General features: G+C 38.6%; 1 protein-coding gene across 1 annotated transcript; it reads right to left on the reverse strand.

Moving 5' to 3' along the window:
• Positions 1–619: 619 nt before the first annotated feature.
• On the reverse strand, positions 620–99,913 carry LOC132160152 (NACHT, LRR and PYD domains-containing protein 3-like). Its single transcript, XM_059569889.1, has 9 exons — positions 99,800–99,913; positions 97,768–99,526; positions 92,494–92,667; positions 81,609–81,782; positions 52,506–52,679; positions 30,237–30,410; positions 11,195–11,368; positions 8,606–8,779; positions 620–794 (listed from the first exon to the last, which is right to left on the reverse strand). The coding sequence occupies exons 1-9, from the start codon at positions 99,834–99,836 to the stop codon at positions 620–622; spliced, it is 3,015 nt and encodes a 1,004-aa protein (XP_059425872.1). The 5' UTR covers positions 99,837–99,913.
• Between the last annotated feature and the right edge of the window lie 44,266 nt (positions 99,914–144,179).

Below are 144,179 nucleotides of genomic sequence, written 5' to 3' on the forward strand. Positions count from 1 at the left end.
GATGAGGGAGAATAAATTGGAACAAAAATATTCTCCAGCAGGTCTTATTCCTGCATTCTTGCAAGTTTGTACTTGAGTTTCTGATTGTTGTTTTATGTATATTGTGTCTAGTTTAGAAACTACATTATGTGGGTATCTCACTCTCTTTTCCAGCTTTGAAAATTACTCATTTACGTACTGGTGTGTCTCTCAGTGAGGATTACTCTCATTGAGGATTATTATAGTTATTGTATTGACTTATTGTTTTGTTTCGTTTTAATGAATGAATTAAATCCTGTAATGGATAAACAACCGGCATTACATTTGGAGGGACTATATTAATGGCTCAGTCTACAGTATTAAAATAAAAAAACGTTATTATACTCAAGCTGTATACTCCAAGTACCTAGTGTTTGGAGAAAAATTAGAATATGTTAACTGTTCTGTTCTTTTAAACTGCTGGATCAGTATCTGCATTTGTCCAGATGACAATCCTGTTCAGGACATGTTGTTTTAATTCACTTGTTTGGAACTTGTGGAGTTTCCACTGTCAAATACTGTACAATATAGAGAAAGATAAAATACATTAAGATCTGCTTTAAGACAAGATAATAAGTAAAAGCATTGACTCAAAAACTTACTATAGTTTCTCCGGTTTACAGTGTGGATCCTCCAGTAGAGCAGATAGCAGCTTCACTCCTGAATCCCCTGGCTTATTATTGCTCAGATTCAGTTCTGTCAGGTGTGAGGGGTTCGATCTCAGGGCTGAAATCAGAGTGGCACAGCCTTCATCTCCAATACTGCAGCTCCACAGCCTGCATAGAGTGAAGAACATGAATGATTTCTGTGTTTAACCCTTTGGAGTCGATTAGCGCTTATACGCGTTATGAGGCATTTTCTCCTGACTCCGAAAATAACTTAAATTACACTTTCAGTTTTAATTGTACAGATAAGAGCAATAGATCAATCGAATCTGTAAATGGTCTACTTTTTTGTATACAGACATAATAAAAAACAAGATAACATACAAGGTGTGCTGTCTGCAGCCTTTGTCTGAGCTGATCTTCATTTAGGCATGCGTCATTAAAATGAATAAATGTAACTCAGTGAATACTTAACGAAGAGACATGAGAGATATAACTATAGAAAGCTTGACATGTCTACTTTTATACTAAACAATGCAAATGCAAAGTGCTGCTGAAAACGAATATTCTTTGATAAAGTAATCCATATGAAAACAATGCAATGTCCGTTTTTCACGTCTCCCTTCATTATCTTCTAATGCGACCACGCCCACATGCTGAACACGCTTTTGAGATTGTTTCACTGAAGCACGCGGCTTGAATACGCCCACACAACAGAAGATAACGCAGCGAGACTGTTCAAGTTTTTTATTTTACTGTTTGCTTCGCGATGAGAGGAATAAGACATAATTCACCCCAAAAAGATGTCATGTGGATTTCCTCAGAAAAAAAGAACGAAGCGCTGCATTCAGCAGAGATCATAAACGTAAGTAAGTCTCTTTTTATTTATTTATATGCTTGTACTAGTTTTCACATAAAATGTAAACATTTTACTAGTTACACTTTTTCCAAACAATAATTCCTGACTAAATGTATAATTAAGTGAAACATTATGAAGTTTCAATAACAATATACACTACTACTGTAGGTAAGGAATGTATATTGTCATTCCTTACCTACTTTGTATTTTTTTATTCTTTTGTGTTGTGTTTTTTTCTGACTAGATACATAATCAACATTTTTTCACAAAGCTGACACATCAAAGTTTACTGTTCAGGAATCAGAATCACAGACTGTTATGATAATAGAGATATATAAGCTCAAATATAAAAATAAAAATATTAAAAACAAATTTTTTAAATGTATTTAAAAAACATGTTGATGTAAGATATGAGTTTAGAAATACAGTGTAGCTAAAGCCACATGTCTTTCAAAACTTCATTAGAAATGTCATAATCTAATCTGTAAAACTGAATTTTATGAAATATTTTCTAAGGTCTTGTAATGTGTGTTTTTAGAGAAGGCTAATCAGATTGATTTATGGCACTTTTCATCTCTGTAAGATCTCACATGTAAACACTCCTGTGTTTTCTATATGTGTTTTGGCTTTGAAAACTCCCCATTTTCATGTTTCTATTGTTCTCACCAAACGAGTCTTTCACACCTCCGCCAGGTATGACACATTATCCGCATTATTCTTTTATCATTATTCTTTTGTTTTTATTCCACCTTTATCAGCCTTTTTTGTGGGATTTCAATGTTTACAAAGCAACAAAGCAGCGATCTCACTTCAGTCTCTGTATGCATTCAGCCCTGATTTATCATAAGTCTTACTATAAAAATACAACAAAACATTTTCTTACGACCTTACGTGAATTATTGTGACAGAAATGCATTATAAAGAAGAAATGCACCTGCTATTAGTAGCATTAGAGCTAACGTTAGCATCAAGCTACATCAGACAATTTATTAAATTATTAGTACACTTTTACTCAAAACTCACTTTGAACCCCGATCGAGTGTTTGTAATAACATCCTTTTGCGATCACGGGTTGAATTTGGTCGTTTACTATTGTAAAAATATGCTATTTGTAGCCTTTTTCATCGCTGCACAAGTTAGCATTTCCGATGTACATTTTTTTTTATATTTTATAAAATGCCCCAGATCTCAAGAAAATCTCATACCAAGCTTTTCTATCGTAATCGCGGGTTTGTTATTCAGATATTTCGTGTGTACAGAGTTGTTTCAGTTTTGTTGTGAGCAGATATGAACCAGGAAGTGTTCTCGAACCATGTGACACGATCAGACGCTGTCCGGTTTTGGGACTGTCAGATTGACAAGCCGAATGTCCAATCAGAGTCTGTCTGGGTCACAGCTCGAGTACACGGAAGCAAATACACAGAGACGGCACTGGGAGAGGCTATTTATCATCTGATCGTGTAAATCAGTGGAAAATGAATAGGAATGATGATTCTGTCTGAAGAAATATGAAATAAACATCATTAAATATATCCATATATCCCCGCGGATATGCATCTTTGGTCTATAAATCCTTATTGACGCTGTTCAGTGAGTCTATGTGAACACAAATAAACCACTGCAGACGTGACTGAATATGAGTGAGTGGTGAATTTCTATTCAAAGTGTGGCATAATACAGATTTATTATTTTGCACTCCTGACATAAATTACTAAATAACTGTCACTGCAACAATGTTTTATCAAAATATTGGTCAAATATCGAAGCTAGAGTCTTTAAACTTTCAATTGATGCACAGTTTGTCCAGATCAAGTAAGAGAGTGATGTTTAACGTGCTGTGAAAGTGAAACAATAATAAACCGGGGCAGTCGGCGATGTTTGCAAGTAAAGGGGTTAAATCACTTGAATAAGGCAATAAAACACATACAGAACATTGGTTCCAAGGACTTTTGAGAACTGGAGCTTGTAGCCTAGAATTTTTCTTTCTAAATTATGTGAAAATCATCTTGTTTACTCACTCACAGAAAACAATATATTGATTAAAATGTTCTAAGACACTTTTTGTTTGTAAAAGTCATATGCGAGAAGGCGTCAACTATCATGAATATCATTGTGATTTACAACTGAGAAGACAAAGGCCCGCATAATGAGCTGCATAATGAGCCATTCAGTCAGGTTTGTGACTGAGACGGAAGAGTTACAAGAAAGAATGTGAGTAGAGCTGTAGTCAAGTCCAGCTTTGTCAAGTCCAAGACCAGGACTAGTCGAGACCGAGTCCAAAGAGGTTTGAATCCAACTCAAGTCCAAGTCCAAATGTTTTGAGTCCAAGTCAAGACCGAGTCAAAATGAGAGAAAAAAAAAGGTTCCTCTTCAAAACCACATACTTAACTACTGATAATGTATGTGATGCAAGAGACAGCATATCTCCTATTCTAAGAAAATAGTTTTACATTGTTATTTATAATGATCAAAAAGCATGTGCAAAGTAACAACTCTGTCGGACAGGGGTCACCAAACTAGATCTTGGTGGGCCAGTGCCATGCTGAGTTTAGCTCCAACAGGCCTTAACACACCTATCTGGAAGTTTCTAGTGTGTCTGGTAAGAGCTTGATTAGCTGGTTCAAGTGTGTTTAATTAGGGTTGGAGCTAAACTCTAAAGGACACTGGCCCTCTATGACTGAGTTTGGAGCTGTAGGGTCAAGTTATTTTTATGTACTTTATTTACATTTTTATTTACTTTATAATGCTGCTGTTGCTGACATTATGTCTGTGGTCAAAAATTAAAATGACTGATGCCTTGGCGCAGCACACACACACACACACACACATGCAAAGCTCGGGATATTGCGCATTTGTGCGTGGTTAAAGCTAGAAGGGATACGCTTGGCTCTACTGGGCATGCGCACATAAATAGAGTTAATTTTTTTTCATAATGTAATAGGGCTTGCCTAGATGAGTCGAGCACTGTCGGAAACAATCGACTGCTCGAACATGCATTAACAATAATGCATTCAAAGAGTTTGCAAGTACGACGTGAATTTTTGGATTTCAATATTGCGTGGAGCTATTACTTTCTATGACCTTATCTATGTTCCATGTAAAATTAAAATGTGTAATTTAATAATTTGGGTTGTCCCTGAAGCTGAATACCTTATTCGGAATGGCACGGATAATGGCGTCAAAAATGAATAACGGACAAGGAATAATTCTGCCTAAATACTCTGCTTAAGCTGGCAAAGTCGGGTGTTTGCTGGATAATACCTGAGCCAGGGGATCAGCGCAATATTACACAAAGACCTCTAAAGTCACGAGTGTGAAGTGAATAAATGTAAACTTTATGAGTGAAAAGAGCACAAATCAAGCACCGCATTGCCGTTTCCTCTCCGTGCATCTCTCAGAAATCAGAGCTTTGCAAGAGTAATTTCACCTATAATAATACATCATACACACGTTCTATTATTTGTATATATTTAAAAGGCAATGATTTAAACCTTAGGCTACAATGTGATACATATGAATGGAATAAGCACAGCGCGCTCACCAATCAAACAGCCATGTTGAGCGTCTCAGCATCTCAAACACCAAACCAGTTCTCTCTCAAGAGTAGGCTAATAATCAGCTTAGTTACAGATACATTTTCTACTTGGCCTACATGTTTGCATCTTTATCTTTTGCTGGTTTGTGCGGCACACAAACATTTATTTAGTGTAGTCCCAAAAAAAAAGACTTGCTTAACATTTTTAGCTTTTCACTAACCACGCATAACATTTTTTTTTCTCAAAAACACAATCATGTACATACATGCTGCTCACATATTATTATAGCCCAGTTTGAGCTGATTACAGTGAGATTAGACTTTAGCCATTTAGATGTTTATAAGAAACTGAAAAAAGCACAAATGTCAGGGTATGACAAAACTTCTCCAGGCCCCAAAAATACCCTTAGACCTCAGAGGGTTAAACTTTAGGAGAGTCTGTTTGTGTGTTTGTATGAGCACTAAATTTTTCTGTACAGCAGGATTGGTGCTATAGACATTTTATCTTGCCAGTACAACATGATTTCTGATTGTGAGACTGAACTTGTTTACCATCTAGAATTTTTAAATTTTCTGGGAATGTTTTCAGTGGCATGTTTTATTTTTGTTCCCAGAATTTTCTGCTTACATGTTGGATAACATTCTCTAAAAACACAAAAATGTTTATTGCTAAACATAATTAGAATATTAAAGGGTTAGTTCAGTCAAAAATGAAAATTAAGCCATAAATTACTCACCCTGAAGATATCCTAGGTGTATATGACTTTCTTCTTTCAGACTAATTCAGTTGGAGTTATTTAAAGAAAATTGTTTTTGATCTATCAAGATGTTGGATGAAACTCAGTGGGTGTTGCACTCCATTGGTCCATGAGAAGTTTAATAAAAAGCTCATCCATTAAAAAAAAGTGTCTCACATGGCTCCGAGGGGGTTGAACAAAGGCCTCCTGTAGCTAATCGATGCGTTTTTGTAAGAAAAATATCCATATTCTAAATGCATAAATCACTTTAATCTAGCTTGCGCTCACAGTTGTAAACAAAGCAGTTTCGGGGGAATGGCATATGAGGTCTGATTTGCGTATGTACTGCTCAGAAGTGATGCATGCGAAAATGCAGCAGAGAGATCATAACAAAAAAATGGTCACTAATTAGAAGTACAAGACAAGGATTTGTAAAGAAGAAGGTCCGTTGATTTCGATATAAGTCAAGAGGAGACTGGTTTTCCTGTGCTAAAGTAAGTAAACTTTGCTTTCTTTCCTCCTGTTAACAATTCAACAATTCTTTCTTTCCTCCTCATTAACTCTATGGCTCAGCATTACCGTCTGGAACTAGACGAAATGACTGGCAACATGGGCACTATTTTCTGTAATACATTATAAGCTGTTCCCCCCATAAAATTGAAAAAGGTTAGAGAAAAACGTACTGTGCCATGTTATAACAGTAATACCCACTCTCTCAAGAAAGAAACTTGTAGTCTTGAACGAAAATGTAGAAAAACTAACTTGGAAGTTTTTAGAATTGCATGGAAAAACAGTATTTCCAGCTATAGACAGGCTCTAAAAACTGCCAGGGCAGAGCATATCCACAAACTCATTGATTTAAATTAACAAATAACCAGACGCGACCTGATTCAAATATTCCATCAACGTTTAATAGTAATGACTTTATGAATTTCTTCGCTGATAAAATAGATAACATTAGAAATACAATAGCGAATGTAGATTCTACAGCATCTAAAACTTCAGTTTCATCCATCGCACCCAAAGATAAACTGCAGTGCTTTAGAACTATAGGACAGGAAGAGCTAAATAAACTTATTACTGTATCTAAACCAACAACAAGTTTATTAGATCCTGTACCCACTAAATTACTGAAAGAGTTGTTACCTGTAGCCAAAGAACCGCTTCTCAAAATTATTAACTCATCATCATCTTTAGGTCACGTCCCAAAACCATTTAAGCTGGCGGTTATTAAGCCTCTTATTAAGAAACCAAAACTAGATCCTAGTGAACTGGCAAATTATAGGCCTATTTCAAATCTTCCATTTATGTCTAAAATTTTAGAAAAAGTTGTGTCTGCTCAATTGAGCTCCTTTCTGCAAAAAATAATCTGTATGAAGAATTTCAGTCAGGTTTCAGGCTCCACCCTAGCACGAAAACTGCACTTGTTGAAATGACAAATTACCTGCTTCTTGCTTCAGATCAAGGCTGCATCTCATTGCTGGTTTTAGTTGATCTTAGTGCTGCGTTCGACAACATAGATCATGGCATACTCATAGATCGATTACAAAACTATACAGGTATTCAAGGGCAGGCTCTAAGATGGTTTAGATCCTAACTGTCTGATCGCTACAATTTTGTTTAATTAAATCGGGAGTTATCTCATTTATCACCAGTAAAATATGCAGGGCCACAAGGATCTGTCCTAGGTCCCCTTCTGTTTTCAATACATGTTGCCCCTTGGTAATATTTTTCGAAAATACAGGATTAGTTTCCACTGTTATGCTGATGATACTAAATCTCAACGAGACCAGGTGAAACTTCTAAATTATCTAAGATAACAGAGTGTGTTAAAAATGTAAAAGATTGGATGACCAATAATTTTCTCCTATTAAATTCAGATAAGACAGCGATATTAATTATTGGACCGTTTTTTTTTTTTTCGCCAGCACTTAACCAACTAATACTAGCACTTTTCCTTCTTTTCTTGTTCTTCATTTAAAAAAAATGAATGTGATGCCTGGCTATGCGATCTGTACTAGACTAACTTAGACTTGTCATGGCACTTGTATACTGTTGTTGTTCTCTTGTTGACCTGACTGCTTCTATTGTTCTCATTTGTAAGTCGCTTTGGATAAAAGCGTCTGCTAAATGATTAAATGTAAAAGGACCAAAAAACAGTACACAGAATCTAGTAGACTACAGTTTGCAACTAGACAGATGTGCTATATTAGACAGCAACTTGTCTTTTGAAAACCATATTTCCAATATTACAAAAACTGCATTCTTCAATCTTAGAATCATTGCTAAGCTACGAAACATGTTACCTGTTTCTGATGCAGAAAAGCTAGTTCATGCATTCACCTCTAGACTGGACTATTGTAATGCACTTCTAGGTAGTTGTCCTGCAAATCATGTAACCAATTAACATTACTTATCTATTAGGCTCTGAATGGGTTAGCTCCTGCGTACCTAACTAGCCTTATACCAAGTTGCAATCCATCACACCTCCTAAGGTCACAAAACTGGACTTTTGGTAGTTCCTAGGATTGCAAAGTCCACTAAAAGAGGTAGAGATTTTTCACATTTGGCTCCCAAATCTGGAATAGCCTTCCTGATAATGTTCGGGGTTCAGACACACTCACTCTATTTAAATCTAGATTAAAAATGAATCTCTTTCTCAAAGCATTTGAATAATGCATCTCTTAAATTGTGACTGCAGTTGCATCTGATCAAATGCAAATTTTTATTCTTTAGCTTGGGTTAATGGTTAAAACTGAGAGTGAGAGGACAACAAACAAAACCACTGCTACAGAAAGTAATTTACCTTTTACTTAAAACCTTATATTGACTAAGATGTGAAGAGACTCACTGTAGTTTCTCCAGTTTACAGTGTGGATCCTCCAGTAGAGCAGAGAGCAGCTTCACTCCTGAGTTTCCTGGTTTATTAAAGTTCAGATTCAGTTCTGTCAGGTGAAAGGGGTTTGACCTCAGAGCTGAAAACAGAGCAGCACAGCCTTCCTCTCCAATACTGCAGCCCCACAGCCTGCAGAGAGTGGAGAACATGAATGATCTTTAAAGGGGTCATATGATGCGATTTAAAATTTTCCTTTCTCTTTGGAGTGTTACAAGCTCTTGGTGCCTAAAGAAGATCTGTAAAGTTGCAAAGACTAAAGTCTCAAACCCAAAGAGATATTCTTTATAAAAGTTAGGAGTCAACCACAACCAACTAAAATGGCTCATTCTAACATTCCCCCACATGTCTACCCAATGTGGGAAGCTTTGAGCAACGAAATCACAACGCACTTGATAGCTGGCCAATCAGAGCATACCTCACTTTTCAGAACGATGAGCTTTGTAAAAATTGACACATTTTAGAAAGGCGGGGCATAGAGGAGCAACAGTAATGTACATTATATGAAAAATAATGTGTTTTTTAACCTTAAACCGCATAAACACATTTGCACTACACCAAATACACAAAATAATGTTCTCTGCAACGTCATATGTCCCCTTTGAGATTTTTTTAAGCTTCATTTCCAAAAATTCTTACCCGAATTCAAAGAGACCTGTATATGTGCTACACTGAACTGACCCAGACCCAGGCACATATTGCGCATTGAATTGCTATTTATAAGTCGCAAAATGTATATTTTTTTCTTACCTAATGTAAGAAGCCTCCTCCCTTATACCTGACTGTAATGCGCACACAATGCTCCTTGCCAAGAAAGTTCCATCTATGTTATTCCTCTCTTGCAGATTGAAATGCTTAATCCACTCATTATTCCAACATTAAAAGTCCACTTGCTGTCATGAATTTGCAGCTTTGCATTTTTTGTATCTCGAGTCAACTTGGATAATAATTTAGACTGTTTGCCCGGTTGGATTATAATAATGTTTGCTTGTCCAGTGCCATGGCTGCTGACGTTAACATTACTTATTTGCTATCATCTCTGAGTGGAGTCTGAGCAAAATTTTTAGATATCATACAGACCCGGGACCAGAAGTAATAGATTGGGACCCTGAACCGGACCTGACTGACTATTTAAAATATAGCCCTGAACCTGTACGGATCCTGGGTCGGGTCCCGGGTCTTGGGTCCTCCGTGTAGACCTCTACTCAGGATACCTGGAATTATTGTTACAAGTACCATAGGCACATTGTTTTTCCATTTTCATAGCATGAACCCCATAAAAATGATGGAAGCTTCGGATCTTACAGTGTTTTGTCTATGGAGCTGAAACCTTAAGATGTCCAATTCCACTCCCCATGCAACTGATACTCGACTGCCATGGGCTTATCTGAGTTTGGGGGAGGGGCTTACTTAAAGTTAAATTATTTTTATCCCATATTCATTCAAAAACAAAGCACAATTAGACACAGGATTTTCAGAAAGACTGAAATTTAAAGATAATGTTGTTCCGACTATATTGGATCCAACACTAACATCATTTATTGTACAAGTATTTTTATTACATGGCCAATCATTTGTTTTTCGAAACGGTGGTCCAGAGCATGTATCAAACTGTCAAAGTCACGTGATTTCAGTAAATTAAGTTTCATTATGTCATAACTGTTTCGAAACATTTTTACATTTCAATGGTTTGCCACTGGGGGGCGATCTCTGTGGACCCATAAATCATGCCAGATCCAGCGTATATTGTTTTTACTTGATCTTGTATCAATTTAATAATTTTGAAGACATTTCTAATTTTAATTAGTGTAATTAAAAGGATGACTGGTAGTTAATAGTCTCTTACTGGCCTATTTAGACAAGCTCTCTATAAAACAAACTAAACAAGCCCTGCAAATGAATTATATATATCACATATATAAAGACACCTTCACATTTGATGGTATTTGATTATTTAAACTGCATTTGCATTGGGTTTGTAAAAGTTGTTTTATTGGTTCAATTGATTCAAAACTTCAAAAAGGTTAATTTCTACCATCAGTACTCCAATCGACAGTTTCAAAAACAAATGATTCACAAAAGCTTCGAAGCTTCATGAACATTAGGAGTGTTAGGTTAACACTGGAAGTTTTACTGTGTGAAATATAATGTTATTATTTTTTCATGAAACAAGTTGCACTGCATCCTATAAACACAATCAAGTCTAGAAATAAAAATAGTTTACCACCCCTTTAAAGAATACATAAAATATGGTCATAATTTACTTCCATGCATGTCAAAACCTGTATGACGTGTTGTAAAACACAAATGAAGACATTTTGAATATTGAGTAGTTTGGTGCCATTTCCTTCCATTTGTGGACAAAAAAATTAAATCTCAAAATATCATCTTTTATGTTCCACACAAGAACGTCTTACTGTTTTCTAATTATTTGAAGATAAGTAAAGTGACGACAGAAAATTTTTGGGTGAACTATCCCCATTAATTGTTTTGGTTTGACCGTAATATTCACACAGTTTTTCTGGTTTATAATATAACAACACTCACTGTAATTTCTCCAGTTTAGAGTGTGGATCCTCCAGTAGAGCAGAGAGCAGCTTCACTCCTAATTCTCCTGGTTCATTACGACTCAGATTCAGTTCTGTCAGGTGTGAAGGGTTTGATCTCAGAGCTGAAATCAGAGCTGCACAGCCTTCCTCTCCAATACTGCAGCCCCACAGCCTGCAGAGAGAAATATAAACACAAGTAAATAATTAAAGGTTTGTTATTGAAACAATGTAACACTATTAATCTCAATCTCTTCAGTAAAAATGTCAGATTTTAAATAGTGTTTTCCTTGACATTTTCATTACATTTACATTTATTCATTTAACAGATGCCTACAAAGCTACTTACAATTGAGAAATACAACAAGCTATACATCATAAGAGACACATAAACACAGGTAGTGCTCATAATACAAAGTTTCACACATTATTTAGATTAGAACAGGCTAGTGAGGGAAAGTGATAGAGATACTATTTAATGATTAATTTGTCAGTCAAATATTGGGTGCATCTCTAATAAATACTCACACAAATCTCATGATTCCGAATTGTGATACTAAAATAGTTTATCATTTTTATTCTTTAAACGTTTTGTAGTACTATATAGGCCAGGGGTCAGCAATATATGATACGCAAAGGGATAATCACTAGAATGCAAGCAATAAGGATATAGAGCATACCAATGTACATGTTGAGGTAACCATTCCCTATAGTTGCACAGCCTGTTAGGATCTATAAATACTATTAAAGTGTTAAAATTAAACCTGCGCTAGTCTACAGATGCACTTAGCTCCAGGTGCTGTAACAAATAATTCTACCTATCAAATTATGCTACCAACTGTATTTTTAATATTGCAAGATTACGTTTAGGTTTGGGGTAGGTCTTGGCGATCTCCTGTGACACGCTAAACTCAGCAAATATTGTTTTTGCTCACCACCTAAGTTTTTTAGCCCTCCTGGCTATCTGCACTGGCAAATCTTCAATTGTCAATGTAAGCGGCGATGACAAACAAGGCATGGAAAACAGGCAGGTGTTGCCATGAGACTAAAGCTAGCACTGTCTTCGGGCTGTCCTTTTCATTCTAGGAGGGTTCATTACATACTTGACACCGGCTGCTGTCTGCAGATATCACAGCGATCATTGGATTCTATCGAGTGTATTCAACCTGTTTTTTCAGATGTTCCAACTTGGTAGTGGCGACGCACTTCTCCTTGGATTCAGCAAAGGTAAGCCAATCATCACAATTTATGAGTGATCCATAGTTCCTCTTCAGTTCAACAGGAACTCCCACACCTCAGGATGGCCCTTGGTAACGTCTGCTCCCTGGCCAACAAAACCTTCATCTGTAATGATTTCACGGTTTCAAATGACTTGGACTTTTTCTGCGTGTCCGAGTCCTGGATAAAACAGGTGACTTAAGACCTTTCTCTGAATTAGTCCCTCCTGACTTTAAATTTTTTTAACACTCTCTGTCTTGCTGGATGAGGAGGAGGACTGGTGACGATTTTTATGAACAAATTACAATGCAGACTGTTGTCTACTGCTAATTTTACTAGTTTTGAGTCTCAAATAATTCACTTAAATTCTCCTAGACCTGTGCTAATCAATTTATAGACCACTAGCAACTAATACTTTGATTGGAGAAACTGGGGTTTCTGGGGGAAATTGACCAAATATGACCATGTTGTACTGCTGGGTAATTTTAATATTCATGTCTGTTGTGTTGCTAATGCTTTAGCCAAGTACTTTTTAAATTTTATGTCCTCATTTAACTTTGTACAATGGGTAAAATGCCCCACTCATTGTCTTGGTCACACTAGATTTGATATTGACCTAGAGCTTATCTGTTGCTGATGTTGAGTGCTGTGATGCTTCCTTTTCTGATCATATACCAGTGTTGTTTATCACTCTTCTTCCTTCATTACCTAGCATGACACCAACATGTATTTCATATTTTGAATGCTCAATCCTGTACAGATTTTTCAAATATGTTTCAAATATGTTTCATTAATTTTATTTTAGATCCTATCACTTCACATTCAAGTGTTGATGAACAGATGAAGATTTTCAATAATAGGTGCTCCAATATCTTTGACTTAATAGCACCCCGCAAGATGGGTTTCAAGTGTCATACGAAATGATGAAAGATTTCATTACACAAAAATCAAAAAGGTGCCAAGGCTGCAAAGGCGAAATATTTATCAGAAAGTATTGCTCTAGAACACTTTTCTCAAAAATAGATTCTGTTTGAACCCTTTGGAGTTGATTAAAGCGTGTACGTGTTATGAGGCATTTTCTCCTGATAACCCTGAAAAGAACATAAATTACACTTTCAGTTTTGATCGTACAGATAAGAGCAATACATCAATCGAATCTGTAAAGGGTCTACTTTTTTTTGTATGTAGACATAATAACAACCAAATTTTGTGCATTTATAAAATCAAGATAACAAACAAGGTGCGCTGTCTGCAGCCCTTGTCTGCGCTGATCTTTATTTACAAACGCGTCATTAAAATGAACTTTAACTCAGTGAATACTCAATGAAGAGACATGAGAGATATATCTATAGAAAGCCTGACATGTCTACTTTTAAACTAAACAAGTGCTGCCGAGAACAAATATTCTGTGATAAAGTAATCCATATGAAAACAACGCGATGTCCGTTTTTCACCTCTCCCTTAATTATCTTCTTATGCGACTACGCCCCCGCGCTGAAGGCGTTATTCAGATTCTAAAGTTTCACTGAAGCGCGAGGCTTGAATACGCCCACACAACAGAAGACAACGCAGCAAGAATATTTTTCAAGTTATTTTTATTTTACTGTTTGCTTCGGAATGAGAGGAATAAGACATGATTCAGCCCAAAAAGATGTGATGTGGATGAGGATCTGAGATTTGGATTTCCTCCGAAAGAAATAATGAAGCACTTTATTCAGCAGAGATCATAAACATGAGTAAGTCTCTTTTTATTTATTTATATACTTGTAATAGTTTTCACATCACGTGTAAACATTTTACTAGTTAGACTTTTTCCAAAGACTTTTTCCAAACTATAATTCCTGACTAAATGTATAATCAAGTGAAACATTATGAAGTTCCAATAACATTATACAATACTATACAATTCAAAAGCTTGATGTAAATAATATAAATGTAACAAATAAATGTAACTGTAACAAATGTAACAAACAATGTTGTTCTTTCAACCCCCCCCCAAAAAGAAAATACCTGAAAGAATATTCTCAGCTCTTTTCAACATTAATAATAATAATAATAATAATGATAACAATAAATGTGTTTTTTTTTCTCGTAAAAAATCAGATTGTTAAAAGGATTTCTGAAAGATTGCGTGACTGGAGTAAAGATGCAAAAAATTCAGTTTGAAAGTCAGCTTTGATTGTTCCTAATAAACTGTTTAACTGCAATCGCAAGTGGATATTAAATTATGTTGTGGGATAATTAAATATATTCTAAATAAACTACAAACACAAAATTATATACATTTATTTTGTCCTCACATTCTTTCTTGTAACTCCTCCTTCTCAGTGACACAGCTGACTGAAAGGCTCATTATGCAGCTCATTATGCGGGCCTTTGTCTTCTCAGGTGTAAATCACAATGATATTCATGATAGTTGACGCCTACTCGGATATGACTTTTACAAACGAAAAGTGTCTTTAGAAAATTTAAATCAATATATTGTTTTCTGTGAGTGAGTAAACAAGATGATTTTCACATAATTTAGAAAGAAAAATTCTAGGCTACAAGCTCCAGTTCTCAAAAGTCCATGGAACCAATGTTCTGTATGTTTTATGGCCTTATTTAAGTGATTTAACATTTTAGTTTTTCACTAACCACACATAAAAATGTTTTTCTCAAAAACACAATCATGTACATTAGGGATGTAACGGTACGTGTATTCGTACTGGACCGTTTCGGTACAGGGCTTTCGGTACGGTGCACGTGTGTACCGAGTGAAGAAATGCAATATTGTGTGCGCGGAACATAAGTAAATTTTCGTGTTTCCAAGCGAACATATTAAGTGGCGGAAGTCTCTGCGTTCAACGCAAATCCCGCCCTGCAGCTGATTCTAAGGCCGGTGACACACTGGATGCGTGGTGCAAGCGTCTCAGCTGCGTGTCGTGTCCGTTTTTATTTCGGCTCCCATGTTAACAGGTTAGAGCTTGCAGACTGCCTGCATGAGACGTGAGCCGCGCGGAAAACGCGTGCATGCTAGAAATAGAACCGACGCCTATTTTTCACGTGACAGGCAAGCATGTTGGAAGCGTTTCCAGGCAAAATAGAATAGGAAAATGTTTATGTCATTTTGTACACAAATACATATTAATTCATGACACTTTGATGTTTGAAAGTCTATAGGTTGACATAAATTCAGATATAAATGTAATTTAAAAAAATGTAAATAATTAAAATAATAATTATCAATTTTCAAATATTGCACCTGTCAAACATAGTCTATTTTGTCGTCAATACTGTTGATGGTGTCCTTTATCAGTAGACTTTATATTTATGCTCAACATGAAGTATAGATATTGTTGTCATGAAGACAAGAGCCTGGTCTGTCGGCGGTCTCCCTGTCACCTACAGCAGCAGGCACGGCACGGTTCTGGTGAAGCAGGCCTACAAGCTGGGATTGGTAATGCTGCACTGTAATCATAGTTATTTATTTATATTTTTTATTATATTTTAATATATGATATTGGTTTGAGACTGAGAGTATTTTATTTAGTGGAGAACTTTGCAGCAGTATTTTATTTCTTATTCTTTTTTTATTTTATATATATTTTATTAAAAAGTATAAAAAAAGTGTATAGTAATAAACAACCTGCAGTTTAATGTTTGCATTTCTTTCCCTTATTGTACAGAAAATTAACCGAACTGTGACTTTAAAACCCGAGGTACGTACCGAACCGTGATTTTTGCGTACCGTTACACCCCTAATGTACATACATCTTGCTAACATATTATTATAGCCCAGTTTGTGCTGATTACAGTGAGATTAGACTTTAGCCATTTAGATATTTATAAGAAACTGAAAAAAACACAAATGTCAGGGCATGACAAAACTTCTCCAGGCCCCAAAAATACCCATAGACTCCAGAGGTTTAAACAGGTTCTCCTCACTCAGTGATGCACCCACTGAGAAACCTGATGAAAGTGCTCTAGTTATTGGCGATTCTATTGTACGGAATGTGAACCGGGAGCCAGAGAACCTGACATCTTGGCAAATTTTAAATTGTACAGTTTTGGCTAATGCTAAACATAAGCGTTAGCACTCGTAAAAGCGTTAGCACTCATAGAAAGCGTTAGCACTCGTTAGCTTGTCATTAGCGTCTTCATTCGAACCTATCGCTGTTTTCTTTTCTCCTCTCCCTCGTTCCAGTTTTTCACAAGTTCATCAAACAACCGCAGTAAGAATTTTCATCAAGCACGGTGAGTAATGGCTTCTCCTATCATTGTTTCTTGCACCTCTTGCCACATGTACAGTTTATCTATCTCTGTCGCTGATGAGGGATTCACATGTGATAAATGCAGGGAAATAGGCTGACAGAGAAGATTTCAGAATTAGAGACACGCATCCAAACTTTATTTGAGGACAGTAAAAATGTTAGGGCTCTAGATACGGCTTTGGATGTGTCTAGCTCAGGGATTCCTGTACATTGTTCAGTTCTGGAAACAGAGCCCCAGCAGCAGGGCAACTGGGTGACGGTGAGGCAGCGTAGTCGTGGGTCAAAACACCGCTCTTCTGTTCCGATCAAAACATTAAACAGGTTCTCCCCACTCAGTGATGCACCCACTGAGAAACCTGATGAAAGTGCTCTAATTATTGGTGATTCTATTGTACGGAACGTGAATATAGAGACACCAGCCACCATAGTCAAATGTTTACCGGGAGCCAGAGCGCCTGACATCTTGGCAAATTTAAAAGTGCTGGCTAATGCTAAACGTAAATACAGTAAGATTGTTATTCATGCCGGCGCTAATGATGTTCGACTTCGCCAGTCGGAGATCACTAAAAATAACATTAAAGAGGTGTGTGAACTTGCAAGCACGATGTCAGACACTGTAATATGCTCTGGTCCCCTCCCTGCTTAACGTGGTGATGAGATGCATAGCAGATTGTCATCACTCAATGGCTGGATGTCTAAGTGGTGCCCACAGAATAACATAGGTTTCATAGACAATTGGACGAGCTTTTGGGGCAGACCTGACCTGTTTAAAAGAGATGGTCTTCATCCCTCCTGGGGTGGCGCCACTCTTCTCTCTAGAAATATGGCAAATAGTCTTAGTGTTTATACTTGACTAACTGGGGCCCAGGTCAGGAAGCAGACAGACTGGCTAAACCGACCGTCTGCTAGCTGCCTCCCGTCACAGATGTCAGTTAATTCTCAGCACATAGAGACTCTTTCTCCTAGATATCACACTATAGAGACTGTGTCTGTTCCCCGAACTAGAAAAAACAAAAAACGTCCAAACCAAGTTAAGATTAACAATTTAATTGAGGTTCAACAAATAAAAAACAGAAGCAATATGGATAAACAAATGATAAAGCTTGGCTTATTGAATATCAGATCCCTTTCTACGAAAACACTTTTTGTAAATAATATGATCACTGATCATAATATAGATGTACTCTGTTTGACAGAAACCTGGCTAAAACCTGATGATTACATTATTTTAAATGAGTCCACCCCCCAAGATTACTGTTATAAACATGAGCCACGTCTAAAAGGCAAAGGTGGAGGTGTTGCTTCAATTTATAACAACGTTTTCAGGATTTCTCAGAGGGCAGGCTACAAGTATAACTCGTTTGAAGTAATGGTACTTCATATAACATTATCCAAAGAAACAAATGTTAATGATAAATCCCCTGTTATGTTTGTACTGGCTACTGTATACAGGCCACCAGGGCACCATACAGACTTTATTAAAGAGTTTGGTGATTTTACATCTGAGTTAGTTCTGGCTGCAGATAAAGTTTTATTAGTTGGTGATTTTAATATCCATGTTGATAATGAAAACGATGCATTGGGATCAGCATTTATAGACATTCTGAACTCTATTGGTGTTAGACAACACGTTTCAGGACCTACTCATTGTCGAAATCATACTCTAGATTTAATACTGTCACATGGAATTGATGTTGATGGTGTTGAAATTATTCAGCCAAGTGATGATATCTCAGATCATTATTTAGTTCTTTGCAAAATTCATATAGCCAAAATTGTAAATTCTACTTCTTGTTACAAGTATGGAAGAACCATCACTTCTAACACAAAAGACTGCTTTTTTAAGTTATCTTCCTGATGTATCCAAATTCCTTAGCATATCCAAAACCTCAGAACAACTTGATGATGTAACAGAAACTATGGACTCTCTCTTTTCTAGCACTTTAAATAAAGTTGCTCCTTTACGCTTAAGGAAGGTTAAGGAAAACAGTTTGACACCATGGTATAATGAGCATACTCGCACCCTAAAGAGAGCAGCCCGAAAAATGGAGCGCAGCTGGAGGAAAACAAAACTAGAGGTATTTCGTATTGCTTGGCGGGAAAGTAACATATCCTACAGAAAAGCATTAAAAACTGCTAGATCCGATTACTTTTCTTCTCTTTTAAAAGAAAACAAACATAACCCCAGGTATTTATTCAATACAGTGGCTAAATTAACGAAAAATAAAGCCTCAACAAGTGTTGACATTTCCCAACACCACAGCAGTAATGAGTTTATGAACTACTTTACTTTTAAAATCGATACTATTAGAGATAAAATTGCAACCATTCAGCCGTCAGCTACAGTATCACATCAGACAGTGCACTATAGACCCCCTGAGGAACAGTTCCACTCATTCTCTACCATAGGAGAGGAAGAATTGTATAAACTTGTTAAATCATCTAAACCAACAACATGTATGTTAGACCCTATACCATCTAAGCTCCTGAAAGAGGTGCTTCCAGAAGTCATAGATCCTCTTCTGACTATTATTAATTCCTCATTGTCATTAGGATATGTCCCCAAAACCTTCAAACTGGCTGTTATTAAGCCTCTCATCAAAAAAAACACAACTTGACCCCAAATAACTAGTTAATTATAGACCAATCTTGAATCTCCCTTTTCTGTCCAAGATACCAGAAAAGGTGGTATCCACACAATTATATTCCTTCTTAGAGAAAAATGGTATATGTGAGGATTTCCAGTCAGGATTTAGACCGTATCATAGTACTGAGACTGCTCTTCTTAGAGTTACAAATGATCTGCTCTTATCATCTGATCGTGGGTGTATCTCTCTATTAGTTTTATTGGATCTTAGTGCTGCGTTTGACACAATTGACCACAACATTCTTTTGCATAGACTTGAATACTTTGTTGGCATCAGTGGAAGTGCATTAGCATGGTTTAAATCGTACTTATATGACCGCCATCAGTTCGTAGCAGTGAATGAAGATGTATCCTATCGATCACAAGTGCAGTATGGAGTACCTCAAGGCTCACTGCTAGGGCTGCTACTCTTCACGCTTTATATGTTACCCTTGGGAGATATCATCAGGAAACATGGTGTTAGCTTTCACTGTTATGCTGATGATACTCAGCTCTATATTTCTTCGCAGCCCGGTGAAACACACCAATTTGAAAAAATTATGGATTGCATAGTCGATATAAAAAACTGGATGACGAGTAATTTCTTACTGCTAAATTCTGAAAAAACAGAGGTGTTAATTATAGGACCTAAAAACTCTGCTTGTAATAACCTAGAACACTGTCTAAGACTTGATGGTTGCTCTGTCAATTCTTCGTCATCAGTTAGGAACCTAGGTGTGCTACTTGATCGCAATCTTTCCTTAGAAAGCCACGTTTCTAGCATTTGTAAAACTGCATTTTTCCATCTCAAAAATATATCTAAATTACGGCCTATGCTCTCAATGTCAAATGCAGAAATGTTAATCCATGCATTTATGACCTCAAGGTTAGATTATTGTAATGCTTTATTGGGTGGTTGTTCTGCACGCTTAGTAAACAAGCTACAGCTAGTCCAAAATGCAGCAGCAAGAGTTCTTACTAGAACCAGGAAGTATGACCATATTAACCCGGTCCTGTCAACACTGCACTGGCTCCCTATCAAGCATCGCATAGATTTTAAAATATTGCTTATTACTTATAAAGCCCTGAATGGTTTAGCACCTCAGTATTTGAATGAGCTCCTTTTACATTATAATCCTCTACGTCCGCTACGTTCTCAAAACTCAGGCAATTTGATAATACCTAGAATATCAAAATCAACTGCAGGCGGCAGATCCTTTTCCTATTTGGCGCCCAAACTCTGGAATAACCTACCTAACATTGTTCGAGAGGCAGACACACTCTTGCAGTTTAAATCTAGATTAAAGACCCATCTCTTTAACCCTGGCATACACATAACATACTAATATGCTTTTAATATCCAAATCCGTTAAAGGAATTTTAGGCTGCATTAATTAGGTAAACCGGAACCGGAAACACTTCCCATAACAACCTATGTACTTGCTACATCATTAGAAGAATGGCATCTACGCTAATATTTGTCTGTTTCTCTCTTGTTCCGAGGTAACCGTGGCCACCAGATCCAGTCTGTGTCCAGATCAGAGGGTCACTGCAGTCACCCGGATCCAGTATGTATCCAGACCAGATGCTGGATCAGCACCTAGAAAGGACCTCTACATCCCTGAAAGACAGCGGAGACCAGGACAACTAGAGCCCCAGATACAGATCCCCTGTAAAGACCTTGTCTCAGAGGAGCACCAGGACAAGACCACAGGAAACAGATGATTCTTCTGCACAATCTGACTTTGCTGCAGCCTGGAATTAAACTACTGGTTTCGTCTGGTCAGAGGAGAACTGGCCCCCCAACTGAGCCTGGTTTCTCCCAAGGTTTTTTTCTCCATTCTGTCACCGATGGAGTTTCGGTTCCTTGCCGCTGTCGCCTCTGGCTTGCTTAGTTGGGGACACTTCATCTACAGCGATATCGTTGACTTGATTGCAAATAAATGCACAGACACTATTTAACTGAACAGAGATGACATAACTGAATCCAATGATGAACTGCCTTTAACTATCATTTTTGCATTATTGACACTGTTTTCCTAATGAATGTTGTTCAGTTGCTTTGACGCAATGTATTTTGTTTAAAGCGCTATATAAATAAAGGTGACATAAATACAGTAAGATTGTTATTCATGCCGGCGCTAATGATGTTCGACTTCGCCAGTCGGAGATCACTAAAAAATAACATTAAAGAGGTGTGTGAACTTGCAAGCACGATGTCAGACACTGTAATATGCTCTGGTCCCCTCCCTGCTTACCGTGGTGACGAGATGCATAGCAGATTGTCATCACTCAATGGCTGGATGTCTAAGTGGTGCCCGCAAAATGACATAGGTTTCCTATACAATTAGACAAGCTTTTGGGGCAGACCTGACCTGTTGAAAAGAGATGCTCTTCATCCCTCCTGGGGTGGTGCCGCTCTTCTCTCTAGAAATATGGCAAATAGTCTTAGTGTTTATACTTGACTAACTGGGGCCCAGATCAGGAAGCAGACAGACTGGCTAAACCGACCATCTGCTAGCTGCCTCATGTCACAGAGGTCAGTTAATTCTCAGCACATAGAGACTCTTTCACCTAGATATCACACTATAGAGACTGTGTCTGTTCCCCCAACTAGAAAATACAAAAAACATCCAGTCCAATTTAAGAGTAACAATTTAATTGAGGTTCAACAAATACAAAATAGATGTTATATGGATAAACAAATGATAAAGCTTGGCTTATTGAATATCAGATCCCTTTCTACGAAAGCAATTTTTGTAAATAATATGATCACTGATCATAATCTAGATGTTCTCTGTTTAACAGAAACCTGGCTAAAACCTGATGATTACATTATTTTAAGTGAGTCCACCCCCCAATATTACTGTTATAATCATGAGCCACGTCCAAAAGACAAAGGGGGAGGTGTTGCTTCAATTTCTAACAATGTTTTCAGGATTTCTCAGAGGGCAGGGTTCAAGTATAACTAGTTTGAAGTAATGGTGCTTCATATAACATTATTCAGAGAAAAAATTGTTAATGATAAATCCCCTGTGATGTTTGTTCTGGCTGCTGTATACAGGCCACCAGGGCACCATACAGACTTTATTAAAGAGATCGCTGATTTTACATCCGAGTTCGTGCTGGCTGCAGATAAAGTTTTAATAGTTGGTGATTTTAATATCCATGTTGACAATGAAAAAGATGCATTGGGATTAGCATTTATAGACATTCTGAACTCTATTGGGGTTAGACAACATGTCTCTGGACCTACTCATTGTCAAAATCATACTCTAGATTTAATACTGTCACATGGAATTTATGTTGATAGTGTTGAAATTATGCAGCCAAGTGATGATATCTCAGATCATTATTTAGTTTTGTGCAAACTACATATAGCCAAAACTATAAAATTCTACTTCTTGTTACAAGTATGGTAAAACCATCACTTCTACCACAAAATACTGCTTTGTAAGTAATCTTCCTTATGTATTCGAATACCTTAGCATATCCAAAACTTCAGAACAACTTGATGATGTAACAAAAACTATGGACTCTCTCTTTTCTAGCATTGTAAATACAGTTGCTCCTTTACGCTTAAGGAAGGTTAAGGAAAACAGTCTGACACCATGGTATAATGAGCACACTTGCACCTTAAAGAGAGCAGCCCGGAAAATGGAGCGCAGCTGGAGGAAAACAAAACTCGAGGTATTTCGGATTACTTGGTGGGAAAGTAACCTGTCCTACAAGAAAGCAATAAAAACTGCTAAATTCGATTACTTTTCTTCTCTTTTAGAAGAAAACAAACATAACTCCAGGTATTTATTAAATACAGTGGCTAAATTAACGAAAAATAAAGCATCTACAAGTGTTGACATTTCCCAACATCACAGCAGCAATGACTTTATGAACAACTTTACTTCTAAAATCGATACTATAAGGGATAAAATTGTAACCATTCAGCCATCAGCTACAGTATTGCATCAGACAGTGCACTATAGATCCTCTGAGAAACAGTTCCACTCTTTCTCTACTATAGGAGAGGAAGAATTGTATAAACTTGTTAAATCATCTAAACCAACAACATGTATGTATTCCATCTAATCTCCTAAAAGAGGTGCTTCCAGAAGTCATAGATCCTCTTCTGACTATTATTAATTCCTCATTGTCATTAGGATATGTCCCCAAAACATTCAAACTGGCTGTTATTAAGCCTTTCATAAAAAAAAAATACAACTCGACCCCAAAGAACTAGTTAATTATAGACCGATCTCGAATCTCCCTTTTCTGTCCAAGATACTAGAAAAAGTAGTTTCCTCACAATCATATTCCTTCTTAGAGAAAAATGGTATCTGTGAGGATTTCCAGTCAGGATTTAGACCGTATCATAGTACTGAGACTCCATCTCAAAAATAAATCTAAATTACGGCGTATGCTCTCAATGTCCAATGCAGAAATGTTAATCCATGCATTTATGACCTCAAGTTTAGATTATTTTAATGTTTTAGTGGGTAGTTGTTCTGCACGCTTAGTAAACATACAGTTAGTCCAAAATGCAGAAGCTAGAGTTCTTACTAGAACCAGGAAGTATGACCATATTAGCCCTGTCCTGTCAACACTGCACTGGCTCCCTATCAAACATCGTATAGATTTAAAAATATTGCTTATTACTTATAAAGCCCTGAATGATTTAGCACCTCAGTATTTAAATGAACTCTTGTTACATTATAATCCTCCACGTCCGCTGTGTTCTCAAAACTCAGGCAATTTGATAATATCTAGAATATCAAAATCAACTGCGGGCGGCAGATTCTTTTCCTATTTGGCACCTAAACTCTGGAATAACCTACCTAACATTGTTCGGGAGGCAGACACACTCTTGCAGTTTAAATCTAGATTAAAGACCCATCTCTTTAACCTAACACATAACACACAAATGTGCTTCTAATATCCAAATCCGTTAAAGTATTTTTAGGCTGCATTAATTAGGTAAACTGGAACCGTGAACACTTCCCATAACACCTGATGTACTTGCTACATCATTAGAAGAATGGCATCTACGCTAATATAAGTTTGTTAGTCTGACCAGAGGGTCACTGCAGTCACCCGGATCCAGTATGTATCCAGACCAGATGGTGGATCAGCACCCAGAAAGGATCACTACAGCCCTGAAAGATAGTGGAGACCAGGACAACTAGAGCCCCATATACAGATCCCCTGTAAAGACCTTGTCTCAGACGACCACCGGGACATGACCACAGGAAACAGATGATTCTTCTGTACAGTCTGACTTTGCTGCAGCCTTGAATTGAACTGCTGGTGTCGTCTGGTCAGAGGAGAACTGGACCCCCAACTGAGCCTGGTTTCTCCCAAGGTTTTTTTCTCCATTCTGTCACCGATGGAGTTTTGGTTCCTTGCCGCTGTCGCCTCTGGCTTGCTTAGTTGGGGTCACTTCATTTACAGCAATATTGTTGACTTTGATTGCAAATGATTGCAAAGACACTATTTAAACTGAACTGAGATGACATCACTGAATTCAATGATGAACTGCCTTTAACTGTCATTTTGCATTATTGACAGACTGTTTTACTAATTAATGTTGTTCAGTTGCTTTGACGCAATGTATTTTTTTAAAGCGCTAAATAAATAAAGGTGACTTGACTTCATGAAATATCAGGAACTAACGTGAGTTCGAAGTCTTTCATTCATGACTTCATGGATGAACAACACCTTTATTAAGACATTAAGTAAGGTAAGTGCATCCTCATGATTTATAATTTATTATTATGCATGATCATGATGTTTTCTTTGTTCACAAAAAACAAGGTCTTTACTATCCATTCTGGGTAAAGCTATGCTTATGGTACATGATTGATAAAAGCTACATTTTGTGCAAGTAAGAATACTTGAATTATTAAATGAATATAGAAAAATCCACATTGCCTCATGCATACAGGCTAGAACAGGACATCAATTAATGTGAGAACTAATGTTTATCATTAAATATGATACAAGTTATCAATCATGTTCATATCTTCTTCATAGTAGCCTGCAGGTAAATGGACAGACCCCGACACTGGCCAATCACATCACATCTTTTTGGGGTGAAATATGTCTTATTCCTCACATTGCGAAGCAAATAGTAAAATAAAAGAACTTTAAGAACAGTCTCTCTGCGTTGACTTCTGTTGAAATATTAGAATCTGAATAGTGCGTTCAGCGCGGGGGCGTGGTCACATTAGAAGATAATGAAGGGAGACGTGAAAAAGAGACATCGCATTGTTTTCATATGAATTACTTTATCACAGAATATTTGTTTTCGGCAGCAATAGTTTAGTTTAAAAGTAGACATGTCAGGCTTTCTATAGATATCTCTCTCATGCCTCTTCGTTGAGTATTCACGGAGTTACAGTTCATTTTAATGATGTGTTTGTAAATGAAGATCAGCACAGACAAAGGCTGCAGACAGCACACCTTGTTTGTTATCCTCATTTTATAAGTGCACAAAGCTCTGTTGTTATTATGTCTTTTTACAAAAAAGTAGACCCTTTACAGACTCGATTGATGTATTGCTCTTATCTGTACGATCTAGATTAAAGACCCATCTCTTTAACCTGGCTTACACATAACACACAAATGTGCTTCTAATATCCAAATCCGTTAAAGTATTTTTAGGCTGCATTAATTTGGTAAACCGGAACCGGGAACACTTCCCATAACACCTGATGTACTTGCTACATCATTAGAAGAATGGCATCTACGCTAATATTAGTTTGTTATTCTGACCAGAGGGTCACTGCAGTCACCCAGATCCAGTATGTATCCAGACCAGATGGTGGATCAGCACCCAGAAAGGACCACTACAGCCCTGAAAGACAGTGGAGACCAGGACAACTAGAGCCCCAGATACAGATCCCCTGTAAAGACCTTGTCTCAGACGACCACCGGGACGTGACCACAGGAAACAGATGATTCTTCTGTACAGTCTGACTTTACTGCAGCCTTGAATTGAACTGCTGGTTTCATTTGGTCAGAGGAGAACTGGCCCCCCAACTGAGCCTGGTTTCTCCCCTTAATTTTTTCTCCATTCTGTCACCGATGGAGTTTTAGTTCCTTGCCGCTGTCGCCTCTGGCTTGCTTAGTTGGGGTCACTTCATTTACAACGGTATTGTTGACTTTGCAAATGATTGCACAGACACTATTTAAACTGAAGTGAGATGACATCACTGAATCCAATGATGAACTGCCTTTAACTGTCATTTTGCATTATTGACACACTGTTTTACTAATTAATGTCGTTCAGTTGCTTTGACGAAATGTATTTTTTTAAAGCGCTAATTAAATAAAGGTGACTTGACTTGACTTCATGAAATATCAGGAACTAATGTGAGTTCAAAGTCTTTCATTCATGACTTCATGGATGAACTACACTTTTATTAAGACATTAAATAAGGTAAGTACATCATCGTGATCAGAGCCAGACAGTAACGGAGTACATTTACTTGAGTACAGTACTTAAGAACAATTTTGAGGGATCTGTACTTTACTCGAGTATCATTTTTGGGGAGTACTCATGACTTAACTCAAGTATATTTGAGAGGCAAATATTGTACTCTTTACTACGCTACATTTCTATCCCTAAATGTAAGTACCCGTTACTTCTTCAGCCCCGTCCACACGGAGACGGAGTTTACCCCAATCCGATCTTTTTTTTCCCTCGTCTCAAGAAATATCCGCGTCCACATGAAACCACAAAATGATGTAGTATACACGCCAGACCAGCATGTGGCGCTGTAATTATGCCACAGAGATACACTTAAAACTGAGAAGAAGACATGGACTATGCTCATAAACCTTGCGTGTGGTACACAAACGAACATGGAACAATACATTTATTAATCTGTGTTAATGTTAGTTAATAAGAAGCCAATCGCTCAGTGTTTGTTCATGTTTATGTTGCTGTTACATGACGTAGTGGTTTCTGATTAGAGGCGAGACGTGGGCTGATGACGTCATCGTTTCAGAAACTATATGGATTCGCCGTCCACAAGAAAACACAAAGGCTGCATTTTCAAATGTATCCTCTCTGGGACCCAGTTTCGAAAAACATAGGTTTCACTCTTCCAAAGGATCCGTGTGGACGAAACGCCTATCCGATTAAAAAAAAAAATTGTATTCAGAGAAACGCGTCTCCGTGTGGATGGAAAAAAAAGGGAAAAAAGAAAAATCACACATAGATTGTGTGTGCGAGAATGGTGTTATTCAGCTGAAAATATTTTCTCCTGCCTTTGCCTGTATGCCAATGTGAGAGGAAGGGGCTTAATACTGTCACTCAAATGAGCTGAATTTTATTTTTCCTTCTTTGTAAGCTCATCTAAACACAGCTGATTAGCTGATTTTCTTTAATCATTATTATTTTCTCTTCTATGCTGCGTTTATAACACGGTCAAGTTCAGAGGTGTGTCAGAACATTGCTATATTGCCTTCTTTGTTGGTTTAGGTTTATTGATTTGGTTGATGAACAAAGAGAAACTCACATGTACACTCAATTATTAGCTGAATATTCTTTTCTGATATTTCACATAATGTAAGCTGAGCATTTGCTTTGACGTTTTTGAGTATGCGGTGTGTTTAACACAGTCAGGTTCAAATGTGAGTGCAAAAAATCCATTAAAATCCATTAAAACTCTAGCAGAGGTTTGTCAGAGAGTTGCCATTGTGCTATTGCCTTGTGGGCAAGTGAAAAATGTTAAATAAAGCAACATGGTAAAAAGATGAAAATGATTTTACTTTCAATTCCTTTTACATTCTCCAAGGTATTAAAATTAAAATATTCATAACTCCATGTAGGACGTTTCTGTACATAAATGTAAGCACTGTGGCAGTAGTAATGCAATATTTAGAAAATGTACTCTTGTCCTCAAGTACTTTTAAAAACAAGTCCTTCAGTACTTTTACTTAAGTAGACATCTGGCTTGAAAAGCGTTAGCACTCGTTAACTTGTCATTAGCGTTTTCATTCGAACCTATGGCTGTTTTCTTTTCTCCTCTCCTCACTCTCGGTCCAGTTTTTCACAAGTTCATCAAACAACTGTAGTAAGAATATTTAATCAAACACTGTGAGTTATGGCTTCTCCTGCTATTGTTATTTGCACCTCTTGCCACATGTACAGTTTATCTATCTCTGTCGCTGATGAGGGATTCACATGTGATAAATGCAGGGAAATAGTTAGGCTGACTAGAAAAGGTGGTATCCTCACAATTATATTCCTTCTTAGAGAAAAATGGTATATGTGAGGATTTCCAGTCAGGATTTAGACCGTATCATAGTACTGAGATAGCTCTTCTTAGAGTTACAAATGATCTGCTCTTATCATCTGATCGTGGAAGTATCTCTCTATTAGTTTTATTGGATCTTAGTGCTGCGTTTGACACAATTGACCACAACATTCTTTTGCATAGACTTGAACACTTTGTTGGCATCAGTGGAAGTGCATTAGCATGGTTTAAATCGTACTTATATGACCGCCATCAGTTCGTAGCAGTGAATGAAGATGTATCATATCGATCACAAGTGCAGTATGGAGTACCTCAAGGCTCAGTACTAGGGCAGCTACTCTTCACGCTTTATATGTTACCCTTGGGATATATCATCAGGAAACATTGTGTTAGCTTTCACTGTTATGCTGATGATACTCAGCTTTATATTTCTTCGCGGCCCGGTGAAACACACCAATTTGAAAAACTAATGGAATGCATAGTCGATATAAAAAACTGGATGACGAGTAATTTCTTACTGCTAAATTCTGAAAAAAAAAAAAAAGTGTTAATTATAGGACCTAAAAACTCCGCTTGTAATAACATAGAACACACTCTTGCAGTTTACATCTATATTAAAGACCCATTCTTTAACCTGGCTTACACATAACATACTAATATGCGTTTAATATCCAAATCTGTTAAAGGATTTTTAGGCTGCATTAATTAGGTAAACCGGAACCGGAAACACTTCCCATAACACCCTATTTACTTGCTACATCATTAGAAGAATGGCATCTACGCTAATATTTGTCTGTTTCTCTCTTATTCCGAGGTCACCGTAGCCACCAGATCCAGTCTGTATCCAGATCAGAGGGTCACTGCAGTCACCCGGATCCAGTACATATCCAGACCAGATGGTGGATCAGCATCAAGAAAGGACCTCTATTGCCCTGAAAGACAGCGGAGACCAGGACAACTAGAGCCCCAGATACAGATCCCCTGTAAAGACCTTGTCTCAGAGGACCACCAGGACAAGACCACAGGAAACAGATGATTCTTCTGCACAATCTGACTTTGCTGCAGCCTGGAATTGAACTACTGGTTTCGTCTGGTCAGAGGAGATCTGGCCCCCCAACTGAGCCTGGTTTCTCCCAAGGTTTGTTTCTCCATTCTGTCACCGATGGAGTTTCGGTTCCTTGCCGCTGTCACCTCTGGCTTGCTTAGTTGGGGTCACTTCATCTACAGCGATATCATTGACTTGATTGCAAATAAATGCACAGACACTATATAACTGAACAGAGATGACATCACTGAATTCAATGATGAACTGCCTTTAACTAAATACCTTTAAATAAAGGTGACTTGACTTGACTTGACAGTAGTACTTTTACTTGTACTTGAGTAAAATTTAGCAAGGGGAATCTGTACTTTTACTCAAGTAATGAAGCTGTGTACTCTGTCCGCCTCTGATCATGATCATGAAGAGTATTATAAGTGTATTATTTGTATTTTATTTACAACTCAGTAAAATAAAATAAACACAGTGAAGGTCAAGTAGACTCTTTGCAGTTTCAAACAATATCTTATTATTATTATCTGTACAATCAAAAATGTAGTATTTTTTTGTAATTTCTTTAGTTATTAAATTAAAGACAGACCACACTGATGCGGGCTTCTACTCTAAAGGGTTAATATAACACTCACTGTAGTTTCTCCAGTTTACAGTGTGGATCCTCCAGTAGAGCAGAGAGTAGCTGTACTCCTGAGTCTCCTGGTTTATTACTGTTCAGATTCAGTTCTGTCAGGTATGAGGGGTTTGATCTCAGAGCTAAAATCAGAGCAGCACATCCTTCCTCTCCAATACTGCAGTCCCACAGCCTGCAGAGAGAAAGTGGAAAAACAAGTAAAGTCATGTTTTATTAATCTCCATCTCTTTAATAAAATATTTCAGATTTGAAAATTGTTTGTAAATCTTTATAAAGTTCTGAACATTCTACACTGTAAAAAAAAATACATATTACGTATTATGACATTAATGACAAGTTACAGTAATTAAGTTTATTATGCAGAAAAATACTATTTTTATACAGTAGTCAGAATCATTCATCAATCACGGTGAGTAATGGCTTCTTTTTCTGCTATTATTGTTTGAACCACTTGCCACACACTATGGTTTAGCTCTCTCTGTAGGCGACAAGGGATTCACATGTTATAAATGAAGGAAAATAGTTAGGCTGACAGAAGATTTCAGAATTAGAGACATGCATCCAAACTTTAATTGAGAATAGTAAGAATGTGAGGGCTGTAGATATGGCCTTGGATGCAACTAGCTCAGGGAGTCCTGTACAATGTTTGGTTCAGGTTAAAGAGCCTCCGCAGCAGGGCAAATGGGTGACTGTGAGGCGGCATAGTCGTGGGTTAAAAACCCTGCTCTTCCTTTCTCCCCACTCAGTGATGCACCCACTGAGAAACCTGATCAAAGTTCTCTAGTTATTGGCGATTCATTTCATATTGGCTTGTTCATAAAGTCGTGACATTTGCCAAGAACTCAGAATTGGTGCTCTGCATTTAACCCATCCAAGTGCACACACAGCAGTGAGAGGTGAAGACACCATGAACACACACCACGAGCAGTGGGTTGCTATATATCCAATGCCCAGGGAGCAACTGGAGGTTCAGTGCCTTGCTCAAGGGCACATCAGACATGGGTATTGAGGATGGAAGAGAGCCCTGTTCATTCACACCCCCCCACCTACAACTCCTGCCAGCACTGAGACTCGAACCCACAACCCTAGGGTTAGGAGTCAAACTCTCTAACCACTAGGCCACAACTTCCCAGAGTCGTGGAGTTATAAATGATCGGCTCTTTTCATCTGATTGTGGTTGTATCTTTCTATTAGAGCTCGAAACTATTTACCACAACATTCTTTTGAATAGACTAGAAAACTTTGTTGGTATTAATGGAAGTGCATTAGCATGGTTCAAATCATACTTATCTGACCGCCATCAGTTCATTGCAGTGAACTGAGATGTATCATATCGATCACAAGTGCAGTACAGACGGAGTACCTCAAGGTTCAGTACTAGGGCCATTACTCTTCATGCTTTACATGTTACCCTTGGGATTTATTATCAGCAAACACAGTATTAGCTTTCACTGATGATACTCAGCTTTATATTTGTTTGTGGCCCGGCAAAACATACCAATTTTTTTATATGATCTTTGGTGCTGAAACAGGATGGCTGCCTCCGTTACGTGCTCTGCATTTGTTTTTGTGTTTTTGTTAGTTTGTCCTGTTTTTAGTTATATTCCTGCAATCAGTTTCACCAGGAAAATATAAATATAAAATATAAATATAACTTAATTCACACCATATTTCTGATATTATTGATCAATCTTATCAGATTAATTTTGATTGTTCACTTTTATTTTATATCCGTGAGTGCAGTACACCTGCAAAGCGTTAGCACTCGTTAGCTTGTCAGTAGCGTTTTCATTCGAACCTATCGCTGTTTTTCTTTTCTCCTCTCCTCTCTCTCGCTCAAGTTTTTCACAAGTTCATCAAACAACCGCAGTAAGAATATTTAATCAAGCACGGTGAGTAATGGCTTCTCCTGTTATTGTTACTTGCACCTCTTGCCACATGTACAGTTTATCTATCTCTGTCGCTGATGAGGGATTCACATGTGATAAATGCAGGGAAATAGGCTGACAGAGAAGATTTCAGAATTAGAGACACGCATCCAAACTTTAACTGAGGACAGTAAGAATGTTAGGGCTCTAGATACGGCTTTGGATGCGTCTAGCTCAGGGATTCCTGTACATTGTTCGGTTCCAGCAACAGAGCCCCTGCAGCAGGGCAACTGGGTGACAGTGAGGCAGCGTAGTCGTGGGTCAAAACACCGCTCTTCTGTTCCGATCAAAACATTAAACAGGTTCTCCCCACTCAGTGATGCACCCACCGAGAAACCTGATGAAAGTGCTCTAATTATTGGTGATACTATTGTACGGAACGTGAATATAGAGACACCAGCCACCATAGTCAAATGTTTACCGGGAGCCAGAGCGCCTGACATCTTGGCAAATTTAAAAGTGCTGGCTAATGCTAAACGTAAATACAGTAAGATTGTTATTCATGCCGGCGCTAATGATGTTCGACTTCGCCAGTCGAAGATCACTAAAAATAACATTAAAGTGGTGTGTGAACTTGCAAGCACGATGTCAGACACTGTAATATGCTCTGGTCCCCTCCCTGCTTACCGTGGTGATGAGATGCATAGCAGATTGTCATCACTCAATGGCTGGATGTCTAAGTGGTGCCCACAGAATAACATAGGTTACAAAGACAATTGGACGAGCTTTTGGGGCAGACCTGACCTGTTGAAAAGAGATGGTCTTCATCCCTCCTGGGGTGGCACCACTCTTCTCTCTAGAAATATGGCAAATAGTCTTAGTGTTTATACTTGACTAACTGGGGCCCAGGTCAGGAAGCAGACAGACTGGCTAAACCGACAGTCTGCTAGCTGCCTCACGTCACAGAGGTCAGTTAATTCTCAGCACATAGAGACTTTTTCACCTAGATATCACACTATAGAGACTGTGTCTGTTCCCAGAACTAGAAAATACAAAAAACGTCCAAACCAAGTTAAGATTAACAATTTAATTGAGGTTCAACAAATAAAAAACAGAAGCAATATGGATAAACAAATGATAAAGCTTAGCTTATTTAATATCAGATCACTTTCTACGATAACACTTTTTGTAAATAATATAATCACTGATCATAATATAGATATACTCTGTTTGACAGAAACCTGGCTAAAACCTGATGATTACATTATTTTAAATGAGTCCACCCCCCAAGATCACGGTTATAAACATGAGCCCCGTCTAAAAGGCAAAGGTGGAGGTGTTGCTTCAATTTATAACAACGTGTTCAGGATTTTTCAGAGGGCAGGCTTCAAGTATAACTCGTTTGAAGTAATGGTGCTTCATATAACATTATCCAGAGAAACAAATGTTAATGATAAATCCCCTGTTATGTTTGTACTGGCTACTGTATACAGGCCACCAGGGCACCATACAGACTTTATTAAAGAGTTTGGTGATTTTACATCCGAGTTAGTTCTGGCTGCAGATAAAGTTTTAATAGTTGGTGATTTTAATATCCATGTTGATAATGAAAAAGATGCATTGGGATCAGCATTTATAGACATTCTGAACTCCTATTGGTGTTAGACAATACGTTTCAGGACCTACTCATTGTCAAAATCATACTCTAGATTTAATACTGTCACATGGAATTGATGTTGATGGTGTTGAAATTATTCAGCCAAGTGATGATATCTCAGATCATTATTTAGTTCTGTGCAAACTTCATATAGCCAAAATTGTAAATTCTACTTCTTGTTACAAGTATGGAAGAACCATCACTTCTACCACAAAAGACTGCTTTTTAAGTTATCTTCCTGATGTAACCAAATTCCTTAGCATATCCAAAACCTCAGAACAACTTGATGATGTAACAGAAACTATGGACTCTCTCTTTTCTAGCACTTTAAATAAAGTTGCTCCTTTACGCTTAAGGAAGGTTATGGAAAACAGTTTGAAACCATGGTATAATGAGCATACTCGCACCCTAAAGAGAGCAGCCCGAAAAATGGAGCGCAGCTGGAGGAAAACAAAACTAGAGGTATTTCGTATTGCTTGGCGGGAAAGTAACATATCCTACAGAAATGCATTAAAAACTGCTAGATCCGATTACTTTTCTTCTCTTTTAGAAGAAAACAAACATAACCCCAGGTATTTATTCAATACAGTAGTTAAATTAACGAAAAATAAAGCCTCAACAAGTGTTGACATTTCCCAACATCACAGCAGTAATGACTTTATGAACTACTTTACTTCTAAAATCGATACTATTAGAGATAAAATTGCAACCATTCAGCCGTCAGCTACAGTATCACATCAGACAGTGCACTATAGACCCCCTGAGGAACAGTTCCACTCATTCTCTACTATAGGAGAGGAAGAATTGTATAAACTTGTTAAATCATCTAAACCAACAACATGTATGTTAGACCCTATACCATCTAAGCTCCTAAAAGAGGTGCTTCCAGAAGTCATAGATCCTCTTCTGACTATTATTAATTCCTCATTGTCATTAAGATATGTCCCCAAAACCTTCAAACTGGCTGTTATTAAGCCTCTCATCAAAAAACCACAACTTGACCCCAAAGAACTAGTTAATTATAGACCAATTTCGAATCTCCCTTTTCTGTCCAAGATACTAGAAAAGGTGGTATCCTCACAATTATATTCCTTCTTAGAGAAAAATGGTATATGTGAGGATTTCCAGTCAGAATTTAGATCGTATCATAGTACTGAGACTGCTCTCCTTAGAGTTACAAATGGTCTGCTCTTATCATCTGATCGTGGGTGTATCTCTCTATTAGTTTTATTGGATCTTAGTGCTGCGTTTGACACAATTGACCACAACATTCTTTTGCATAGACTTGAACACTTTGTTGGCATCAGTGGAAGTACATTAGCATGGTTTAAATCATACGTATATGACCGCCATCAGTTCGTAGCAGTGAATGAAGATGTATCCTATCGATCACAACTGCAGTATGGAGTACCTCAAGGCTCAGTACTAGGGCCGCTACTCTTCACGCTTTATATGTTACCCTTGGGAGATATCATCAGGAAACATGGTGTTAGCTTTCACTGTTATGCTGATGATACTCAGCTCTATATTTCTTCGCGGCCCGGTGAAACACACCAATTTGAAAAACTAATGGATTGCATAGTCGATATAAAAAACTGGATGACGAGTAATTTCTTACTGCTAAATTCTGAAAAAAACAGGTGTTAATTATAGGACCTAAAAACTCAGCTTGTAATAACCTAGAACACTGTCTAAGACTTGATGGTTGCTCTGTCAATTCTTCGTCATCAGTTAGGAACCTAGGTGTGCTATTTGATCACAATCTTTCCTTAGAAAGCCACGTTTCTAGCATTTGTAAAACTGCATTTATTCATCTCAAAAATATATCTAAATTACGGCCTATGCTCTCAATGTCAAATGCAGAAATGTTAATCCATGCATTTATGACCTCAAGGTTAGATTATTATAATGCTTTATAGGGTGGTTGTTCTGCACGCTTAGTAAACAAATTACAGCTAGTCCAAAATGCAGCAGCAAGAGAACACTGCACTGGCTCCCTATCAAATATCGTATAGATTTTAAAATATTGCTTATTACTTATAAAGCCCTGAATGGTTTAGCACCTCAGTATTTGAATGAGCTCCTTTTACATTATAATCCTCTACGTCCGCTACGTTCTCAAAACTCAGGCAATTTGATAATCAATAGCTAGAATATCAAAATCAACTGCGGGTGGCAGATCCTTTTCCTATTTGGCGCCTAAACTCTGGAATAACCTACCTAACATTGTTCGGGAGGCAGACACACTCTTGCAGTTTAAATCTAGATTAAAGACCCATCTCTTTAACCAGGCATACACATAACATACTAATATGCTTTTAATATTCAAATACGTTAAAGGATTTTTAGGCTGCATTAATTAGGTAAACCGGAACTGGAAACACTTCCCATAACACCCTATGTACTTGCTATCATTAGAAGAATGGCATCTACGCTAATATTTGTCTGTTTCTCTCTTGTTCCGAGGTCACCGTGGCCACCAGATCCAGTCTGTGTCCAGATCAGAGGGTCACTGCAGTCACCCGGATCCAGTACGTATCCAGACCAGATGGTGGATCAGCACCTAGAAAGGACCTCTACATCCCTGAAAGACAGCGGAGACCAGGACAACTAGAGCCCCAGATACAGATCCCCTGTAAAGACCTTGTCTCAGAGGAGCACCAGGACAAGACCACAGGAAACAGATGACTCTTCTGCACAATCTGACTTTGCTGCAGCCTGGAATTGAACTACTGGTTTCGTCTGGTCAGAGGAGAACTGGCCCCCCAACTGAGCCTGGTTTCTCCCAAGGTTTTTTTCTCCATTCTGTCACCGATGGAGTTTCGGTTCCTTGCCGCTGTCGCCTCTGGCTTGCTTAGTTGGGGACACTTCAACTACAGCGATATCGTTGACTTGATTGCAAATAAATGCACAGACACTATTTAACTGAACAGAGATGACATCACTGAATTCAATGATGAACTGCCTTTAACTGTCATTTTACATTATTGACACTGTTTTCCTAATGAATGTTGTTCAGTTGCTTTGACGCAATGTATTTTGTTTAAAGCGCTATATAAATAAAAGTGACTTTGACTTTGACCAGGAATGAACTGCTGAACATTCGGCAGAACACACCTCAAGATATTTTACTGGATTTCAATTATTCAGATGTTTTACTGAACGTTGTTATTGGAGGAGCAGCGGCGCTGATCAAAAGCTACAGGATGCGCAGACCGGGAAAGCGAGTGGGAGCACTCGTCAGACTCAGGAAGCGCGGATTTCGAACGCCGTTGCCTAGCATCCATCTGGCAAATCTCAGCTCTCTACCCAACAAAACGGACAAACTCCTTCTGCTCCCCCGGACAAATAAGGATTTCACACACTCTGCTGCTCTGTGTTTCATGGAAACCTGGCTGAATGACACCATATGGGACAGCGCGCTCCATCTGCCGGATTTTCATCTGTTTAGAGCGGATCGCGATGCAGAATCAACAGGGAAATCACGTGGCGGCAGGACATGCTTTTACACCAACGAACGTTGGTGTACAAATTTAACTGTGTTAAAGAAGTAGTGCTGTTCACATCTAGAAGTGCTGTTTGTGAACTGCAAGCCGTTCTATTCGGGGCGGGAGTTTCACTTGTTCATTCTGATCAGTCTAGGGCAAGTTGGAGAGGCAAGATGGCACCAGTGTGTCAGGCATGCCGTCAGTCGTTCCATCTGTTGTATGTGTTTCTGCTGTTTCTAACACTTGTACATACTGTCAACACTCTGTCGCTGTATAAAACGCTGCTAGATCTGAGAATAACAGCTGGAAATCTGCGCAAATTGGATTATTACGGGGGGGGACTGAGCCTCCCTTCCTTTCGGATATTCCATCATACCTCCGCCGCACTCCTGCTCTACCGTCTCGATGAAAAAGATACAGACGCCGGGGAAAGCGTAGCGGTTGTCTCGTGAGGCTGAGGGCGGTGTTTGTACGTCCCGATCGAGGTGGATATGGAGCTGGTCCTCGCCTGTGTGTCGCTCAACGTTCTCTGGACCCTGTTGCCTCCTGTCTGGTTACGGTGGCGGGATCCGATGTGGCCTTCCAACCCCGTGGCCCCTGCTCTCCCTGTCTCCACTGGCGTGGAGTGAATCTGAAGTATCTGCGGCCTCTGTGTCGTGCATCCTCGTCAGCTGTTCTTCCTGACCCGCCGGCTTCGGCTAGGTTTGCCCTGGTTAACGCCAGGCCACTTGGGAATAAAACATTTATCCTTAAGGATTTCTTTATATCATGGGAACTGGATTTCCTCTTTATCTCCGAGACTTGGCTGAGTGCTGCTGAGTTCAGTGTCTTTACGGAACTTTTACCTGACGAGTGTTGCTATTTTAATTCTCCCCAGACATCTGGCCGAGGAGGAGGAATTGCGACTGTTTTTAAGAGTGATTTTAAATGCAAGCAGATATCGCTGTCATCCCCGACCAGCTTTGAACTGAGTCTGTTTGAGCTGGGTCAGTCGCACACGGTGTTGTGTGCGGTGGTTTATCGGCCTCCCAAATTTAACAAAGACTTTTTAACGGACTTCTCTGTGTTTTTGGCGGATATTATGCCTAAATATGACCGGGTCCTTATTGTTGGTGATTGTAATATTCATGTATGCTGCCCTGAGAATCCATTAGCGAGAGACTTTCTAAATATCATTGACTCTTTTAATCTTGTCCAGTCTGTAACTGGGCCGACACACGAACATGGTCACACACTTGATCTTGTTTTATCCTATGGTTTGCCTGTTTTTAATCTGGAGATCTGTGATGCTTTTTTCTCTGATCACATTCCGGTACTGTTTGAAGCTACTGTTTTCTGTCAAACAGTTAAACCTTGTGCTGCCGCTTACACTTGCCGAGTTATTAACCCCTCCACTGCTGCTTACTTATCGACTGCTTTCAGTCAAAACTGAAACTGAAAGTGTGCATAATGATACTGAGGCTTTGAAATCTTGGGTTCTAGACACCTGTCAAACTGCCATTGACATAGCAGCTCCATTAAAAATCAGACAGACAAAAACTAAGTCAGAGCCCTGGCTGAATGAATCCATCCATGCTTCCAGACAGCAGTGTCCAAGAGCTGAGAGAAAGTGGAAAAAGGACAAATTACAAGTGTCTTTTCAAATATTGAGGGATCACTGGCGCCATTATCAATTCACTGTGAGAGAGGCTAAAAGAAAATATTTTTCTGATGTTGTCCTGTTGAACTCCTGCAAGCCTCGTGTTTTGTTTAAGGTTATTAATTCTGCTCTGAATGCACCTCTGACTGTTGCAATTGATGCTTCCCTGGCTGTGTGTGAAAACTTCCTCCATTTCTTCATTGATAAAGTATTTTCTGCCAGAGCACTTATCGCACCCCCTGGTTTCGATCCTTCAGTGTTTGTCCCCTGCTCTGCTGTTCTAGACACTTTTGAGCCTGTGACTCTGCCCTTTGTGCAGGAGATTGTTAGTCATTTGAAGCCCTCAGGTTCTCCGGGTGATACTGTCCCTCCTCGACTTCTTAAAGAGGTTTTCCCAACTATTGGACCATCATTTACTACAGTTAATTAATACTGTATCAGTCTGTCCTCGGGAGTGGTTCCTGTTAATTTTAAACATGTCGTTGTGCAGCCCTTGTTGAAAAAACCTGTACTGGATCCTACTGTTTTGGCTAATTTTAGGCCTATTTCCAAATTGCCTTTCCTTTCTAAAATGTTGGAAAAGATTGTCTATTCCCAGCTCATAGACTTTATAAATGAACATAATATTATTGAGATTTTCCAATCCGGTTTTAAAACATTACATAGCACCGAATCAGAACTTTTAAGAGTCTTTAATGACATCTTTTTAGCTACTGACTCGGGTCACTGTGTTGTCCTCGTACTTTTAGATTTGACTGCTGCTTTTGATACAGTAGATCATGAAATACTGATTACTCATTTGGAGCAGTGGGTGGGCATCAGTGGTACAGCGTTAGAATGGTTTAGGTCCTACTTGTCCCAGCGAACTTTCTCTGTTGGCCTTGCTGACTCTGTTTCCTCGACTGCTCCCCTGTCACATGGGGTGCCACAGGGCTCTGTGCTTGGCCCTCTCTTATTTTCCCTCTATCTACTCACACTTGGTTCAATTCTCAGGAAGCATGGTATTTACTTTCATTGCTATGCAGATGACAGTCAGATCTATGTCCCTCTTAGAAAGTCAGACTCCTACTGTGTTAAGCCATTGCTAGCGTGTTTACATGACATTAAGGCCTGGATGTCTCTTAATTTTTAAAATTTTAATGAAAAAAAGACAGAAGTCATGGTCTTTAGTGGTAGTGGCACTTCTGTGACCCCGTTGGTTGATCTGGGTTCCTTAGCACAGTATCACAAGCAAATTATTACTAATCTAGGGGTAAAGGTGGACACTGACCTTAAATTTGACAACCAGATTAAAGCCGTAGTGAAGTCCAGCTTTTTCCAGTTAAGGCAGCTGGCAAAAATTAAACCAGTCCTTCAGAGACAGCACTTTGAGACAGTAATTGACGCCTTTGTGACCACTCGGCTGGACTACTGCAATGCACTTTATTTGGGGGTTAATGGGTCCTCCATTGCCCGTCTGCAACTGGTTCAAAATGCTGCTGCTCGTCTTTTAGCTGGCACAAGAAAGTATGAGCACATTTCACCTATTTTAGCTTCACTCCACTGGCTGCCTGTTCATTTTAGGATTCAATTTAAACTACTCTTATTTGCTTTTAAAGCCTTGAATGGCCTTGCGCCACTGTATCTCACCGACTTGCTGCACCCCTACATTCCCAGCCGCTCTCTCAGGTCAGCTGACCAGCTGCTCCTGACAGTGCCTAGAACTAGGCTAAAACTCAGAGGAGAAAGAGCTTTTGCTGTTGCAGCTCCAAAACTATGGAATGAATTGCCACTACAGATCAGACAAGTCTCCTCACTGTTTCATTTTAAATCTCTGCTTAAAACCCATCTTTTTACTCTGGCTTTTAACACCAGGTAATCATGATTAATGTGATTTAAATGTGTTGTGTGGGCAGTGCATTTTATTTATTTATTTGATTTAATTTTACTTACATAATTTCATGTTGTTTTATCTTATTCTATTACCTTTATCTTATTGTGTTTATCTTTTTATCCTATTGTGTCTTTTATTGTTGTGGTGTACAGCACTTTGGAAACCTTGTGTTTATTTAAATTGTGCTATATAAATAAAGCAGATTGGATTGACTAATGAGTGTTTACATCCCTCCACATGTGCATGTGAGCTCAGCTTTACAGATCTCTACAGATCTTTAGAGAACTCGCTGATCAGATCACAGAGAAAGAACAGCAAGACCCAGACTCTGTTTTAATCATTCTTAGGGACTTTAATAAAGCCAATCTCTCCCGTGAAATGCAAAAATACAGACAGCATGTTACATGTCCCACAAGAGACAGTGATATATTGGATCACTGTTACACCACAATAAAGGATGCATATCACTCTATTCCACGGGCATCTTTGGGACGTTCTGATCACTGTCTGATTCATCTTATACCAACCTACAGGCAGAAACAAAAATCAGCTAAACATGTATTAAGGACTGTAAAAAGATGGACTAATGAAGCAGAGCAGGATTTACAATCTTGTTTTGACCTCACTGATTGGAGTGTTTTTGAAGCTGCTGCCACCGATCTGGACGAGCTCACAGAGACTGTAACATCTTACGTTTATGTGAGGATATGTGTATTCCTACCAGGAACCTACCATGGGTCATTAGCATTTTCATTCGAACCTATCGCTGTTTTTCTTTTCTCCTCTCCTCTGTCTCGCTCCAGTTTTTCACAAGTTCATCAAACAACCGCAGTAAGAATATTTCATAAAGCACGGTGAGTAATGGCTTCTCCTGCTATTGTTATTTGCACCTCTTGCCACATGTACAGTTTATCTATCTCTGTCGCAAATGAGGGATTCACATAGGCTGACAGAGAAGATTTCAGAATTAGAGACACGCATCCAAACTTTAATTGAGGACAGTAAGAATGTTAGGGCTCTAGATACGGCTTTGGGTGCGTCTAGCTCAGGGATTCCTGTACATTGTTTGGTTCCGGCAACAGAGCCCCTGCAGCAGGGCATTTGGGTGACAGTGAGGCAGCGTAGTCGTGGGTCAAAACACCGCTCTTCTGTTCCGATCAAAACATTAAACAGGTTCTCCCAACTCAGTGATGCACCCACCGAGAAACCTGATGAAAGTGCTCTAGTTATTGGTGATTCTATTGTACGGAACGTGAATATAGAGACACCAGCCACCATAGTCAAATTTTACCGGGAGCCAGAGCGCCTGACATCTCGGCAAATTTAAAAGTGCTGGCTAATGCTAAACATAAACAGTAAGATTGTTATTCATGCCAGCGCTAATGATGTTCGACTTCGCCAGTCGGAGATCACTAAAAATAACATTAAAGAGGTGTGTGAACTTGCAAGCACGATGTCAGACACTGTAATATGCTCTGGTTCCCTCCCTGCTTACCGTGGTGACGAGATACATAGCAGATTGCCATCACTCACTGGCTGGATGTCTAAGTGGTGCCCACAGAATAACATAGGTTTCATAAACAATTGGACGAGCTTTTGGGGCAGACCTGACCTGTTGAAAAGAGATGGTCTTCATCCCTCCTGGGGTGGCGCCACTCTTCTCTCTAGAAATATGGCAAATAGTCTTAGTGTTTATACTTGACTAACTGGGGCCCAGTTCAGGAAGCAGACAGACTGGCTAAACCGACCGTCTGCTAGCTGCCTCACGTCACAGAGGTCAGTTAATTCTCAGCACATAGAGACTCTTTCACCTAGATATCACACTATAGAGACTGTGTCTGTTCCCCGAACGAGAAAATACAAAAAACGTCCAAACCAAGTTAAGATTAATAATTTAGTTGAGGTTCAACAAATAAAAAACATATGCAATATGGATAAACAAATGATAAAGCTTGGCTTATTGAATATCAGATCCATTTCTACGAAAACACTTTTTGTAAATAATATGATCACTGATCATAATCTAGATCTGCTCTGTTTGACAGAAACCTGGCTAAAACCTGATGATAACATTATTTTAAATGAGTTTCCCCCTTCCAAGATTACTGTTATAAACATGAGCGTCTAAAAGGCAAAGTGGGAGGTGTTGCTTCAATTTATGACAACGTTTTCAGGATTTCTCAGAGGGCAGGCTTCAAGTATAACTCATTTGAAGTAATGGTGCTTCATATAACATTATCCAGAGAAACAAATGTTAATGATAAATCCCCTGTTATGTTTGTACTGGCTACTGTATACCGGCCACCAGGGCACCATACAGACTTTATTAAAGAGTTTGGTGATTTTACATCCGAGTTAGTTCTGGCTGCAGATAAAGTTTTAATAGTTGGTGATTTTAATATCCATGTTGATAATGAAAAAGATGCATTGGGATCAGCATTTATAGACATTCTGAACTCTATTGGTGTTAGACAACACATTTCAGGACCTACTCATTGTCGAAATCATACTCTAGATTTAATACTGTCACATGGAATTGATGTTGATAGTGTTGAAATTATTCAGCCAAGTGATGATATCTCAGATCATTATTTAGTTCTGTGCAAACTTCATATAGCCAAAATTGTAAATTCTACTTCTTGTTACAAGTATGGAAGAACCATCACTTCTACCACAAAAGACTGCTTTTTAAGTTATCTTCCTGATGTATCCAAATTCCTTAGCATATCCAAAATTTCAGAACAACTTGATGATGTAACAGAAACTATGGACTCTCTCTTTTTTAGCACTTTAAATAAAGTTGCTCCTTTACGCTTAAGGAAGGTTAAGGAAAACAGTTTGACACCATGGTATAATGAGCATACTCGCACCCTAAAGAGAGCAGCCCGAAAAATGGAGCGCAGTTGGAGGAAAATAGTTGGAGGTATTTCGTATTGCTTGGCGGGAAAGTAACCTATCCTACAGAAAAGCATTAAAAACTGCTAGATCCGATTACTTTTCTTCTCTTTTAGAAGAAAACAAACATAACCCCAGGTATTTATTCAATACAGTGGCTAAATTAACGAAAAATAAAGCCTCAACAAGTGTTGACATTTCCCAACACCACAGCAGTAATGACTTTATGAACTACTTTTCTTCTGAAATCGATACTATTAGAGATAAAATTGCAACCATTCAGCCGTCAGCTACAGTATCACATCAGACAGTGCACTATAGACCCCCTGAGGAACGGTTCCACTCATTCTCTACTATAGGAGAGGAAGAATTGTATAAACTTGTTAAATCATCTAAACCAACAACATGTATGTTAGACCCTATACCATCTAAGCTCCTAAAAAGAGGTGCTTCCAGAAGTCATAGATCCTCTTCTGACTATTATTACTTCCTCATTGTCATTAGGGTGTGTCCCCAAAACCTTCAAACTGGCTGTTATTAAGCCTCTCATCAAAATACCACAACTTGACTCTAAAGAACTAGTTAATTATAGACCACTCTCGAATCTCCCTTTTCTGTCCAAGATACTAGAAAAGGTGGTATCCACACAATTATATTCCTTCTTAGAGAAAACTGGTATATGTGAGGATTTCCAGTCAGGATTTAGACCGTATCATAGTACTGAGACTGCTCTCCTTAGAGTTACAAATGATCTGCTCTTATCATCTGATCGTGGGTGTATCTCTCTGTTAGTTTTATTGGATCTTAGTTCTGCGTTTGACACAATTGACCACAACATTCTTTTGCATAGACTTGAACCCTTTGTTGGCATCAGTGGAAGTGCATTAGCATGGTTTAAATCATACTTATATGACCGCCATCAGTTCGTAGTAGTGAATGAAGATGTATCATATCAATCACAAGTGCAGTATGGAGTACCTCAAGGCTCAGTACTAGGGCCGCTACTCTTCACGCTTTATATGTTACCCTTGGGAGATATCATCAGGAAACATGGTGTTAGCTTTCACTGTTATGCTGATGATACTCAGCTCTATATTTCTTCGCGGCCCGGTGAAACACACCAATTTGAAAAACTAATGGAATGCGTAGTCGATATAAAAAACTGGATGACGAGTAATTTCTTACTGCTAAATTCTGAAAAAACAGAGGTGTTAATTATAGGACCTAAAAACTCCGCTTGTAATAACCTAGAACACTGTCTAAGACTTGATGGTTGCTCCGCCAATTCTTCGTCATCAGTTAGGAACCTAAGTGTGCTATTTGATCGCAATCTTTCCTTAGAAAACCAAGTTTCTAGCATTTGTAAAACTGCATTTTTCCATCTCAAAAATATATCTAAATTACGGCCTATGCTCTCAATGTCAAATGCAGAAATGTTAATCCATGCATTTATGACCTCAAGGTTAAATTATTGTAATGCTTTATTGGGTGGTTGTTCTGCATGCTTAGTAAACAAACTACAGCTAGTCCAAAATGCAGCAGCAAGAGTTCTTACTAGAACCAGGAAGTATGACCATATTAGCCCGGTCCTGTCAACACTGCAATGGCTCCCTATCAAACATCGTATAGATTTTATAATATTGCTTATTACTTATAAAGCCCTGAATGGTTTAGCACCTCAGTATTTGAATGAGCTCCTTTTACATTATAACATTGTTTGGGAGGCAGACACACTCTTGCAGTTTAAATCTAGATTAAAGACCCATCTCTTTAACCTGGCTTACACATAACATACTAATATGCTTTTAATATCCAAATCCGTTAAAGGATTCTTAGGCCGTATTAATTAGGTAAACCGGAACCGGAAACACTTCCCATAACACCCTATGTACTTGCTACATCATTAGAAAAATGGCATCTACGCTAATATTTGTCTGTTTCTCTCTTATTCCGAGGTCACCGTAGCCACCAGATCCAGTCTGTGTCCAGATCAGAGGGTCACTGCAGTCACCCGGATCCAGTACGTATCCAGACCAGATGGTGGATCAGCACCTAGAAAGGACCTCTATTGCCCTGAAAAACAGCGGAGACCAGGACAACTAGAGCCCCAGATACAGATCCCCTGTAAAGACCTTGTCTCAGAGGACCACCAGGACAAGACCACAGGAAACAGATGATTCTTCTGCACAATCAGACTTTGCTGCAGCCTGGAATTGAACTACTGGTTTTGTCTGGTCAGAGGAGAACTGGCCCCCCAACTGAGCCTGGTTTCTCCCAAGGTTTTTTTCTCCATTCTGTCACCGATGGAGTTTCGGTTCCTTGCCGCTGTTGCCTCTCGCTTGCTTAGTTGGGGTCACTTCATCTACAGCGATATCGTTGACTTGATTGCAAATAAATGCACAGACACTATTTAACTGAACAGAGGTGACATCACTGAATTCAATGATGAACTGCCTTTAACTATCATTTTGCATTATTGACACACTGGTTTCCTAATGAATGTTGTTCAGTTGCTTTGACGCAATGTATTTTGTTTAAAGCGCTATATAAATAAAGGTGACTTGACTTGACTTGACAGGACCGGGCTAATATGGTCATACTTCCTGGTTCTAGTAAGAACTCTTGCTGCTGCATTTTGGACTAGCTGTAGTTTGTTTACTAAGCGTGCAGAACAACCACCCAATAAAGCATTACAATAGTCTAACCTTGAGGTCATAAATGCATGGATTAACATTTCTGCTTTTGACATTGAGAGCATAGGCCATAATTTAGATATATATTTTTAGATGGAAAAATGCAGTTTTACAAATGCTAGAAACGTGGCTTTCTAAGGAAAGATTGCTCTATTAGATAACTCTAAGGAGAGCAGTCTCAGTACTATGATACGGTCTAAATCCTGACTGGAAATCTTCACATATACCATTTTTCTCTAAAAAGGAATATAATTGTAAGGATACCACCTTTTCTAGTATCTTGGACAGAAAAGGGAGATTCGAGATTGGTCTATAATTAACTAGTTCTTTGGGGTCAAGTTGTGTTTTTTTGATGAGAGGCTTAATAACAGCCAGTTTGAAGGTTTTGGGGACATATCCTAATGACAATGAGGAATTAATAATAGTCAGAAGAGGATCTATGACTTCTGGAAGCACCTCTTTAAAGAGCTTAGATGGTATAGGGTCTAACATACATGTGGTTGGTTTAGATGATTTAACAAGTTTATACAATTCTTCCTCTCCTATAATAGAGAATGAGTGGAACTGTTCCTCAGGGGGTCTATAGTGTACTGTCTGATGCGATACTGTAGCTGACGGCTGAATGGTTGCAATTTTATCTCTAATAGTATCGATTTTAGAAGTAAAGTAGTTCATGAAGTCATTACTGCTGTGGTGTTGGGAAATGTCAACACTTGTTGAGTCTTTATTTTTCGTTAATTTAGCCACTGTATTGAATAAATACCTGGGGTTAAGTTTGTTTTCTTCTAAAAGAGAAGAAAAGTAATCGGATCTAGCAGTTTTTAATGATTTTCTGTAGGATATGTTACTTTCCCGCCAAGCAATACGAAATACCTCTAGTTTTGTTTTCCTCCAGCTGTGCTCCATTTTTCGGGCTGCTCTCTTTAGGGTGCGAGTACTTGGTTCACTTCCAACGACTCAGCATCAGTATGGAAAAGTCTTAAACAGGTCACCATCTACAAGACACCACCCCCCAGCACTGTGGAGAATCAACGACTGGCAGATGATCTGAACAAGTTTTACTGCAGGTTTGAAAGAACATCCATCACCTGCCCTGAACGCCTCTCCAAACAACCATTCACACCATTCACAACTCCTGCAACCCATCCTGAACGCCTCTCCACACAACCGTTCACACAACCGTTCACACCATTAACAACTCCTGCAACCTGCCCTGATCACCTCTCCAAACAACTGTTCACAACATTCACACCTCCTGCATCCCCCCTCTCCCCCACACCTGCAATTCAGATAAGTGAGGATGCGGTGCGTCAGATCTTCCCGAAAGCAGAAAAGGAAAAAAGCACCAGGCCCAGATTGTGTTACCCCAGCCTGTCTGAAATGATGTGCTGACCAGCTGACCCCCATCTTCACACAGTTCTTCAACAGATCACTGGAGCTGTGTGAAGTCCCTTCATGCTTCAAACGCTCCACCATCATCCCCATTCCAAGGAAACCCAAAATTACAGGACTAAATGACTACAGGCCTGTGGCTTTAACATCCGTAGTCATGAAGTCATTTGAAAAACTGATGCTGGCCCAACTGAAGGACATTATTGGACCCTTACTGGATCCTCTTCAGTTTGCCTACAAAGCAAACAGGTCTGTGGATGATGCAGTACACATTGGACTGTATTATGTTCTGCAACACCTAGACAGACCAGGGACTTATGTGAGGGTCCTGTTTGTGGGCTTCATCTCTGCCTTTAACACTATCATCACAAACCTCCTTCTGCCCAAACTAACTCAGCTCTCTGTGCCCACCTCCGTCTGCTAGTGGATCAACAGCTTCCTGACAGACAGGCAGCAGCTCGTGAGGCTGGGAAAATACACGTCCAGCACCCGTACAATCAGCACCGGAGCTCCCCAGGGCTGCGTTCTCTCCCCACTGCTCTTCTCCCTGTACACTAATGACTGCACATCTAAGGACCCCCCTGTCAATCTCCTGAAGTTTGCAAACGACACCATACTTATCGGCCTCGTTCAGGATGGTGACGAGTCAGCTTACAGACAGGAGGTTAAATAGCTGGCTGTCTGGTGCACTCTCAACAACCTGGAGTTTAACACGCTCAAAACAGTGGAGATGATAGTGGACTTCAGGAGAAACCCCCATGCTCTCCCCCACTCACCATCATGAACAGCACTGTGACTGCAGTGGAGTCATTCAGGTTCCTGGGCACCACTATCTCTCAGGACCTGAAGTGGGACATTCACATTGACTCCATTGTGAAAGAGGTTGTACTTCCTTCGCCAGCTGAGGAAGTTCAACCTGCCACAGGATCTGCTGAAACAGTTCTACTCCACCATCATTGAATCCATCCTCTGCACTTCATTAACTGTCTGGTTCAGCTTAGCTTCTAAATCTGACCTCAGAAGACTACAGAGGGTAGTCCGAACTGCTGAGCGAATCATCGGAACAACCCTCCCTTCTATTCAAGAACTTTACTTATCCAGAGTGAGCAGCACACTCCCTCTTTGAACTGTTGCCATCTGGTTGATGCTACAGAGCTCTGAGGAACAGAATGACCAGACACAAGAACAGTTTCTTCCCTCAGGCAATCCATCTAATGAACAATTGATAATAACTGTGGAACACACTACACTTTATATTTATATACACATACACTTATTTATCTAACACACATACTTAGTGTACACTTAAAATTTTTGCACATAATATACCTTACATACATAACTGCTTTTTGTAATATACCTGCCTACAATTGTCAATTTGCATATTGTCATTCCTTACCTACTTATTTGTATTTTTTATTATTTTATTATGTTATTTTTTTGTTTTTCTGTCGCTGTCATTCTGTTGAGCTTCTATCACGAAAACAAATTCCTCGTATGTGTAAACATACCTTGCAATAAAACTCATTCTGATTCTGATTCAATTTAAAAAGCTAATGGATAAGTAATTTCTTAATGCTAAATTCTGAAAAAAAAACATAAGTGTTAATTGTAGGACCTAAAAACTCTGAATGTAATAACCTAGAACACCATCTAAGACTCGATGGCTGCTCCGTCAATTTTTCGTCATCAGTTAGGTACCTAGGTGTGCTATTTAATAACAATCTTTTCTTTGAAAGCCATGTTTCTAGCATTTATAAAACTGAAATTTTCCATCTAAAAATATATTTAAATTACGACCTATGCTCTCAATGTCAAATGCAGAAGTGTTAAACCATGCGTTCATGACCTCAAGGTCAGATTATTGTAATGCTTCATTTGCTGGTTGTTCTGCATGCTTAATAAACACACTCCAGCTAGTCCGAAATACAGCAGCTAGAGTTCTTACTAAAACAAGGAAGTATGACCATATTAGCCCTGTTCTGTCAACACTGCACTGGCTCTCTATTAAACATTGTATAGATTATAAAACTTGCTTATTACTTATAAATCCATGAATGGTTTAGCACCTTTATATTTGAATGAGCTCTTACTGAATTATAGTCCTCCACATCTGCTGCTTTCTTTAAAACTCCAGCAATTTAATAATACCTAGAATATCAAAATCACCTGCAGGTGGCAGATCTTTTTCCTATTTAGTGCAATAACGCTGGCATAACCTACCTAACATTGTTCAGGAGGCAGACACACTCTGTCAATTTAAATCTAGATTAGAGACACATCTTTTTAATCTGGCCTACACATAACACACTAACAAATTTATAATATTCAAATCCATTAAAAGATTTTTAGGCTGCATTAATTAGGACCACCAGAACTGGAAAAAAACTCCCATAACACACCAAACACTTGCTACATCGTTAGAAAAATGGCATCTACGCTAATTTTAATCAGATGGTCACAGCAGTCACCCAAATCCAATACGTATCCAGGCCAGATGGTGGATCAGCACCTAGAAAGGACCTCTACAGCCCTGAATGTCAGCGGAGATCAGGACAGCTTGATGAGCTCCAGAGACAGATCCCCAGTGAAGACCTTGTCTCAGAGGGCCACCGAGACAAGACCACAGGAACCAGATGAGTCTTCTGCACCATGTGACTTTGCTGCAGCCTGGAATTGAATTGCTGGTTTCATCTGGAGAGAGGAGAACTGGCCTCCTGACTGAGCCTGATTTCCCCCAAGGTTTTTTCTTAATTCTGTCACCAATGGAGTTTTGTTCCTTTCCGCTGTCGCCTCTTGCTTGCTTAGTTGGTGACACTTCATTTCCAGCGATTATAGTCGACTTGATTGCACAGATACTATTTAAACTGGTCTGAGCTGGATGATGACATCACTGAATTCAATGATGAACTGCCTTTTTGCATTATTGACACATTATTTTACTATTTAATGCTGTACAGTTGCTTTGACACAATCTGTATTGTTAAAAGCGCAATATAAATGGTGAGTGACGACTTGACTACTTTTTTGTTTTTTAAAATTACAAAATATACACAAATATTTCAAAAATAATGTATAATTGATACAATGACAAAACTGTTACATAATAAAATGGTCAAATGACTGGCAGCAACAGTTGACAAAAAAACAAATATATATATATATGCGTGCGTGCGTGTTTGTGTGTTTAATGGTCTCCTGGGATCTAAAGGGTTTTTGTTGTCTGAGATTTGTGGTTTATCATTATACTGAAGAGTAGAGTCTTGTGTTTCAGAAGACTAAGAAACATTGATGTTATGCTAAATGTTGCTTTATTTAAAGGCAGTAACTGTGTAGTTGTTGATGCAATGATAGTTAAATTAGCTCAAGCATGTGTGCTGTTGCTAGTTAATGGTTAACTGCAAGAGATTTACATTTTATTGAAAATGTTTCACATTCAGATGAAACAAATGCATTTAAACCCCTGTTCATTCTCAGTTAGAGCTTCTGTAAACATCTAACAGAAATAAAGTCAGTCTGTGTTAGTAATAAGTGGAGCTGGTAAAGCAATTTGTTGAGATCTCCTCTGCTGAGATTTTAAGAGATTTAATGTCTTTTATCTTCAGTTGATTTCAAGTCAGTTGTAGTTTATGAGTTTCCATTAGTCTCTTTTGTGGCTCAGATAAGGTAAAGTGTAGTTTATTTCTTTGCTCTTGGCTGACATGTGGCATTGCTATGGGCTGCTTGTGGCCCAGATCTTGCAAACAGGAGCAGTCTGCCCAAGTGCCATTATTCCATGCTACATGTGGTCCAGATCACCATTCCACATGTGCCAGATGTGGGTGGCATCTGGGCCAACAATATGTTGCGATCTGGTTTTGTGCAGCCAATAACATCTCCATTGGCAACACATTCTATCTTACACAAACATTCATAAAAAGATCTGTCCGTTGACTAAATTTGCATGTCAAAGAATGACACTGCATGATGTTAAAGCATGACGAGGGGCCTCCGTCTCCACCATCTCCCCACACCAGCGAAATGACAATGTCCGTTCAATTTGGCTAGACTTCAAGATCCCGCTGTCACCAATGCCTTCCAGATAGCACATCAGAACCAGTTTCAGGTGTTACTAACCAGAATAACTAACCAGCCTTGAAGATCAGAGGACAATGTCTCAGGAAATGGAAGTAGCAAGTGCCGAGATGGCATATTGTAGATGATGAGGATTGTATAAAGAGTGGTGAATTAGTAGAAAGTCCTAGAACCTGATCAATGAATGCTGACATGCAAAGCAATGGTTTGAGCAAATACCAACCTGAGAGGCCCAGGAGAATGCTGTTGACCAGTATCATGCCCTAGATCGCCAAGTCATATGAAGCTTTTGGTAAGTCTAGCGTGCATGAATTGAGAAACAAGGCAAAGAAGCGCAAGAACCTTAATTTGTGTTTTCAGAAGATGAAAATAGGTCTTACGGGTTTGGAACAACATGAGGGTGAACAATTAATGACAGAGTTTTCATGTGAACTATCCTTTTATGAAAACTGATAAATACTGTAAAAAAAAGTTATTTTTTTCTGTATAAAAATGTGAAATACTGTAATTTGTCATAATACTAAAAAAAAAAAAAAACAGCCAAGTATTTAATTTAAAGATAATTTGTTGACAATTTAAAGAAAATATTTTAAAAAATCAATGTTTTGTAAAAATTTTTTACAGAGTATTTGTGTAATTTTACTTCTTACTCAAAACCTTATAATTATTAAGTGATGATGACACTCACAGTAGTTTCTGCAGCTTACAATGTAGATCCTCCAGTAGAGCAGAGAGCAGCTTCACTCCTGAGTCTCCTGGTTTATTATTGCTCAGATTCAGTTCTTTCAGGTGTGAGGGGTTTGATCTCAGGGCTGAAATAATAGCAGCACAGCCGTCCTCTCCAAAACCACAGTCCCACAACCTGCAGAGAGTGAAGAACATGAATGATCTCTGAGATTGTGTTTAAGCTTTGGGGTTAGACTATATTTGTGTGACAATGGAGGGAGAAAAACGTAATAAAAAAAAACCTCCTTGTGTGTGTTTGTGTCAGCTCACAATGATGTTTATGGGTGCGCAACATTATACTGGATAGGAAACTGTATGGTGCTTATAACAATTTAGTCCAGGAACTCCGGTTGTATGATGTACAGTTTGCAGCATATTTTAGAATAGATAGAGTTTTGTGCTCATATCATACAACTCCTTGTGTTCCGAAACCAGTACAATCTATCTACCAGCTATCTTATCCAAAGCTTCTTGTTGTTTTTGTTGTTATGGAAACAACTTGCTACTCACTTGTCATTGGTCAGCTGTCAAAAAGGCACTTGAAAAAAGGCGTTTTTAAAAGAAAAGTTTAAGTTTTTTCGACTTGAAAAGACGAAAAGTGTGAACAAAGCCTTAATCCATGGGTGCACATAAGTGGTCTGCAGGTCTGTATGTGTGACCAAAATAAAAAATGCATTGTATAAATAAGTTTGGATGACAGCTGTATGCACACACTGGTTGCCAGATTGATGACACCAACAGGAACGAGTGCACATGATGATAATGAAATTAAATGAATTGTATTTTCCGGCAACTGGCAACCCAGGGTGCCCAGATACCATTAGGTAAACTGGCAGTGGGCGGGTTACACAGACCAAAACAAAGACAGACATTCTGTCCCAGAACGCATATTTTCAAAAGAGAATAACATACTGTAGCATTGTTTTTCAGATAAAAATTATGGTAACTTACAGGGCTTCAGACAAAAAAAAATTGAGTAAGGAGCCGAGCCATTGGCTCCTATAAGAAAAAAACTTAGGTTCCAAATAATTTTTTTTAGGAAGAAACATTAACAACAACAATTTTTATTTTTTATTATTGTTATTATTATTATTATTATTATTTACATTTTAACATTTTAAATAATACCGTCATGTTTATGTCTCATCTTTTCTTGACTATCAACATTTAAATTCATCTTGTAGATGACCTCGGAACTAAGGTTCACTTAAAGTGGGAACTAAATGTCACTTATTGTTTATTACACAGAATCTGTACCAATATCATGGACCACAAGCATCTCTTGGCCAATGATTGTAGTTTCGGCATCTCCTCAATGCATCCTCTAAATGTTGTCATAAACTCCTAAAAATAAAGGTGCTTCACGATGTCGTAGAATAACCTTTTTTTTGTCTAAATAGTTTCATGAAGAACCTTTTAATATATGAAGATTATAAAAAGTTGAGAAAGAGATGATTCTTAAAGAAACTTTAACTGAATGGTTCTATGTGGAACCAAAAATGGTTCGTTGAAAAATCTTTTAAGCACCTTTTATTTCAGTCTGTTTTTCTTAATTAGAATAAATTAAATGTTGTAGGAGTTGAATCTTGTAGACAACAGGTTAAGTAAACATATTAAAATACAACAGTGCATAAATTAGCAAAAGGCTCCTCTTTATAGTTATTTTCTAGCTAACTGATGAGCTTATGGACACCGAATAGTTATCCTGTGGTAAAAGTCATTGGAATGTTTACAAGCTTCGTTTTCCATTTTCCATAAGTTGTACTGTAGGCAACTTATAAAATATAAAATAGCCTACCTTATGATGCTAACTCATGTTCGCTATGTAGGCTACTATAGTAGTACTGCATAGTATAGTACTATAGAACGGTTACCAGGATTCACTTACTGCTTGAACTGAAGACTAAAGAGTGCCAAAACAAAATTGTATTATTTGTTTGTATTTTGTTATGAATTTTAAATAATTTTAAAACTGATATATTTTTTAATTAACAAATTAATAAATATAAATAAATATTTTTGCGATTGTTAGATGGCAAGTGCACTTCAAATAATAAAGTTCACACATTAACAGAACCCAGCATAGATTAAGATCTTGTTCAGAAGAAGCCATATTAGTAATGAATGTAAATGAGAATTGTTAATGATATTGCCAATATCCACACAGCTGACAGATTTAGCATTTGTAGTTAGTTCAAGTTGTGCACAAAATAGCTTTTCTGCACTTTCACTTCACATGTCTCTGTCATTTCGATCTCTCTCACACTGCACAACTGAGCTGCGTTTAGCAGGTGTGCAGCAGAGCTGCTGTGCAGCAGAGATGAGGACTGTTTGAAACTCTTTTTCCACTAATAGTTTGATGCACATCATCTCAGCTTAATATGCAAACATATCAAAAAAATTGCATGTAATGCCTTTTTCCTGTTTTGCGATCCCATCTTTTAAGTGATAACATTTAAATACATAGGCCTAGTCGCTAGTGACAAACTCAGCAAAAACTTACTGTAACTCACAATTGAATATTTTTGGTTCTGAATGCGACCATTTTATTCGCCGTTTGGAGCCCTGACTTAGCATGTTTCATAAATGTAACATATTATGGTATTGCTAAGCTTTAGTAGAGGCAAAAACTTACATACAGAACCTTTAAGGTTAAAAATGATAAATTTATATATATACAGTACAGCCCAAAAGTTTGGACACACCTTCTCATTCAAAGAGTTTTCTTTATTTTGATGACTATGAAAATTGTAGATTCACACTGAAGGCATCAAAACTATGAATTAACACATGTGGAATTATATATGGATAGTGTTGTCACGGTACCAAAATTTCAGTATTCGGTACCGATACCAGTGAAAATCCACGGTTCTCGGTACCAATTTCGGTACCAAAGCAAAACACAAAAATATGCTAATTAAAAAAAAATTACTTTTTAGCGCTAAAAATAAAACCAATGCCATTCTTTATACTTATTTACAATTGTGTTTAAAGTTTTCTACAAGTTATATAATTATGAAAAACAGTAAACAAGTTTCACCCAAATTTTATTTGTCTTTTAATTTATGAAATTTAAACATTTTATTTTTGGCAAATAAAGGGGATTTGCTATTAAAATTAAAACATGGAAGAAATATTGTGATTTATTTCTTTAAAAAAATAAAGTTTTATAAATTTTTTCAACAGTAGTAGCAGTATCACATACATTTTACTAAATAATAGTTATATTTCTAGCACAATGCCTTTATGTAAAAATGAACTTTTAGGCCTAATGAATGCATATTTGTCATTTTAACTGAACTTAAGACTGGTGGTGATGCTTAAGATATTTTTGGTCATTGAGGGTTTTTGTAAAAAAAAAAAAAAGTAATAGATCATAATTATTATTTAAAATATAATACTACTAGTAATTCTACTATCATACTAATGTATTCAATGCACTATGAATTGATGAGCTGCTGGGTTCATGAATATTAATCTCGTTGTCTGTGTTCGGTCAAACTGATTTGCTGAAATCAAAACAGGGACGGTACTAGATCAGCGCCAGCCAATGAAATTGTCATTTGCGCATTAGCTCCGCCCACTACCGGAGAAACCGGTATGTCTTCTGCTTGTTCGAAAATGAATATGAATAATTCTAAATGAACTCCATTATTTTGACAGGAGAAGACAACAAAGAATAGTTTACATATAGCGTGTCGATTCAGCGTGGTAAGACTCTCGCTCTCTCTCTCTTTGCATGTGTGAGAAACAGTGCTATCAGTAAAGCGACGGTGAGTCGTGCGCCTTCACATAGAGTTTACAGGGCATCAAATACAGGTGCGCTGTGCGTCCATTGAGATGAACTGAAAAGTTCAGATTGCATGATGGAGAGAGAACTCTGAAGCTCAGATGCTGAAATAAATGCAAGCGTCATGCGCTTCAGTCTATGTAGTAAACAAAACCGCACGTCTCTGCCATTCATTAATTCACACAGAGACGCGCAGAACACGGATTCATATTTCAAACAACTTTTGCGGCTTAACATTACCAGAAACTGGTCCATATGGAGATTTTATTTGATTAATTTATGCTAACTTTGACAAATTCCATGACTGTCCATATTAAAATGTAAGTTTCATTTTCATGACTGGATTTTGAGATTCCATCCTCGTTTTCTCATAATCATAGCGCTGAACCGGGTTTGAATGGGACCTCGGTACTACCGGTACTTAAAGAAGCCTGGTACCGTCACATTTAAATTTTTTTAGTACCGACTTGGTACCGAAGTACTGGGTCTTTTGACAACACTATATATGGAATTATATACATAACAAAAAAGTGTGAAACAACTGAAAATATGTCATATTCTAGGTTCTTCAAAGTAGCCACCTTTTGCTTTGATTACTGCTTTGCACACTCTTGGCATTCTCTTGATGAGCTTCAAGAGGTAGTCACCTGAAATGGTCTTCCAACCGTCTTGAAGGAGTTCCCCAAGTGATGCTTAACACTTGTTGGCCCTTTTGCCTTCTGTCTGTGGTCCAGCTCACCCCTAAACCATCTCGATTGGGTTCAGGTCCGGTGACTGTGGAGGCCAGGTCATCTGGCGCAGCACCCCATCACTCTCCTTCTTGGTCAAATAGCCCTTGATGCATTCAGTCTGACTCTACATTTTTCATAGTCATGAAAATAAAGAAAACTCTTTGAATGAGAAGGTGTGTCCAAACTTTTGGTCTGTACTATATATATATATATATATATATATATATATATATATATATATATATATATATATAGATATATATATATAGATATATATATATCTATATATATATTGATATATCAGTGATGCGCGGGTCAATGTATAAACAACCCGCACCCGACCGACGTTTTCAACTAACCCAACCGCTACTCAGACCGCAAAAAAAGAAAAAGAAAATATTGTACCTGACCCGCTTCCTGACCTGCATTTTTTTTTAAGTACTGAAAAAAACACTTGTTTGTTTACTGTGAGACGTGCCGCGCTTGGTCTCGTACTCTATCGCATGTTGTCATTGTTGTGCGCTTGCTTAGACCTTTGTTGTGATAAACAGTAAAGTGTGTTCAAGCGCCAGCCAAGAGAGTGTAAAGAAATACCCTTTGTGAGAAGCAGTTAAATCAGCGGGAGTTAAAAGCAGATCGTAAGTGTATTTATTTCTTGTCTCATTAGTGTTTAGTGCAGTTGTCGTTGCTAGGAAACACTTGTTTGTTTACTGTGTTGAGACGTGCTGCGTTTGGTCTCGTACTCTATTGCATACATGTCATTGTTGTTCGCTTGCTTAGACCTGTAATCTGTTTCCTTTATATTATATTATTTAAAATCCCATGCTAGGTGTACTGTGTTAACCTAACTGAGACTTGTTATAGCACTTATATATCATTGCTCTTTTGTTGTTTTTGATTGCTTCCACTGTCCTCATCAGTAAGTCGCTTTGGATAAAAGTGTCTGCTAAATGAATAAATGTAAATGTACTAAATGCGTCGCCCCTTTATATTAATGTAATTACTTAAATAGGCTATAGCCTACAGGATAATAAGCGTTATGACTGCACAGATAAAGCTTGCCACAAAGAACCGGTTAAAGTAATGATTATGAATGTATCTAAATTAGCAAGGAGACATTTAATTGTTTAGTAATAAACTGGTGTTTTCTGTGTCACTGCAAAGATGAAGTTGACGATGCGGACTTGCCATGAACGCCAGAGAGAAATGCACTTTTCATATGGATTACATAATTTATTTTTCGTTTAAAAGTAGACATTTCAAGCTTTCTGTAATATATGCCTAGATTTCTTTTTAAACTCACCGACTAAAAGATTAAGACACTACCTGACCCGAAATATCACCCAAAGTTTCTACAGCTTTTTTCTTAGCTCTTTCAGAATCTGGAAAAATTACTGAGGCTAACTTGTTACTGCAGTCGGTAGAGCGATATGAATGTGTGTGATGTACGGCATTATAAATGCTCGTCACTTCTGCTGCCGAAACTTTCTCAGCCTGTGGTTCATTTGGTTTATTGAAGAACGATTGCACTGATTTGCATGTTTCTTGATGATGTGCTTTTTTTCTGTGGTACTCACATGAACCATGTCACTTCACGTCGTATCCTCCACCATGTCCCACAGAAAAACTGCTTTTGCATAAAATGCAAAAAGTTCTCTCTTCTTCGCCATCTACAGGTCTTAACCAAGAGTATGTTGCGGTCCATTCTCTGTTAAAAGTCCAGCTTCTCTTTTTCGTGACCAGATGCTCAATTTGCATGAGGCGGGACAAAGGGTAAAATTGCTGTACAGTACAATGTAAAGCGGGACAGGTGGTCACTCTATTCACGCCAGTTATTCAGCCAATAAAGTGTAGGGCTATGTATTTCAAAATTGAGTCTAGTACTATATAAATTACAAAGGTTTAATTCTCATCTTTATTTAAAACGACCCGACCGACCGTGACACGAATATCATAAAAAATATTTTTGGATCACTTGTAACCGCGGGTAACCGTGGGTGATCGCAGGCACCCGCTTATTTCGGATCAACTAGCGCATCACTGATGATCAGCTCCACCATGGATCAACATTATGGCTGCGGCCTGGGTCTAACATGGCACTGCCTGCTCCTACTCCCTCCTGTCACATCCCTTGCTCCTCCTTCCTCTTCACCCCATGGACTCTGTCTGCTGGCCCCCTCCCAGTTGTCTTTTCTCCTCCTGAGCCACCTCCCAAGTTCCCACCCACCCCTGCCCATGTAGATCCACGGCAAGTAGAGGGAAATTAATGTAGGAATTCTGGATTGTCTGTGTCGTGTTTTGCCCCCTTTTCTAGTCTTGTTTGTCCTTATTTTGACATGTTTGTCCTTCTTTGGTCAAGTCATGTTAATAAACAGTCTACAAATGTTAGTTAAATGTTAGTTAATCTTGGACTAGTGCACACTTTACAATAAGGTTCACAAATTCCCTTAGTACTGTATTTTCCGCACTATAAGGCACACTTAAAAGCCTTTAATTTTCTCTAATGACAGTATGGATCAACGCGCTCTGTCAAAATGTTGACATTACCTTTAGCACAGCTCCATATAATGGATGCATAACGCAAACCCAGTCAAACGTTTGACTGCAGTATCTTCTATTCTATACACCTTATAATCCGCTGCGCCCTATATATGAAAACAGTTCTAAAATAGGCCATTCATTGAAGGTGCGCCTTATAATCGAGTGCGCCTTATAGTGCGGAAAATACGGTAAATGCTTTGTTGATGGTAAGTCAAGTTAATAAACAGTCTAAAACATGAGAAGCATTATCAGTTGATGTTTAGATGGTTTCCAAGTTTACCAATAGCCCAAATCAATTCCTAAATGAGAAGATAGTATTGTTTATCCATTGTGTGTGTTAGCTGCTAAATAAACCTGTGTATATACTGTATGCAGTTTATATATAAATAAGGCTTATTAAATAAAGCTGTCTACAGGCATAGTTCATTGTTAGTTCATGGTTACTAATGCATTAACCAACGTTAACTAATTATTTTGTTAATGTGAAGAGAAGCATTAATATATTAATAAGTTAACATGAGAAAATATTAAGTAATGCTGAACAGCTGTGTTAATTTTTTGTTCATTTTAACTAATGCATTAACCACTTTATTAACTAGTTAATCTGTTAATGTAAAGAGATGCATTAGTAATTATGTTAGTGTTAGTTAACATTAACAAAATATTTAGTAATCCTGAACAGTGGAGTTGTTCATTGTTAGTTCAAGTTAACTAATGGATTAACTAATGTTAACTAAAACAACCTTATTGTAAAGTGTTACCAAACTAGAGATATATCTTGTTTACTTCTGTCAAAACAACTGCATTGAACATACCTGAGTGCCATAAATATTCCTTTTCCAAAGTTTGTGTGTCTTTAACTTAAGAAATATTACATAAATTGCAATATGATTTTAGATTGTAGTTCATGCTCAAGGCCCTTCATCTTTCAGTCACAGAGAAATGGGGGATCTCAAAGAGGTTCAATTTTCAGATTTTCAAATATTACTTATTCTCAGTGGTGGAAAACCAAATGTTGGTCAATTTGTATACAGTGAATACTTACTGTTTCTTTAGAATGTTTGAAGATTAAATAATGTTGAAACTAGAAATCCATCTTGTTTCCCTCTGTCAGAAAAAATTTATAGGACATATCAGCTGTATACTAGGCTCTCATTCCATTATAGTCCTTAATGTCTGCTACAATCTCAAAGCTCTGGCCATTTGATAATACCTAGAATATCAGAATCAACTGTGGATGGCAGATCCTTTTCCTATTTAGCTCCCGAAACTCTGGAATAACCTAACATTGTTCGGGAGGCAGACACACTCTTGCAGTTTAAATCTAGATTAAAGATCCGTCTCTTTAACCTGCCTTACATATAACACACTAACTCATTTCTATAATTCTAATCCGTTAAAGGATTGTTAGGCAGCATTAATTAGGTCAACCCGAACTGGGAACTAGGGAATGCACCGATCCGATATTCAAATCGGGCATCGGCTCTGATCCTGCCATTTTTCTCGGATCAGTTATCCTTGCGCTCCCCTGCTCTGCACGTTTTGTACTTTTCTCTTATTGCTTCAGACTTTTGTTCTATTCAAACATAAGTGCCTTGCGAAGTGAAAATCACAGGATATTCTGCCATGATTCCAGTTCTAAGTGAACGGGTATGTTACATTCAAAGTGCACTCTCAAGTGTGTGAGATGTGAATTTAAATTGTATTTATTTAGAGAAGTATATGTTACACTTGTCCATGTGTGAAGACATTGCACAGTGCAAATCCGTGAATGAATGTTCCGAAGTGAGGTAAACTTAAACAGATTTCCCCTCTCAGGGAGTAGGGAGCATGCCGATGGGAACACAGTTCATGCACGGAGCTCACTTCTAACGAGCTGGTTATCTGAATCAGGTGTGTTAACAGAGAGAGACATGTAAAATATGCAGAGCTGGTGGGTGCGAGGACTGGAATAGAGAACCGCGGGCTTAATGTGAGCTACATATGAATATGTACATGAACACAAACTTTTCTCTGCTGTGTCTGTCAGTCAGCTTTTAAACCCTGGTCGTGTACGGTTATGACAGTCAGCTCAGTAAAGCTCTCTCCAAGATCATTCTGTGTTCCTATGAATTTGCAAAAAGGACTTTAACTTCTTGCCAGAGTTATTTGTTGTTTAGTTACTTGCTACCGTGTATCTGTATGAACAAAAAAACAAGCATAGAAAAGAGTAGCTTCAAGCGCATCATTCTGCACACCGGATGCACACATTGTAAACACGTCTTGCTGCACTGTATTAATTTAGTCCTATCGTATCTATCATATGTTGTTGCCTTATTAAAAATATGCTTAAAATTGTATAGTAAATACTTGCATATAAATACATTGATTCATGTTTTTAATTAATGGATTTTATAATAATACAAATAGCAATGTGTAACATTTTACCATATACATTTTTACTTTTACTTGTATTTGTTCCCCTCAAAAGTTTTTTTCACTAAATTGTTGAATTTTTAAAATTATTGTGCACTAATATTATCCACTAACCTAGGTTATGATAATTTTTTTGCCATAGATTATGAATAGGCCTATATTTTTCCATATGTATTGTTTATTTTTTTCTTTATAATGAAATAGTCTGTATCTAATAGATTGTAAAAAAGTGATTATCAGTGAGATATAAATCTACATTTATTTAAATGGGGGGGGGGGGGGGGCTTAATTGGTATATTATCTGTAATGGCCGATACTGAACCCTAGATATTGGTATCGGAGGCAAAAAAAAAAGCGCATCGGAGCATCCCTAATGGGAACAAAGCTCCATAACACACAAAATATTTGCTGCATCATTAGAAGAATGGCATCTACGCTAATATAAGTCAGTTCCTTTCTTACTAAATGCTTTTAATATCCAAATTTTTAGGCTGCATTAATTAGGTAAACCGGAACCGGGAACACTTCCCATAACACCCGATGTACTTGCTACATCATTAGAAGAATGGCATCTATGCCAATATTAGTCTGTTTCTCTCTTATTCCGAGGTCACTGTAGCCACCAGATCCAGTCTGTATCCATAAGATACATTATAAGACCTGTATTATAAGACCACAGGAAACAGATGATTCTTCTGCACAATCTGACTTTGCTGCAGCCTGGAATTGAACTACTGGTTTTTTCTGGTCAGAGGAGAACTGGCCCCCCAACTTTCTCCCAAGGTTTTTCTCTGCATTCTGTCACCGATGGAGTTTCGGTTCCTTACCGCTGTCGCCTCTGGCCTGCTTAGTTGGGGTCACTTCATGTACAGCGATATCGTTGACTTGATTGCAAATAAATGCACAGACACTATTTAAACTGAACAGAGATGACATCACTGAATTCAATGATGAACTGCCTTTAACTATCATTTTGCATTATTGACACTGTTTTCCTAATGAATGTTGTTCAGTTGCTTTGAAGCAATGTATTTTGTTTAAAGCGCTATATAAATAAAGGTGACTTGACTTGACTAAATGCAGAAATGTTAATCCATGTTATGTCTTGTCTTGTCTTGTCAAGTTCCTGTTTCCTTTTACTCTGTCTCCCTCTTCTGGTCTTTTGGGTTACTTTCACTTTCCCTTTCTCGTTTCCCAGCTGTTTCTCATCTTCTCTGACTACTTCGTTTGCACTCTGCCCACCTGTTCCCTCTTTCCCTCTGATTATTCCTCTATTTCTCCCTCTGCTTTTGTTGCCTCCTTTGTCAGATTCTCTTTGAGCTTTTCTCGTAAGAAGCAGACTACTTCCCTGTCAGAGTCAGTTCGAGTCCAGTCCTGTCTTGTCCTGGTTGTGACCTGCCTGTTAACCCTTCCTGTTCTGTTTATCGCTTTCTCCATTGTATCTGTCCAGTTTGCCTGACGCAGAGAGAGTACCAACCCTCGCGGTTAGCCCGTTATCTGCGTCCCCTCTGAGAGCCCTGCGGCCAGTCGCCGCTATATACACAGCCCCAGACTGCTGCCAAAGAGACCTTTTTCAAGTTCTGCCGATTTTTGTTTTCTTTTTTATCGCCCGCTCTGCGGGTTGCTCGTTTGCCTTATTGTCTCAGAAGATCATTTGAGTTTTCATTAAAGTCTCTAATTTCTGTTGAACCGCATTTAGGTCCTCACTTTTACCACTCTAACAGAAGAATCTGACCAGATATGGACCCATCGACTCCGAAACCGATCCAGTCAGCTGTCGAGTTCCAGGGAGCGATGTTAGGCAGACACAAGGAGGAATTGTCTGCCGCTCGACATGCCGTTGAGACCCTGGCTGCCCAAGTGTCCGACCTCTCAAGACAGCTACAACATCTTCGCCTCGATCCACCGGCCGCCTCCAGGGCTCCTGAATCTCCTGAACCCCGAGTCAATAATCCACCATGCTACGCTGGTGAGCCCACTGAATGCCGCTCATTTCTCACTCAGTGTGACGTAGTTTTTTCTCTCCAGCCCACCACTTATACTAAGAGCAAGGCTCGCATCGCCTACGTTATCTCTCTCCTTACCGGACAGGCCCGGGAGTGGGGAGCGGCAGTCTGGGAGGCGGAGGCTGAATGTACTAACCATTATCAGAACTTCAAGGAGGAGATGATACGGGTTTTTGACCATTCTGTTTTTGGGGAGGAGGCTTCCCGGGTCTTGTCGTCTTTGTTTCAGGGAAAGCGATCCGTTACTGATTACTCCATTGAGTTTCGGACCCTTGCTGCCTCCTGCGACTGGAACCAGCCAGCTCTACTCGCGCGCTTTCTGGAGGGTCTCTGCGCGGAGGTAAAGGATAAGATTCTTTCCTGAGAGGTTCCATCCTGTGTAGACTCTTTGATTGAACTCGCTATTCGCATAGAGAGACGGTTTGATCGTCACAGAGGTTGTGGAAGGGAACCCACAGTCTCTGTGACTCCCCTCGCCACTTCACTACCATCTTCTTCCGCCGGCCCGGTCTCAGAGCCTATGCAACTGGGGGGCATCCACATTTCGGCTAAAGAGAGGGAGCGGAGAATAACCAACCGCCTCTGTCTGTATTGTGGTTCGGCGGCCCATTTTGTTTCCTCCTGCCCAGTAAAAGCCAGAGCTCGCCAGTAAGAGGAGGGCTACTGGCGAGCGCGACTACTCTGGTCTCTCCTTCAAGATCCTGCACTACTTTTTCGGTCCATCTTCGCTGGTCCAGCTCATCAACTACCTGCAGTGCATTGATAGACTCTGGGGCGGAGGGCTGTTTTATGGATGAGACCTGGGCTCTGGAACATGATATTCCTCTCAAGGATTTAGAGGATCTCACGGTCCTGTTTGCTTTGGACGGTAGTTCTCTCCCCAGGATTCAGCGTCAGACGCTGCCTTTAACCCTCACCGTCTCTGGTAATCATAACGAGACCATTTCTTTCTTAATATTTCAGTCTCCTTTCACTCCTGTAGTCTTAGGCCACCCCTGGCTAGTTCAACATAATCCCTCTATTAATTGGTCAGAGAATTCTATCCTCTCTTGTAATGTCTCTTGTCATGTGGAATGTTTAATGTCTGCTGTCCCTCCTGTTTCCTCTGTCTCTGTCTCACAGGAGGAGCCTGGTGATTTGATGGGGGTGCCGGAGGAGTATCACGATCTGCGGGCGGTGTTCAGTCAGTCCCAGGCCACTTCTCTCCCTCCGCACCGTTCGTACGACTGTAGTATAGATCTTTTTCCGGGAACCACTCCGCCCCGGGGAAGACTATACTCGTTGTCAGCTCCCGAATGTAAGGCTCTCGAAGATTAATTGTCTGAGGCTCTTAACGCAGGTACCATAGTTCCCTCCTCCTTCCCCGCCGGAGTGGGTTTCTTCTTTGTTCAAAGGAAAGACGGGTCCTTGCGTCCCTGTATAGATTACCGGGGGCTGAATGACATAACTATTAAGAATCAGCCTTCGAGATCTTGCAGGGAGCCAAGTTTTTCACTAAATTGGACCTTCGTAACGCTTACCATCTCGTGCGTATCAAGGAGGGGGTTGAGTGGAAGACGGCGTTTAACACTCCGTTAGGGCACTTTGAATATCGGATCCTCCCATTCGCTCTCGTTAACGCTCCAGCTGTCTTTCAGACACTAATAAATGACGTCCTGAGAGACATGCTGAACATCTTTGTTTTCGCTTATCTTGACGATATCTTGATTTTTTCGCCGTCACTCCCATTTCATGTTCAGCACGTCCAGCGCGTACTCCAGCAACTTTTAGAGAACCGTCTCTACCTAAAGGCTGAAAAGTGCACTTTACATGCCTCCTCCGTCACTTTTCTTGGTTCAGTTATCTCCGCAGAGGGCGTTGGGATGGATCCCGCTAAGGTCAAGGCCGTAATTGATTGGCCCATTCCTAAGTCACGCGTCGAGCTTCAGCGCTTTCTCGGCTTCACTAATTTCTATCGGCGCTTTATCCGTAATTTCAGTCAGGTTAAACAAAATACATTGCGTCAAAGCAAATGAACCATATTCATTAGGAAACAGTGTCAATAATGCAAAATGATAGTTAAAGGCAGTTCATCATTGAATTCAGTTATGTCATCTCTGTTCAGTTAAATAGTGTCTGTGCATTTATTTGCAATCAAGTCAACGATATCGCTGTAGATGAAGTGACCCCAACTAAGCAAGCCAGAGGCGACAGCGGCAAGGAACCGAAACTCCATCGGTGACAGAATGGAGAAAAAAACCTTGGGAGAAACCAGGCTCAGTTGGGGGGCCAGTTCTCCTCTGACCAGACGAAACCAGTAGTTCAATTCCAGCCTGCAGCAAAGTCAGATTGTGCAGAAGAATCATCTGTTTCCTGTGGTCTTGTCCTGGTGCTCCTCTGAGACAAGGTCTTTACATGGGATCTGTATCTGGGGCTCTAGTTGTACTGGTCTCCGCTGTCTTTCAGGGATGTAGAGGTCCTTTCTAGGTGCTGATCCACCATCTGGCCTGGATACGTATTGGATGTTATGTGTATGCCAGGTTAAAGAGATGGGTCTTTAATCTAGATTTAAACTGCAAGAGTGTGTCTGCCTCCCAAACAATGTTAGGTAGGTTATTCCAGAGTTTAGGCGCCAAATAGGAAAAGGATCTGCCGCCCGCAGTTGATTTTGATATTCTAGGTATTATCAAATTGCCTGAGTTTTGAGAACGTAGCGGACGTAGAGGATTATAATGTAAAAGGAGCTCATTCAAATACCAAGGTGCTAAACCATTCAGGGCTTTATAAGTAATAAGCAATATTTTAAAATCTATACAATGTTTGATAGGGAGCCAGTGCAGTGTTGACAGGACCGGGCTAATATGGTCATACTTCCTGGTTCTAGTAAGAACTCTTGCTGCTGCATTTTGGACTAGCTGTAGTTTGTTTACTAAGCGTGCAGAACAACCACCCAATAAAGCATTACAATAATCTAACCTTGAGGTCATAAATGCATGGATTAACATTTCTGCATTTGACATTGAGAGCATAGGCCATAATTTAGATATATTTCTGAGATGGAAAAATGCAGTTATACGATTGCGATCAAATAGCACACCTAGGTTCCTAACTGATGACGAAGAATTGACAGAGCAACCATCAAGTCTTAGACAGTGTTCTAGGTTATTACAAGCGGAGTTTTTAGGTCCTATAATTAACACCTCTTTTTTTAAGAATTTAGCAGTAAGAAATTACTCGTCTTCCAGTTTTTTATATCGACTATGTATTCCATTAGTTTTTAAATTGGTGTGTTTCACTGGGCCGCGAAGAAATATAGAGTTGAGTATCATCAGCATAACAGTGAAAGCTAACACCATGTTTCCTGATGATATCTCCCAAGGGTAACATATAAAGCATGAAGAGTAGCGGCCCTAGTACTGAGCCTTGAGGTACTCCATACTGCACTTGTGATCGATAGGATACATCTTCATTCACTGCTACGAACTGATGGCGGTCATATAAGTACGATTTAAACCATGCTAATGCACTTCCACTGATGCCAACAAAGTGTTCAAGTCTATGCAAAAGAATGTTGTGGTCAATTGTGTCAAACGCAGCACTAAGATCCAATAAAACTAATAGAGAGGTACACCCACGATCAGATGATAAGAGCAGATCATTTGTAACTCTAAGGAGAGCAGTCTCAGTACTATGATACGGTCTAAATCCTGACTGGAAATCCTCACATATACCATTTTTCTCTAAGAAGGAATATAATTGTGAGGATACCACCTTTTCTAGTATCTTGGACAGAAAAGGGAGATTCGAGATTGGTCTATAATTAACTAGTTCTTTGGGGTCAAGTTGTGGTTTTTTGATGAGAGGCTTAATAACAGCCAGTTTGAAGGTTTTGGGGACATATCCTAATGACAATGAGGAATTAATAATAGTCAGAAGAGGATCTATGACTTCTGGAAGCACCTCTTTTAGGAGCTTAGATGGTATAGGGTCTAACATATATGTTGTTGGTTTAGATGATTTAACAAGTTTATACAATTCTTCCTCTCCTATGGTAGAGAATGAGTGGAACTGTTCCTCAGGGGGTCTATAGTGCAATGTCTGATGTGATACTGTAGCTGACGGCTGAATGGTTGCAATTTTATCTCTGATAGTATCGATCAACACCATCTATTTTGTATAAAAAATATTAGATTAGATTATGACATGAATCTATACTTTTTAAGAAGAGGTCTGAAGTAGCTAGCAACAGAGGGGAAACAAGATGGCTAATGTGAACAACTCATCCTTATTATGTGAAAGTGTAGGTTTTTGTCACCACCGTCAGACGTCACCACCGTCAGGTTTTCTGTCTGACGGTGGTGACAAAAATCTCCAAATGGTCCTCAAGAGTCCTAAGAGAAAATGGTGCCATCAAGTCTAGCAAACTGGAGGATATTTTTGAACTTTTCTGCTGTTAACAGACAAGCGAGGCATGTCTCCTGCGCTCCTGCACCCGGTGTCTCCACAAACAAACACTTCCCACACCACAGCAAGACCAGACCAATGTTGAATGGCAGCAATGGACCCAGCAAGAAATACAAGAACAAGAAAAACTTTTCTCTCCTCTGCAGTGTCCCTCCAACTCTAGGTTTCAAGAGCACAACCTGGAACTTCTTCCCCACCTCACATGGGAAGGGAGCCCCAGACGGCATTGGAGGAACTGTGAAAAGGACTGCAGACAGCCTTATACTGCGGGGAAATGACATTGTGAACGGGAACATCTTCCATGAGATGGTTGGCAGAAGCCTCTGCAGCACTAAGCTCTATATCATTACTGAAGCTGACATGCAGCCATATGATGCACTTCTTTCTCAACCACTAAAACCTGTACCTGCAACAAGGAAACTCCACCAGGTCACACCGACACACAGAAACGACTCTGAAGTCCACTGTAGATCACTGTCCTGTTTCTGCAGTGAGCCACAGATGTGCGAGTGTTTCAGCTCAACAATATTCCAGTTGACTGCCAACGCACCCAGGGTACAGGTCGAAGATGATAGTCCTTATACCAGTGCAAAAGAGGAAAGGTCCTTTGGCAATGTTGATGTAGAAAATGGAACGGGAGGAAAGTGAGCAAGAGCCAATGGAGCAAGAACCACTGACCAACAGTGGGCCTGATGGGACAGTGACAGATCTATCTGCTGATATAGTTCATTGCGAAGATTGGTTTGCAGTCATTGATGACCAGAACTGGTGGTTAGCAAAAGCTGTCACTGTGGACGCTCATCATCAAGATGTTGAAGTGGAGTTTTTCCACCCTCATGAGCCTAACACACCATTCTATCCAAAAGGAGGTGGAAAGGATATGTGCTTCATATCATTTGACCATATTCTGGTCAAACTTGTGGAACCGTCATCATCAGGTCGTGCAAGCAGGACAAGGGAGATTTACAACCTGTCTGCTGAAGTCATGGACTTCATAGAGGAGAAACATATACACCATATACTTCCTGATAAAGCTAAATGAGTGGTGGAGTGATGTAAATCAGTCAGGGAATAGTCACATTGGTTGGCCTTCTGTAGCAAATCGTAGCTCCGTGTAGCTGTTTTTATTTTATTTTTTCTCTAGAATCTTTATCTTACTATCACTCTCTGTTTTTTAAAGTGGTAAAATATAACTTAATTCACACCATATTTCTGATATTATCGATCAATCTTATCAGATTAACTTTGATCGTTCACTTTTATTTTATATCCGTGAGTGCAGTACACCTGCAAAGCGTTAGCACTCGTTAGCTTGTCATTAGCGTTTTCATTCGAACCTATCACTGGTTTTCTTTTCTCCTCTCCTCTATCTCGCTCCAGTTTTTCACAAGTTCATCAAACAACCGCAGTAAGAATATTTCATCAAGCACGGTGAGTAATGGCTTCTCCTGCTATTGTTATTTGCAACTCTTGCCACATGTACCGTTTATCTATCTCTGTCGCTGATGAGGGGATTCACATGTGATAAATGCAGGGAAATAGTTAGGCTGACAGAGAAGATTTCAGAATTAGAGACATGCATCCAAATTTTAATTGAGGACAGTAAGCATGTTAGGGCTCTAGATACGGCTTTGGATGCGTCTAGCTCAGGGATTCCTGTACATTGTTCGGTTCCGGAAACAGAGCCCCTGCAGCAGGGCAACTGGGTGACGGTGAGGCAGCGTAGTCGTGGGTCAAAACACCGCTCTTCTGTTCCGATCAAAACATTAAACAGGTTCTCCCCACTCAGTGATGCACCCACTGAGAAACCTGATGAAAGTGCTCTAGTTATTGGTGATTTTATTGTACGGAACGTGAATATAGAGACACCAGCCACCATAGTCAAATGTTTACCGGGAGCCATAAATCTTACTGTATTTAAACATAAATACAGTAAGATTGTTATTCATGCCGGCGCTAATGATGTTCGACTAGAGATCGGAGATCACTAAAAATAACATTTAAGAGGTGTGTGAACTTGCAAGCACAATGTCAGACACTGTAATATGCCCTGGTCCCCTCCCTGCTTACCGTGGTGACGAGATGCATAGCAGATTTGTGGTGCTCACAGAATAACATAGGTTTCATAGAAAATTGGACGAGCTTCTGGGGCAGACCTGACCTGATTAAAAGAGATGGTCTTCATCCCTCCTGGGGTGGCACCACTCTTCTCTCTAGAAATATGGCAAATAGTCTTAGTGTTTATACTTGACTAACTGGGGCCCAGGTCAGGAAGCAGACAGACTGGCTAAACCAACCGTCTGCTAGCTGCCTTCCGTCACAGAGGTCAGTTAATTCTCAGCACATAGAGACTTTTTCACCTAGATTTCACATTATAGAGACTGTGTCTGTTCCCCCGAACGAGAAAATACAAAAAACGTCCAAACCAAGTTAAGATTAACAATTTAATTGAGGTTCAACAAATAAAAAACAGAAGCAATATGGATAAACAAATGATAAAGCTTGGCTTATTGAATATCAGATCCCTTTCTACGAAAACACTTTTTGTAAATAATATGATCACTGATCATAATATAGATGTACTCTCTTTGACAGAAACCTGGCTAAAACCTGATGATTACATGATTTTAAATGAGTCCACCCCCAAAGATCACTGTTATAAACATGAGCCGTGTCTAAAAGGAAAAGGTGGAGGTGTTGCTTCAATTTATAACAACGTTTTCAGGATTTCTCAGAGGGCAGGCTTCAAGTATAACTCATTTGAAGTAATGGTGCTTCATATAACATTATCCAGAGAAACAAATGTTAATGATAAATCCCCTGTTATGTTTGTACTGGCTACTGTATACAGGCCACCAGGGCACCATACAGACTTTATTAAAGAGTTTGGTGATTTTACATCCGAGTTAGTTCTGGCTGCAGATAAAGTTTTAATAGTTGGTGATTTTAATATCCATGTTGATAATGAAAAAGATGCATTGGGATCAGCATTTATAGACATTCTGAACTCTATTGGTGTTAGACAACATGTTTCAGGACCTACTCATTGTCGAAATCATACTCTAGATTTAATACTGTCACATGGAATTGATGTTGATGGTGTTGAAATTATTCAGCCAATTGATGATATCTCAGATCATTATTTAGTTCTGTGCAAACTTCATATAGACAAAATTGTAAATTCTACTTCTTGTTACAAGTATGGAAGAACCATCACTTCTACCACAAAAGACTGCTTTTTAAATTATCTTCCTGATGTAACCAAATTCCTGAGCATATCAAAAACCTCAGAACAACTTGATGATGTAACAGAAACTATGGACTCTCTTTTCTAGCACTTTAAATAAAGTTGCTCCTTTACGCTTAAGGAAGGTTAAGGAAAACAGTTTGACACCATGGTATAATGAGCATACTCGCACCCTAAAGAGAGCAGCCCGAAAAATGGAGCGCAGCTGGAGGAAAACAAAACTAGAGGTATTTCGTATTGCTTGGCGGGAAAGTAACATATCCTACAAAAAAAGCATTAAAAACTGCTAGATCCGATTACTTTTCTTTTTTTTTAGAAGAAAAGAAACATAACCCCAGGTATTTATTCAATACAGTGGCTAAATTAACGAAAAATAAAGCCTCAACAAGTGTTGACATTTCCCAACACCACAGCAGTAATGACTTTATGAACTACTTTACTTCTAAAATCGATACTATTAGAGATAAAATTGCAACCATTCCGCCGTCAGCTACAGTATCACATCAGACAGTGCACTATAGACCCCCTGAGGAACAGTTCCACTCATTCTCTACCATAGGAGAGGAAGAATTGTATAATCTTGTTAAATCATCTAAACCAACAACATGTATGTTAGACCCTATACCATCTAAGCTCCTAAAAGAGGTGCTTCCAGAAGTCATAGATCCTCTTCTGACTGTTATTAATTCCTCATTGTCATTAGGATATGTCCCCAAAACCTTCAAACTGGCTGTTATTAAGCCTCTCATCAAAAAACCACAACTTGACCCCAAAGAACTAGTTAATTATAGACCAATCTCGAATCTCCCTTTTCTGTCCAAGATACTAGAAAAGGTGGTATCCTCACAATTATATTCTTTCTTAGAGGAAAATGGTATATGTGAGGATTTCCAGTCAGGATTTAGACCGTATCATAGTACTGAGACTGCTCTCCTTAGAGTTACAAATGATCTGCTCTTATCATCTGATCGTGGGTGTATCTCTCTATTAGTTTTATTGGATCTTAGTGCTGCGTTTGACCACAACATTCTTTTGCATAGACATGAACACTTTGTTGGCATCAGTGGAAGTGCATTAGCATGGTTTAAATCGTATTTATATGACCACCATCAGTTCGTAGCAGTAATTGAAGATGTATCCTATCGATCACAAGTACAGTATGGAGTACCTCAAGGCTCATTACTAGGGCCGCTACTCTTCACGCTTTATATGTTACCCTTGGGAGATATCATCAGGAAACATGGTGTTGGCTTTCACTGTTATGCTGATGATACTCAGCTTTATATTTCTTCGCGGCCCGGTGAAACACACCAATTTGAAAAACTAATGGATTGCATAGCCGATATAAAAAACTGGATGACGAGTAATTTCTTACTGCTAAATTCTGAAAAAAAAACAGAGGTGTTAATTATAGGACCTAAAAACTCTGCTTGTAATAACCTAGAACACTGTCTAAGACTTGATGGTTGCTCTGTCAATTCTTCGTCATCAGTTAGGAACCTAGGTGTGCTATTTGATCGCAATCTTTCCTTAGAAAGCCACGTTTCTAGCATTTGTAAAACTGCATTTTTCCATCTCAAAAATATATCTAAATTACGGCCTATGCTCTCAATGTCAAATGCAGAAATGTTAATCCATGCATTTATGACCTCAAGGTTAGATTATTGTAATGCTTTATTGGGTGGTTGTTCTGCATGCTTAGTAAACAAACTACAGCTAGTCCAAAATGCAGCAGCAAGAGTTCTTACTAGAACCAGGAACGATGACCATATTAGCCCGGTCCTGTCAACACTGCACTGGCTCCCTATCAAACATCGTATAGATTTTAAAATATTGCTTATTACTTATAAAGCCCTGAATGGTTTAGCACCTCAGTATTTGAATGAGCTCCTTTTACATTATAATCCTCTACGTCCGCTACATTCTCAAAACTCAGGCAATTTGATAATACCTAGAATATCAAAATCAACTGCTGGCGGCAGTTGATTTTTAATATCCAAATCCGTTAAAGGATTTTTAGGCTGCATTAATTAGGTAAACCGGAACCGGAAACACTTCCCATAACACCCTATGTACTTGCTACATCATTAGAAGAATGGCATCTACACTAATATTTGTCTGTTTCTCTCTTGTTCCGAGGTCACCGTGGCCACCAGGTCCAGTCTGTGTCCAGATCAGAGGGTCACTGCAGTCACCCGGATCCAGTACGTATCCAGACCAGATGGTGGATCAGCACCTAGAAAGGACCTCTACATCCCTGAAAGACAGTGGAGACCAGGACAACTAGAGCCCCAGATTCAGATCCCCTGTAAAGCACCAGGACAAGACCACAGGAAACACAATCTGCACAATCTGACTTTGCTGCAGCCTGCAATTGAACTACTGGTTCCGTCTGGTCAGAGGAGAACTGGCCCCCCAACTGAGCCCAAGGTTTTTTTCTCCATTCTGTCACCGATGGAGTTTCGGTTCCTTGCTGCTGTCGCCTCTGGCTTGCTTAGTTGGGGACACTTCATCTACAGCAATATCATTGACTTGATTGCAAATAAATGCACAGACACTATTTAAACTGAACAGAGATGACATCACTGAATTCAATGATGAACTGCCTTTAACTATCATTTTGCATTATTGACACTGTTTTCCTAATGAATGTTGTTCAGTTGCTTTGACGCAATGTATTTTGTTTAAAGCGCTATATAAATAAAGGTGACTTTGACTTTTGACTTTGACATGAGTTCACATTTGAATTATTAATATTATTGTGCCAAATGTGTTTTGTGGTATTTACACAGAATGCTTTCTGTATTTTTCAACATTTCAGTTTATGGAAAAGAGACTGTAAGACGTACAGTACAGACCAAGAGTTTGGACACACCTTCTCATTCAAAGAGTTTTCTTTATTTTCATGACTATGACAATTGTAGATTCACACTGAAGGCATCAAAACTATGAATTAACACATGTGGAATTATATATGGAATTACATACATAACAAAAAGTGTGAAACAACTGAAAATATGTCATATTGTAGGTTCTTCAAAGTAGCCACCTTTTGCTTTGATTACTGTTTTGCACACTCTTGGCATTCTCTTGATGAGCTTCAAGAGGTAGTCACCTGAAATGGTCTTCCAACAGTCTTGAAGACTGTCACTACATGACAGTTAAATTTGAGGTCAGTGATGAATTCTATCATTGCTACTGGTAATGATTTCTTTTTGTACTTATGATGATTATTAAGGGGTACTTTTATTAATGATAGCCTATTGCTATTTGAACTTATATGTTAATTATTTAGTGTTTGCCACAGTGCTGTTACAATTGTTGTTATCTGTTCTTCACGTCCAATATACAGTTAACATTCCAGTTTTCAGAAGAATATAATGTATTATTTTATGAGTAGGGGGCACTAGATGACAGTTTAAGATGATGTCAGTAATGCATAATTATTCCTTCTGGTAATGACAATTTTTTACTATGATTTACATTTTTTAACTTATTTTTTTATAATTGATGATATGGGGATGTGGTACTTTTTAGATATTGCTTAATTGTATTGTATTCCTTGAAACAGGTTTATCACAGTGTTTAGGATTGTTCTTTTTTAGCTCCGTGTAGCTGTTTTTATTTTATTTTTCTCTCTAGAATCTTTATCTTACTATCATTCTCTGTTTTTTAAAGTGGTAAAATATAACTTAATTCACACCATATTTCTGATATTATCGATCAATCTTATCAGATTAACTTTGATCGTTCACTTTTATTTTATTTCCGTGAGTGCAGTACACCTGCAAAGCGTTAGCACTCGTTAGCTTGTCATTAGCGTCTTCATTCGAACCTATCGCTGTTTTCTTTTCTCCTCTCCCTCGCTCCAGTTTTTCACAAGTTCATCAAACAACCGCAGTAAGAATTTTCATCAAGCACGGTGAGTAATGGCTTCTCCTATCATTGTTTCTTGCACCTCTTGCCACATGTACAGTTTATCTATCTCTGTCGCTGATGAGGGATTCACATGTGATAAATGCAGGGAAATAGTTAGGCTGACAGAGAAAATTTCAGAATTAGAGACACGCATCCAAACTTTAATTGAGGATAGTAAAAATGTTAGGGCTCTAGATACGGCTTTGGATGCGTCTAGCTCAGGGATTCCTGTACATTGTTCGGTTCCGGAAACAGAGCCCCAGCAGCAGGGCAACTGGGTGACGGTGAGGCAGCGTAGTCGTGGGTCAAAACACCGCTCTTCTGTTCCGATCAAAACATTAAACAGGTTCTCCCCACTCAGTGATGCACCCACTGAGAAACCTGATGAAAGTGCTCTAGTTATTGGTGATTCTATTGTACGGAACGTGAATATAGAGACACCAGCCACCATAGTCAAATGTTTACCAGGTGCCAGAGCGCCTGACATCTTGGCAAATTTAAAAGTGCTGGCTAATGCTAAACGTAAATACAGTAAGATTGTTATTCATGCCGGCGCTAATGATGTTCGACTTCGCCAGTCGGAGATCACTAAAAATAACATTAAAGAGGTGTGTGAACTTGCAAGCACGATGTCAGACACTGTAATATGCTCTGGTCCCCTCCCTGCTTACCGTGGTGATGAGATGCATAGCAGATTGTCATCACTCAATGGCTGGATGTCTAAGTGGTGCCCACAGAATAACATAGGTTTCATAGACAATTGGACGAGCTTTTGGGGCAGACCTGACCTGTTTAAAAGAGATGGTCTTCATCCCTCCTGGGGTGGCGCCACTCTTCTCTCTAGAAATATGGCAAATAGTCTTAGTGTTTATACTTGACTAACTGGGGCCCAGGTCAGGAAGCAGACAGACTGGCTAAACCGACCGTCTGCTAGCTGCCTCCCGTCACAGAGGTCAGTTAATTCTCAGCACATAGAGACTTTTTCACCTAGATATCACACTATAGAGACTGTGTCTGTTCCCCGAACTAGAAAAAACAAAAAACGTCCAAACCAGGTTAAGATTAACAATTTAATTGAGGTTCAACAAATAAAAAACAGAAGCAATATGGATAAACAAATGATAAAGCTTGGCTTATTGAATATCAGATCCCTTTCTACGAAAACACTTTTTGTAAATAATATGATCACTGATCATAATATAGATGTACTCTGTTTGACAGAAACCTGGCTAAAACCTGATGATTACATTATTTTAAATGAGTCCACCCCCCAAGATTACTGTTATAAACATGAGCCACGTCTAAAAGGCAAAGGTGGAGGTGTTGCTTCAATTTATAACAATGTTTTCAGGATTTCTCAGAGGGCAGGCTACAAGTATAACTCGTTTGAAGTAATGGTACTTCATATAACATTATCCAAAGAAACAAATGTTAATGATAAATCCCCTGTTATGTTTGTACTGGCTACTGTATACAGGCCACCAGGGCACCATACAGACTTTATTAAAGAGTTTGGTGATTTTACATCTGAGTTAGTTCTGGCTGCAGATAAAGTTTTAATAGTTGGTGATTTTAATATCCATGTTGATAATGAAAACGATGCATTGGGATCAGCATTTATAGACATTCTGAACTCTATTGGTGTTAGACAACACGTTTCAGGACCTACTCTTTGTCGAAATCATACTCTAGATTTAATACTGTCACATGGAATTGATGTTGATGGTGTTGAAATTATTCAGCCAAGTGATGATATCTCAGATCATTATTTAGTTCTTTGCAAAATTCATATAGCCAAAATTGTAAATTCTACTTCTTGTTACAAGTATGGAAGAACCATCGTTTCTAACACAAAAGACTGCTTTTTAAGTTATCTTCCTGATGTATCCAAATTCCTTAGCATATCCAAAACCTCAGAACAACTTGATGATGTAACAGAAACTATGGACTCTCTCTTTTCTAGCACTTTAAATAAAGTTGCTCCTTTACGCTTAAGGAAGGTTAAGGAAAACAGTTTGACACCATGGTATAATGAGCATACTCGCACCCTAAAGAGAGCAGCCCGAAAAATGGAGCGCAGCTGGAGGAAAACAAAACTAGAGGTATTTCGTATTGCTTGGCGGGAAAGTAACATATCCTACAGAAAAGCATTAAAAACTGCTAGATCCGATTACTTTTCTTCTCTTTTAGAAGAAAACAAACATAACCCCAGGTATTTATTCAATACAGTGGCTAAATTAACGAAAAATAAAGCCTCAACAAGTGTTGACATTTCCCAACACCACGGCAGTAATGAGTTTATGAACTACTTTACTTCTAAAATCGATACTATTAGAGATACAATTGCAACCATTCAGCCGTCAGCTACAGTATCACATCAGACAGTGCACTATAGACCCCCTGAGGAACAGTTCCACTCATTCTCTACCATAGGAGAGGAAGAATTGTATAAACTTGTTAAATCATCTAAACCAACAACATGTATGTTAGACCCTATACCATCTAAGCTCCTGAAAGAGTTGCTTCCAGAAGTCATAGATCCTCTTCTGACTATTATTAATTCCTCATTGTCATTAGGACATGTCCCCAAAACCTTCAAACTGGCTGTTATTAAGCCTCTCATCAAAAAACCACAACTTGACCCCAAAGAACTAGTTAATTATAGACCAATCTCGAATCTCCCTTTTCTGTCCAAGATACTAGAAAAGGTGGTATCCACACAATTATATTCCTTCTTAGAGAAAAATGGTATATGTGAGGATTTCCAGTCAGGATTTAGACCGTATCATAGTACTGAGACTGCTCTTCTTAGAGTTACAAATGATCTGCTCTTATCATCTGATCGTGGGTGTATCTCTCTATTAGTTTTATTGGATCTTAGTGCTGCGTTTGACACAATTGACCACAACATTCTTTTGCATAGACTTGAATACTTTGTTGGCATCAGTGGAAGTGCATTAGCATGGTTTAAATCGTACTTATATGACCGCCATCAGTTCGTAGCAGTGAATGAAGATGTATCCTATCGATCACAAGTGCAGTATGGAGTACCTCAAGGCTCAGTACTAGGGCCGCTACTCTTCACACTTTATATGTTACCCTTGGGAGATATCATCAGGAAACATGGTGTTAGCTTTCACTGTTATGCTGATGATACTCAGCTCTATATTTCTTCGCAGCCCGGTGAAACACACCAATTTGAAAAACTAATGGATTGCATAGTCGATATAAAAAACTGGATGACGAGTAATTTCTTACTGCTAAATTCTGATAAAACAGAGGTGTTAATTATAGGACCTAAAAACTCTGCTTGTAATAACCTAGAACACTGTCTAAGACTTGATGGTTGCTCTGTCAATTCTTCGTCATCAGTTAGGAACCTAGGTGTGCTACTTGATCGCAATCTTTCCTTAGAAAGCCACGTTTCTAGCATTTGTAAAACTGCATTTTTCCATCTCAAAAATATATCTAAATTACGGCCTATGCTCTCAATGTCAAATGCAGAAATGTTAATCCATGCATTTATGACCTCAAGGTTAGATTATTGTAATGCTTTATTGGGTGGTTGTTCTGCACGCTTAGTAAACAAACTACAGCTAGTCCAAAATGCAGCAGCAAGAGTTCTTACTAGAACCAGGAAGTATGACCATATTAGCCCGGTCCTGTCAACACTGCACTGGCTCCCTATCAAGCATCGCATAGATTTTAAAATATTGCTTATTACTTATAAAGCCCTGAATGGTTTAGCACCTCAGTATTTGAATGAGCTCCTTTTACATTATAATCCTCTATGTCCGCTACGTTCTCAAAACTCAGGCAATTTGATAATACCTAGAATATCAAAATCAACTGCAGGCGGCAGATCCTTTTCCTATTTGGCGCCCAAACTCTGGAATAACCTACCTAACATTGTTCGGGAGGCAGACACACTCTTGCAGTTTAAATCTAGATTAAAGACCCATCTCTTTAACCTGGCATACACATAACATACTAATATGCTTTTATTATCCAAATCCGTTAAAGGATTTTTAGGCTGCATTAATTAGGTAAACCGTAACCGGAAACACTTCCCATAACAACCTATGTACTTGCTACATCATTAGAAGAATGGCATCTACGCTAATATTTGTCTGTTTCTCTCTTGTTCCGAGGTCACCGTGGCCACCAGATCCAGTCTGTGTCCAGATCAGAGGGTCACTGCAGTCACCCGGATCCAGTACGTATCCAGACCAGATGCTGGATCAGCACCTAGAAAGGACCTCTACATCCCTGAAAGACAGCGGAGACCAGGACAACTAGAGCCCCAGATACAGATCCCCTGTAAAGACCTTGTCTCAGAGGAGCACCAGGACAAGACAACAGGAAACAGATGATTCTTCTGCACAATCTGACTTTGCTGCAGCCCGGAATTTAACTACTGGTTTCGTCTGGTCAGAGGAGAACTAGCCCCCCAACTGAGCCTGGTTTCTCCCAAGGTTTTTTTCTCCATTCTGTCACCGATGGAGTTTCGGTTCCTTGCCGCTGTCGCCTCTGGCTTGCTTAGTTGGGGACACTTCATCTACAGCGATATCGTTGACTTGATTGCAAATAAATGCACAGACACTATTTAACTGAACAGAGATGACATAACTGAATCCAATGATGAACTGCCTTTAACTATCATTTTTGCATTATTGACACTGTTTTCCTAATGAATGTTGTTCAGTTGCTTTGATGCAATGTATTTTGTTTAAAGCGCTATATAAATAAAGGTGACATTGACATTTTTTGGACAAAATAGTTAAATAAAGTTGTTAAGCAGGAAGCCATTGACTTGAGTGGTATACATTTTGGAATTGTATGTTGTAATGAGGCCACTGTCACCACCGTCAGAGGGAGTTGTATTTGTTTAAAATGAATATGTTTACAATATGTTTCTTCAGTGCTGTTGAGTTATTAAAGAAATAATCTATTTTAATACGAAAATATGTTTGTTAAATAAAAAAACATTACTTTTTATATTTAGGCTTAAAGTAAACGTTATATGATGTTAGATCTTTTAAAGGAGTGCACGTGAAACAGTATAAAAAATTTACAAAAGTGAATATTCAACATTTAACAGCATATATGTGTACTAAGTATGCAATATAATTATTTAAAAACTCTAAATACATATTAGACCAAATAAATAAAAAAAATATTAAATTTATATTGTGTCTGACGGTGTCAACAGAAACAAAGTAGAGCCCCAGAGACAGATCCCCATTGAAGACCTTGTCTCCTAGACAGCCATCCGGACAAGACCATTGGAACCAGATGAATCCTCTGCACAATCTGACTATGTTGAACCTTATAGTTGGTTTTGTCTGGCCTGGGGAGAACATCACACTATTTCCAGGTTTTAACCTGGGTGGCTGAAGCGTTGTTATGTGCGTGATTCAATATCAGTCAGTGGCAGTGCAAGAAGTGAGCAGGGGAAAAGGCTGTCCTCTCAGAAAACTTACAAATAAATTTAATTTTTGAGGTTTAATTACTATTTGGAACATTGGGATTGCTAGATGAAGGCTTAATGAACTTATTTTTGTGAAAACCTGAAATTCGACCAAAATCAATATTTATCACTTTTTTGTCTGTAGCTCAAAATGAGCCTGTGTGCTTTCCAACTAATTTTGCCAGAATGGGTTACAAATGGTCATAATTCACTTCCCTGCTTGTTGTTCCTAACTTGATTTACTTTCTTTCTTCTGTGAAATTCAATATAGAACATTTTTTTATATTGTTAGCAACCAAAGTTTGGTACCATTGCTTTTTACTGGATTGACACAAAACATTTCTACAGAAGAAAGTCATGCTGCTTTGAAATTACTTGAAGATAACTTAAGTAACAATATAGTTTTTCTTTTGGGTGAACTATCCCTTTAACATTAAATCTTTTTGTTTGGCAGTATTTTCAGTCAGTTTTTGTGTGTGTGTACAATAATAAAATAACACTCACTGTAATTTCTCCAGTTTACAGTGTGGATCCTCCAGTAGAGCAGAGAGCAGCTTCACTCCTGAGTCTCCTGGTTTATTACAGTTTAGATTCAGTTCTCTCAGGTGTGAGGGGTTTGATCTCATGGCTGAAATCAGAACAGCACACCCTTCCTCTCTAAAACTGCAGGAACTCAGCCTCAGGAAAAAAATAAAAAAACAGTTGAAATCATGAATCCATTTTCCAAACCTTGTTTTTGGCTTGTCCTGAATCACTACAATACCTCTATAATTAGTGTTTGGACTATTTTAGACTGATTTTGGCCACTGCAGAGTAGCCTAGTACCTGCATAATTTGTCATAGACATAAACAGAGAAAAGTAGCTCCGCCTAAATGTTCTTCCACAAGACACATTTTATAAACCGCTAGAACACCAAAAGTTATGGATTGTTTGTTACAGTGTGTGTCATTTAGAACTGTTTTAGAATGCTGTTGTGTGTCTCCCTGCTATCAGGTATGACTTCTGAATTGGCTTTTTAATTGTTTAATAATGTAATTGGCATGATACATTCTTAGCTGACAAATAAAATATTATATTTGATTTATTCAGAACTCTTCTGAAATCATTATGACAAGTAGTTCATGTGGAGGCTTATATTACCTCAAATCTAAAGACTTAAGGCTCATGTATGAATTAACCTTGCACCTTCTGATTAAGTTCAGAATGCCGAATTTGTAATAGTGAGATCCATGCTGGCCACATAAGACTCATGGTGTTTTCACACCTAGTTTGTTTGAGCCCAGCAAACGCTTTTGGAGCGGTTCAGCTAATATATGTGAATAACCAAGTGATCTCAGACCTCCCTAAAAGGAGCCAAAAGTGAACTGTTCGTGTGTGAGTCTAGTTGTGGTTAGATTTTTCTCATGATTTATGAAAACAATGAGGGCCCAGTATGCTTTGTATGGACCAACATAACCGTAATCCTTCAGTTAAGCAGTTTAATAGGCCTACTTGTATATATATATATATATATATATATATATATATATATATATATATTTATATAAGCATTTTATATTATTATGTACTGATGTCGGACATTCAATCTATTGTTAGCTACATTTAAAAAACAAAGACAAATTTGTAAATGAATAAATGAACTGTTAAAGGGTTAGTTCACCCAGTAATCAAAATTATGTAATTAATAACTCACCCTCATGTCGTTCCAAACCAGTGAGACCTCAGTTTATTTTTGGAACACAGTTTAAGATATTTTTGATTTAGTCCGTGAGCTCTCAGTCCCTCCATTGAAATGTGTGTACGGTCTACTGTCCATGTCCAGAAAGGTAAGAAAAACATCATCGAAGTAGTCCATGTGACATCAGAGGGTCAGTTAGAATTTTTGAAACATCCGAAATACATTTTGGTCCAAAAATAGCAAAAAATTTTGACTTTATTCCGCATTGTCTTCTCTTCCGTGTCTGTTGTGAGAGAGTTCAAAACAAAGTAGTTTGTGATATCCGGTTCGCGAACGAATCATTCGATGAAACCGGATATTTTTGAACCAGTTCACCAAATCAAACTGAATCGTTTTAAACGGTTCGCATCTCCAATACGCATTAATCCACAAATGACTTAAGCTAAATAATGAACGAAACTTTGACTCTTTCACGAGTCAAGAACCGGTTGCATCGGTTTTCGGATGTAGTTCTTTCGGACAGTTCGATTCAATAAACCGGTTGAAGAAAACGGTTCACCGGTTCTTTTGCGTTCGACGTAATGGCGTCATTGGCAATGATTGCCCTTGATTCAAGCCTTCGATTTACCTAGACTCATAAAATTAGCACAGAATCAGTTCAGAATCAATCACCAAAAGAATCAGTTCGGTTCAGACGCTCTGTGTGTCAGTCTGCTTCACACTGAATCACACATGCACAGTTATCATCAGCCCCTCGGTTCTCGAATCGGACGGTTCTTGATTCGAGAATGAGTCAGTCTTTTGTTCGTTATCTGGCTCGGCTCGGTGTTCATCTACAGTTCTCTCTTCACAGCAGTTCAGTCAGTGTACTGTTTGAGTAAATGAATTACTCCGGGATATTGGTTTGTTTGAACTCAGAGGGAGTGTCAGCCACATTAAAAAAGTTAACAGCTTAAGTCATTTGTGGATTAATGCGTATTGGAGACGCGAACCGTTTAAAACGATTCAGTTCGATTTGGTGAACTGGTTCAAAAAGATCCAGTTACATCGAATGATTCGTTCATGAACCGGATATCACAAACTGCTTTGTTTTGAACTCTCTCACAACTGACACGGAAGAGAAGACAATGCTGAATAAAGTCGTAGTTTTTGCTATTTTTGGACCAAAATTTATTTTAGATGCTTTAAAAAATTCTAACTGACCCTCTGATGTCACATGGACTACTTTAATGATGTTTTTATTACCTTTCTGGACATGGACAGTATACTGTACACACAGTTTCAATGGAAGGACTGAGAGCTCTTGGACTAAAATACTGAAATATCTTAAACTGTGTTCCGAAGATAAACGGAGGTCTCACTGGTTTGGAACAACATGAGGGTGTTATTTATTACATAATTTTGATTATTGGGTGAACTAACCCTTTAACTCGTATTATTTAATGCATGCATCGTTAAGTATTTCATCATGACGGAGGCAAAGAACCACCTGACGCACAGTGGATATTCAGCATTCTGCCCGCTTTAAATCAGACACAGAAATGAAGGTGAAATGATAGTGCAGTATGATCACATGTATTGAATGCATTAATTATATTATTGATTTGAGTTAATTATCAAGAGAGAGAGAAAAAAGTTGCATGTGTGAATTGCGTCTGTGACTCTGCAAAATTGAAGCTGTGATTTTCGTTATTTCAAAACATCAATTTCATAGTATCAAAGCTACTATATTAATAAAAATTGCATGGCAGAATTGACAACAAGTGTCCATGCTCATGAATATTTCCGTCTGTGAGCATGATCTCTGGTCTGTCTCTGCGAGTGATGTGCGTGTGCATGCGACGTCTCATGTGTCAATGAAAGCAGCGAAAAAATATAGTAGCAATATATTGTTAGTTGCAATGAAACATTTTATTACTATCTTATCTGAGGGAAAAAAACAAGTTTATTTAACTTTATACATAATATTCCCTTTTTATTTTAATATTGACTGAAATGCATTGTTAAAGCTCTGCAAATGTCTTGACAGTGACACAATCAGGGATTGCCAGCTCTTTCTCACCCCCCTCCCTGTCCACCTAATCTTTCACATTTTCCAGTGGCTCAGACACCAGCTTTTCACTGCTGCTCAAAAAGATGGGTTCTGAGTTCTTTTGAAGTTGTGGTATGAAAAAAGCGGTCTGAGATCACTTCAATGCTGAAGAGGACCAAGAATAGAGACAGACTTTTGAGTCCACTATATTGTGAACACCAAAACTGAAGTCCCTTACATCTGGTTTGCTTTCTGGTTCACTTTAACTGGGTTTGGTTCCTTAAAACAAACTATATGTGAAAACACCATCAGATGCAGCATCAGTCTCTGATGAATGAATAATTGAAAGTATGGGATTTTCAGAAAAATCAAATATCTAAATTCATACATAATTTATATTTGTGATCAGTTTTTAATTGAAAATACAGTCTAAATTTAATGATCACTAGAAACTGGAGTAAGATTAAATACAGAACTAGATTCAAATTGAAACTGAATCTTAATTAAGTGACCTTTGCAGAAGCGGAAGTAATAGACCTACACACATTATACCTTCACTCACGCCATTGGATTCCATCGTTGGAGAAATTGGGTGGTCTTTAATGAAATAATGTAATGGTCCTTTTTAGATTTGAAAAGTGTGATTCTTTTTATAAAGTGATGGGTGTTCTCTTTAATGATTTATCAGTCAAATACTGTGTTTATCTCTAATAAAAACTCAAACAAAAATCAGTGACATCGCATTCATCCTGACATTTAAAACTGCAGTAAACATGTCAATTGATTTTGTTCTTTTGTGTCTCACGACTCTTATTTTGATTTTATTATGGAATCTTAGTTTGAGTCTCCATTTCTAGTGTTTATTCCAGTTCCTTATCGGTACTTAAATCGGTACTTAACTCGTAGTGTGTCTTGCTTAAGATGCTATGGGGGAAACTCCTTTTTCTCAGAACGCAGTTTAACTGCATGACCATTCATTCGTGCAGTGTATCAAACCAATGGCTTGGAAGCAGCAACACAGCCCACCAGAGCCTGCCAAAATGGGTGAGGCATCTGGCTATATATGAAGGCACTTTGCCAAAGATTCCTTGGATTCCCTCTACAAGACTCTAAGCCTTCGCCGTGAACCAGCCTTGCAAGCGGATCAAGACCCCTTCCTGCTCGGCTGACGTCGCTGCTCTTCAGCTGCCTTCAGCATCTGCAGCAGCTGTGGTCTTCCCGGTCCCCTACTTTTATCCGGCGACTATAGGAGCACATTTTCTGAGCAAATTTCCGGCATTGTTGCAAATACGGCGCCACATCATAGAGATGCGCAATAAAGTCAATAATCACACTATTTATAAAGAAGCAGTCACATTGATACCTGTGATTACACAGAAATAGCGTGCCGATTTGCACTCAAACAGATGGTAATCATGCATATACAGCCACATTCAACATAAAACACACTCACATATATATATATATATAAAAAAAACAAATAAAGAAAAAGGCGATCCCTATGTTATACCTCCATTAGATGACAGGTGCGTCACAGCGAGAGAGTGCCAGAATTCAAATAAACAATCTTCTGCCTATCTTTCACTTTTTTTTTAGTGGATCGTCTCATTCTGTTTGTGACACTGTACGCTACAAAACCATGCTGTTTTTCACTACCAAGATGCAGTTTTCTGAGCGCGAGTTATTCCATAACGGGGACAAACAATTCTGTCCCTGAATAACTGAAACGTAAATAAAGGAATTATCATCCATATTACAACGTTATTGCTTCGTTGGACTAAACATGTTCTATGAGATGTCGTTCAGTGGACCCTTGCCTTCCTAACTAAACCAGGATTTACAGTTGTGGAAGTGTTTATGACTGTATTTTTTATTTTGTTGGCCTATATTTTTGCTGGAGGTCCTGTACATCTTGTTTATTTTATATATTTTATATTATTTTCCCCCATTTTAAATTCTTATTATCCAATGAAAGGATACATTTTTGTAATTTTTTAACATAAAAGACCAAAAGGATTAACAATGCAGATTAATTTTCACAACCTTCTTTGATCATATTTACCAAGGGTGCCGATATTTTTGGCCATGACTGTATATAGTTTGTCAAGATTAATTTTGTACGGTTTCATTTAATCTATTAGTAAACATTGACACGTGCAAACAAGGACAGTTCAGTGCGCCCACATCCAGGTGCATGTTAACAGGATAAATAATTTTCAGTGAGCCAAATTTCATTAATAAAAATAAAATCCAGGTTATTTTTAGAAAAAAATAATAATTTATCTATACAAGGTCCTCCCCTTTCGGAGTGTCTTTAACTCCTCGCACTTTTATGAAGTGCATGTATGCGGCTCTTTCCCCACTGAGACAGATGGGAATCCGCATTCTGAATTATCTCGATGACTGGCTCATCTTGGCACAGTCAGAGAATGAGCTATTATCTCAGATATCCTCCCTCATTAGCCATTTAGAGTGCCTGGAACTCCTGGTCAATTCAGCCAAGAGCGAGCTGTTCCCCAGCCAACGGACATCGTTCCTGGTAACAGTTCTTGACTCAGCCCGAATGAGAGCGGTAGTCATGCCAGATAATGCACTGGCTATTCAGCAGCTCACGGCCTCATTCAAAGTTGGAACCCTTCGCCATCTCAATGTATTTCAGAAGATGTTTGCCCTCATACCCTCTGCTTCTCCAGTACTTCAGCTGGGACTACTTCACATGCGTGTTTCAGTACTGGCTGAAACCATGAGTTCCGTCCCTCGCCTGGCTTCATGGATTCATGCATGTGAAGTTGAACCAGGCCTGCATAGCAGCTCTGGCCCCTTTGAAAGACATGAGAGAGATATCTATAAGAAAGCTTGACATGTCTACTTTTAAAGTACTCATACCTTCACTGTACGCACTTGGCCCCCACTGGGTTCTGAGGCTGTACAGTTTATTTTTGAATGATTACTCATCACTGGGCCGACCTCTGTGAGTGTGGCTCTATCACCTCCTGCGGGGCTTCCCTGCCAAATACTTGGATTGCACTGGTTCCCCATAGTGTCTTAAGCAAGATGCAGTACAAGTGAAGTATCATTAGGGAACCGTTTCCTTGGTTCATCGTCATGCTTGCTTAATTTTCACCTGCTATATATGATGTTTTTTTCATTAAGACATCTTCCTGTTACTTTTCATCCACTCATATACAGGTGCATCTCAATAAATTAGATTGTCATGGAAAAGTTCATTTATTTAATTAATTCACCTCAAATTATGAAACTTGTGTATAAAATGAATCCAGTGCACACAGTAGTTTAAGTCTTTGGTTCTTTTAATTGTGATGATTTTGGTTCACATTTAACACACACCCACCATCCCAAAAAAATTTATTATGGTGACATGCCAATCAGCTAATCAACTCAAAACACCTGCAAAGGTTTCCTGAGCCTTCAAAATGGTCTATCAGTCTGGTTCACTAGGCTACACAATCATTGGGAAGGCTGCTGATCTGACAGTTGTCCAGAAGACAATAGGATAGTATATGATAAACTTTATTTGTCCCTGAAGGGAAATTTGTCTTGGGCAAAGTGCTACAGTGTTGTTCTGGACAGACAATAATAATAATAAAATAAAATAAAACAAAACAATGTATAAGTCTAAAATATGAAATACATATAGTGCAAAACACAAGGTTCCAATTTGTTATATGAACATTATTTTTGTTCGAATTCAGCATTTTTATCAAGGCAGGAACAAATGAAAGCTTTAGTCTATTAGTTTAACTAAAAAAAGGATTGTTTGGCATCAGTACTGATACTTATTGCAATCATTGACACCAATAATTGAAACCCTTCACAAGGAGGGTAAGCCACAAACATTGATTGCCAAATTGCTGGCTGTTCACAGAGTGGTGTATCCAAGCATGTTAACAGAAAGTTGAGTGGAAGGAAAAAGTATGGAAGAAAAAGATGCAAAACCAACCGAGAGAAACGCAGCCTTATGAGGATTGTCAAGCAAAATCAATTCAAGAATTTGAGTGAACTTCACAAGGAATGGATTAAGGCTGGGGTCAAGGCATCAAGAGCCATGACACTCAGATGTGTCAAGGAATTTGCTGAACCACGGCAATGTCAGAGGCATCATACCTGGGCTATGGAGAAGAAGATCTGGACTGTTGCCCAGTGGTCCAAAGTCCTCTTTTCAGATGAGAGCAAGTTTTATATTTAAGGTAAGGTCCTAGAGTCTGGAGGAAGGGTGGAGAAGCTCATAGCCCAAGTTGCTTGAAGTCCACAGTTAAGTTTCCACAGTCTGTGATGATTTGGGGTGCAAATGTTGTTGGTCCATTGTGTTATTTGGAAAACAAAGTCACTGCACCCGTTTACCAAGAAATTTTGGAGCACTTCATGCCTCCTTGTCCTGACCAGCTTTTTGAAGATGCTGATTTCATTTTCCAGCAGGATTTGTCACCTGCCCACACTGCCAAAAGCACCAAAAGTTGGTTAAATGACCATGGTGTTGGTGTGCTTGACTGGCCAGCAGACTCACCAGACCTGAACCCAATAGAGAATCCATGGGCTATTGTCGAGAGGAAAATGAAAAAAAGAGACCAAAAAATGCAGATGAGCTGAAGGCCACTGTCAAAGAAACCTGGGCTTCCATACCATCTCAGGAGTGCCACAAACTGATCACCTCCATGCCACACCTAATTGAGGCAGTAATTAAAGCAAAATGAGCCCCAAGTTTTTTTTATTGGTCTCATGCAGTATTCAAATTTGTTGAGATTGTGAATTGGTGGGATTTTGTTAAAAGTGAGGCAAAATCATCACGATTAAAAGAACCAAAGACTTAAACTACTTCAGTCTGTGTGCACTGAGTTTAATGCACAAGTTTCACAATTTGAGTTGAATTACTCAAATAAATGAACTTTTCCACGACATTCTAATTTATTGAGATGCAGCTGTATTATGAAAACACATCTATGTAATTTTACTTTAATTCAAAACCTCATAGTTACTGAGATGTGATGACACTCACTGTAGTTTCTCCAGTTTATAGTGTGGATCCTCCAGTACAGCAGAGAGCAGCTTCACTCCTGAGTCTCCTGGTTTATTAAAGTTCAGATTCAATTCTGTCAGTTTTGAGGGATTTGATCTTAGAGCTGAAATCAGAGCAACACAGCCTTCTTCTCCAATACTGCAGCCCCACAGCCTATAGAGAGTGAAAAATATTAATGTTCTATGAGACTTTAGGGGGAGAGTTTATTTCCACGGCATGGAAAAAAACCTCTCCATGCCTGTTTTTATGAGCACTACTTTTATTTCTCAGACAGTGTTTTAGAAATTGTAATTTTCCACCCAAGCACAAGCTAAGTAATTAATTTATTGGATTCTTTGCAGTTTAAAAGTGGGGGTAGTAACGAGTTACATTTACTTCAGTAAATTTTTTGGGTATTAATACTAGAGTATATTTAAAGATTACTCAAGTATATTTTTTTGTGAAAAACTGTAATTTTACTCCATTACTGTGGGTGACACTCCTCTCGTTACTTTATCTTAGGGCAATACAAGTTAAAAATTCTTCAATTTATTCCAAACGCGCTGTAAATTTTTCTCTGTGATGCCCATTCAAGAAAGATTCATTATTTTAAGTCAACTCTGTTCAATGGCTTGATCAAACCATTTGGCAAACCAGTGAATTAGTTCTTGAATCAGTTTGAATTATTTGTTCAGTTCCTTGACGCATGCACTGACTGAAGGGGTTCTCACTCAGAGTTTCAACAGAAAGTTTAAGAACATCAAGAACGTTGAAGACATGGTTTTGGATCTACAGTCAATTGAAAGCAAATCTGCAAAGGCTATTGTTTGCGAGCTATGAGATCTTTCTTAGATGAACACTGCATGTGCGGTCTACGTTTCCACAGGTATAGGCTACATTCGATTAGAGTACAAGATACCACTATGATGTTACCAATTTGTTTTACATGTGCCCTATACATTAATATAATGTATAATTTATACATTAAATTAGGTGTCACAAAGTTTGAAATGAATACCCGCCAAACCCGCGTTAGCTCTTTTCCAGGAGGAACGCCTTTGCCTAGACACAATTATTATTTTTCACAAAATTTACACTTACAGAAATATACATTTGTTTTAATTTTGCAGAACAGACAGAAGAATATCTGTCAATGTGCATTTGTTTCCTTACGTTCAGATGTTCAGTAGAGATCACATGAGGAGTTTTTTATATACATATATAATACACAATTAATATAATTTAAAAAATAATTTAAGTCAGTGATGCAAATCAGAATTTTTATCAGCTGTTACTCCAGTTTCCAGATTCATATGATCCTTCAGAAATCATTGTAATATATTGATTTATTACCAGTGTTGGAAACTGTTTTGCTGCTTAATATTTTTTTGGAACCTGTGACATTTTGTTCAGGATCCTTTAATGAAAAGAAAGCTAAAAAGAACAGCATTGATGATAAATTAACATATTGGAATAATTTCTGAAGGATTACGTGACACTGAAGACTGGCGTAAAGGCTGTGTTAAAATTAACACTGAAACAGTGTAAAGTTAATGAGATAATTAAGTGATTAATTAAATGATGATTGATCACTAGTGAAGACACCTGATGTTAACCAGCAGAATAACTGAATGTTGTGAACTGAAACACTGATCTTGTTTAGAACCTAATGTCTGTATTAACCTTACTGATTACAGCAGCCTTGTGATTCTACAGCACAAGATCAATATAATCAGAGGCATTTCTAAGAGATATATTAATAAGCACATAGTGATTATTTTGTCAAAACATAACCAGCATCTGCAGGAATTTTCATTGTGTTTTCTTTGCCATAACAAATGTGTCTTATAAACATACAGTTAAAAGCAATCACAAATTAAAATTAATAAATAAATACACATTCAAAGGGGTCCTATTATGCTTTTTCACTTTTTCAACATTAGTTAGTCTGTAATGCTGCTGTTTGAGCATAAAAAAGATCTGCAAAGTAAGCTTAAAGTCCAATTCAGAAGGAGATATTTCATCAAACAAAAATCATTTTACAAAAAATACAACAAATCACTCGTTTGAACTACAACGCATCTGATCCGGGATTTGTGATATATATATCGATGAATGGGATGAGACCTGATTGAGCTTCACTAGTTATCACTATGTTGGAGACACGTAACCTTGCCCAAGGCAAACAAACTTAGAGTGGTTACAATCATCCTGGTTTAAATCGTGCCAAACTGATTTTATATTGATGCAATATTTACACTGAAACTCATAGTAAGAGGCAGGACATTTCCGACCAGGCACCGAGTGCTGCCAATCACAACACATACTGGTCCAGCTAACCAATCACAGCACATTTCATATTTCAGAAAGTGGGCCTTCATTTGATACAGAAACTATTTGGGCCATTCATGCCAGACTGGGGAGAGAGATGTTGTAAAAATGTAAAATATGTGAAAAATAATGTTTTTCTAACAACCTAATATGAGAGCCTGTCCTAGTACACCCACAAAATAAAATCAAGACTTTGCAAAAGAGCTTAATAGGATGCCTTTAAAATGTCAAGGGCCAAGAGCCCAACTAAACTAAACACTGACCACAAAAAGTTTCAAATCAATATTTCTCATTACAGGTAAAAACTATGAAATAAAACATGACTGCACTCACTGTAGTTTCTGCAGTTTACAGTGTGGATCCTCCAGTAGAGCAGAGAGCAGCTTCATTCCTGAGTCTCCTGGATTATTATCACTCAGATTCAGTTCTGTCAGATGTGAGGGATTTGATCTCAGAGCTGAAATCAAAGCGGCACAGCCTTCCTGTGTAATATGACAGTTGGAAAGACTGCAAAGAAAATACAGAATAATTAAAACTGAGTTAACAGTGCTTGACTCATGTGTCTAATGTAATTGTTTTCTTATGCAATTTTAGCTGAAAAACATATATTAACAATTATCAAACCAGATAGTGAAAGTAACTCAGACTCTTGTCCCATAATAGACTTTAGACTCCACTCAACCTGAAATTACTTCAGATTTTACTCATCAAATAGGACTCTTAAATATTCCCACGAGTCTTAACCTTACTTATTGAAAAAGATTGTGTATTTTGATATATATTCAACAATTTACAGTTATTCAAATTACAATATTTTATTCAGTATTTTTCAGCTTTCTTAAATGTATGTAAAAAAAGGTTACACATATAACCATGGTTCCCTGAGAATGGAAAACGAGAAACTATGTCCTCTAGAGGATACTAGGGTAATGCCTCTAGCATGACTGGTGTCTGAAGCATGAATGAAAAAACGACAATGAACTTGACATTGGCAGGCGGCAGCCTATGACATAAACAATAAAGTGACTGTGGGTATAAAAGAGCACCTGTAGATTATGCCATCCACTTCTTTGTCTGAAGGAGAAGCAGGCAGGAATGCCCAACACATGGCCTATTCTCAGGTAACCATGGTACATGAGTAAAACTGAGACATTACCTTTCGAAAGGGAATTTGAATCTCAACAATGGTGACAATGAACAAAATCCTTTATGCTGCAATGCATGTTGGGCAATACTATAATAAAAACTCCCACCATGCACTGCAGTGTGAAAAATGATTGTCACCACTGTTGAGGATCGTATGATATGTGTTTATGTGAAAAAAAGCCTGATCTGATACATTTTTTTTGTTTAAAATATTGAAGCATTACAGTGCTGTTTCTTAATTTTTTTTTTTTTTTGCAATTCTGAATGTCAGTCAACAAACCAAAGACAGAGACCACATTGTGATGTTCATTTAAATGAGTCATAAGCAGAACATATAAGCTAATCTGCTACTTCAAGCTTTGCAGCAGTGCACAAATGTTTTCTGTGAAACAATATTACAATTGCTTAAAAGCAAATTACTTAAAATTATTAAAAGAGACAAGGGACAAACTGAAGCAAACCTTGTCCACAATTATGGTGGCATTTTCTGTGTATGTTAGTGATGTTCTATTCTTGAATGAATCGTTCTTTTGAGCTGGTTCACAAATTGAACTTTAGTTCCGGGTTGATGACGCAGGACGCACATCCAAAGTAGCAAGTAGAACTCAAAAGAACCAATTGAGCCGGTTCAATCACCTGTCAAAGTTTACAGAGGACTCAACAAGAACCGAATGAGCTGTGGCGAAGCTTGCTGAGGATTACCGAAGATTCTGAAGAGTGAGTTGCCGATACTGTGCAAGCCTGAGGCGCGTACTGGAATGGAAATATGCTTATAATGAATGTTATTAATTTACATTTTATTAAAACCTACAAAAACCTTTCTGTCAAGTGTTGTAAATAAATTTTAAAATAGTTTATTGTGCATGCATATTATAATTAAAGTTACTTTAGCGAAATCAAGGATTTTATAAGACTGGTTTATTCATTCTTTATACTGTAGGCATGTAGAACATATCCAAGTTTGTGCATCAATGTCTGTAATGTGTGCTATAGGTGTGACATTTTTTGGAATCATATCCAAGTTGGCTAGTCAGTATTGGTCAGTGAGAGGTATCTGACATAAAAGATCCACGAATGAAACTGTGACCATAAACACCATTAACTTAAGTGAATTATATAGTAATAATCAGCGATATACTTTCACACAAATAATTTTATTTTTTTAATTTTTCAATGTGTTGATACAAATGACTTATTTGAATTTTTCATTTATACAACATTGAAATGAGTTGAAAACAGAAAATAAATGCGTCTAGATATTATTGCTTGGTGATGTCAAGCACTGATGAACCGGTTTCAATGAGCGAACGGTCCGAAAAGAACGGGTTTGCAGAAATGAATCAGACTTTGCATCACATTGTGTGTGTGTGTTTTCATTTATTTTTCATCCAAGGCTGTGGCTGAAGTCATTTGTAGTTCTTGTGTTTCTTTTTAATCAATGATGTTGATTGTTATCAGCAGGTGTTCATCACTTATATTCAGTCAGTTACTTGGTTCCTGCTCTGATGAAATCAGCTGGCTAAGGTCATGGGTGGAATAAACGCATGGCAGGACTTTTACTTTCTGACCCCTGGACTTTACACTTCTACAAACTGGCCAGATCATCCTTCCACATGTGCCAGATGTGAGCCGTATCTGGGCCGACACTATGTTGCTATCTGGGCAGTGGCACTGACCTTTTACCTCTTCCACAGGTTATCTAAACAAGATTTTATCTATAGTTAAATTTAATGGAACATAACTATTATATTTATGAATTATTATTAGATTAAATTAGAATTATTTCCATTTAATATATTTCAACAAACCAGAATGTAACATTTTAGTGAACGATGAGACATGGAGCCAGAATGATCTCAATAATAATTCAGGCAAAAGACGCAATTCACACATGCCTAACCCAATTCATAAGATATAATGCATAAAATATAAGTCACGTGCACTCATAGCAGAAACTGGCTTACATTGTTCACATTATCGAGTGGCTAAAATACCAATTTTACTTCAAAGTTTTAAGTAAACATGCAAACATAAAATGATAAACCTTTACTTGGCTAGTTAACTGAAATAAAACAATCAACTGCACATACCTTTGCTGAATTGTAACTTAAACAGTGGTCTTGCACTGATGTTGTCAGCATCCATGTAGGCACGCCCAAGGGCACACGATTCATATGCCCAGAGTGGGTTATGATTGGTTGACTGACAGGCTCAAATCTGATTGGCTAAAATGTACGAGTGTCCTGCATGGGAGCAATTCGCTGCCAGGAAAGTAAAAAAAACAACAACAACACAAATCCAAAGCGATTCACATTCACAGCCCATGATAAAATTTTGTACACAGTTGTAGATCTGTTAATTGTTTTTTGCATTTGTGAAATGTATTTTAGGAATATATATTCTTATTTTGTGCACATTAATTGGTTGTTGTGAAATATATATACATAGATCTCAACGGAGGCGGTCGCATTTCTTTCCTCTCTTCCCCTGCCTTGCCTGCTTCGCCTGTCTCTTGTCTCGTCTACTTTGAGAGACTCTCTCTGCACTGCTTTCCTAAACTGAAACATGGATTTGATAAATTGGTCTCTCAACGCAATTGACACCATCTTCTCAAGGAGGAGCTTGGGTTCGGGGGAACCTGACCGCCCTGCCGGAACGTTCACAGCTGGCTACACGATGGACACGTGGGCGAATTGGCAGGTTGTGTGTCTGGCGGCTATTTCCGTGGAGGACATTGAAGACATCTACCTATTCAGAACCATGATAACAGGTCTTCTGCTGATTGGATTAGGCTTTGCTCTGGGTTATCGGAAAATTCAGAAGACGGGAACAGCTGTCCAAAGCCTCACAAGGCTGCCTGTCATGATTGAAGCAGTGGGCAGAGCGGTCATCATTGAGACTGAGACTATTAACCGCAATATGGATAACATCACGGTGAAGCTCACGGCTTTGGAAAGGAAATTGGAGGATTTGGAGACCAAAAAAGACAATCATAGTGACCGTTAAATTGGAATGCGGCTAATAGACCAAAACAACTGGTAAGTGGGAAGTCGTGGCCTAATGGTTAGAGAGTCGGACTCCCAATCGAAAGGTTGTGAGTTCGAGTCCCGGGCCGGCAGGAATTGTGGGTGGGGGGAGTGCATGTACAGTTCTCTCTCCACCTTCAATACCACGACTTAGGTGCCCTTGAGCAAGGCATCGAACCCCCAACTGCTCCCCGGGCGCCGCAGCATAAATGGCTGCCCACTGCTCCGGGTGTGTGCTCACAGTGTGTGTGTGTTCACTGCTCTGTGTGTGTGCATTTCGGATGGGTTAAATGCAGAGCACAAATTCTGAGTATGGGTCACCACACTTGGCTGAATGTCACTTCACTTTCACTTTCACTTCACTTTCATCTTATCTTCTTTCGGCTCCACTCCCAGCTTGGCCTTGGCTGGATAACAAATTTTCCCCTTGGAAAGCAATGGCAACGAGACGCTCTGCGTTCCTCAACCCGTTTCCCACAAGACACCTGCTGATTTTTGTTGACTCTGTCTAGGATCTGACCAAGGCTGTCTCCATGGCAACTTGCTGTGACACTGTATAATCTGCGGACTGAGGCATCTAGAGAGAATCGCAACTCTCCAGGCCTACAAATACACAAACTCTTACAGATATACAGATATGCACTCACCTCCCCACCCCCATCCCTCGCCTTCGCCGCTTTGTACCGCCAGTTTGTCAAGCGGGTCCGTGACCAGCGCTTTCTAGCTGCAGGGTAGGACGACTGCTGCCTGCACTGGATTACCTCAACCCCCCCAATTCCCATCCCCAGTTGCAAAGTCGTTTGTTTATGGTGTATGTGCTTTTGTTGCTGAGCTGTTTTTTCATGTTCCCATACTGTACTCCCAAAAGGAGCATAGTATGGGTGTTGTTTTTTTTCTCTTCACTTTCCTAATGTTATGCTGTATTTCTTCCTCAATTCCCTATCTTCCTGTTTTGTCTACCCCATTGTATGTATGTTGTGTATGTATGGACAGGTTGATGGCTAATTTCGCTGGTACTTGTGACTAGTGACAATAAAGGGCTACTACTATATATATATATAATCACAACATGCACGTGAATGATTTCTCATGCATGTGAATTGGGTTACACATCTGTGCATCATGTCTTTTGCCTGAATTATTATTGAGATCGTTCTGGCTGCATATGATGATCCTAATCTAATATCTGTAATATCAGAATATTTACAACCCTGTTCTTGGAAGCACCTCAGATTTGCACAGTTTATATGAATTTCTCTTATGAAACAGGCTTTATTCAACACATCAAGTCATTAGTAGAGCACTCTATGATGTTATCTGAGTGTGTCAAATAAAAAAGGCCTCAAAATATACAAAAACCATGTACAGTCCTACTGTACACAATAAGGTAAAAAAAAAAAAGACTGTAAAAATTTTACAACTGTAAAATACTCACTCAGCCTTTCTAGATGATTTGATTACTGGCAGCAGCCTCAGGAGACATTCTTCTGACGGATCATATTTACTCAGTTTAAACTCATCCAGCTCTTCTTCTGAGTTCGACAGCATAAACACCAGAGCAGACCACTGAGCAGGAGACAGTTTGACTCCAGAGAGACAACGGGCACCTGTTCTACTCAGGTATGATTGGACTTCCTGCTCCAGTGAACGATCATTCAGTTCATTCAGACAGTGGAACAGATTGATGGATTTCTCTGTAGAGGCATTCTCCCTGATCTTCTGTTTGATGTATGCAGCTGTCTCCTGATTGATATCAGAGCTGCTTACTGTCTTTCTCAGGAGGCCTTTTAAGAGAGTCTGATTAGACTCTAGTGAGAGACCTAGAAGGAACCGGAGGAAAAGGTCCCAGTGTCCGTTCTCACTCTGTAAGGCCTTGTCCACCTCTCCCTTCAGTAAACTGGTTATTGGTGACCCAAACATATTCAACAGTCCTGTGTTATGTTCAGAAAAGGACAGTAGCTTGAATAAAGCAGCAAGAAACTCCTGAATACTCAGATGAACAAAGCTATACACTTTCCCCAGCTGCAGTCCAAACTCCTCTCTGAAGATCTGGGTACAGATTCCTGAGTACACTGACACTTCTCTGACATCAATGCCGCTGTCTTTCAGGTCCTCCTCATAGAAGATCAGGTTCCCTTTTTCCAGCTGTTCAAAAGCCAGTTTTCCTAGAGACAGAATAGTCTTTCTAGCCTGATCAGGATCAATTTCATATTTCCCATCATACTTCCGTGTCTTCAGTTTGGTCTGAAAGATCACGAAGTGTGTGAACATTTGTGTGAGAGTCTTGGGAATCTCTGCACTCTCTGCTTTACCCATCATCCTCTCCAGAACAGTGGCTGAAATCCAGCAGAAGATGATGTGACACATGATGTACAGACTTTTTGATGATCTGATGTGTGTGATGATTTTATCAATCAGACTCTGATCATTTATTCTCTTGCTGAAATATTCCTCCTTCTGAGGGTCATTGAATCCTCGTACCTCTGTGACCTGGTCGACACACTCAGGAGGGATCTGATTGGCTGCTGCTGGGCGAGAGGTGATCCAGAGGAGAGCAGAAGGAAGTAGATTCCCCTTGATGAGGTTGGTCAGCAGCACATCCACTGAAGCTGATTCTGTCACATCAGACAAGCTCTGATTGTTTTGGAAATCTAGAGGAAGCCGACACTCATCCAGACCATCAAATATGAACATGACTTTGTAGTCATCATAATCTGTTGATTTAATTTCTTTGGTTTCTGTATGGAGGTGGTTTAGAAGATCCAAAAGACTGAGATTTTTCTGTATCAAATTCAGCTCCCTGAAAGGAAGTGGAAATATGAAATGAATGTCCTGATTTGCTTTTTCTTCAGTCCAATCCAGAATGAACTTCTGCACAGAGACTGTTTTTCCAATTCCAGCGACTCCTTTAGTCAGCACAGTTTTGATGGGTTTTTCTTGTCCAGGTGAGGGTTTAAATATGTCATTGCAGTTGATTGGTGTCTCCTGTGTCTCTGGTCTCCTGGACACTGTCTCAATCTGTCTCACCTCATGTTCATTATTGACCTCTCCACTGCCTCCCTCTGTGATGTAGAGCTCTGTGTAGATCTCATTCAGACGTGTTGATTCTCCATGATTGGACATTCCTTCATTGATTCTCTGATATTTATCCTGTAGTCTGGATTTGAGTTTTTGTTGATACACAGGCATCAGTTCTAAGCAAAGGAAATCATTGTTATTTACTATTAACAAATGAATTGAACAATAGTGAATAAAAAAAAAAGTTAACACATATGTTCTTTTAATTTAATATTTTTCAGATTATATGCATAGGATGACATGAAATGTTTTAGATTTTCTTTTTTTTTTATTTTATTTTTTTTATTTTATTTTTTTTTATTAAACATAAATTTATGTTTGATATGTTTCATATTATGCATTTTTAAAGGTTCTTTGCATGGTATAATCTGTTGATCCAAAACTCTTACTGGTCTGTAGTGTGTTAGCGAGGTCTGTCTGGTTCATCTTCCTCAGGATGTGCAGTGTGATCTTCAAAACCCCCTCTCTGACTCTGCTATGACCCTCATCAGCATAACGGTCTCTTTCAGAGCATTCTGGGTAACCTGGACTCAACAGTCTTTCAAAACTTTCCAGCTCAGTCTTCATTACAGAGATAAATTGCTGCTCAAGCTCCTGAAATAATGAATATTCAAACAATGAACAAACATTCAGCTACTTGAAGGGTGAACCAAAGGATCAATATTTAAGAGTCAAGACTGACTTTATCAGAGGTGTAAAGTCCAGGGGTCAGAAAGAAAAAGTCCTCCTATATATACACCGAACAAAATTACAAACACAACACTTTTCTTTTTTTTGCCCCAATTTTCCTGAGCTGAACTCAAAGATCTAAGACTTTTTCTATGTACACAAAAGGCTTATTTCTCTCAAATTTTGTTCACAAATCTGTCTATATCTGTGTTAGTGAGCACTTCTCCTGTGAAGAGATAATCCATCCACCTCACAGGTGTGGTATATCAAGATACTCATTAGACAGCATGATTATTGCAAAGATGTGCTTAGGCTGGCCACAATAAAAGCCCACTCTAAAATGTGTGGTTTTACTGTATTGTCTTGTATTTACTGTATGTATTGTCTACATATTACTTTATATCTATAAGATGATTTGGAAATTAAATGTGAGGGTAAGAGTAAGTATGTTGATGCACAATTGTTTGATTTCACAGATTTTTTCTTCATTTCTTAATACTTCTTTGCAGAGGTCTGTTATGTTGGGACACACACACACACACACACACACACACACATTGGGTTTTCATGTTTTATTGGGACTTTTGTACAAATAAATACTGTAAAAACTGTATATTGCATTCCTTAATCCCACCCCTAAACCCAGCCCCTGTCTGCTTTATTACATTTAAACACACACACACACACACACACACACACACACACACACACACACACACACACACACACAAACACACGCATACTAACACAAAACCAACCTTAAAAATTGAGTTTATGTTCTTCTTTGCTGTAGATGATTCTGATTCTTTAGGTTTTTGACTGTCAATCAAAAATTACAAAATACTGTTTTGACAAATATTGCATATTTTTGTAAAAAAAATATTTTTGCAATTAATACACATCTGTAAATTAATAAATAACATATATATATTATACATATATTTATTATAATTTAAGCTAAACAACACCTCAGATCAGCAGATGATTCTCCTGAGCTGAATTTAATTGGACGATCCATTGACCAGTCACTCTTCATGGACACACAGCTGTGTTCAGGAGATTCATTCTCACACAGACTGAAACACAACAGCAATAAAACTGTTTCTGAAAATCTTACACTGCTCTGACTTAAACACCTTGACTGTTTCAAGTTCCCTTTAATTAATCATTTGTCAGGTAATTCTGAATTACTGAATGAAAAGATTAAAGTGTTTTCTTTTTGTAAATAAAAGGAATCTGCTGCATGTGCACTTTTCATTCATTCAGTATAGAATAAAATACACATAGATACGGACTGATAGAAACATCCAGCATGAGAGGTGTAAAGTTAAGGGGTCAGAAAGTAAAAGTCTTGCCATATGTTTATTCCAACCATGAACTCAACCAGCTGATTTCACCAGATGAGATTCTCTCTCTCATAATCATTATTTAATTAGTAATTTAATTATTTCATTAACTCTTTGAGGACTTGGGATTTGACTTGAGACTTGCTTGTGACTTGAAAGTAATGACTTGGTTCCACCTCTGTTAATTAGTTAAATCAGCTGTCTGAGTTAATGGGTGGAATAAACATATGGCAGGACTTTTAAGTTCTGATCCCTGGATTTTACACTTCGGAGGACACCTGGTGACAATGTCCATAATACACCACATCTGCAGTATATATTACACTCATAATATCTCACCTTGGCCCAGCAGAAGAGTTGTCTTCTCTGCAGAGAACGGAAAGATTTTTCCTCAAAGACACATTGATGTCTTCAGGTAAATCTGATTCACCCCCCTGATTCGGACTACAAATGATAATGCTGTTATAGTATGCATTTATTGTTTCTGAACTTTAAATGTGTGAAACATTTAAAGTTTTCTTACCGCTTGACTGAATTTAAGTTTATTTCAGGCTCTTCAGAGAGTTTCATTCTGAAGGCTGTGGTTTCATCTAAAATCAGATACAGTTGTTTGCCCACAGAGTGAGTTATGAATCACTGCATCAATTTGTTTATTTTTAATCCTCCTCTGACTCAAAACACTTAGTCCACAGTAATAGCCTGCACAGATGAAAAACAATTTTATTCTAAAATTATATACACAGAATAAAATTGTTCATTAACAGCATAACTTCAGACAAGCACTGTGTTAATGGGATAATCCAACCCACCCCACACAAATGTACATTTTTTCATTAATCACTTACGCCCATGTTGTTCCAAAACCGTAAAAAGTGTTGTTCGTCTTCGGAACATTTAGGATGAAAACCGGGAGGCTTATGTCTGAACCATAGACTGCCAAGAAAATTACACGGTCAAGGTCCAGAAAAGTATGAAAATCATCGTCAGAACAGTCCATCTGCAAACAGTGGTTCCACCATAACATTATGAAGCGATGAGAATACTTATTGTATGAGAATAAAACAAAAATAACAATTCCTTTGTCAACAGTCTCCTCTGTGTCTCTCCACATCACTTAAACTGCCTACACTTGTCTGTTTCAGCAGCACCACAAGGATGAGTTGTTTTTTTCTTTAAATCGAAGCATAAATACATGTAGAAAGTCGTTATTTTGTTTTCTTGCTAACAAACTGTATTCTCGCTGCTTCATTAAGGTTACGGTTGAAACCCTGATGGCAGATGGACAGGGCTGGGGAGTAACGAAATACATATAATGGCGTTAGGTATTTAAAATACAAAATATGAGTAACTTCATTTCGTTATAATTAAATTATAAATTTTAAATAAGGGGTAATCAGATTACAGTTATATATGAAAAGAATTTTAGATTACCAGTGATTACTTTTAATTTTGATGTCATTTATTAATTTAATATTTAAGTAAACAGTTTGGGGATTTAACCAATAATGATAGCTTTATGTGCTTTACAGATGAACTTGGAGTCTTTATTTTTTCGTAATGTTCAATAATTCAATGTTCAAAGATCATCTTTGGCTCGATAATGCAAGTTCATGATCTGATACATGAACAGATAATTCTTTTAAGTAAATCTTTTAAAAGAATCAATTCTTTTGTTTAACAAAACAAGTGTGAAAATCAATGGTTCACAATCTGGATAGATCTGAGGTGCAGTGCAGGGCTTGTAAAATCACTAGCCCGATGTCCCGGGACTACTGTGTTTTCCAGTTGGGCTCCAAAATATATCCTCGCCCTGACCGACGGCTATCTTGAATAGTGATGTCAAATTCCTAACTTGATTCGCGTTGTTCACTCACTTGAAGGGGTGAAACTAATCGTAGTTGATCATTGCACTTGTTGCTAAATCTTGCAGATTCAAACGTTTTAAACTATTCGCGCGCATTCGGAGGTTGCGCACACTCATTTAAAGCACGTGCTGAGAGCAGTGTTTCAGACAACACGCGTACACAGAACTGATTCGTATCCTTGCTTCTGAATGAAAGCATAGACACAAAATTATTTCAAAATAATTGTCTCTGCAAGTATTCTCATAAAAACTGTTGTTTATGTCTTAAGTGAACGTATAGTGGAGAAAGAAATCTCCTGTGCATCATTATATTGGATCCGTGCACTCGGTCTTAAAGGGGCAGCAGCCTTTAAATACCTGCTGTTCCATTAGTGGCACCTGCTGTCAGAGAGTGACATTTGCATCTCATTCACAAATGTAAAATCAGACCATTTTGTTTTTACTTCAGTTCTGTTTTTATTAATTCAAATGGTTGCCTCTGATTTAAAATAGAGCATAGACAATTTTTTTTAATTGAGATATTTCTTTTAGTTGTATGATTTTTTAAATTTGATTTAGGGTTTATTTAAAAATTTCAAGTTGGTTTTATTATTTAACATTTCAATTTCACAAAGAAATATGCAGTATTTTGTCTTTTGTTTAGAAAACACAAATCTTATGGCTGGTAGATGTTGGAAAGCATAAAAACAAGACATCCAGTTAATATGTTCCCTTTCAAGGGAACTTCGAACTGCGCGAAAACTTTGCACACTTTCTTAAATCCACGTAAGTGGTAAGTGTGCATGCACTTTCTGAAATCCTGTACGGTAAGGGTTACGCGCTCCGCCTCGTTCCCTTTCTTGAGATGATTAGACCTTGGTTCCTTGGGCTCCATTCAGCCAGTGTCTATTTATTTATACACTTCAAGCATCGCTTCCCTCAACATGAGGGACTATTTGGGTGATTCTCGTGGTAGATTAGCAGCGCTCCCCTTTTTCCAAAAAGGGTCGCCTATGAGCACACTACTCTGTGCTTGGAGTTCTCCTCTCATATGATACTGAGTTCTCAGTTTTTTTCCCCCAGAGCGCTCCAGTATTGTAACCATAGATCGAGTTGATGACTCTCAATCCTACTGTTTTGAGATGCAACATTCCATCTATGAGCTGCTCTATCAGAGTGCCACAAGAGCCCCTCCTTAGAACAGTATTTGAAAATCCATGCTATGATAAGTGTGCACGTGAAGTCTTTGCACACTTTCTGAAATCCACACTGTGGTAAGTTCGCACACTAGTATTCTGCGTTCTTTCTAAAATCCTATATGGTGAGGGCTTCGCGCGGTTGCTTCGAGCCCTTTCTTTAGTTGGTAAAAGCCCTGCTCATCTTGGGCGCCACTCCACCTATGTATCCTCGGATACCTATCTAAACAGGGTGTTGCTACTAGAGAACTGTTGAGACAGCTCTTTCAGCAAGCTTATGCGTAAGCTAGCGGTAGCCCCTGTGTGACAGGCAAGACTTGGTAGAAAATGCTATGTTTTTAGCTGTATCCCTTTAAAGGAATCTTCCTGATTCCAAGCCTTCAGCTCTACCCCAGGCTGAAGCCCTAACAATTAAGTTGGGTTTTTTAGCTTAGGCCTTTGGCCGTAAGGGGTACTGTCACAGACAGCCGTCTAAACGTCCCAGGGGTAACTCCCGTGGAAATGGCAGAGTTGGTACTTAGTGCTCGGCAGGATTCTGGCCTGCACTCCCCTCAGCATGGTGACGTGGGTATACTGTTCCCCATAGCGCCCCCTAGAGGATGCAGTTCGAAGATCCCTTTAAAAGGAACGTCTCCGGTTACGAATGTAACCATGGTTCCCCGAGTAGGCAACAAGAAACTGCATCCTCTAGCTCCCTGCCATGCTTCGGACCCAAGCTTCAGACGAAGAAGTGAATGACGTGTTTTCCCGGTGCCTGTTTATAGTCGCGCCGGTAGTGACATCAGGTAGCCAGCCATCAAGTTGGTGTTTTTTCAATGTATGCTTCAGACACGGGTCACGACGAGGTGTTCCCCATAGTGCCCCCTATAGGATGCAGTGTCTCGTTCCCTACTCGGGGAACCATGGTTACATTCATAACCTGAGACATTCCTTTGTGTTACAAAGCTTAAGTATTTCAAAGTATTCTAAAGTATTTACAACCCGAATTCCGGAAAAGTTGGGACGTTTTTTAAATTTTAATAAAATGAAAACTAAAGGAATTTCAAATCACATGAGCCAATATTTTATTCACAATAGAACATAGATAACGTAGCAAATGTTTAAACTGAGAAATTTTACACTTTTATCCACTTAATTAGCTCATTTAAAATTTAATGCCTGCTACAGGTCTCAAAAAAGTTGGCACGGGGGCAACAAATGGATAAAAAAGCAAGCAGTTTTGAAAAGATTCAGCTGGGAGAACATCTAGTGATTAATTAAGTTAATTGATATCAGGTCTGTAACATGATTAGCTATAAAAGCTTTGTCTTAGAGAAGCAGAGTCCCTCAGAAGTAAAGATGGGCAGAGGCTCTCCAATCTGTGAAAGACTGCGTAAAAAAATTGTGGAAAACTTTAAAAACAATGTTCCTCAACGTCAAATTGCAAAGGCTTTGCAAATCTCATCATCTACAGTGCATAACATTATCAAAAGATTCAGAGAAACTGGAGAAATCTCTGTGCGTAAGGGACAAGGCCGGAGACCTTTATTGGATGCCCGTGGTCTTCGGGCTCTCAGACGACACTGCATCACTCATCGGCATGATTGTGTCAATGACATTACTAAATGGGCCCAGGAATACTTTCAGAAACCACTGTCGGTAAACACAATCCGCCGTGCCATCAGCAGATGCCAACTAAAGCTCTATCATGCAAAAAGGAAGCCATATGTGAACATGGTCCAGAAGCGCCGTCGTGTCCTGTGGGCCAAGGTTCATTTAAAATGGACTATTTCAAAGTGGAATAGTGTTTTATGGTCAGACGAGTCCAAATTTGACATTCTTGTTGGAAATCACGGACGCCGTGTCCTCCGGGCTAAAGAGGAGGGAGACCTTCCAGCATGTTATCAGCGTTCAGTTCAAAAGCCAGCATCTCTGATGGTATGGGGGTGAATAAGTGCATACGGTATGGGCAGCTTGCATGTATTGGAAGGCTCTGTGAATGTTGAAAGGTATATAAAGGTTTTAGAGCAACATATGCTTCCTCCAAACAACGTCTATTTCAGGGAAGGCCTTGTTTATTTCAGCAGGACAATGCAAAACCACATACTGCAGCTATAACAACAGCATGGCTTCATCGTAGAAGAGTCCGGGTGCTATCTTTCACCTATAGAGAACATTTGGCGCATCATTAAACGAAAAATACGTCAAAGACGACCACGAACTCTTCAGCAGCTGGAAATCTATATAAGGCAAGAATGGGACCAAATTCCAACAGCAAAACTCCAGCAACTCATAGCCTCAATGCCCAGACGTCTTCAAACTGTTTTGAAAAGAAAAGGAGATGCTACACCATGGTAAACATGCCCCGTCCCAACTATTTTGAGACCTGTAGCAGAAATCAAAATTGAAATGAGCTCATTTTGTGCATAAAATTGTAAACTTTCTCAGTTTAAACATTTGTTATGTTATCTATGTTCTATTGTGAATAAAATATTGGCTCATGTGATTTGAAAGTCTTTTAGTTTTCATTTTATTAAAATTTAAAAAACGTCCCAACTTTTCCGGAATTCGGGTTGTAGATTAAGTTACTAAACCTGAGTAATCTAACGAAATACATTACTGATTACTTTTAAAGCATGTATGTTGTAATCTGTAGTGAAATACATTTTAAAAGAAACCTTCCCAGCCCTGCAGATGGACTATTTTGAGGATGTCTTTCATACTTTTCTGGACTTTGACAGTGTAACTTACTTGACAGTCTATGGGACAGTCACAAGTCTCCTGGTTTTCATCCAAAATACCTTAAATTGTATTCCGAAGATGAACAAAGCTTTTACAGGTTTGGAATGAAATGGGGGTAAGTGATAAATGACAACATTTTCATTTTGGGGTGTATGTATCCCTTTAAAAGAAAGCAAAGGTGGAATCTGACAATTTACACACCTTGTGTTTTTCTCTCTTTATGTTTTTTTTATTTTTTGCTCACAAGCATTGTTAAATACCAAAGCCACATTTTCTAAACTTTTCACACAGCCTGCATTAGCAACATGCACCTTGGCCAAACAGGGTTCAAATATCACTTCCAAATCTCACTCAGACTAACAAAACTCTCAATGTATGTCTCAGAGTAAACTTGTTTCACTATAACACCGGCCACAATTCCCATTCAGAAAACAGACATTTTATTCATAACCCACTGACCTTAAAATCACAAACAATATGGAGCATTTAATAAATTATGAACTTTAACTCTATATTTCATAGAAAAGTATTTAATTATACAGAGAGAATAACATCTTTTTATGAATGAGAAAAACTGCATTTTCTTCCTATATGTTTGCATACCAAAAGATAACCAAAGCTCAGAGTACTGAAGCAATGAAACAAACAAAAAAAGCAATAAGACAACAACAAACTCTCATTATTTATCAAATTTACTTGTGAAAATAAAAATACAATTTAAAGTTAACTAGAGACTGTAATTGCGCTTTTTCACTGCGTGGTGCGACTTGGCTCGTCACAGCTAAGTATGGTACGGCACAGCTCGGTTTGCTTCTCCACTGCAGATTAGTATCACTTTAGAGTGGGCTACATTATTCACATGTCATTATAGTTGTGCCGCCTCCACTTCCATCGTCTCCTGAAAAACGTTTTCATTCCACGTCGCACCATAAAGCTCTTGCTGGATCCGTTTCACTGCTATCAAGGAGAGGAATGTCTGCACTTTCTCAACAGACAACAAAACAGCCACTTTTTGGTTGTTAAAAAAAGTGCACTTGTTAAGAACTGTTGGATCCTTCGCTGGCTGTTCTGATTTAAATCTAGAGGTTCTGTTGTGTTTGTGTCACAAGTTCAGTGACGCAAGTATTGACAATTTTCTCTGGCCAATGTGTGATCAGCAGAGTTTACACGTCACGTTTTGGTAATGGTACAGTTCACTTGGAACCTCAACCGAGGTGGTACCAAAAAAGTACCAGGTACTGTACTCAGTGGAACAGGTCTGTAGCTTCGGTTAGCGGGGCCCCGGTGCAGGTTGTACCCGTGGGCCCTGTTTGAAATTGTTTAATTTGTATGTTTGTTCTATTTATTTATTTGTGCTATTTACAGAATGTTTTAGTTTATTCAAGTTTGTGTCCAGGTACAGAAACCAAATAATTAAATGTATAATAGCACTGAATAGTATTCACTGTAAAAATTAAATATACAATCAAACCAAGATGTATCCAGACACCTTCAGCATTTCTCACATTATCACAGTTTATTTGGTATAGTTTAGAAAATGGTAATAAAATATGACAAGAACTCAGAGTTAAACTGTCAGAACAAATTTATCTTGATAATGTCAGATAACTTTGATAGAAACTTCAGACAACTATGAGTATAACAATATTTACACAACTATCAATAGTTTGTTGAACAATTACCAAGCAATGCTTAATTTTGTTCAGTTTGTGGTGTGAAAAGTTTGCATTAGCAATTCAGGAAAAAACATGTAGGCAAAACAAGGTCAGGTCAAATTGTCTGAATCTTTTTTTTTTTTTTTATATAAATTTCACTATTCGTCCACTGTATGTAGAATTTTGTGTGTAATGTCACAGATTTATTTTGCTATACTCACTTACATGAATTATAGTGTCCTGCACCTACTAGTAAAATAAACAAAAAATAAATATATATATTTGTATCTGGTGTCTGATTAATTGTTGGTTTGTAGGTTTTCTCAACTGTTTACTTTGACTTAAGACATAACGGCAGTTTTTCATACTTTCCAACATGGGTATTTTGACATGTTTTGTATGTACTTGTTGGCAAAAGAGCAAAAAGAGGCAAATTCTGTGTTCAAATGTTTTGAGACGCCTCTCTCTGGTGAGCCCTGAACACTAGAACACTGTGGGTGCTGAATTGGGCTCTTTCACATTCTTTTATGTTTGTTTAAACTGTGATTTGTATTTGTTTGTTCAGGTGCAGGAGGAACTTCGAGGTGAACTTCAAAAGGAGAGCTCGGTTCAGTGTTGGTGTCTGTGAGACGTGGCTCTCTGTGTGCGAACTGAACACAGTTCGCGAGTAACAAGCTACTCTTTCTCTGTCTTGTGTTTGGATGCTTTAAAATCTTTTGAATGTTTCAATTGGGAAGGTCTAAAAACAAGTGCAAATGATAAGCTTTCGTGATGACAGTGGCCTGTCAACTGTCCTGAGCGTCTTTTTTGGCTGGCCACAGCCATTCAGTTGAGATTGCCGGGGGCCCCCCCAGCCTGTGGGCCCCTGTAGTTGTCAACGACTTTCACTCTGCTAGCGACTGCCCTGCAGTGGAACCACCCCCCCTAAAAGTTAACTGTACCGAGCCGTACCATGTAGTGGAAAGTGTCATAAGTGTGTATGTGCGTCATCCCTGTGATAGACTCTCCATCTGTCCACAGTTTTTTCCTGCCTATGACTCAGGAAAGCCTCCAGCTTCCCCATGAAAATACACAAGACAAGTGCTCTGGAAAAGGTATGGTAGAGATGGTTAGATGGATGTACTGTACTCACAAACACACACACACACACGCACAGAATATATATATATATATATATATATATATATATAGTGTGTGTGTGTGTGTGTTTGGCTTAGTGTTAGGCCATCCTTAAAAATATTTTGGTTTGCAGTAACAGTAATTTTTATTTTTTTTTTAAAAAGGTCGGTAGGTGGGTCTATATATTTTTTTTTTTCAAGTTTCAATGTAAAAAAAAAAAAAGTAAATTTTTGTGATGGTGATGACATCGGTATGAATTTAAACAAATTAGCATATCGTGACGTCACTGACTGGGTCTTACACCCGTGCCTTCGGCGCATCATTGCAAACCTCATTTTGATGCAGGCTATATAGACCACAAACAAATTGAAATCTTTGTCAAAAACATGTTTATTACATGAATTTCAGGTGAGAAGAAAAAAAATGAGGTACTGTTATACTGTTTTACTTGCATCCACCACTAGGTATCAATGCAACCTACAAATGAGAGAACATTTACTTTGCTTTCTTGGGTTGTCACTTTTGTGAAAAAAATTTGGTTTGATTTGAGTGACGAGTGTTCATTGAATCGATTGTAAAATCGATTTTGCATGTCTAAAGTTTTATACGGCAAATAACACCAAATATAGGTAAATCCACGGACAACAGGCAGGAGGAATGTAAAGATTCAATATATTGGTAAAGACCAATATTTCTGATGATTTATTGGCGTGAAGTTACGTGCAAAATGACAAACAGGAGTGCAACATTTTCGAAAAACAATAAGCAGAGTGGACTGCCATTATGCAAAACATTTACTGCAGGCTTCAACATGGCTGTGTTTACGATTAAATTTCAACAACAACAAAAAAAATCGCATAGGCGATTTTCTTAGGCTATCAAAAAAAATATTTTTTCGAATATTCGTCGAATTTAAAATAAAAATCCACATTCGAATGCACATATGAATTTTAGGTGTGCATTAAGGAAGCTGCCCTATGAGCCCTGGTACGTGTTCCATTCCATCTCGCCGCGCACAGCTGTGTCTACAAAACTTTCAAAGGCGGACGAGCTCGACACGCAGTATCTGCTTTCTCATCTTTCACCTCGTGTACGCGCACGAGATGCGATGACAAATATGTGTCAGTAATATTTTGCTCGATGCGCTATCTTGAGCCTCAGAAGAGAAGCAAAAAGCTTTTCTTCACCCTAACTGAAATTATGCATTTAAAATTCGAATACAATTCGAATTTTGATCATATTTAAGTAAAAAATTCGAATTTAGTTTTTTAAGATATTTTGACAGCCCTAGGCGATTCAAGCCCGAAACTGTATGAGACTGAATACCGGCAGAATTCACATTTCTGTTGTAAAAAGAGAAACATTGTGCAGAAGTAGGTATTATTTGCTGTTATGCATGTTTGTCCGAAGCTGCAGTTGCTGTGTGACGCCTGTTCAAAAAAAAAAAAAAAAAAAAAAAACCTGGACGCGCTCCGAAACAAAGGTCGTTAAAATCATTTTCTTATTTTCGTTTTCGAAACTTGTGTTGGTTGATTCGTGCTTGATTCGTGCAATAGATTTTCGAACATAAAGTGACAGTCGACACGGTCTCTGTTTTAGACTAGAGAGGAGAAGGGATGGGAAAAGATCTGGGCACAGTTTTTCCAGAACCTTGTGCTAAGTTAAAGCGGTGTCGAGCTGTTTTAATGAATTTTTTTAGATGTATTATATTGACTCTGATAGTGAGTGACAGTATGAGACGAAGCGAACGCACAGGCCACAGTGTGACATCCGTGTAAACACAGATGACGTCAAGGGTTTTTTTTAATTAAAGAAGATAGCCTTCATTTGTATGTAGGCCAAGGCAATTTATATATTTACAATACTTACTTAAATATAATTAATAGTATTTTTTTGCGTTTGTATTAGTTTTTGAAGAGTAAAAAAATAATTGGTCGGTCTTAACACAAATTTACAATCGGCAAGTCGGTCGGACTAAAAGCAAAAAAAAAAAATAAAATAAAAATTGAGTTGGTCCTAAATTGACAGGGTCGATCGGGTTACGGCAAACAAGAATATTTTTAAGGATGGCCTTATGTTAGAATCATTTTATTTCAATGTTAAGTTTTGAAATTTTGTTGTATGCATTTGTCATTTTTATCTAATTTATTTTAAAAATGTTTATACCTAGGTAGTATTTATGAAGTTTTAGATTTTAGTTTTGGATCTGTTTTTAGGTATTTTAATACTACAATTGATTGCGTCTGTTGTCCTCATTTGTAAGTCGCTTTGGATAAAAGCGTTTGATAAATGACTAAATAAATAATATAAATAATTCCAGCAGAAATGGACAGAATTTGCCATCGTTCTGATTTCAATGTGCTTTTATCAGTTTTTAAAGCAGTGTGTTAGCATTTGAAATATGTGCTGCAAACACAGAGTATAGTGTTTCGCAGGTGGTGAAGTATGAATGACAAAAGTGCTTATGGATTATGGAAAATGTGGTCAGTGAATGCATTTTGTGTGAAAAGCGGTGAAAAATTATGCACATTTTGGTCCGCATTGGTTGTTTTGCTAAATTTGTAAAGAGATTTGAAAATGGGACTTCAGTATTGAACAATGCTTTCTAGCAATAATAAAAAAACAACAACTGTAAACATATCTGATACAGCTTATAGTTAAACTTGACTTTAAACCAGTCTGGACTGATTTTGACTATCCAAAATGATACTGAAATAGTGATACTCACTGTTTTTCTCTCTTAATGCTGTTTACTTCCTCGTATGACAAAACAGATCCTTCTGTAATAGTTTCACTTTCATGTGTCACCTGACAAGGAGGAGCTTAAGTTTAAAAAAGAAAAAAACCTTTCGAAAACCTTTCAGGAAAGGTTCATGAGCTGGGACTCACCCACGATGCTGTTGGCACAGACACTATGCTGAATATATAATACTGAATATATAAAAAGGTGAAAGTGAAAGTGACATGAAATACAGCCAGTGTACGTTTTGATAGTTTAATATTAGTGAGTGTAAGTAAAATTCACATTTATTTAATTGATGGGTTTAGTGTTATGCAAGATGGTAGACTTTTTTTAATATGGATTACAAAATTTTTTATTTTGTGTTATATTTCCACTTGCACTTATCTTAAAGTTGCTTTGGGTTTGTATAAAGGTGTGTTGACTTATTATATATTTATTAAATTATATTTATAATAAAAAAAAATATTTTAATAAAAATCATCTTCAAGCTCAAGAACATGCAGCTGATACACCCCTGAATGTTCCAAATGAAATCCAGTTGACCAACAGCTCTGGAAGAAATGTTGTGAAAATTACGGCAAGTTTTTGAAAAGTACTACAGGGTTTTAAATGGGCACACGCCCTGCTGAATAAACAGTATGATCCTTCTGATCCTTCACTCCTTTATTTTTATTTATTTACAATTTTAAATGTCTTTCTAAAGGGTTAATTTTATTATTTGTTGTCACACATACTAAGACTTTTTATTTTTATTCATTTAGAAAAAGGAGCCTGAGCGGATGTAGAAGGGAGCAGTCCCCATCATTGTTGTTGAGGAGGAAGAGAACGTCACGAGGGAAGCCACTGGATGTTTTTATTGTCTTTGAAGATGAAGAGGTGATATAGAAATTTACTAACAATATAATAACTTTCATAGTGATGGGAAGAAGGAGGTGGGAACCGGCGAACATTCAAATCAAACTCGAATAACAAAATAAACACAAAAGAGACCCTCGCGCACAAACAAAAACCAAAACACAAAATAAAATCCAGGCCTGGTCCTCTCTCGTCCTTCACTGTCGTAACTCCTCTTTTGTATACTTCTTGATCTCCTCTGTGGGACTCGAGACCGGTGAGTGGTGCAGGTGTCCCTCATTTCCAATCACTCCACTGGCCTCGCTCCGTTCTCACGGCTTTCAGACCTGCGCCACTCATCACAGTGATGTCAACCATGTCAAGGGTCAGTGCACTGCTGCTGTTTTTGCACTTTATGCCTTTGCACTTTAAAGCTTCTCAAAGCAGCTTTAAAGAAAATGCATGTCTACATTACAATTTAGCCTGAACTGTACTATAAATATTACACTTTTCAACTTCAACAGTGTTGTATCGTGGTTTATAGTCATGCTATGAGTATACTCACTTCTGTTCAGTGTTGGGAAGGTTACTTTGGAAATGTAATAGGTTACAGATTACAAGTTACCCTGTTTAAAATGTAATAGTAGTGTAACTTTTTTAATTACTTTATTAAAGTAATGTAACTAATTACTTTTGAGTACTTTTTGATTACTTTTCTAAATTTGTGAAATTTAAAGAATAATAAATAAAAGCATATACATCAACTTAAATACATTTATCTAATAAGCATGTGACGTATTCTGTGTAATAAACTCCTGAAACATTGGTGTTTTTTTTAAAACTGCTGTCTCTTTGTATATGATGATAGTTTTCTCAAAATAAGTAAAATGCACATGAAGTGACACAGAGCAGTTCTAGAAATTAAGTTTATGTGCTCGTGTACTCCTATATTGAGATGGCAGAGGTTGAAAACACTGCGAGCTTCAGTAGGCATATGTGTAGTAAATGAAACCATGTCTTTGCCATTAATTTACAGGAGGGTGTGACGTCCCTGAGTCTCCTGATCCCATTGGTCCTGGACGTGGGAGTTCCTGATTGGTCTTCCTCATCCTAATTGATAATCAGTTGTGTATAAAAGAGTGTTGTGTCTTGTTTAGAGCAGGCACTCCATGGGGATACTCTCCTCATGAGTGGCTCATTGTGTTTTGCTTACACATGTTGTCAATATTTTGTTTTCCCTTAACCCTAGACTTTTGTTTATTATTATTATTATTGTTACTGTTTGTTATATGTTTAACTCAATAAATCTTATTTTTGAATGAACATTTCCGTTTGATCCCTCTTTTGTGTTATGGCTTGAGCTGGTCGTAACATAAAATTGGGGGCTCGTCCGGGATTGCTGCATGTGTAAGTAAATACATTAATGTCCTTAGTGTGTTTACCTTTTTGGAATGAGTAGACTTCATGTATTTAGTGTTCTCAGCTGGGTTAAAATCCTTCCATCGAGACACTGTTTGTTATTTTTTTTGTTATTTTGCCTTTCTTATTTTTGAAGGTTATTCTGGGCGGAGGTTTTAAATCTCTGTTGGGGGTACGCTTCAGGCTTTTGGTGTAAAACGCCAATTGTCCATGAGTTTAGCGTTTAAATACCACCCCGAGTCCGGTACACCTTTGAAGATTAGTTAGGTTTAGTTAGTGTTGTTTATAGTTAGGATCTGGAGTTTCTCATTTTTCATTTAAGGTAACACTTTGTTGTTTTTCTGTATCTCTGCGTATTTGAAGCCTGCTGAGTATGAGGATAATTTGAGCGATGACTTCGGTAAGTCTTTATTTATCTCATAACCAAGGTGCGGGTTGAAGCTAGAGCGTGTATGTGTGACAATTCCGGGCGAAGTGGCTGATGGGATTTGTAGTTCTAATGCTCTAGTTTAGCGCGGCGTCTCACGCGTGTTTTTGTTTTGCTATTGTGTTTCTCTGCTGCATCTTTTAACAGATATGTCGTCGGTAATTGAGGATTTCTTCTCATTTCCTTCGGAAATTCTACTGGAAAGATGTACGAAGGATGAGTTGTTGCAGATTGCCGAGCGCTTTGATGTGGAGGTAACGAGTAATGATAAGAAGCTTAAAGAAACACTGTTGAAAGTTGTGAAAAATGCACTTGTTGAGCGGGGCGTTTTAGAGGTAAGAGCTCAAGATATTGATCCTGAAGAGTCTTTAACCTCTCCTCTTGATGCTGCCGATCGAAATGTGAAGTTTAGTGAGATGTCTCTGCAAGAGAAACAGTTAAGTGTTGATGCGGAAAAACTACGTGCTGAGCGTGATGCTTGTGCACTGAAAGAACGTGATTTAGAAATGAGAAAATTAGTGTTACAACAGGAACTTGAGTTACGTAAACTGGAGTTGCAATCTGAAAGGGAGGAAAGAGATTTTCAGTTGAGGAAATTGGAGTTAGAATTGCACGCCCAAACAGTTGAAACTCCACGTCGCGCATCGTCTGTTGAAACCTTGTTTACTGCACCTGTTTTTGATGTTTACAAAAACATTAGACTTGTGCCACTGTTTTTAGAGAAAGTAGAGAAGTATTTCCAACATTTTGAGCGCGTTGCTGAGTCTTTGAAATGGCCAAAAGAATTTTGGACCCTACTGTTGCAATGTGTTTTAGTAGGAAGAGCTCAAGAAGTTTATTCAGCGCTGACTATGGAACAAAGTGGTGATTATGAAATCGTTAAGACTGCTATTTTGCATGCTTATGAACTGGCACCTGAAGCATATCGCCAGAAGTTTAGAAGTCATTTTAGGGTTGAAAACTGTTCATATCTTGAGTTTGCCAGAGAGAAGGAAAATTTGTTTGACCGCTGGTGTACTTCAGTAAAAGTGACCACCAAAGAACAGCTTAGAGAATTGATTCTTTTAGAGGAATTCAAAAACTGTGTTCCAAATACTGTTGCTATGTATCTCAATGAGCATAAAGTCAGTAAAATGTCAGATGCTGCTCTTATGGCAGATGAATTTGTTCTTACTCATCAAATTGCTGTTAATCATTTTAATGATTCAAGTAGGTCTAAGTTGAGCGTTTTTGTTAAACCTAAAAAGATGGTTTCACACCAGAATGCGGTGTCAAATTTTCCTGATAATACTTCCGTTACACGTATGAAAGGTGTGATGGTCTGTTTTTATTGTAAGAAGCCAGGACATAAAATCTCAGACTGTATTGCTCTCAAAAAGAAAGAGAAAGGTGTTAAACCTGTTGGTTTAATTTCTACATCAAATGTGAATCATACTCCTGCTCGAGTTAACAAACAGATTGAACAAGTAGATATCACTGAGATGGAGAGTGTTAAACATAGTGTTGATTTTGCACCATTTTTCACCGAAGGGACCGTGGCTTTGCCCAATTCGGATGAGACTGTACCTGTACGCATCCTACGAGATACTGGGGCGGGGCAATCTTTTTTGTTGGAAGGACTTTTGCCCTTGTCTGAACGTACTGATACAGGAACACATGTACTGGTTAGAGGACTTGAGATGGCGTTTATGGAAGTTCCACTACACCGCATATATCTTGATTCTAAACTTGTGTCAGGTGAGGTGATAGTTGGAGTTCGTGCTATGCTTCCTGTCTCAGGTGTCACTTTCATCCTTGGCAATGATTTAGCCGGGGGAAATGTTTGGGAAAAGTCAGACACTGGGGTTCCACCTATAGTAGCTTCTGCTGTTGATAAATTAGATGGATCTTCTGACTGTCCAAATTTATACCCTGCATGTGCCATAACTTGAGCAATGGCTAAGAAAAATCTGTCAGATGAAACTGAAAATATTCTCTGTGATACTTTTATCGTATCTGAAAATTCCTCTCAGCCAGAATTAAGTACTGTGTGCACAGATGTGGAAAATGTGATCTATGATCCACATGCTGTTGATGACCATAAGTCTAATCTTCTGTCAGAATGTCCATTTATCTGTGATGACCCTGTTAACACATCTTGTTCTTTATCTCCGCTCTTTAGTGTGACTCGAGATGATCTTATCAAAGCACAGCAGGCAGATGATACTCTTCGAGAATTGTTCTCTTTAGCTCGTGAACAAGACAAGACTTCATCTCCCTTCTATTTTTTTCAAGATGGTTTGCTATATAGACAACAACCTATGAGCTTTGACTTTTCACTCGATCCTAGGATCCAAATTGTGCTTCCACTTGATTTCCGTCAAGACCTCTTAAAACTATCACATCAGAGCATGACTGGACATATGGGGGTACGAAAGACCTATGATAGACTCTTACGAAAATTTTATTGGCCTAGGTGTAAGCGAGATGTGATTAATTATATACGTGCATGTCATACTTGTCAAATGACAGGGAAGCCAAATCAAAAGGTTCCATTAGCTCCTTTACAACCTATTGCTGCAGTTACAACACCTTTTGCACACCTGATTATTGATTGCGTTGGTCCTTTACCGCGATCTAAGGCTGGACATGCATATTTACTTACCGTAATGTGTCAGACTACACGTTACCCTGCAGCTTATCCTCTGAGATCCATTACTTCCAAAGCTATTTTAAAAGCTTTAACAAGCTTCATGTCAATTTTTGGCATTCCGGAAACTATTCAGTCTGACCAGGGTTCAAATTTCATGTCCCGAAACTTTTCTAAGGTCATGCGACAACTTAAAGTTAAGCATAATATCTCAAGTGCCTATCACCCGCAGAGTCAAGGATGTTTGGAGAGGTTCCATCAGACTCTTAAGTCACTTTTGAGGTCGTATTGCGTTGAGCTTGACTGTGACTGGGAGGAAGGTCTACCATGGATGTTGCTCGCCATTCGTGAGGTGGTGCAGGAGAGCATAGGGTTTAGCCCTAATGAGTTGGTGTTTGGACACACTGTTAGGGGCCCTATTGCTGTCTTAGCAGATGAGTGGACGAATTTTGATTCTCCTGAGAATGTCTTAGACTATGTAAGTAGTTTCCGTTACCGACTGTATGAAGCTAGAGCTATTGCTCTACGGAAGTTAGCTAAATCTCAGGGAAAGATGCAGAGGTTGTTCGATCGTAAAGTCAAGTCCAGACAATTTCAAGCAGGTGACCAAGTGCTGGCATTGTTACCTGTGTTGACTACTCCTTTTCAGGCTAGGTTTGCTGGACCGTATACGATCGCGAAGTGTTTTCCAAATAACAACTATTTATTAAATACACCCGATCGTCGAAAGAAAATACAGGTGTGTCATGTTAATTTACTAAAATCTTATGTGACTCCTGTTCCTTCTCTTTTTGTTGATGTTGTGACAGCTACTGAGACCGCAGAAACAAGTGTTTCGGAAACATCTATAGAGGCGGAAGACCATCTAGAAGAGGTGAAAGGTCCCTCTCGAGGAGAAGTAGAAGGCCGGTTGAATAATTCTGAGATTCTTGTTAACTTGGCTCACCACTTGTCTCATCTGTCTGAGTCAGAGAAGGCTGATATAATTGAGGTGGTAAGCTCGTTTCACTCTCTCTTTTCTGATATTCCGACTCGAACTTCTGTCGTTGAGCATGATATTGATGTGGGCACGGCTCAGCCAGTGAAACAACATGCATACCGTGTCAACCCTATCAAAAGGAAGTTACTTCAGAGAGAGGTGGATTATTTGCTTGATCATAACTTGGCGGAACCCAGTTTTAGCTCTTGGAGCTCCCCATGTATTTTAGTGAGTAAACCTGATAGTTCATATCGTTTTTGCACGGATTACAGGAAGCTCAATTCTTTGACAAAACCAGACTGTTACCCTCTACCAAGAATTGATGACTGCGTTGACCGTGTTGGCTCCGCACAATTTGTGAGTAAATTCGATCTCCTGAAAGGTTATTGGCAAGTGCCATTAACATCCCGTGCTAAAGAACTATCTGCTTTTGTAACACCTGATAGGTTTCTGCAGTACACAGTCATGCCTTTTGGCGTTCGAAACGCTCCTGCTACATTTCAGCGGTTAATAAATCGAGTGTTGTCTGGGATGACCGGTTGTGAGGCTTATCTAGACGATGTTGTTTTATACAGTTCTTCTTGGTCGGAACACCTTGATCAAATTAGAGAGCTTTTTGTGCGTCTAGCTAAAGCCAACTTGACTGTCAACCTTGCCAAGTGCGAATTCGGAAAGGCTACTGTGACGTACTTAGGAAAGGTAGTGGGCAGGGGTTGTGTGAAGCCGATTCACGCTAAAGTGAATTCAATCTGTAGTTTTCCCAAACCAACTACCCGTCGTGAGTTACGACGATTCCTTGGGATGGTGGGTTACTACAGGGGGTTTTGTCATAATTTTGCAAGTGTAGTTGCCCCTCTGACTGATTTGTTAAGCCCTAAGAGACCATTTCAGTGGTCAGAGCAATGTCAGTGTTCCTTTGAGAACGCCAAATCCTTATTGGCAAATGCTCCGGTGTTGGCTACTCCTAATTTTGAAAACCCTTTTTTACTTGCTGTTGATGCAAGCGCTTATGGTGCTGGTGCTGTTCTTCTACAGGAGGATTCTAACGCAATCGAACATCCAGTCAGTTACTTTTTAAAAAAGTTCAATCGTCACCAACAAGTGTACTCTACAGTGGAAAAAGAAGCGTTAGCCCTTATTTTAGCCGTTCAACATTTTGAGGTCTATTTGAGCTCTGTATGTGGTCCGATTACAGTATACACCGACCACAATCAGTTGACTTTCTTAGATCGCATGCGCGGTAAGAATCAGAGAATAATGAGATGGAGCCTTATTCTTCAACCTTTCCACTTACAGATTAAGCACATACGTGGCAAGGATAACATAATTGCGGATGCTCTCTCGCGTATGTAGACTGTCCTAGTAGTGTCCGGTACTCTTCTTCTCTCTCTTTTCTTTCTCTTTTATCTCTCTGATATCCTAGGGCCCAGGATTCCGGGAGCGAAATGGAGTGGGATTTATTGAGATGAGTATTAAGTGTTGGATATTCACATTAAATGCTTATTTTGCATCAGTTCTATTTTTTTGTTATTTCTGTTTTCTTTTGTCGGTTCTTTAGAGAACCTCCTTTTGGATTGGGAGGTGTGACGTCCCTGAGTCTCCTGATCCCATTGGTCCTGGACGTGGGAGTTCCTGATTGGTCTTCCTCATCCTAATTGATAATCAGTTGTGTATAAAAGAGTGTTGTGTCTTGTTTAGAGCAGGCACTCCATGGGGATACTCTCCTCATGAGTGGCTCATTGTGTTTTGCTTACACATGTTGTCAATATTTTGTTTTCCCTTAACCCTAGACTTTTGTTTATTATTATTATTATTGTTACTGTTTGTTATATGTTTAACTCAATAAATCTTATTTTTGAATGAACATTTCCGTTTGATCCCTCTTTTGTGTTATGGCTTGAGCTGGTCGTAACAGAGGGGCGGACTGGGAAAAAAATACAGACTGGAAAATCCAAACTCACACAAACAAATTCATGGACAATACTATTTTTTTGTATGGACCTGACATAAAAAAGGTTTAAATCTTAAATTTGGGGACATGCAAAATAATTATAAGTTCTCTCCTGAACTGCACCTTCACTTCCATTTTTCTCTTCAGTCTCTTTATTTTGCCCTGTTATCCATCTCTCTCATGACTTTAATACTCAAGATTGAACAAAACTATACTTTACAATACACTACTCTACAATACTACAATATCTTTATAGAAAAAATCCTAATACTGTACACGAGTCATGTTTTTCCCTTACAAAAAATTACCATGCTTTTATTAGCCTATATAAAAGTAAAATAACCATGTTTTGTTTTTTGTTTTTTTGCAAATGGATTTGTATTTATTTTTACATTTTTATTTTTGGTGATCACAGTTAGACAATAGTAACCATTTTCTCTGGATTTATAGTTAAATATTAAAATGTTAATTTTCGTAAGAGTTGTGTTGTTGTCTGTCGTAGCTCCCCCTAAACCTATAAAAAAAATCGGATTTTTTTTTTCAGATAAATTCCTACTGTAACATTACAACTGATAATAATGATGTCCTTTATATAGTATTTTGAGTGATGACTGATGAGCAACGTGCTGCTGCTTGATTAAATAAATAAAAAAACAAAGACAAAAAAGCATCTTTGCAGATGAAACTGACCTGAAACCCTGAACAGGAGTTCTGCTTCTCTGCTCCAGCGCGCTTCCATAGTCTCTCTCTCTCTCTCTCTCTCTCCCTCTCTCCCTCTCTCTCTCTCTCTCTCTCGCATTGATTACTCTGAGTCTGATCCAAACCGTTTGGCGGAGGCGCAGAGAGCGCGCGAGTCATGACTAACACTTCATGACTTGTTAGAGATTTAATTATCAAATGGCGGATTCGCAAATGATCGCTTTAGTACATTCGGCAGGCAATTATACAATAATGATATTAAATAGTGGGGCAAAATCATCTGCCAGGCCACCGAAATTGTCCCGGTTCTCCCGGTGTCCAGTCCGCGCCTGATTTCCACAGACACGCAGAATGCAAGTCATATATTGCATTTTTGGGGCTTTATATTCACAGACACTAGTCCATGTCATGTTTTGATTCAAGTGTACTGACCTACTTTTGATTTAGTCATCCAAAATGTGGCATATTCCGTCCGCGTTAGGCATTCCGTTTTTATGACTGGATTCTACGAACCAGACTGTGTTTCCGCATCCCGGAAATTATTAGGGCGGTATGTCTCAGAATATTCAGTGCAATTTGGGAAATAAATCAGTTAAATCTGTATGTGGATGTGTGTAAATATTCAAATGTAATCCCCTTTGTAATCGTAAAAAATTTCATAAGTAACTAATTTAATTACTCATTTTTTCTTAGTAACTGTAACTAATTACAGTTACTATAATTTTGTAATTAAATTACGTAACGCCGTTACATGTAACTAGTTACTCCCCAACACTGCTTCTGTTGTATACTGTATGTTTGACTGATACACTGGAAGCAATATTGATGTGCGTACTGATACAATTCTTCACAGTTAATCATGATGCTAATTTTATTAAGTAGTATGGGTTTAATACAGGATAGTTACATTCTTATGTAGTAAAAAGAAAAGAGCATACCTCTTTTACTTTAACAAATGCTGTTTTCGTGGAGTTTCCACTAGGGATGTTATGGTTTGAGATTTTCATGGTATGATAATCGTCTCAGAAAATATCACAGTTTTACAGTTCTCATGGTATATATTAAATGATAATTTGTATCAGTAACAATGAATCCTAAAAGTAAAAGTTATTTGAGTGAACAAATCTCGCTACTTCAGTATGTAGTAGATAAAATGGCGCCGCTCAGAGACATGCAGAAACAAGCAGTATATAGCTGTCTGTTTGCGCATAAATATTCACAGACACATATCGTATCTACCTTTGACTTATCCATCCATCAGATTGCGTGTATGCAAGCGTCAACCTCCCGCTCTCTCTCTCTCGTGAAGCCCATACGGAAGTAACTTTAACTGTTATTCGTCAACTGGTCGCTGGAGGCTGGCTGCAAAAGAGAGTCAATCCCATAAACTCCCCATGTTAAAGGGATAGTTCAGGATTTTAGACATGAATCTCTATAGCGTCCCCATAAGCAGTGTGGTGCATTGACCATGACTTACCCCCGAGAGCGTCCTGTGAGCCGAGCTCCGGTCCAGTTTTGGTCAAGATGAAATTAGTCCGGCAAGTTTGCTGGGGTCATGGCAATAAAGCTTTTTTCTTTTCAAATCAATATGTGTTCAAAAGAGTGATATATTTGCAGCACAAAACCGCTGTCTATGGAGAGGTCAGACCTCATAATGGCTTGGCACTATTTTCTCCCCTGTCATATCTCTGCGCGCTGCCGCTACCTACAGCCAGCTGCGAGCTGCGCACGTGTCACTTTGTTTACAGCTCGTAAAGAGAACGATAACATGTCTGACTACAGCAGCGACGATGACAACATTGATTTCGACACACAGCCAAAAGGATATCTTTACGAACCTGAATACACAGATGACGAGTTATGCCAGATGGAGTTAGAAAGGACAGAAAGAGAGAGGATGGACAGAGAAGTTGAACAAGTTGAAGCTGGAGCCACAGCTGCTGCAGTGAGACATCGAGTGGCCGACAAATGGTGGTGTACTTGTTTTAAGTGTGAACTAATGCAGACAGAAGTGGAGTCCTACTGCTGCCACGAATTGGATCTCATCATGCCACAGATCCAAGACCTTTCTATTGATGAGGACGCCAGCGTACCAACTTCGGTCTGCATCACAAATCACAAGGACTTTCCTGCAATCCTGAATGCTGGTGTCTTGCAGACCTTTTTCCACATTCCGAAAATTAACTGGAAGAAGCGTCCCAGGCCAGCAGGACCCAACGGTCAGTGGTCCTCAGAGTAAGTACTTTTTATAGTATTTTACAGTCTTATAATGTACAAATTTCAAATGACTAATTAGGGCTTACTGTATGCATTAGTATGAGTGCAGGTAATAGGCAACTACTTATTTTGTACAATCCCAAAGTCTACGAATATATATATATATATATATACATACATACATATATACATATACGCATCTGCCATTGCCATTTATGTTGATCATAAATGTTGATGCTATGTCGTCATTGTTATATCAAGTATGTTTATGTTGTGTTTACTATTTCAGACAATACAGGCTGGTTGCCTATCGCATCGTGATGAAATGGGCCCTGAAAGGAGAGAAGCTCGGCCGAGGCAACAGGAAAGTTCTTCCCTCCTGTGTAGTGGAGCTAATAAGAAAAACATACCCATCACCAAATGGACAATATGCAGGGTTCAAAGAATCAGAGGACGCACTGCAATTGTTTTAGACGTGCAATACACAAAAATACTATTAGTAACATTTTGTTACATTTACCTTTATATGGAAAATAATTTAAAAAAATATTTTTTTTACAAAACAAATAATTCTGTACTGCTCGATAAAACTATGTTCACTAAGAGATAGATGTAATATTTATTATAACTCTTACTGTTATACAAAGGTGAAGGTAAGGTCATGTTAGCTTATAAAGCACATTTATTACAACATAAGTTTACCAAAAGATGCTATACAGTACTTCAAAATTATTAGGAAATAAATACAAAAATTAAAGTGTAATGGAGTAAAATATATACAAAAAGCAATATGGCCTGGTAAGAGACTGGCCAAGGCTTCTTCAGTCTCAGACATCCTCCGTATGTTTTTGGAGAAAACGTGATGCATGTTGGGCAACCAAGTCGTCCTTGTTTGGCTTTGGAGTAGGAGCAATGTTGGTTGGTATGCTGACTGGAGGATGGATGTGGAACGCTGGATCTCCAAGCCTGACACTCTTGTCAATTCGCCGTTGAATGACTTGTTGCACCAATTCTTTCCGGAAATCCTGAGATGTTGACTCATACAGCTTCCTTACAACCCACTGCTTTGATTGCTTGGAGTAAATAACATGGTACTTTTCTTTTCCTGTGAATGAGGAGAGGGAGGGGACACAAGAATCATGAGGATAGTACATCATGGTACACGCTATGAAATTGAATAAACTGAATTGTGTGGCCTGTGACTTGAGGAATGATGAGACAAATAAAAAGCTGTGAACTTTAAAATACAAAGAAAACATAGTAAGATGGAAGATATCCATCTCAAAATGTCAATTCTCAGTAAAAACAGCTCTATATATTTTCTGTTTTCCTAATATTGGTTTTATCACTTGAAGTGTTATCACTTGGTGGTTGGACAGGGAGAGTATAATATATACTAGTATTGTTTTCTCTGAACGCTCAAAACTCACAAAGTTGTACAATTACTGATTTATCCAGTGAATGTATGGCATGACAAATAGTATATGTCTCTGTCCTTCATACTTACCAGACTGAGTACGGTCCTGCTGACGGTCAACATTGAGGTTGTGGTCAATGACACTCAGTTGAAGCCTTGCCTGCATACTGACATATGTGAAGTGGCGCCTCTTCTCTGCGTACTTCAGCATAGAGCTGTGGAACACTTCAAGGTTCCCTGAAGTAAAAAAACAAGGATTTACACATTTTCAACGTTACATGTCTTCAAAACATCCTACAATTATTAGTATGATCGCCATTTCATTTTTTATATTTTTTTGTAAAACATAGTTTTACTTTCATAGCTGTAAGATGTTGATTTCTCAAAGGACAAGTGAACAATTCAATAACTCGTGTTGCCCTTAGAAATGTTTATGGCTATTTGTTCTAATTATGCAAACTTACCGGTATGCTTGAATAAAGTCAACTGACTGAAGACCCTCAAGAGATTTTTATCTAGTGCGACAGCCTTGAGAGCATTCCAGGCAGCAGACCCCTTCTTCAACCATTTCTTTCTTATTTGTTGGTCATCGCTGAGGTTGTCATGGTAACACCTGTACTCCTGCCCATTTTCTTCCCATCGGTGAACACCACACAAATGATACAGGATAGAGGTCCACCGGCGTCTCAACTCCTTTTTGAGGACATTTAGACACCGCTTAGCAAATTTCAACAATTAAATCTTTGCCACAAAGTATGCTCATTGTGTAACAAAAATCATTTACATAATCATCAATAAATAAGGACCAGACCCGTTGCAAGAAATTACAATACCCGTAGAACAAACGCGGACTAAACCTGGTCTCAACCAGGACTAAACCTGGACTAAACCAGTACTAAACCAGGACTAAACCTGGTCTGAATCTATTTTATGTGGTAGTGCATTTTATTCATCACCAAAGAACCATGGAGATGACCACGGTTCAAAGCCTCAAAATGTTTGGTTCAAACGTTTCCCTTTTTCTTGAGGCTTCATTTTGCCCATCTCTAGTTATGTATAACCAAACAATTCCAAGAGCATCACCTTCTCATCACCACCACAAGAACTGCATGACCACCAGAAGTGATTGCCCAGAGACTTGATCCAAGGCTGCAGATCCCGGTTTTCCTTCTTCCTTGCTGCTGCAGTTGCTTTCTTCTCTACACCTATAATGCACAAAGATAAAAATGAAAAATCATAACGTGAACAATAATTTTTCTAAATATCAGAACATGAAAGTAAACTCTGAATTCTACAACAACTTCACTGCTTTCATTTTTCATATGCAAAAGCTCAACCATGATGATTACTATAATAAAACACAGTGTATAGTAAGCAATGCCACCTTTAGCAACATGCCATGGGTCAAACTGATGTCTGAGCTCCGGAATAAGACTCCCTCATGATCTTCCGTATTGATGGAGCCCGGTCAGTCGTAACAACATCCACACTAACTCCAGAGTCCAGCAGACGATCCAGACCCCTCCGGAAACCAACAGACTCCATTGCTGGTGAACTCGTAGTCTCAGATACCTAAATTGTTCATTGAAGAAAAGAAGTGCGGGGAGGCTTATAAAAGTAGAACATAGGGATCAGGGACACTCAGTAAAAGGACAATACTGGATATATTTTACCTGAATTAGGTCTGACATAATTATCTTCTTTGTTGCATCATCCATGAAGCTGTAACAGGTGTACTTGCCACTGTAGCCTGGGGAGTCAGATCTGCAGATGACAAGTAAGGAAGTTACTTGTGGGCTGAAGCCAATCATGATTTGACTGAATTATAATATAAGACATAATATTGTAACAGTAATGAGCACATATACTGTATGATATTTAACGGAAATATTTACCTTGCATCACCAGCAATATCTATGTGTCTACCATGAGACGCTGCTTCCTGGAGTTCGGCGATATTTTTTTCTTGCATGTCAGTGTAGGCTTTGTGAATTACAGGTATCATATAAGTGGACTGTAGTGAGTAGTACGATGTCTTCTTTGGAAGCTGTAAATTCAGAAGATCGGCCCACTCTGCAATTTCATTTTGTGTTGTTCCAGTGAAAATAATGGCTGCTGAGGACACTAGGTTATTCTCAGGGATTCCACGGACATCTGGACATGACTGCCACACTCCTGTATGGTGATTGAGACAAGTCCATTCTATTTTGATCTTTGATCCACAGCTGGTGATTTTCTTGTCAGTCATGGATACACCACATGTGTGACAAGTTGAAAACAGTTCCATAAGGGCCGACTCGTTAACCATCCACTTCCTCTCAGACCAATCACCTCTCCTTTCTGCTCCCACAATGCTCACGTCTGAGGAAGATGATCTTGTGGATGTACATTCACTACTCAGAGGAAGAAATGTGCAGTCATCCCCTACACAAGGTGTCTCTATGGAACTCATGCTTGTATCTAGTGTCTCAGATGCAACTGTTGAGCTCGGGTTCCCCGACTAAATTAGGAAAAAGAAAAACAGTGAAGTGTTAGTCAAAGTAAAGTGGCTGACTGACAGCATTTATAAGGACCTCATTTAGGATATGCAATAAGGCTCATCTTCAAGATTTAACTTTATGAAATTGTTCGATTTTTTTAAGTGTGTGTAAAATAAAATTATATATTTTTGCTAACCTGTAACTGTAATTCACAGGTGGGAGGTAGGGCCAAGTATGTACCAGATGTTGATGGCTTTGTTTTTGGAACGGTTTCTGGTGGGCTGGTGAGAACCATCTTCAAGTGTTCATGGTCAAATCTGCACTTCAGAGGGGTTGACTGAGGGAGTCCAGAGAATGCGTGGTCCACTTCGTCAGGGATTGAATCAGTACTGCACCCAGACTGGGCTGCTGCAGCCATCACAACAGGAGTGCATGCCTTTGAAAATATAAAAAAATTTTGATTGTAAATATCAATAATTTCAATCATGTTTTACAAGCCCAGTAAAAGTTACAGTATATCAACATTTTACTATCTACAAATAGTAACAGTAACAAAAAGTTTTCTTTAAAATTATTTCACTAAAACTACAACTTTTAAAGGGTAAAAAATACCTGCATCCACTTTGCAGTCTTTCTAACAAGAATATTCTCCCATAAAGCATACGTTTCTTGATCTTCATGTACGTTTTATGGACTAATTTCAAACTTACACTGAGCACCCTGCATACAGCTGACTTTATTGACTGTAATCCTGGATTGCAAAAACAACATTATCGACATGGTCGACGTAATTGCTGATGATAGTAATAATATTCTACATAATGTTATGTTTTATAGAGGCGTAACTGGAAATACCACATTGAGCTATTTGCTGCACACAACGTTACTTGTTGTTCGTGTATAGCCTGTTTTCTTGATAACATCGAGGCAAAACTTTATTACCCTTCGGTCTATTGAAAATAATGGGGCAAAGCAGGCTTGACGCCGTTGTCCAGTGTACTTACCCAGGGTGCTGGGACAGCAGTACTCTTCAAAACATGTTGCTTCCTCTGTCCTGGGCAGGAAGAAACATAGTCGTCGTCGCTGAAGTATGCACTGCAAACGCGAAGCTTCTTTATCTTCGCCAGTTTGGTGTTCACATTGAAGCCCAGAGCAATGAGCCAAAGTCGCCTCTGAGCAACATCTGCCACAGGAAATCTTTGAAATGTGTGAGGAGAAAGCGCCACATCTTTGTTTGTACAGTCCGGATAGTCACAAGTCCGCACCATTTTCTACAAAGCTTGTACAAACTGATCGCTCTTGGTGAGTAGCTATGTTAGCTCGTTCGTGTAGCTGTTCTGAGCACGTAAACACTGCTGTAAACACTGCCGAACAACTGAAAAAGGGGTGTGCGCCTGCGCAGCTTGCAGCTGGCTGTAGGTAGCGGCAGCGCGCAGAGATATGACAGGGGAGAAAATAGTGCCAAGCCATTACGAGGTCTGACCTCTCCATAGACAGCGCTTTTGTGCTGCAAATATATCACTCTTTTGAACACATATTGATTTGAGAAGAAAAAAGCTTTATTGGCGTGACCCCAGCAAACTTGCCGGACTAATTTCATCTTGACCAAAACTGGACCGGAGCTCGGCTCACAGGACACTCTCGGGGGTAAGTCATGGTCAATGCACCACAATGCTTATGGGGAAGCTATAGAGATTCATGTCTAAAATCCTGAACTATTCCTTTAAAAAGACTGCGCGTGCTGACTGAACTGCTGTGAAGAGAGAGATGAACGCCGAGCCAGATAATGACTCGTTCACGAGTCAAGAACCGGTTGCATCGGTTTTCGAATCACCAGTAGTTCTTTCTGACATTTCGATTCAATAAACCGGTCGAAGAAAACAGTTCACCGGTTCTTTTGCGCTCGACGTAATGGCGTCATTGGCGTTGACTGCAAGCCTTCGGTTTACCCACGTTAATAACATTAGCACAGAATCAGTTCAGAATCAATCACCAAAAGAATCAGTTCGGTTTAGACGCTCTGTGTGTCGGTTTGCTTTCACGCTGAATCACACATGCGCAGTATCATCAGCTCCTCGGTTCTCGAATCGGACATGTATGACAGAAACGGTTCTTGACCACTGATCTATAATATGTTATATATATATAGATCAGTGTTCTTGACTCGTGAACGAGTCAGTCTGTTGTTCGTTATCTGGCTCGGCTCGGTGTTCATCTTCAGTTCTCTTTTCACATCAGTTCAGTCAGTGTACTGTTTGAGTAAATGAATTACTGTGGAATATTGGTTTGTTTTAACTCAGAGGGAGTGTTAGCCACATTAAAAAAGTTAACAGCTTAAGTCATTTGTGGAGTAATGCGTATTGGAGACGCGAACCGTTTAAAACGATTCAGTTCGATTTGGTGAACTGTTTCAAAAAGATCCGGTTACATCGAATGATTCGTTCGCGAACCGGATATCACAAACTGCTTTGTTTTGAACTGTCTTACAACAGACACGGAAGAGAAGACAATGCTGAATAAAGTCATAGTTTTTGCTATTTTTGGACCAAAATGAATTTTCGATGCTTCAAAAAATTCTAACTGACCCTCTAATGTCACATGGACTACTTTGATAATGTTTTTCGTACCTTTCTGGACAATGGAGGGACTGAGAGCTCTCGGACTAAATCTAAAATATCTTAAACTGTGTTCCAAAAATAAACGGAGGTCTTACGGGTTTGAAACAACATGAGGGTAAGTTATTAATGACATAATTTAGCAAACTGGGCGAACTAACCCTTTAATCTGTTTTTTGTTTACAATAAGTTACAGTCAAAGGAATTGTGATTGTCCTTTAGGTTAATCATTTGAAATAGTAAAAATAATATGTTCAAACTTGTGACTACTTTCTTTAATAACTACATAACACAATACTTGTACTTTTACTTTCAGTACTTGAGTAGTAAATTTTCAAATAGACTACTTGCAATACTTAAGTACAAAAAATGTTGAATACTTTAGTACTTCTACTTAAGTGTGGTGCTTAAAGAGCACTTCAACTTCTACTCAAGTCATTTTTTTGATAGAGCACTTGTACTTTTACTCAAGTCTGGGTCTCTAGTACTTTATACATCTCTGACTATTATTCACTGTTTTGTATAGTTGAAATATTTATTTATATTTTTAGAAATTACAGTATTCATTAAGACATCTTCCACTGCTCAACCTGATACATTGGACATTCTTAGACTTGCACTAACTCATATGACTATTAATTAATTAATATATTGTGATTTTCTACTTCTGATTCAGCAGAAGCTGTGCCCCCGACAGCGGCTATTGACTACTGTTTGACATTTAAGCCTTTAAGCAAAAGAATGGAATCCTATCCAGGACAAACTGGTAAGCTAGTTAGTCACACACTTAATAATAATAATAATATCTGTTATTTGCAGCTCAGCTATTGCCTGCAGTAGAAATTATTTTGAAAGAAGGGACCTTATGTATCACACATGAAGAATTCTGCAGCCTGGGGTTGCTAAGAGACATGGATTCTCATGTGAGTACTGGGAATTTAATAAACACAAGGAAAACAGCATTTTTATTTGCTTTTATGTGTGATCAGGTGATAGCTGTAACCACTGTAGTATTTACGGTAGTCCTGTGTGGTAGGGTGAATACGGTAGTTTCCGGTCCGATGTCCCCTTTATGAATGAAGTAGCGTTAGTTCAGTGGTAATGGCGGCGCGCACACTGAATAGACAACGCCAGATAGGCTGCTGAGATTTGTCTTTGAGGTAAATCAAACTTTCATTGATCATGTTTGATGTATTTGTTTTTAATGCAATATTTTGTACAATCATGAGTATTCAAGTATTTTGTGCAGACTGTGAGAGTATGTGCCTAAATTGCAAAACAGTTGTTGTTAGCTGTAGCTGTTGCAAGATACAACGCCAGATAGGCTGCATTGATTTTCTTTCTTGGAGGTAAATTAAACTTTCATCGTGTTTGATGTAATTGTTTTTAAATGCGTGGTAATCATGTGTATTTAAATATTGTGCAGGTTGTAATGATGGTTTGTTCCTGGTTTGGAAAACATTTGTTGTAAGCTGTACCCAGGTACGTGATGTATGGTTGAAGTGTATGTTTGTTTTAAGTAATGTGCGTTTTTGAGGAATGTCGTTTTTTTAAATGTTTTGTTTGTGAATGTTAGCACAAATAATAAGGGTGTTTTTCTGGCTCTGTTTTAGGAGCTAGTCTTTGTCACTGTTTTGAATTACTGAAATCAAGTCAAATTATTGATCGTCTGCACTCATTTACTTATGTGTATGAACCCTTTTTAACTTATCAACTTGCTACCATTTAAGCCTATTTATGTGATTTGTTGTCAATAAAATGAATTGAAATGACAACTGGGTTGGACATCTTAAAGTGCATCATTGATAGGCTTTACAGTTTGGCTTCACGAACAGGATTCTTTGGTAGTGAGTTGATATAAGGTGTATTTAGGATTCAAAACAGTGACATTGGCTAAGGAGTTGAGGTCATTGGAGCAAAAGACAAGGAACATCAGCAGAACTGCCCGGGACCTAAGAAAAAGTGCTGTTGCTGTATGACCGACATCCAAACGACGGAGCAAGAACTTGCTGCATTGCGGGAAAGGTTGGTCAGGGAGAAAGCTGCAATGGATGAACTTAAACAACAGAATGAAGTACTGACTGCTCAGTTGCAACGAACTGTTACACCAGATACTTTGGAAACGTCACATTCCCCTCCAGATGTGGACCTGGCTGATTGGGCTGCCTCCCCGACCTCCACAAGTAGAGTTAGAACATCTGTTGAAGTGATTTATGTGCCTAAAGATAAAAAGATGTTAATGTTTTCTGGTGACCCAGGTACTATTTCATATTACGATTACGGAGCCCAGGTATGATTCAACAGGAAGACCTATCTGTTTTAGATGTCAGGGAGTAGGACATATTGCAAGATTTTGTTCAGATATGAATACAGCTAGTGACAATGTCCATCAAATAACATCATCTGAGTCGGCTAGGGGGACAGCTGTTTCTGTAAATATGCAACAGGGAAACGAATTCCCCCTGTAGTTCAGAGCCAGACTACGGGAGTGGAACAGTTGGGCTCAGACGATTCTATCATTTCATGGGAAAAAGTATATAATGCACTTACAGGGCCAACTCCTGTGATGGACGTGTATATGGCAGGAGTACGTGTCCCATCTATGATAGATACAGGTTCTATGGTCACTATTATAACAGAGAGTTTTTTTAGGGAACATTTTGAGTGTAAAGGGGAGGGTGCTCTAAAAGAATGTGGATGGCTGACTTTAAAGGCTGCGAATGGCCTTTCTATACCATACTTGGGTTATTTAGAACTCGATGTTAAAATTATGGATAAGGTCTTTCTACAGCGTGGTGTTCTAGTGGTGAAGGATCCAACAGATCCTGTAACAAAATTGAAGAGAAAAATTGTTCCAGGGTTGGTGGGCATGAACATAATAAAAGATTGCAATGAAATTTTTCCTGGTTCTTTCAATGTAATGCCACCAGGACGGTGTGTTCAAGTGTATCAGGGTTTCGCAAAAGTGATGGCCCCCTTACCTGTATTGGTACCAGCAGGTTCAATGTGTTTTGTCCCTGCTACAGGGTTTCAGAACACTTATGATCCTGATTATATTGCTTTGGTAGAGGGGTTAGAGGTGGACGAAGGGGTTTTACCTGGGGCCCTTATGTCTCCAGGTTTAGTAAGGGTTCAGGGTGGCCAGCTAGCTGTTCCTGTTGTAAATGCAGGTGCTTTAGATATCAGTTTGGCCCCCCATACACGGCTAGCACGCCTGCATGTAGCTGAGGTAGTCGCAGGAGGTTCAAAGTCCATTTCTTTTCAAAACGTATGCCCAGGGGAGGTTCAGATTTCATTATATTCAGAAGAGGCTGTAGTTTTTAGCCATGAGGTTGCATCTACTTTTTCATCTGATTTTAATTTTGAATGTCCCTTTTTGGGAAGTCAACAGATAGCTCAGGTTAAAGCATTGCTGAATGATTATGCTGATGTGTTTGCTTTCAGTGATAGTGATTTAGGGTGCACTGCAATCATACAGCATGAGATACCAGTTACTGATGATGTTCCAGTTCGTCAGCGTTATCGCCGTCTCCCTCCAAGCCAATAGGAAGAAGTCAAGGACCATATTAGACAGCTTTTGGAGCAGGGTATTATAAGTGAGAGTTGTAGTCCCTATTCATCACCTTTGGTTATTGTCAAGAAAAAAGATGGCAATATGCGTATGTGTGTTGACTATAGACAGTTAAATCTGAAGACAAGAAAAGATGCTTATCCTCTACCTAGGATAGAGGAATCGCTTGATGCCCTTAGCAGGGCCCAGTGGTTTTCAACCTTGGACCTCGCTAGTAGTTATAATCAAGTAGAGGTTGCTGAGAAAGACAGACAGAAGACTGCTTTTTGTACTCCATTTGGTCTGTACCAGTTTAATCGTATGCCGTTCGGGCTTTGTAACGCCCCCGGAACTTTTCAGGGACTAATGGAAAGGATTTTAGGTGATCAACATTTTCAGTCCTTGCTTTTGTATGTGGTTGTGTTTTCGTCATCTTTTGAACAACATCTAAGTCGTCTTAGGTTAGTGCTATCACGTTTCCGGGAGTGTGGCTTAAAGGTAAAATGGAGTAAATGTTCACTTTTTCAACGGCAAGTGTCTTATCTTGGACATGTAATATCTGCTGAGGGGGTTGCAACAGACCCTGAGAAGACCCGGGCAGTGGCCTGTTGGCCTCGACCAAGTACAGTAATGGAACTTAGATCCTTTTTGGGTTTTGCAGGATACTATAGGCGGTTTGTGAGAAACTTTTCTCAACTGGCAGCACCCCTGCATGCCCTAGCAGCATTGGCTACACCAAAGGCAGGTAGAGCAAAAACCACTAGAGTGCCCCTTCTTGAACTGTGGGGTTCTGAGTGTGAGTCTGCGTTCCAGGTTTTAAAAGAGAAGTTAGTTTCTGCTCCAGTACTTGGGTATGCAAACTTTACAAAGCCCTTTTATTTAGAGATTGATGCTAGTCATCAAGGTTTGGGAGCAATTTTGTCCCAAGAGGGTGAGGGTGGAAGAAGACCGATTGCGTATGCAAGTCATGGGTTGAGGCCATCTGAGCGAAACATGGAGAATTATAGTGCTATGAAGTTAGAGCTGTTAGCACTAAAATGGGCAGTCACCGATAAGTTTCGTGACTATTTGGTAGGTCACAAATTTGTGGTATTTACAGATAATAACCCGTTAAGTCATCTGCAGACTGCCAAATTTGGAGCTATTGAGCAGAGATGGGTTTCTGAGCTGGCTAGATTTGACTTTGACATTCATTATAGACCAGGGCGTCAAAACGCTGGTGCAGATGCATTGTCACGGCAGACCTAGTTGGTCGCTGAACCTGTGTTGGGAGGAGGCATATTCAATCAGCTTCAAGATAATGATCATACATTGATTGTTAATGAGCAAGCAACCACATATAGTTTCCCTGTGTTTTCACCTGAGGTGTGGGCAGCTCAACAGCAGGCCGATCCCTTTATTGCAAGTTTTCTGGTGTATTGGAGGCAGCAAGTTAAACCTGGCAGATTGGAAAAGGCTAAAGAAGATGGTCAGACCTTGGAACTGCTGCGGCAATGGGAGAAGTTGGTAGAGGAGGAAGGGGTTTTGTATCGCCAATTTGTTGATACTAGGCAAGGCCAAATTAAACAGGTGCTACTACCTCAGAGTATGAAGGAGGAAGTCCTTCGTGGATTACATGACCAACACGGTCATCAGGGCATTGAACGCACATTTAAACTGGTCAGGGCTAGATGTTATTGGCCAGGGATGTTTCAAGACATCGAAACTTACTGTAGGCAATGTGAGAGATGTATTGTAGCAAAAGCTCCAGTCCCAAAGTTAGTAACAGAAATGGGCAATTTGTTGGCTAGAAGACCATTTGAGATAGTAGCCATGGATTTTACAGTTCTAGAGCCTTCCAGTGATGGTAAGGAGAATGTCTTGATTCTCACTGACGTGTTCTCAAAATTTGTGGTTGCAGTACCTACCAGGGACCAAAAAGCAGTGACTGTGACAAAATCACTTGTTAGAGAGTGGATTCATAAGTATGGAGTTCCCCAACGAATTCATTCGGATCAGGGGAGATGTTTTGAGGCAGAGGTGGTTCGAAATTTATGTAAGATGTATGGGATTGGGCGGAGTCGAACTACCCCCTATCACCCACAGGGCAATGGCCAGTGCGAGAGGTTCAATCGAACCCTGCATAATTTGTTAAAGACTCTTTCACCATCCAAGAAAAGGATATGGGTAGAATATTTACCAGAAGTTGTTTTTGCTTATAATACAACTGAACATGCGAGCACTGGCTATTGCCCATATTATTTGGTTTTTATCAAAAAGCAAGGGGGCAGATGGAGCATGCTGCCGAAGTTAGGAAGAGACAGATTGGTCCCCCTTCATTACAAAGTTCTTTACAGGTGGGCCAACTGGTTTATCGTAAAAATCATAATTTTGCAGGAAGACATAAGATTCAGGATTTGTGGATGCCCACACCTTTTAAAGTGCTTGCTCAGCCAGATGACTCTAAAGCAGTGTATACAATTGTTCCTTTGGATGGATCGTGCCCACCTAAAAATGTGCATCGAACAGAGTTGAGGCCATGTGGTCCAGGGATGGTAGCGTCATTCAATCAGGGTGCCCAGAGCCATAATGATTTAGTCTCTGATAGTGAATCAGAGGAAGCATGGGTTGTTAGGGGGGAAGCCTCAATTGAATCATTGCCAGGGGTGGGAAGTAGATCTGAATCTGTGTTATCCAGCGAATCCGATGAAGAATTTGTGGAACAAAAGGATTTGGAAGATTCTCAAATATTAGAAATGGTTCAATCACCTCCAGCTAAATTACGGCGCTCTAGTCGGAAAACAGCGGGGAGCCATTCTAACCCATTTAATTTACCTAGATCGGTTGTGTTGGATGAAGACACTGGGCTCATAGAGTAGATCATTTCTCATAAAAAGATATTGTGTGATTTATTATTATTTTTTATTTTTATTTTTTTTCTCATACAGGTGGTTAGTAAAATTAATCGAAAGATCATTGGGACAATGATCCGTGGTAGGGGGGGTGAATGTGATCAGGTGATAGCTGTAACCACTGTAGTATTTACGGTAGTCCTGTGTGGTAGGGTGAATACGGTAGTTTCCGGTCCGATGTCCCCTTTATGAATGAAGTAGCGTTAGTTCAGTGGTAATGGCGGCGCGCACACTGAATAGACAACGCCAGATAGGCTGCTGAGATTTGTCTTTGAGGTAAATCAAACTTTCTTTGATCATGTTTGATGTATTTGTTTTTAATGTGATATTTTGTACAATCATGAGTATTCAAGTATTTTGTGCAGACTGTGAGAGTATGTGCCTAAATTGCAAAACAGTTGTTGTAAGCTGTAGCTGTTGCAAGATACAACGCCAGATAGGTGGCATTGATTTTCTTTCTTGGAGGTAAATTAAACTTTCATCGTGCTTGATGTAATTGTTTTTAAATGCGTGGTAATCATGTGTATTTAAATATTGTGCAGGTTGTAATGATGGTTTGTTCCTGGTTTGGAAAACAGTTGTTGTAAGCTGTACCCAGGTACGTGATGTATGGTTGAAGTGTATGTTTGTTTTAAGTAATGTGCGTTTTTGAGGAATGTTGTTTTTTTAAATGTTTTGTTTGTGAATGTTAGCACAAATAATAAGGGTGTTTTTCTGGCTCTGTTTTAGGAGCTAGTCTTTGTCACTGTTTTGAATTACTGAAATCAAGTCAAATTATTGATCGTCTGCACTCATTTACTTATGTGTATGAACCCTTTTTAACTTATCAACTTGCTACCATTTAAGCCTATTGATGTGATTTGTTGTCAATAAAATGAATTGAAATGACAACTGGGTTGGACATCTTAAAGTGCATCATTGATAGGCTTTACATATGCTTTTACACTGATTGATTGTTTCTTGCAGATTGGGAATGCCGCTTTAAATTGATTCATGAAGCAGCTCAGCAACATGTACTGTATGTAACTTTTATCTGAGACTAAAGCTTAAATTTGTGCTGTTAATTTATTCTGTTATTTTGTTGTCTACTTTCAAAGTTGATGTTTTTTTTTTCTCATAGGTCAAAGACATTTATATAGAGGACATGTTCGTTGTTCCTACATGGAAAGATACACAAAGCAACATCACTGCCAACTTTCAAGTGAGTGAATATAAAATAAGTATGAAGTACTGCATAATGACAACATTTTTCATTAATGTTAGGAGGATGTCGACATGAAAGAGTTCTTAGTCTTTCCAGGTTGGACCGATGCAAATGGGCCAGGACACTTTCTGTGTACTGTGTAAAGTACACTCTCTGTGTAAGGGAATTAGACTGTTACTAGATACTAAAAAGTTCCAACAAAGTGAACTGCAGCTCTACTCTTTGTCCTAATGACTTTTAAATTTGTGCATGTCTTTAACCATTATCGCATTATAGATCATGAAGCCCCTCCTGAGAGAGATCCTCTTTTAAGACACTGTATGACACACTGTATGAGTCTTGGTTTGGTGATGCTGAGTACAGAGCCATATTTATCTCCACATTTGAGGCATACTGCTTGTCATGTGCATTTAACAATTTACATTTGAGCTACGTTCCTATAGTCTGTCCTGATATGTTTTGGCTACGTTCCTATAGCCTAATGTCTCAGTGGTTGTCACATCTATCTGTTTCAAATTATTTGTATTTTTTATTGTGTAGAGATCTTGCTCGTGCCATCATTCCATGCCACATGTGTGCCAGATCATCTTTCCACAGGTGCCAGATGTGGGCTGGGTTTGAGGCAACACTATGTTGCTATCTGGGAGTCTGGATCCAACCCTTACGAAGATCTGAGATGACTGAAAACCTGAAAAGAGATGATGCCAGCCCCTCAGAGTACCTAAGATGATGACCAACTCTCAAATAACATTTTGCTATAAGTTTAATCACAACAAATAATCATTGCAGTTAAAAGTGTTCACCGTCTGTTTGATTACATGATGGTCTGGATGCTCTGAATTTCTTTCAGATTGTAACAGAACAGCATAATTTCCTCATCTTCTTTTATTCTTCTTATCGTTTTTTTATTTTATTTCGGACAACAGTCTCTATTGGAAGGCAATAGATGTGCATTGGTATGTTCTTATAGTAGCTTGTCACCCAGGGCCTAAAGCAAAAACATAGACAAGAAATCATCAGAAATCCTTTGGTTTAGGGTCTAATTGAATAAAAACATGTATATGTGTCATGTAAATTGATGCACATAATGTCACGGCAACATGAATGTATCACAGAGACAGAAGTGTTAAGGAGTCAAAGACATAATAGCCATGATTTATGATACTTTGGAGTAGCAAACATTTACACCAAAGCACCCCAAACCAAAGCAGACTATTCATTAGCTAAGTAGAGGTATTCTAGTTTATATCTGATGTGAAAACTTATAAATATATATTACAATTTTTGAGAGAATAGTTCAGGCACAGGTTCATACTTCGCTGTACGCTGGTTAAGGCTGAGAAACAACAGACTTCTCCAGTGGATCCGATTCTCTTCTCGTCTTACTTGGTCCAGTTCCTGTTGTCTCTTCTCCTCTCTTTGAATGGTGTCCTTCAGGTCTTGTTCTATACGGGCCAGCTGTACAACAGAGACAATTTAACCCTGTCTAAATGTCTCTTTCAGTGGCGGATACAGAATGTCATTAATAGGTGGGCCTGGTGAATATACGGAGGGGCCTCAGGTTTTTTAACTTTATACACCTGATTCCCGGGCTCCGTATTATAGAGCTTTCACACTGCGTGCGGATGCGGTCCGGCGATCCGTTCCATGTGCGGTGCAGTGCAGAGATCGTTTCCGCACCGAGTCTATTTCTGATGTGCTGCACGCGCTGAATTAAAGTGACAGGCTGACAATGCATGGTTCGTGGTCAAAATGAACACAGATTGACATGAAAATATAATAATCTCACCACAAATGCGTTTAATTAAATAAAATGTAGTAATCTCACCATAAATGCATTTAATTTAATTATACTCTAAATTATTTATTAATTCGTTATTATTAAAATAAAAAAAAATAAATAGTTTTTATCAGGGACGTGCACATACATTTTGAGGGGCAGGGGTTCAAGTGAAATAAAGGGCACTTCTCATAATTAGTTTTTTTTTTTTTTACGAAAAAGTATATATATATATATATATATATATATTAACGCAACTCTGGCTTCCTCTGGCTGAAGAGTTCAGATGCAAAAGCCTCTAAGTGCCATCTGAAATTTTCTTATGAGCTTTTTTTTTTCAAGCTCGTATTTAAGTTCAGTAATTTAACTTAAATGACAATTAATAGGTAATTTTCATTGCCAGTAATGTGAAATAAGTGAACATAAACATACAACCTTGATAAAAATGATCATTATTGAAGGAAATTTCAGATGGCACTTAGAGGATTTTTCATCTGAACTCTTCATATTTAGAATAACCTAAATAACTGCATCAAACAGAGGGGCGTGTTTTACTAATAATTTGTTTATTTTTGCACAAGGCACTACATCGTTTTAATTATTTTGGTGTTATCAGAATACATAACACTTTAAAATTAAACTTACCAAAATAATTGAGTAAAAATTCAATAAAAGCCAATGTCATGTATGTATTTGCGGTGGTATGGAATACTATTTTATAAAGGTTTCGAGGAAATAAAAAAAGTTAAATTACTTAAATAGTTCATTTATAAATATTGTTATTTTTAAAGTTTAATGTTAACTTATTTCTACTCAGTTTTATTTATTAATGTACCAGATGCAGTTACTCAGATTTACTACATTTTTTAGAGTGTATCCTCCATCTGTTTGCATCAGTAGATTTCTTCTAAATTCACCAATTTAGATTTCTAAATTTCAGGGGGAAAGACTCTTGATGTAAGTCAATAACTGGGGACGTTCTGTATGTAAATTAGGCGTCAACTAGTTAAAATGCGCACATTTACATCTAATTGACAGGGAAATGCAGGTAAATAGGATAGGACCAGGACCTGGTGGTGATATATGCTTATTTTATTAACTTATTTTATTACATGGCTTGGTTGAATTCCAATTCCAATTCAAGACTGGTTTCGTCTGGTCAGAGGAGAACTGGCCCCTCAACTGAGCCTGGTTTCTCCCAAGGTTTTTTTCTCCATTCTGTCACCGATGGAGTTTCGGTTCCTTGCTGCTGTCGCCTCTGGCTTGCTTAGTTGGGGACACTTCATCTACAGCGATATCGTTGACTTGATTGCAAATAAATGCACAGACACTATTTAACTGAACAGAGATGACATAACTGAATCCAATGATGAACTGACTTTAACTATCATTTTTGCATTATTGACACTTTTTTCCTAATGAATGTTGTTCAGTTGCTTTGACTCAATGTATTTTGTTTAAAGCGCTATATAAATAAAGGTGACATTGACAATGTAGAATGCGGTCTGTTATAACCGAGCGCCAACCTCCCGCTCTCTCTCGTAAAGCCAATAAGGAAGTGACTAAAACTGCAATTCATCGACTGGCCGCTCGAGGCTGGCTGCAAAAGGGAGTCAGTCCCATAGACTCCGCATGTTAAAATGCCCAACTTTACAGCAGGAAAAAACATGTTTACAGCCTGGTACAAAAAATGATTTTGGTCTAGATAGCGAATTTTGCCCTTCGTGACAACTGTGAGGGGGGTGAATTTTTTTATAACTCATCCGTTTAAATTGTATTAAGACTTAAAGTTCTGCATAATTAAGGGCGTGGCCATTTGAGTGACAGGTGGATTGCCGCTGCTGACACTGCCGTCGCGCTAGGTGGGCGTGGCTACAGCAACTAGCTCCCGCCTTTTTGCCCATTTTTGATTGTCCGGGAGAGTCGCGCTGCCAAGATGGCGACGGCCCGCTCTACACACTTTAGGCTTCAAAAACTCTCTTCAGTAGTCTACGGGTGACGTCACGGACACTACGTCCATATTTTTATACAGTCTATGGTTATAACCAACAGACCGCTGTGCGGAGTATAACAGACCGTTGCCATGAAAAACAGAGTGTTGCTATGGACTCACAGGATTCTAACCGTAGAGACGGAGCGGACTATTTTCTTTAGCGGAAGCCAGAGCCATATAGAGAGAGAGTTGCGACAACTCCATTGACTCCAATGGAACGCTTTTTTTACAACAATGGTGGCTCTTGGAGCCTCTCAATAGTTCCCGGAAGTAGCAGCAAACCGATTCTCTTGGTCGGCGTTACGTCACAAATCATGTGACCTGCATAGCAACAAGCCGCCGCCGTGTTTGAAGGGTAAAACAAACCGAAGGCAATCAAGGCAAAGCCCGAGGAAAATCAAAAAGGTATCTATTCACAAAAGTTTTGTTGTGGATTATGTCAGTTATGGATACTAACGGACTACTTTGTATTAATGATGAATGATATCTGTGTATGCGAATGTATGTCGGTGGTGAGAAGTGAAGTGAATGTAATAAAACACTCATGTAAAGCGCTTTGTGACTAAGGTTAGCTAACGTTACATGTATGTGAAAGGCGCTAGCAGCTATACAAATACAGATCTTCTTTCTTCTATTACAGAATGTCTTATCAATATATAGAAAGTCTACTTGCGCCTGCATTGACCAGGTACCACAGAAAGCTGTCGCTTGTAGGTTTAACGTTACAATCTTGTCCCTATCGACATCCAGAGTTCTGGGAGAACAACCCAAAGGCATGGCCCAGGCTCGAGTATCCAGACATATACAATTACCTCATCAAATCCCCTGGTGTGAACACCATGTGTACATACCATGTGTCCTACACTTGCAGTCATGTTTAAATACCCATCAAGCATCGATTACATTAACTGTTCATTTAGAAAAAAAAATGTTTATTCAAAAGCACTGTGTTACACAATGGCTGTAATGAGTTCAGTCTGTCAGTGGCACAGCTTGTACAGTGTCAGTGAGGGACACGGTTTTTTCAAAAAAGCAAAAATAGACTAACTGCAGAAACGTATCTTATTCTCCACACAACTAGTGCATTTCATTGTTGCTTATCAGTGTAGAGCTGCCGACCATTATGCATAGCAATGTCATAACATAGCAACAGAAAATTGAGTGGCCATCTCTGCAGTGGTATTATTTTGTTATTCTTTGATTTGCCGAATCATTGCTAATTTTTTAGGCATGATTCTCTGCAGTTTTCTCGACATATCTGCGCTCATTTGTCTTCCGCTTCGTGTTGCTTAATGGCCAGCGCTTGTTTGTTTTACTCTTCGCCGCGGTTGCTATGCGCGCGCAGTGCATTATGGGAGTAAAAGTCCCGGATGTCCGACCTCGAGAATGCCGCGCCATAGAGATGCAGCAGAACAAACCGTTTGCGACGCACTTTTAAAAGGTAAGACGTTTAAATAATACGATTGTAAATTATTAGTACATCTTAATAACAATAAACTGTAAGTTAAAACCTTCTAGTAGATTATAACTCATTAAATGAGCAGATTTAAGGGATGTTATCAGATAACTAACAGATTAGGCTAGGATTGTAGCTGAATAAAGTTAGTAACGAACACCCTATTAATTGTAAAATCTGTTCTCTTAATTCAGTTTCATCCATCGTGTTTGCAATTAGAGAAAATTGAGTCTAAAATTTTTTTTTTTTACGTTACATAGCCAATTAGTTCAATATTAACGTTTGACCGCGTGTGACAGCGGTAACTGGAAGTGGTAAAATGAGGTTATAAAGTTTGTTCCTTATCACACGTATTAAATAATTAAATTCCTTAATAATAAAATGCACCCTATTGATATAAATTTAGAGTGAATTGAGTTTGCAAAAACATGGGTGGAGTGTTTTTAGTCATTGTGATTCATTGACTATTACCTGTCTATATTATATAACCTATCTATATTATAATACTACTGTATTATATACTTAAACTTGTTAGTGTATAAAAGTAACATGCTGTAACATTCTGTAGGTGCTGGTAGGTGGAGGATTAGTGTTGTCACTGGACTGTTCTGTGATGGAGCATCAGTGAGAATGCAGGTCAGGAGTACTGAGGGGACCTTTTATTTTTTAAAGCTGCATTTTCATTCTTTATTTTTCTTAGTGCTGCCTTTGCATTGTTTGATATTTTTTTTCTTGTCTCTTTAATTTTTTAATAGACCCAGGTAACTGGCTGATGGTTCACTGGAATGCTGACTGACTTGCTGCTGGCTGACTGGGTAGTGTCAGCTGTCCCTGTCTCTCCTCTCTAGCCATGTCCTCTATTTCTTCACTGTCACTTTCCCTTCTTTAAGTGTCCTCATTCATTTTTTCCACAACCTTTGAAACTGATAGAGGCAG

The sequence above is a fragment of the Carassius carassius genome, chromosome 16, assembly GCF_963082965.1.
Source record: "Carassius carassius chromosome 16, fCarCar2.1, whole genome shotgun sequence".
NCBI lineage: Eukaryota > Metazoa > Chordata > Actinopteri > Cypriniformes > Cyprinidae > Carassius > Carassius carassius.

Coding starts and splice junctions, on each gene's coding strand:
- LOC132160152 (XM_059569889.1), bottom strand. CDS start 99,836: ATGAACCAGACAGACCTCGCTAACACACTACAGACCA. Junction 92,668..97,767: donor AAATCATCTAGAAAGGCTGA/GTGAGTATTTTA, acceptor TTTTCTTTGCAG/TCTTTCCAACTGTCATATTA. Junction 30,411..52,505: donor TGTAAGCTGCAGAAACTACT/GTGAGTGTCATC, acceptor TTCTCTCTGCAG/GCTGTGGGACTGCAGTATTG.